Source organism: Balaenoptera borealis (assembly GCF_965194805.1).
Source record: "Balaenoptera borealis genome assembly, chromosome: 14".
In the NCBI taxonomy this organism is placed as follows: Eukaryota; Metazoa; Chordata; class Mammalia; order Artiodactyla; family Balaenopteridae; genus Balaenoptera; species Balaenoptera borealis.
Genome location: NC_138875.1, coordinates 34,447,359 through 34,591,537, shown reverse-complemented (window position 1 = coordinate 34,591,537; position 144,179 = coordinate 34,447,359).

The following is a 144,179-nucleotide window of genomic DNA, read 5'->3' as shown; positions in this document are numbered from 1 at the left end:
ATCAGTTGCCTTTAATGTCTGCCTCAAAGCACTTTAAGGAGAGAGAAACAGTTAGTCAAAGATTCTACAGCTGAGTAAGAACTCAGTAAAAATTAAAGGATAGAAGAGTTCCAATTTTATTAATGCTAGTCTCTGTGTGTACTCTTCCATGGACTAGGGATTTCTGGTGAAACTAGTCGTTAGTGGCTGAGGCAGTAAAGAAGGTATTGACATTTATTTAGCACAAACTTCATCCCAGGTAAGAAGAAGAAAGCATAATGACTTTTTTCTCAGGAAGTTCACCTGTGTAATTTGAGAACAACTGGTGGAAATGCAGAGGATACATACTTGTATTATATATTATTAGTTTCACAGAAATGCTAACTGGGTTCAGAGAAATGGCAACCAATTTAGCAGTGATATTTAGGAAGTCAGCTTAAAAAACATGGCTATGACATATGCCACTTACACCCTGCACACACACACCCTAGCTAGGAGTTGGACAAAAATTTTCTTTTTATACCATGAAGCAGTCATCAGAAGGTAAAGAATTGATACTTGTGAATTGGCAACTTACTAGAGAGAGGCCCCTCAGCCCATTACATTTCCTGAGCTCTATCACTCCCTCTTTTGAGCTTAATATTAAAGGGAAATGAGCCAAGGACATAGTCCTTGGAGTCTGCTGGGTTTGTTTTTTTTGTTTGTTTGTTTGTACTTTTTTAACATTTGATGTGCTGTCTTAACATAGGTCCTCATCTTAAAAGCCATGGCCATCACAGACCGTGAATATTTATTAAATAATGCTTGAATTATACTGCTTTGGAATTAAGGAAAATAATATTTTGAACAGATGGAGAGCCCTTGAGAAGCTTGCAATCAAATGAGAGCAGTCAAATAATGCAGCATAGGGTTCAAATAAAATGTAAGGACTCACACAACTTACCCCTGTTTACTATTTATTTTCATTCAAAAACAATACACTGAATACTTACTGTATTTGATCTCTGTGGTAAGCTATTCTGGCAATACAAAATAGACACAAGATGTAGTACTTGCCATCTTCTATAGCATACAAAATTAAAATGTACTGGTGATGCAATTACATATAATCAAACACAAAAATGAGGGATTCACGTAATATGGATTACATAAGATCAGATCAGAGAGACCAGTATGGGCTGAAGTATCTAACAAAGATTTCAAAAACTCCATGGAGATAAAGCAGTTATCTAGTTAATAGCATAATAATAGATAAATTGGAATACTTATCCTAAATAATGGATTTTGGGGTTTGAATTATCCACTTTGTGATTTTGTTTTGATCAGAAAAATCAAATACCCATCAATAGATTTTGGGCAGTTGCAAAAAACACTATTAATTAGATGGATTTAAGTTTAAAGATATTTTATCATTTTATAAGAGGGGCTCTTAGTAGGATGTCTTTTCAATGCTACCCCAGTAAGAGATGCAATCCTCTTTTGTAAATGGACCATCAGTATCTGAGGTGACCATAATGTCCAAGTTCCATTGGCTGGCTTCCTAGTTATGCCTGGAATAGTTCCTGTTCTCATACTATGTCCATATGAAGTAGTCAAAACCACCACCATCTGTTCAAACTAGAGACGGCTCATAGCAGTGAGTCTTAATGACCTGTCTTGATCAATCCATCACAAGTATTCACTGAGTTCCTGAGATGTTCAATGTAATTGTCATGAGTTGTATGTAAAACAGAAAAGATTCCTGCCCTCCAGGAACTTACTATAGAGCAGGAAAACAAGATATGCACACTTGAAAGATAATTAATTGTAAACAATGTAGTAAATAATAAAAGTCAAATGAATATAACAGATATGGTAAAGTAAGGAAAGGGACCACTTTGAGAGAAATCTCTCTCCTTTTTCTAAAATCACCAGCATCTCATGCCCTTCCCCACACAGCAGTCAAACAAAGGTCAGCTATAGATAGAAATCTATTTACTGGTCATCACTCAAGTCTGCTCTCAGATTTGCTTGCCTTCTTTACTCTAGCTATGAATATCTACTTCTATTCCCTCAGTTTGGCAACTTGTTCAAAGTCTCCTCTCTGGTTTAATGAAATTGGTTCCTTCTTGACTATCCACTTTGCACCCTCCCCTAAGTTCCATATCCTCATAGCTTCAGTTAGAGACTATCATTTCCCAGTCTAATGGAGTCTAAAAGCCAGGTCAGCCCCTGGTCACTTCGGCCAATCAAAAAGAGTATCAGAGTAAACAGAAAAGGACAACTAATACATGCGTAGTGCATCAAGGCACAGGATGACCAAATTAAAATCAATGTCAAGCAGTTAAAAGTTCGGAATTAGAGATGGAAGGGATGATGTTTCTCCAACTCGATCATTTCCCAAAACAGCCAGTAAGATGAAGTTTTGGTCACTGTCGTGAAATCCTCTTTTAAGCAATTTAATGTTGATCCATGAGTATCTGTTAGGTTAGTGCTTAGAGCTTGGTCACTTGTCCACCCAACCCTGCTTCATTTTGTTCCATGGCCTGAGTTACAGGACAGTATGTTTGTGGTCATCAGCCTGTTATATCTGTCTTTATGATTTTGACTCGGAAGATTCACTGGTTCCCATTAAGGACAGAAAGAAGTGAATCCTGGAGCACAGACTGAGTTCTGAAGCATCACAGATACTCCTCTTGTCTTCTCAACTATGGTGTAGCTTCTAATGAAAAGGACTGTGCCTGTAGTTTGGTCTTGCATAGAAGGGAAAAGTGAAACAAGAATATTTACTCTTGTACCTTTATAGTTACCTTTCTCCTATGAAAAAACTCCTTCATTCCCACCCCTCAGAGACTTTGAAGAATTGCTATGAGAATTCACAGAAGAAAGCAGTAGGAGGGGAAGGTAGGAAAGACCAGTGGGTTGTTGTAACTTGCTTTCAGAGAACAGAATCAACACTTCCCCTGACTCTCTACATCTTAAGAAATTGTGGCAGCTCAGTTATGGGCAATGACTGAAGGACTCAGTCTATGACTCTTTTATGACCACTCAGAATGTAACTCAGGTGCTCAAAGACCAAGAAGACAGATGCTGTAAGAAATTCTGATGTGTCTGGGGACAGCAGTGGTGGCCAAGCTGTCAGTAAGGTTGATATGCTGACACAGTGCCTTAGAGTAACACCAACAGCCCCTGTCTCCTAAAAGCAAAGCCTCTACGACAGTCACTGGGTTATTATGCTTTAACATACAGATTCTTAAAGAAAAATCAAATATGTGAATAATTATCACAGACATTATTACCATTTCAATGGCTCCCAAGTGTCCTTTGCCCATAAAAAAAACACATGGACACTAGAGCCAGCATACCTGAATTTGAAACTGTGTGTGACATTTGGAAATAACTTAATCTTTCTATATTTTGATTTCCTCATCTGTAAAATGGAAATAATAACAGTATCTACTTCACAAGATTGTTTAAAGATTAAATGAGATGGTATATGCAAAACACTTAAAGCAGGGCCTAAAACATGGTAAGTGGTATTTAGTGTTCGCTATGTATGCTGTTGTTATTAAGTCCTGCCAAGTGCTTATAGCTAAATGCTTATGAAATACTAGCCTCAGAAAACTTCAACAACCCTTCCATTGTCTTCTAGAAAAATTCCCAACTCCTTAGATGAAAACACCATTCAAATCAACCGACATTTAATGGCGTCCTTTTTTTTCAAAGAAGAAGGATTCAAGGAATTGAACACAAATTGTTCTGAATTGCTGCAGGCTGGGGAAGTTTCTAGTAGACCTTCACAAAAGACAAAATCCTGTCCACACTTGAAATCTATTATCAGCTTGAATGCCGACCTGCAAGTTACTCTTTTTACAAAAAAGCAAATGTAAACACTCCTTCCCTTCATTTGCACACATGGACAGAGTAGATGGGTATCTGCCTACAGAATCCAAAGCAGTCAGAACAGAGGACTCAACAGGGAAGCACAGAACCTCACAAACAATAAGAGATACATTCTAATGTTAAGCATTTGAAGACCATGTCATGGAGGAGCCAAACCCCCTTAAGCCTTGTTTTGCCTGAAGGAAACTTTGAGAATTTTTTCATACGCTGAAACTGATATTGCCTGCCTATGGGACAGGGCACCAGTATAAAGAAATGACACCCAGTATAAACTGCCACAGGACAAAGATACAGAAAAGGATTATCAGAATTTGAATATTAAAAAATTATGACTGGGTCTAAACAGGAAAAAAATGTTTTAATTGTAATAGGCTAAAGCTTCTCACTAGAGAACTCCTTCCTAGAGTGGTAACTAGAAATTATTATTGGACCAGGTTATATTCCACGTATAGATTATGATATCCTTTCTGCTTAACTGAAATGAATAACACGTTAAGAAAGTTCACATATCATGGTGTATGTTCTGTTAGTCTCAGCCTAACTTATGTGTTCTTAGGAAGTTCCAAGTTAAAGAACCTTCCAAGAGGTGTTAAAGGAGCTATCTGAAACAGTGATCCTTCCTCAGTACTGGAGCCAAGATCTTGGTGCATAAAACTGGGTAAGGAACACCTACTACAAAAAGTTCCCTTAACAATCTGGGAGCGCTAACAATGGACTTCCACCTAAGCCTCTATTTTCCCACTGCATTATTATCGGCCTTCTACTTTCTGCATCGCTTCTATAAAAATAAGCTGGTTTCTCCCCTCTGTCATGGGTCACAATTTCTCAGGTCTTCATCACTTACTGAAATTGTATCTCTCCATTAAGAACCCTGTTGGTTTATCTTTCCTCTTTCCCCAGTGAACCTTCCATATGGTATTTGTTAAATGAATTTTATCACTTATTAATGGTGCTACATTATGATAATTTTATCCCATTTATGTTGCCTCTAAATATATGCATAAAAGACTGACTACACTACAGCTCAGCAGAGTCAGCGAGAAGGTAGAGAAAATGGAAAAGGCATCAGAACAGTTGTGGAACATAAAGGAGTTCTCACTCTTGAGCAGTCTTGGCTTTGACTTCATGAACTTTACCAGCAGTGTGTATTTTTTTCTTTTTCTTCATTTTTCTTTAAATGATGTTTTTTTAATAGTGAGTTACAAAGCTGATCTTTCATGAATGGAACAAAAAGAAGTACTCCTTCGCTTTAGGAATGATTTTGTTTCATTTCTCCTTTGATGTCTATATTTAGGTCGTCTTTTCTGACCTTAGAGGGCAAATTCTACCACCATGCAGTAGAGGTTATGAGACAGAAGGGCCTGGCCTTCTCCAAGCAGCATTCGCTCACCCCACAGAACCTATCTGGTGGTTCCAAGGAACAAATGGCTTTTGCTGGGCTCTTCAATAATATGATTTGCATGCTTGAAATGAGATCACCAAAGTAATTGTAGAATATTGCTTGCCATTACCGTCATTAAAAACAGGCAGATGTAGGAGCACTCCCAGGGAAAATCTTCCTGCTGGGTTTTCATGGAGATAAGTGCACAAAATCCACTTTTGAAAAGATGTTGAATGGAATGAATTTGCCATTCACTGGCTGTCTGATGATGATTTGCTTGTTAATTGGAAGTTTAGGCTTTAGAGAAGCCTTAACAAATTTGATTGCTAAATTCAGGAGGTTTACTCCCTCCTTACAAGCCATATTCAGAGGCATAAATCCTACTTTTTGCATGTATGTCTATGTGCTCATTTAGAATCTCTGTGAAAAGAAACCAATTCCTAACCCTTTTGTCAGTGGCATTTTCTGGAGTGACTTTACCAACAAACAAGGACAAAGCATTTTGTCCCTTTGTAAGTGTCTCTAGGGCCCCAAAATTTGCTAGGATGTGAGGGGACAAAGCCATGAGATAAGCTGAGATAAAGAGGAGAAATGTTACAAGTGATCTCAGTGCATATGTCTGTCGATTGTCCCCCACTGTGTAGCTAGTAACTGGAAGGCTAGACCCCACTTGGGGCCACCATTTCATTTCCATTCCAGATCAGCGCCACTGCTGCTGATAAGCTCAAGTAAAACTTAAAAAGAGAGAGAGAGAGAGCCTTTGTTTGGAAATCCTGCTGTTTTTCTTCTCTGTTCACACACTGGCTGAGTGTCCTCTGATCTAAACAATGTCAACTAGCTGGCAAGGTTAGCAGCCCCCTGAGAAGGGCCTGCTTTATTTTTAATGACCACAGTTGCACATCTACAAAATGACTTTATTCATCCCTGTCATTACCTACACAGATTGGTTTCCTCTAAGTGATGATAGGTTTATTGCCAGCCCAGAAGAATGACAACTGCCATGTGGAGCTACATGAACATTATGTAAACAATCTAGACAAGAGCTCCTATGCAGTGTCATGTAGCATTTCCCAGATCTAAGAGTTCAAGGAAAGAGTGGTCAGATAGCATTTTCTTCCTCATCATTCCCAGGGATTTAACAGTATGGATGTACATCATCTAACAAACCTGTGCTGAACATAATTTACATAGAAAATTATATTGGCATGTAATTATAATGTAACATAAATATACTTTGTGATCAGTTCCAAGCAGAGACCTTCATATAATAACTTTTTAAACAATATTTCATAGATTAAAAGCCTCTCCTTAGTTCCTGAGTCTCTCTGTCAACAACACATCTAGGCACTCCTAAGCTACTACAGCCAAGAGGAGGTAAACTCAACCCTCTTGGAGGTCAAAATGCCAGCCTCACACCCTTCTGCAGCTTATGAGACAAAGACCATTGTGGTTGCATTTATTTATTCAAAAGTAGCTATTAGGTATTGTCTATGTGCCAAGGTTTATGTAGATGCTAGGGATATAATGGTAAGGATGGTCTCTGCTTTCAAGGATCATACAGTCCAGTGGGGATGAAGTGCAACCGAACAGTTGTAGCAGTAAAGTTTACCAAGAATAAATTATAATGGAGGAGCATCCAGCCTAGTCTAAGAGTACTAAGAAAGTCTTCCTGATGAAAGTGTTCACTAATTGGACACCTAAAGAATGACTAGGAGTGACCTGGGAGGGAAGGGGTGAGAAGACAGTTTGGGCCAGGGCAAACCTCAGGTACAGAGGCTCAGATGCAAGAGGGTAGTTAACACATGCAAAGGTAGCCGACATGACGTTTAGTAGAGCTGGAAGGAAGGATAAGCATGGGGAAATGTTGGTGCTGATGAGGAAGGTGAAACTGGGTTTGAGGAGAAGACAGGCCATTCAGGAAGGGTTTTGTGTCACTGGCTCTTGGCACAGTGATTGCTCAGTAAGAACGAATGCATACAGGGATGAATGAAATATCAGGGACATATGTGAAATCCTGGCAGTGATGAGGACCAAGAAGAACTGTTTACTTTGCTCAGAGTTTGGAAGGATAAGCAGAGTCCCTACATGCCATTCCCATAACTTTTAAAGGGGACCAAAGAACAACAGCAACAGTAACAACAACAACAACAACAGCAACTATGAGGCAAGACATATATTTACACTGGGGCATTGCTGAGACCATAGAGACACCACCTTAGTAGAAGGGGACCCAAAAGGCTTTGCCTCTGACTTGCCCTTAGCTCCTTCCTGTGTGGACCAGCTTACTTCTTCCACAAGGTCCAAACACATCATTTCTGGCTACCATGTGGGAAACAAAAGCAGATAACACTGCTCCTAATTATGTGCAGGAATTAAGTGAGTTTTTTCAATAGTTTTAAAAGAAAAAAACACTCTCCCAGGAGCGGGGGTCGGGGAGCAAAAGAGTGGACAAAAACAGGAGAAAAAAAGGAAAGACTTGTTCACTTCTTCAAGTTATCCCTCTTTATAACTTCAACTAACCATTTCTCATTCCAGCTCTCTGAATAATGCTAGTCCTAAAACAAGGAATTTAATCACCTCTGAAATCCCAGCCACATCCCAGAGGCACAGAAATGCATCCTATCACAGGTACAAGCTGTGGCTTGCCTGATATGGAACAACAGACCACTGATGGGTTTGCTATGGAAATAATGCTAAGGAGACCCTTGGCTGGCAAAGTAGTGATTCCAGGGGAGCAGAGTTTGGGGGAGGACCGGGTCTCATGTTAGTTGAAAGCAAAGCAGACCTCTGAAACTTACAGATTGATTTCAGTCTAATATTGAATTTATTTTGAATGTCAAAGTGTAGAAAAGGAACACATTAGATTTTTAAGTTTTAAAAAGGCTGAGAAACCACACACAAATCCTGAGAGAGAGCCTGCTATCTTTCTGGGTTTTTTTCTATTCAAGATTTTTAAATAGACATCAATGGCTCCCCTCCCCCGACCCTGACACACACATATCGCACAACAGTGCCATTTATTTAGTTAGTGCTTACGCTATATAACTCTAGGACAAATTAGTCCATCCGTCTTTAATTCTAGATTGTGTAACTGCTCTCCTGTATCCTATGAATTTAGGATAAAACAGAGAATGTTTATTCACCAGCATTGAGGAGAATTAGCAAGGCAGGCAGAGCTAGTAAAGAGTTACAAAGTTTTATCCAAGGTCAGCTTTGCCTATTAGTAGTAGAGTTGGAAATAAAAGTCAGAACTCCCCCTTGTTTTTCCTGTCCTGTTTGGACCAAACTGCTCTCAATCAATAGGCAGCCAGTTATGACGGATTCACATTCTACCCAGTGTCGATAAAAACAAAAATCAAGTTTTAATCAAAACACATAACCAAGATCTACATTTCTCTTGGCCACAATAAATCTTCTGCAAAGGAAGCAGGCTAAAATTCTTTACATTTAAAAAATGAGTTCCACTGGGACTCCAAATTCCAGTTCGATTTTTGAGCCAAGGTATTTTTTTTCTTTATCATGCACTTGGTGCTGTAGTGTGATAAGGGCCCCATGCAGACCATAAAACTAATTTATCATCTGTAAGGTGTACAAAGAAAATGGTAGCTGCCTACTTGTCTGCTTGACATATGAGGTCATTTTTGCCGCTAGCTTTCTAATACCAAGCAATTTTATCAGCTATTTATATACATTAATTGTGGGTACCAATATGCTCAGTGTTGTATTTAATAATGCATTGCATTGAATATGCATTCCTTAAGTTTCAGCATGCAGCAAGCATCTTGCATTTAACTATTTGGTTTGCCTATTAAAGCCCATTATTCAGCTATGCCATTTTACCTTCTCTCTCAACTGAATTTATGTTTCTTTAAATCTGGCTCACCCTGTTGAAACCCACTGAACTGGACAAGGCCACCTCACATGTCTCAAGGGCTCCAAGCAAAAACAAGCAGAGGAAGTGCTATGGTCCACTTAATAATACTCAAGCAAAAGGATTATTTGATGAATCCCTTTCCCCAAAGAACAGCAGCATATTCACGCTTCACAGTGTAAATATAAATACATTTCTCAGGCAATAGAGACATGGGATGCTAGATAAAGTGTGAAAAATTCCACAGCAAACAGCTATGCCAGACTGATTTCTTAACTAGCAAGAGGGAATCAGTTCAAACATCCAAAGCAATCCCAACCCCCTACTCTCCAAGCCTTCTCCAATTTTGTCCCCCAGAAAAGAAAACAAAGTCAAGTTAGTTGGATCCTTGACCAACTGATTGCTTTAGCCATTTCTTCGTGTTAGAAAAACTTACTTCCTAGTAAGGAGAAAAGATGCCCAGACTATCACCTACCCTCAGAGATATCTTCCCACAAGCTGACATGTCACAAGTGTTAAACCTGCATCATAAAATTAACTGCTGTAGGACAAGAACTTAAATGGCCCAATCAAAGACAAACAATTTCTATGGGTATAATAATCTATAAAGTATTATCCCTTGAATGCCTTGGCTGAGAATAAATTTTCAGAGGAGCTTTTGTTACCCAGCAGAACAAAGGAAATGTATAATTTTGATCCCAGAAAAAAAATCAAGTAAGCCAGACCCAAGTAAAATGTAACAGTTGGGGGACCAGTCTAGGCAAAGCCAGTCTAAATGCCCAGGTGCTGAGGTAGGCAGGTGACCAAAGAGAAGGATAGATGCTGAGCTGGCAGTCTGGGCAGGTACAGTCATGTTCTTTTTCTTGCCCAATCTGTGATCTCCATGATTTGGGTCATATATTTGGCATTTTAGTATGTTCAGAAGTCCTGTTACAACTGGATAACTTGCAACCACACAGAAAATAAATAATAATGTAGTTCCTCTCAAATCCCTCAGCTCTGCTTCAAGGCATGTGTCCTGACTATTTGCTTAATGCAGCTGCTACCTATATGAATGGAAGAACCCACATATAAATGCAGAAATTCCCTTTTATTTTTCTCTCTGTAGAACTCTGTACCTATAGCTTTCATGCAGGGTAAATGAGATATAAAGAGCAGGCTGTGATAAATACTCCTATGTATCCTTTCAGTTATCAAACCACCAAGCAGGACTATTTGAGGTAGCTTGGTGGCTCAGTCTTACCAGACACTGCAGTGCTAAATCTTTTTATTTAAATTGATAATTAATTAAAACCCCTTGGGTAAGCCCTGTAACGCTGGTCAAAGAGGCCTGGGTCAAAAGATAATCTGTGTCATTGCACCTGACCATTTCAATGTCCCCTCATCCTACCTCTGAGCCACCTACATTGAAACTTTCCTTCTTTTCAAGAGAATAACTTAGAGTCATTAGTCCCATGTTTACCCAGTTATTGTGGTCAGGAGAATGCATTAAATCACTCAGAATCAGCTATTAAGTAGAAGAGAAAAGATTCCAGAATATGGTCAGAGGAGCACAAGAAGGAGACTGGGAAGAAACAGCTAAAAATATAGGAAGAAATTGGAGGGTGTCGTTTCCAAGGAGTCAAAGGAAGAATATTCTAAGACTGGAAAAGAGGTTAATGGTCACAAATGCTGCTAAGGTAGGGAGGTAAGTGCCTCCTAAGTTTAGAAACAAAAAGACCATTGATGAACTTAACAAGATTAACTGCAGTGAGTGGTGGGGGTGAAAGCCAGGTGGCAATGGGTTGAGAGGGGGTAAATGAGGAAGTAGATATAGTAAGTGAGGAGAAAAACTTTTTCAAGATGTTGGCTGTAGAGAGCAAAAGAGAAATATGGAATCGTAAGAAGGTTTTTTTAAAAGATGAGGGAGAATATGGAATCTCAAGGAACCCTGAATAGCCAAAACAATTTTATAAAAGAAGAACAAATTTGGAGGTCTCTCACTTCCCGATTTCAAAACCTACTACAAAGCTACAGTAATCAAAACAATATAGTACTGCCACAAAGACAGACACATACAATAATGGAAGAGAATAGAAAGCCCAAAATTGAACCCATGTATATATGGTCAAATAATTTTCAATAACGTTGCCAAGACCATTCAATGGGGAAAGGACAGCAGTTTTTTCAATAAATGGTCCTGGGAAATCTGGATATCCATATGCAAAAGAATGAAATTGAACCCTTAACTTACACTGTATACAAAACTTAGCTCAAAATAGATCAAAGACACAAAGGTAAGAAGTAAAACTATAAAACTCTTGGAAGAAAACATAGGGGGAAATCTGCATAACATTGGATTTAGCAATTATTTCTTGGATAAGACACCAAAAGCACAGGCAACAATAATGACAACAGCAAAATAGATAAATTGGACATCATCAAAATTTAAAACTTTTGTGCATCAAAGGACACTATCAACAGAGTGAAAAGGCGGCCTACAGAATGGAAGAAAATATTTGCAAATCAAATATCTAATAAGAGATTACTATCCAGAATACATAAAGAACTTCTACAACTTAACAACAACAACAAAACAAATAAATAACCCAGTTTAAAGATGGGCAAAGGATTTGAATAGACATTTTCCCAAAGATATATAAACAGCCAACAATTGCATGAAAAGATGCTGAGCGTCATGATTTATTAGAGAAATGCAAATCAAAATCACGAGATACCACTTCACACCCATTAGGATGGCGTTTTAAAAAAACAAACAAAAAGTAGAAAATAACAAGTGTGGGTGAAGATGGAAAGAAATTGTAACTCTTGTGCACTGCTGGTGGAAATTAAGGTGCAGGCTCTGTGGAAAACAGCTTGGCAGTTCCTCAAAAAAATTAAGCATAAAATTATCAAATGATTCAGCAATTCCACTTCCAGGTGTATACCCAAAAGAACTGAAAGCAGAGACATTTGTACACTCAAGCTCATTACAGTGTTATTCGCAATAGTCAAAAGGTGGAAGCAACCCAAGTGTCCATCAGCAGATGAACGAATAAACAAAATGTGATGCATCCATACCATGGAATATTATTCAGTCTTAAAAACGAAGGAAAACTGGCCCAGGCTACAACATGGATGAATCTGAAGATATTATGCTAGGTGAAATAAGCCTGACATAAAAGGACAAATACTGCATGATTCCACTTATTTGAGGTACCTAGAGTAATCAAGTTCATAGAGACAGAAGGTAGAATGGTGGTTGTCAGAAGTTGGGGAGAGGAGAAAATGGGGAGTTTGTGTTTAATGAATACAGCATTTCCACTGGGAAAGATGAAAAATTTCTGGGGACGTATGGTGATGACGGTTGCACAACAATGTGAAGGTTCTTAATGCCACCAGACAGTGCATTTAAAAATGGTTAAAATGGTAAATTTCATGCTATGTACACTTAACCACAAAAAAAGAGAGAATAATATAAAGGAGATCATCTAGGAAGGAGACTCACAGACCTTAGCTATGACTCAATTCCAGTGTCTCAATAGAAGGTTTGAAGTTACAAACTATAACCATTTAACACATGAATCACTTCCTTATACTTAGCAGACACTATAAATTCCAAGTTTCAGATACAAATACTGAATCACAGAGAGGTTAAGTAATTTGTCCAACGTCTTCTGTAGTTTCCAATTCCTATGCCAGTGTCCTCCCCAGGAAATCTATAGAAACACTGCCAAGAATACTGTGCACAAACTCTGGTTCCCTCGTATGTCTGACCATGAAACCTTCCACAATAACCTGATACCTTTGCTACTCCAACTCCCCATCCCTCCCTTCCTTTCCCACTTTCTACTGAGCAGATCCACTCAGATGTATAACCCCTTGTCTAATTGGTTTGCCTTTGCTCCATCTTTCTCTTTAGATTTATTTTGAGGGCTGTGCCTTCAGGACTGTTTTATGTGATTATATTATCTGCCAGCTGAGGAGAATTTTTGCTCAGTGAATTTGTGATTCCATTGACTCTGATCCCTGATGCCCTTCCAATGTGCTCCTGGAAGAGATGGAGAAATAGATATGCATTTGCCTCAGAAATATCACCTCATTCTCCAGCTTATTGTTATTAAATTCCACCCAGTGCCATACAAAGCCATAGTGGAGCTTGAGGTAAAAGAAAAAAATCAGTAATACTGATCTTGTTTTATTTTAAAATGTTGATATTTCGTTTATCATGCATTTTTGCATTGATTTTGATTTTTTAAAATATTGCATGAAAATATTATTTATCTTGATTCTTGGGTTTTTTGGTGCTCCCTTAAATGTGTCCAAGGTAAATGTCTCCCACTCACCTCACCCTGGTCCTGACCCCAAGTCTATCTCTCTTCATGACCAAAAAAAAAAAAGTAAAAAGGAAATTCAGAAACAGCCTTCTCTGAATCAGCTACTAAAGCGAAGTAGTGAAGTCAGGTGCCAGTCAAGTGTTCTGGGGATAAAAGACATGAGAAGGATCAGCTGTAACCCTAAGTATAAAAGAGCCCAACATAAATGTCTTTCTGTACATTTTTGACAAGATCGTTTCAACCTAAAATCAAAAGCTTATATTTAAACACCATAAATTACATATCTATGAAAAATGAAGTCCCTACAGGCTAACTTTCTGCATTTTGTTCTCTTTAAAGAAGGTATTAGAGCAATTTTGACTGTCTTCGTAAAAGATTTCTATTGTTTTGTGATAGGTAGTAGGAAGCTATCAACTGAACATGTGGCCAACAGGTCAGAAAGAAAGCATTCCAGCTTGACTGCTAAATATGTCAGTACCGTCTTCAACTGACCGGAGGCCCACACGTGGGCCTCTATCTGTGTGTGTGTGTGTGTGTGTGCGTGTGTGTGTGTGTGTGTGTGTGTGTATTTTGCATTTCTCACCCCAGGCCTTGTTTATCAGCTCACAGTCAAACAACCTGAAATAGCTTTGTTTTCTAAGTGCTACAGAGTTTTCTCTTTGACTCGGAAATCTGTCAAAGAGACAGACCTGGCAGAACATTCTCCAACTCAATGACAATGGGATGAACAATCAGCTCTCCCCTTTCCAGGGAATGCATTTGGAATCAGCTTGAGAATGCTCTGGTCAGATCTCAATGTGCAGGATTGTTGGGAGAGGAAAAACTTGTCTCTTCCTTCCTCAGGCAAGGCAAATGGCCATCACATCACAGGCTCAGTGGGAGAGTGGAGATAATGAGGTATTTTGAAACAGCGGACATTGTCAGAAAGACAGAAATTGGGAAAAGTCCTGAGATGTTGAGTGATTATTTCTCAAAGGAGCAATGGAACACAAAATGGGTCTCAGTTTGGGTTAAGCAAGGGAGATGAGAAAAGGAAGTGTGTTATGAATTATTTACTACTGGATATAGTTTAGCTTTGATCTGAGTTCTAATTGTGAGTTGTCTTGGTGTGTACGAATTGAAATAAAAAAGAGTTGCCAACTCTTCTGACTGTGTGTTACCCTGGACACACACATACCCTGATGTTCCTTAAAGGTTATACAAAGGCCAGGTTTAGATTCACTTATAAAGTGTATAATTCAACAGGTACTGGGATATGATCTCAGTAAATATCTTCTTCACCATGGGCTAAAGTGAATAAAATTCTACCATTAGAGATGAATTAATTTGGGTTAATTGTCATTTCACTTGGTCTTTTTAATTTAAAAGTAAAAAGTACTCAAAGCAAGAGGTAGCATTTATCAGGTGCACACTGAAATATCTCCAAAGGGCTAATATATTAAGTCTTTAATATTTAAGATGTCCATACATCCTCATTTACCCAAGACAGTCTTGGATTATGCCTATTGTCCTGAAATAATTAATAGCAACCTCTTTCATGCTTAAAATTTATTGAAAATAATAAATTATACCCACCCTATAAAAACCATACTTTCATCCATTAGTTTGCTATTCTCAGTAACAGAAGAGACCCTAGAGAAACATGATGACAATGGGTCTTTGGTTACATAGATGTGCTGGTAGGAGAGAAGTAATGAGCACTAAAGGTAAAAGTCACCTATTTTATAATTTTGCTTCAGCCTTGGTGTGATCTGGGACATTTATTCTACCCATACCTGGTTTTAGCCCTTCCCTCATCACACATGGAATGTAATGTAGGACTTCTCATACTTTGTTATAACCACTTTATTAATTAAAATCAACCAAGAAAAGCATACAACTAAATAACACACATGTGCAGAAGACAGTGCATATTATCTGCTAAGCAGAAACATTTGAAGGGTACTAAAGGCAAAAATGGCCACCGCTTCTGCTAGCAGAAGAGGAATCAGAAAGAAAAATGGAAAAAATGTAAATAACTCACAAACTCAGTAATAGTCCCACAAGTAATGGAAATTTGCCATTGGCATTCATTCAGCCAGTGTTAATAGAGCAGGTCTCAGAGCAAACTTGACTTCCTCCAGACAGTTCCCTTGCCCTTTAGACTAGGTCAGCTACTTCTGTGGGATTCTCCATAATACTCCAGACTTCCTTTCTCATAACCCTTGCCACACTTTCATGTTGTTATTTTAAAATTATCCATCCTTCAGTTGAAATATAAACCCCCCATGATCGTAAAAAAAGAATTAACATATATATTATGTCAGGCAGTGGTCAAAGTAATTTGTACTAATTCAGTGAATCCTCGAGTTCTTCCCACCAATGAGATTTCCCTTTCTTCTGATTAAAAACAAAAAAAAACAAAAACAAACAAACAAGCAAACAAAAACAGTCTCAAGTAGGTTTCTCCAGGTCATATATTTTCTAAGAGGTAGTATTCAAATTCAGATTATTTTTGAACAACATGCTACTATATTGCCTGCTTTGGATAGCAGAAATCAAGCTGTCCTATTCTTTACCACTGTTCCCCCAAAACTAAAAAATGTTTCACCATAGTTAAGACTCAATAATATTTCTAAAACGTATGAATGAAAGAGTACCTTTTATATGCTGAGCACTATGGAAGGTACCATTCCAAAAGAGCCAAGTAAATCACATCTCCTGCCCTGAGGAACTCCACTCCCAATGAAACAGGCAAAGCCTAGTCATTACGATGAAGACTCAGGGTAGATGCTTTTGGTCTTTCCCTTGTTCCACATATTTTAAGTTTAATAACCTTGTTGTTAACTGTAAAATAGGTTATTTTGATTGAGCTCAAATTTAATGTGGTGTTTTACGAAAGTATTACGTTAGAGAAAAATCCAGGAGAATCACAAGAAACGCACTAGACTCAAAAGTCATGAAGTATTTTATTGATGTCACAACACAAACGCTGAAGAAAAATTGTTATGCTCTTTTTCGTTCCTCTTGAAGGTGTTGCATTTTCCTTCGGTAGCAGGCCAATGAGCAGGTAGAGTTGTGGACAAGAATGATCGGGGACAGCTCTGGGGAGAATATGGAATAAGGATAGATAGGTCAGAATGTATGATATACTGTGGTACTCTTACTTTTATGCTGTGATTTTAAAATATATGTTATATTTTTAGGCTTTTTAAATTCTAATTTCTAATGAATAACTAGAAAGGAGGTATAAGAACATTTCAGAATGGAAGAAGAAACATGTAAGAACATGATAACCATCAGTATGGAGAACTTTGAGGAGAAAAGGCTAACTATAGTCAACAGTAAAGAACTGTGGGGAAGAAAAGGAAAGGAAAGGATAATACTGGGGTTAAGTTAGTTAGAAATGAATTAGAAATGAGAAGCTTCCCTTAGAGTTTTTCTGTGGGAAGGTGTTTGATATTATGATAAATGGTTATTTTTACCGTTAATATAGAAAATTTTCTAGTCATAAAAGGGCCTAGAATTATGTACTATGCCTTAAATACTGTCTTGCTTGCCAACACTCTAAGATGAGTTCTCAACATTTAAAAAGACCTTTCAGTTCCCCCAATCTCCAGCTACATGTCAACTCTATCTCCCCCACACTGACACCATGATGACTGACGTTGGTTTTGATTTGACATTTCAACTGTTGAAATACCTAGGCACGCTCATTCACACTCACACTCACACTCACAGAACCTTCAACTCGAGATTTGATTGGCATCAGTCATTTTATAACCTGTCTCTTGGGGATCAGACCAATGGACCTTTTTAACTCTTGCCTTATTGAACTGACCCTTCTGATCTAGACACGTGATTCATACTTGCTAATCTTCTTGGAGCCTTCCTTACTCTTAACAAGCCTGTCATTTCCTCCTCCTCTGAAATATTTTTCTGTAGGTACAAGATGATTTAAAATGTTAGTTTTTAGGTATCTTCTTGACTTCTGTGAGGAAAAAAAAAACATATAAATGCATCAAAGAAGTAGCTATGACTCCCTCTTGCGAGAGCACCAGAATCACAACTGGCTGCTGGACAATCATTGACAGTAAGACCCTGGACTTCACCAAGGAGGATACCCCACGTCCAAGGACAGAGGAGAAGCCAGAGTGAGACGGTAGGAGGGGCACAATCAGAGTAAAATCAAATCCCATAACTGCTGGGTGGGTGACTCACAGACTGGCGAACACTTATACCACAGAAGTCCACCCACTGGAGTGAAGGTTCTGAGCCCCACGTCAGGCATCCCAACCTGGGGGTCTGGCAACGGGAGGAGGAATTCCTAGAGAATCAGACTTTGAAGCCTAGTGGGAATTGATTGCAGGACTTTGACAGGACTGGGGGAAACAGAGACCCCACTCTTGGAGGGCACACACAAAGTAATGTGTGCATTGGGACCCAAGGGAAGGAACAGTGACCCTGGGGGAGACTGAACCAGACCTACCTGCTGGTGTTGGGGGGTCTCCTGCAGAGGCGAGTGGTGGCTCTGTTTCACCGGGGGGATAAGGACACTGGCAGCAGAGGTTCTGGGAAGTTCTCCTTGGTGTGAGCCCTCCCAGAGTCTGCCATTAACCCCACCAAAGAGCACGGGTAGGCTCCAGTGTTGGGTTGCCTCAGGCAAAACAACCAACAGGGAGGGAACCCAGCCCGACCCATCAACAGTCAAGTGGATTAAGGTTTTTCTGAGCTCTGACTGCCACAGCAACAGGGAGGGAACCCAGCCCCACCCATCAACAGTCAAGTGGATTAAGGTTTTACTGAGCTCTGACCGCCACAGCAACAGTAAGCTCTACCCACCACCAGAGCCTCCCATCAAGCCTCTTAGATAGCCTCAACCACCAGAGGGCAGACAACAGAAGCAAGAAAAACTATAATCCTGCAGCCTGTGGACCAAAACCCACAGTTACAGAAAGATAGAGAAGATGAAAAGGCAGAGGGCTATGTACCAGATGAAGGAACAAGAAAAAACCACAGAAAAACAACTAAATGAAGTGGAGATAGGCAACCTTCCAGAAAAAGAATTCAGAATAATGATAGTGAAGATGATCCAGGACCTCGGAATAAGAATGGAGGCAAAGATTGAGAACATGCAAGAAATGATTAACAAAGACCTAGAAGAATTAAAGAACAAACAAACAGAGATGAACAATACAATTACTGAAATGAAAACTACACTAGAAGGAATCAATAGCAGAATAACTGAGGCAGAAGAACGGATAAGTGACCTGGAAGACAGAATGGTGGAATTCACTGCTGCGGAACAGACTAAAGAAAAAAGAATGAAAAGAAATGAACACAGCCTAAGAGACCTCTGGGACAACATTAAACATAACAACATTTGCATTATAGGGGTCTCAGAAGGTGAAGAGAGAGAGAAAGGACCAGAGAAAATATTTGAAGAGATTATAGTCGAAAACTTCCCTAACATGGGAAAGGAAATAGCCACCCAAGTCCAGGAAGCACAGAGAGTCCCATACAGGATAAACCCAAGGAGAAACACGCCGAGACACATAGTAATCAAAGTGGCAAAAATTAAAGACAAAGAAAAATTATTGAAAGCAGCAAGGGAAAAATGACAAATAATATACAAGGGAACTCCCATAAGGTTAACAGCTGATTTCTCAGCAGAAACTCTGCAAGCCAGAAGGGAGTGGCATGATATACTTAAAGTGATGAAAGGGAAGAACCTACAACCAAGATTACTCTACCCGGCAAGGATCTCATTTAGATTTGATGGAGAAATCAAAAGCTTTACAGACAAGCAAAAGCTAAGAGAATTCAGCACCACCAAACCAGCTCTACAACAAATGCTAAAGGAACTTCTCTAAGTGGGAAACACAAGAGAAGAAAAGGACCTACAAAAACAAACCCAAAACAATTAAGAAAATGGTCATAGGAACATACATATCGATAATTACCTAAACGTGAATGGATTAAATGCTCCAACCAAAAGACACAAGCTTGCTGAACGGATACAAAAAAAAGACCCATCTATATGCTGTCTACAAGAGACCCACTTTAGACCTAGGGACACATACAGACTGAAAGTGAGGGGATGGAAAAAGATATTCCATGCAAATGGAAATCAAAAGAAAGCTGGAGTAGCTATACTCATATCAGATAAAATCGACTTTAAAATAAAGAATGTTACAAGAGACAAGGAAGGACACTACATAATGATCAAGGGATCAATCCAAGAAGAAGATATAACAATTATAAATATATATGCACCCAACATAGGAGCACCTCAATACATAAGGCAAATGCTAACAGCTATAAAAGAGGAAATCGACAGTAACACAATCATAGTGGGGGACTTTAACATCTCACTTACACCAATGGACAGATCATCCAAAATGAAAATAAATAAGGAAACAGAAGCTTTAAATGACACAATAGACCAGATAGATTTAATTGATATTTATAGGACATTCCATCCAAAAACAGCAGATTACACGTTCTTCTCAAGTGCGCACGGAACATTCTCCAGGATAGATCACATCTTGGGTCACAAATCAAGCCTCAGTAAATTTAAGAAAATTGAAATCATATCAAGCATCTTTTCTGACCACAACGCTATGAGATTAGAAATGAATTACAGGGGAAAAAAACGTAAAAAACACAAACACATGGAGGCTAAACAATACGTTACTAAATAACCAAGAGATCACTGAAGAAATCAAAGAGGAAATCAAAAAATACCTAGAGACAAATGACAATGAAAACACGACGACCCAAAACCTATGGGATGCAGCAAAAGCGGTTCTAAGAGGGAAGTTTATAGCTATACAAGCCTACCTAAAGAAACAAGAAAAATCTCAAGTAAACAATCTAACCTTACACCTAAAGAAACTAGAGAAAGAAGAACAAACAAAACCCAAAGTTAGCAGAAGGAAAGAAATCATAAAGATCAGAGCAGAAATAAATGAATTAGAAACAAAGAAAACAATAGCAAAGATCAATAAAACTAAAAGTTGGTTCTTTGAGAAGATAAACAAAATTGATAAGCCATTAGCCAGACTCATCAAGAAAAAGAGGGAGAGGACTCAAATCAATAAAATCAGAAATGAAAAAGGAGAAGTTACAACAGACACTGCAGAAATACAAAGCATCCTAGGAGACTACTACAAGCAACTTTATGCCAATAAAATGGACAACCTGGAAGAAATGGACAAATTCTTAGAAAGGTATAACCTTCCAAGACTGAACGAGGAAGAAACAGAAAATATGAACAGACCAATCACAAGTAATGAAATTGAAACTGTGATTAAAAATCTTCCAACAAACAAAAGTCCAGGACCAGATGGCTTCACAGGTGAATTCTATCAAACATTTAGAGAAGAGCTAACACCCATCCTTCTCAAACTGTTCCAAAAATTTGCAGAGGAAGGAACACTCCCAAACTCATTCTATGAGGCCACCATCACCCTGATACCAAAACCAGACAAAGATACTACAAAAAAAGAAAATTACAGACCAATATCACTGCAGAATCCAACAACACATTAAAAGCATCATACACCACGATCAAGTGGGATTTATCCCAGGGATGCAAGGATTCTTCAATATACGCAAATCAATCAATGTGATACACCATATTAACAAATTGAAGAATAAAAACCATATGATCATCTCAATAGATGCAGAAAAAGCTTTTGACAAAATTCAACACCCATTTATGATAAAAACTCTCCAGAAAGTGGGCATAGAGGGAACCTACCTCAACATAATAAAGGCCATATATGACAAACCCACAGCAAACATCATTCTCAATGGTGAAAAACTGAAAGCATTTCCTCTAAGATCAGGAACGAGACAAGGATGTCCACTCTCACCACTATTATTCAACATAGTTCTGGAAGTCCTAGCCACAGCAATCAGAGAAGAAAAAGAAATAAAAGGAATACAAATTGGAAAAGAAGTAAAACTGTCACTGTTTGCGGATGACATGATACTATACATAGAGAATCCTAAAACTGCCACCAGAAAACTACTAGAGCTAATTAATGAATATGGTAACGTTGCAGGATACAAAATTAATGCACAGAAATCTCTTGCATTCCTATACACTAATGATGAAAAATCTGAAAGAGAAATTATGGAAACACTCCCATTTACCATTGCAACAAAAAGAATAAAATACCTAGGAATAAACCTACCTAGGGAGACAAAAGACCTGTATGCAGAAAACTATAAGACACTGATGAAAGAAATTAAAGATGATACCAACAGATGGAGAGATATACCATGTTCTTGGATTGGAAGACTCAACATTGTGAAAATGAGTATACTACCCAAAGCAATCTACAGATTCAATGCAATCCCTATCAAATTACCAATGGCATTTTTTACAGAGCTAGAACAAATCATCTTAAAATTTGTATGGAGACACAAAAGACCCCGAATAGCCAAAGCAGTCTTGAGGCAAAAAAATGGAGCTGAAGGAATCAGACTCCCTGACTTCAGACTATACTACAAAGCTGCAGTAATCAAGACAGTTTGGTACTGGCACAAAATCAGAAATATAGATCAATGGAACATGATAGAAAGCCCAGAGATTAACCCACGCACCTATGGTCAACTAATCTATGACAAAGGAGGCAAAGATATACAATGGAGAAAAGACAGTCTCTTCAATAAGTGGTGCTGGGAAAACTGGACAGCTACATGTAAAAGAATGAAATTAGAATACTCCCTAACACCATACACAAAAATAAACTCAAAATGGATTAGAGACCTAAATATAAGACTGGACACTATAAAACTCTTAGAGGAAAACATAGGAAGAACACTCTTTGACATAAATCACAGCAAGATCTTTTTTGATCCACCTCCTAGAGTAATGGAAACAAAAACAAAAATAAACAAGTGGGACCTAATGAAACTTCAAAGCTTTTGCACAGCAAAGGAAACCATAAACAAGACGAAAAGAGAACCCTCAGAATGGGAGAAAATATTTGCAAATGAATCATCGGACAAAGGATTAATCTCCAAAATATATAAACAGCTCATTCAGCTCAATATCAAAGAAACAAACACCCCAATCCAAAAATGGGCAGAAGACCTAAATAGACATTTCTCCAAAGAAGACATACAGACGGTCACGAAGCACATGAAAAGATGCTCAACATCACTAATTATTAGAGAAATGCAAATCAAAACTACAATGAGGTATCACCTCACTCCTGTTAGAATGGGCATCATCAGAAAATCTACATACAACAAATGCTGGAGAGGGTGTGGAGAAAAGGGAAACCTCTTGCACTGTTGGTGGGAATGTAAATTGATACAGCCACTATGGAGAACAATATGGAGGTTCCTTAAAAAACTAAAAATAGAATTACCATATGACCCAGCAATCCCACTACTGGGCATATACCCAGAGAAAACCGTAATTCAAAAAGACACATGTACCCGAATGTTCATTGCAGCACTATTTACAATAGCCAGGTCATGGAAGCAACCTAAATGCCCATCAACAGACGAATGGATAAAGAAGATGTGGTACATATATACAATGGAATATTACTCAGCCATAAAAAGGAACGAAATTGAGTCATTTGTTGAGACGTGGATGGATCTAGAGACTGTGATACAGAGTGAAGTAAGTCAGAAAGAGAAAAACAAATATCGTATATTAATGCATGTATGCGGAACCTAGAAAAATGGTACAGATGAGCCAGTTTGCAGGGCAGAAGTTGAGACACAGATGTAGAGAATGGACATATGGACACCAAGGGGGGAAAACTGCGGTGAGGTGGGGATGGTGGTGTGCTGAATTGGGCGATTGGGATTGACATGTATACACTGATGTGTATAAAACTGATGCCTAATAAGAACCTGCAGTATAAAAAAACAAACAAAACAACTAATACTAAACTTTCATTGGGTTATTTGTATGGAAATATGTTAATATAAATGTTTCAGACATTACATGAAATTTCAAAAAAAAAAAAAAAAAAGAAGTAGCTATTCTAACCTGATTAGTGAATTTTCCCAAAGGAATATATACATCACTATGTTTGTGGATTACATTTTAAAGGCACATAAGTCTTCAGTTCAACTCAATAAACATAACCCCATAAAACGTTAGATTTGGAAAGTTCCTTAGAGTTTAGTACAACCTTCCACCCAGTAAAAGTATCTCCACGTTGTCTCTCTCAAATAATTAGTCTCTGTTTGAACATTTTCTGTTAATAAAAATTATTTTGAAAGCTAATCTCATTTGAGGCAACTCCAGCTCTTGAAATTTCTTCCTTACTTAATATTGAATCAACCTCCTCCTAAGTGCTAGTGTTGTCATCTGGAGCCACATGAAGTCCTATCTGTCTTCCACAAGATAGCTCAGGACTGAACTAAGTTGGATGTCTACAGTTCCAAAGATGTATATCTTTCTCATCCTTGACCTCAGGACAATCTCGCCCCACTGCCATTCTTTACTGCCTCTCACATTCTCCGTGGGCACCTCACAATTTACACTGTGGGAGGTTCTATGATCATGCTTGTAGATTCTTTCAGAATAAGAACTCATGCTATTTTCTTGTCTAATCTCCTCTTAATCACAACGTGGTCTTCTTTTTTCAGTTTGAAAACCATTCTTCTAAATGAAAACAAAGCATTCCCTGAGCAGAAAAGAGAGGTGCCATTTATTGAGGGCCTGATATGTGTCAGGCACTGTACAAAACGCAAGGATGGGAAAGACACAAACATGGTAGAAATACAATACCTTCAAGAAATTTACAGTCTATTGGGGAAAAGAGACACAGTTAATATGTAGATAAATATAATGCAAAATGATGATATACGCTATTCTTACAAATGACTCAAGCAATTTATAATCATATAGGAGAACCACATGATTTCTGTCCAATGGAGAAGAGTAAAGAGGAAGGAGATATTCTCTGCCATGTGAAGGCATAAAGGTAACATATAAAAAGTCACAACATGGGAACTATAAATCACATTTTGTATAGTAGCTATACCATATGTACATCTTTGATGTAATAGTGACCTCCTCCTATATGGTTCCAAATCTCTACCCATCTCAAGGTATAAATTATCCCATAACATTCTCATGGGATATTTCTTGCACATAATATTCCCAAACCAAAATCCATCAATCTTTCCTCATTACCTAAGAGGTAAAATACAATAATATAAATTCCCAAACTATCTTTATCCTTAATTGATACTATTTCTCTACTTATGTCATTCACTCCAGTACGAAGATTACAATTTCCAAGGGTTCCAATTCTGGTTTTTGTCCTTTTAATCCTGGTGTATTAAAATTTCCATATTATGCTTCTTTTACCACACCCCCTTCTTAGGGAACTTGTCATACCTTAAGAGTCTAGAAACCGCAGCTTGTGGCTCTAACCCTGGGTTGAATATACACCCCACGGTGAGCAATGAGACTATATCTTGTTAGAATTCACACAATAGTCAACTTGAAGACAGTTAGCTTTTAAACTGGGAGGTTGTGTTGTCAGAGCTAGAGTAGCCAGCAAGACATATGGAAGGAAAGTGTAGAGAAAAGTTAAAGGGAACAGGTAGGCCATGAGTTAGCAACAGAAGCCAGCTGAGAGAAGGAACAGAATGGTTCACACATGCAAGAGACACAGAAGCCAAATACCACGTGGCTCCACAAGTGGTTGAGAGAGGAGTCTCTGTTCATACTTTGGCTGTTCCAATCCTTTTGTAGATGTCTGAGCAGAACCTAGTTTCATGAACTTTCTCAGCTGCAATAATGCCTGTTATGTCCTTTCGATAAACTTTCTTTCTACTTGAGCCAGAGTTAGTGGGCTTCTGTTCCTTGCAGCAAAGTAATCCTTGACTAAGACACACTTATAGGCTCTACTCACATTTCTCTTGGAGTCCAGCTTGCCCTTGACCACTCTACACCAGCACAGCTTCCAAAACTTTGTACAGGAGAAAAATATATGAGTATGATTAAACAAATGGTAATATGTTGATTTTTAAAAATTTTATTCAGTGCTTAAAGTTAAATGAATAAGGAGAGAGAGTTGCATGTTAGTTCCATTGCATAATAAGGATGTGGAAGTGTTTAAAACTAGAGCTTGATAAAAGGAGGGAAAAATGAAGTGGAGGGCTTTGTGTACTTTATCCCCAAAAGAAATAAAAAACAAGATACTGTTTGAGTGTTTTGATGTGGGGTAGCATAAAGTCCTGAGCTACAGAAAGAAGTCTTAGAGTGCATCACACATAACTGAAGAAATAACTAATACACATGGATAATAAGAGTCCTAAACCAATGGATACTCTTTTCTTGTTGACTGTACTATTTTACTGCAAACTTCCCATTAAATTGCCAAGTTAAGAGTTATCTTGAACCAGAAGAGAGGACACAATTAGAACAAGTACGGAAAAAATAGGATTTTTTTCACCAAAAAATGTAATCCTATAAGGTCTTCTGATTAACTTTTTCATACTTTTGTCTTTCCAAGCAAAAATCCATATACACACTTATCAGGGAGAAAACATATTCTGATAAAAAGTAGCTAGCAGTAAGAGTCAGAGTCCAAGGTCATAGTCTCATTCCCCATCTGTTAGAAACAGAGAAAAACACCTACATGGCCTCTACCCACAGGTTGAAATGAGAATAAAATGTGAATATGAAAGAATTTTGCAAAATTAAAAAAGGTTCTATGAATGTAATATACTGTTAAATGTTGTTTGCATGTTTCTCTTTTTTTGCAAACCTGGAAGGAATAAGGAATAAAATAATATGCTTCTCCTTCCCCTATTTCCTTTAAAACGTTGAAAAGTAGTGATTACAACAATCCAAAGTTTGCTCATCCAAAACCTTTTCATTGTGTCCTGCCTCTTTGAATGTCAATGAGTATACTTCAAAATTACCCTTGTCAATTATGAAGGTCCTTATCTTTGCATTGATTTTTACATGCACAGACCAATAGCAGGATATGGCTCAATAATTAATATTGGGAAACTGAATTGCTTTTTTCCCCAGGCATTTAGCTTTAGCCACAGAAATATTTCTCTTTTACCAATACTGTGTTTTTATATTTATCCCATTTTGTTTATGTTTCTAAGACAAATTCTCCCATATAACGACACTAATTAGTTTTAACTCATCAAATGGAATTTGGTAGCCACTGCAATTTTTTTTTAAACAAGGTTGATGCTTAAGCAGTTATATCCAAAATATCCTATGCAAATATATTTTAACTATAGATTAAAGTCTTTAGTACATTCTTTGCCCATATATTCTTCCCCATGTATTCTCTAACACGGGTGTAATTTCCTTCAAAGGCTTTTTTTTGCAATGAATATTACTGTGTGCCCAGCATTGTGTGAAGCACTGCGGAAAGAAAAATGAAAAAGACATTGTCCCTTTAGTAACTTCACGATCCATTAAGTGGAAAGAGACAGGCATAAGGAACCCATTGCGATCTGTACCATAGATGTAAGCACCATATGCAGTAGTTAGCTGCAATGCAGCTGGCTCACACTGACTTGAGAGAGTTAATTACTCACTTCTCTTCCCAGCTGCATTCAATGACTTCACACTGGGACCTCAAAATCTGCTATGGCAAGAATATTTACACATGGGAATAGGCAAACGTACAAATCAGAACCCCCCACCTAGAGCACCATTTGTTAAACAATTACTCACACCACTGTCTTTAAACCTTCCTGGGAGATTCTTTTTAATTTATGAAATGATGGGGCTGAATCAGGGAAGCTGACCTTAAAAATCCCTTTATTATCCTGTGTGCCACAATGCAATTGAGTAAAGGCTTTTATAAATTGTGCTTGTGTTTATACATGATCATTTAACAATTGTGGTACAAGGTCAATTGTTTGGAAGAATAGAACTTTGCTAATTTTAAGTATTTGGACAGTTGATCAAACTGGCCAAGAAACAGTATTAACTGGACATTTAAATGAACAAATAAAGACAATAAGTAAATATCAACTAGGTAATTTTTGTCATTGAGTTAATTTCTATTACAGCATTTTCACAAGATGAGAATACTATCTCCTAGTGCTTTGGGGTTCTATGCTATCTTGGAAGTTTGAAATGTGTAGGGAATTATCACAAAATAATCCTTAGTGATATTACTTTTTCTTTGAATGGTCATGGTCAGATAGTTAAAAAACTGACAGATGAACAGATGAACTCTCCATTAGGACAGAAAATCAAATACAGGCCAATAGATGATAAACCTGAGTATACCATAGGTCAAAAGTCACATACACCTTATCAGTGAGCCACAATGAAGAAATTTACCATGGTGATCTGGTTCTCTCTCTTCAGGGAGCTTCAGCCTATGATCTTACCCATGTCACAAAGTTTTTATTATTTTCTTTATTGTTACAGAATATAAGGTCAGTAGAAGAAACCTTGAAATGATAGGTCAAAAGAAGTAAATAAAATAGAAGTATAAGCTTGTCATTTGCAAATAATAATAATGTAATTCGTGTGTATATATATATATATATGTCTACATATGCATATATATGCCTATACATTATATTTTACAGACAGAGATAATAGAGTTAGATTTGAAACTTATTTTATATAATGTATGCATATTTCCATGTTATTATACATTATTATTACACAACTTAAATGCCAGCAATGCATTTCTTTCCATGGACATTATTATCTAGTTAAACAATCCCTTATATTAGAAATGTAAGCTGTTTCCAATTTTTTTCCTGTAAGTAATACAGTGATAATCATCCATAAGTTAATCTTCACATATGCATCTTGTATCTATAATTAATTCCTTAGAATAAATTCTTTAAAATGGAAGTTTGGGATCAAAGGGTAAAAAAATAAAATCTAAGTGTTGATAAATATTGCCAAATTATTCTTCCACAGAAGTTGTATCAAATTTTACTTACACCACAATGTATAAAAGTACTCTTTTCCTGTATCCTCACCAAAACCACAACTTATTTTTAATATTTTTCCTTGTAATGATTGAAAAATCTTACCTTTCTTTCACTTATATTCCTTTAAGCATAAATTAAGTTAAACAAGTTTTATAAATTCATAAGTTCATCAGTCACCTTCAAGTGGCAGTTCTTTGTGAATTTCCCACCCATGTTCTTTGTCCAAAATTTTTTGAAGAAAGTAGGACCTTTTTATATAGTAAGTAAAAGAATTCTTTTGTCTACATGTCATAAATATTTTCTCAATATGACATACCAATAAATTTTAGGGTCAATATTGTTTTGATGTTAGTTTCCTTATGATATTTACCTATTGTAAAACAAATTCATTTATTCTTTATTACCTACAGAATGAATTCACCCCCCTCAACTTACAAATGTTATTAACAATAATGATAATAGTGATTATTATTATGATAAAATATTTATACAACACATAGAGTTTATAGCACATTACAAAGTACAAGTATAAACACTTAGCAATGTTGTACTCCCTATGTAAGTTGCTGTATGTTAAAGGAGTTATCACAAACCAAATTTTATTATGCTTAAGGAAAAATTAAAATTATTTCACAATGTTAATGTAATGTTGCAGATGAAGAAACTGAGTCATGAAAATAAAGAAAAGCTACATGACTTGCCCAAATCCAGAGAAAGTGATTGAAAAGAATTTCTTCTGACTCTTTTATTATTTTCTATTATTTTACCCTATTACAAGATAGTCCACCAACTACACCCAATCTAGATTTCTAGTATTATTTATAATTTCTTCCAATAAACAAGCCTGCTCTTCTATCAGTATGTTTAACACTCAAAAGCCATTTTCATTTCTAGCAACCTGAACTCCAGGCCAGGTCATTTCCCTTCTCCGTACATATACCAGCCATTTTTTAAGACCTTTTCAAGTTTAACCATTTTCATAAACTCTTCCCTTATTTCTTAAATCCAGAGTGATCTAGACCTGCTTTTCATTTCTATTTCACATAGAGATAATAATACTAGTTAATACGCATTGACCATTTTCAAGTGAAGAAATTGAAGCACATCACATATCATATGGTTATTTTAGGCTCTGCAGGTTCATTGGTGAAAATCTTGTCTTCCCCATTAGCTTACAGGGTATATCTTACTCATATATATTTTTCTCAGCAACAATTATAGCATTTTACATACCCCAAACACCTTGTAAATGCTTGGTAAGCAAACATTGTCTACACTCACTTTTATCAGATTATTTATTTAGCAGCTCTTTTACTTGCTAAATAATAAATAGTATATGCACTCTAAGAATCAGTTAATGGTTGTTAATGTGCCTTAGGTAATAAACAAAAGTTAAAAATCCTTTATTAACTACTATTATCTTATTACCAAAGATTAAATTTAACTGTGCTTAAGATTGGGAAAATTTAGTTATATGACTAGCATAAATTTTGCCCACCCCTGCCCTTGTTGGAACTACCTTATGAAAATTGATCACAATAAGTAATTGTTTGCTCACATTTGTTTTTGTGACTCATGAGCAAGATATTTCCCTTAGCTGATGATAACACATCAAAACTGCCCCAGATACGTTGTTCAAAGGAAGTTATATCAGTTTAAGTTTCCACAGAGGATACGCTAATCATATAAATAAATTATACATGGGTACAGGAAATTGCATTATAGCAAATTGGACAAATTGAGTTTAAGAGAAGAAAACATAATTATGTAATTTTAGGAAGGAATAAATATTGACCAAAATGCACATTTTTACAAGTAATTTTATCTCTGATCCGCGAAAAACATGTTTCTTGATCAATATTTGTGGTTTGATTCATTTCCTGCCATATAGAACTTGATGGGCTCATCAATATATACAAAGGTTTAAAAACAAAAGAAAGAGAGAAGATTGTCTTTAAAATAAGCTTTTTTCTAAAAGTTTCTCCTTTCTTTCCTTCATACATTTCCTAAATGTCTGCAGGAATAGTAGCGCAGGGGAAGGTGGCGTCTGCTGAAAGAGAAGAATTTCCTTGAGACACAGTTGGGGACAAGAAAGGCTTCCAAGATTTTAAATTTTGGTGAAGGATTTTTTTAGACTAAGAATAACATGAGAATAAGACTGAAAAGTACATGATCTTGTTATAAAATGATGATGAACCTGGTAAATTACTAACCCAGAAGGGTGTAAGGAAATTGAAGTATAGTAGGAAATGATATTGAAGGATGGTGTCATGTTTTTGAGAAACTTGAATGCAGTACAATGGTGATGACCTTATATTAAAAAAAAAAAAAAAAAATAGCAGAGGATCATCAACATCACAATAGCCCATGAGTAAACAGATGTGTTTTATCTGCAAATGTGAAAAGTGCAATATGGACAGGCAATTGGCCAAAGGAGAGCAAAAGAATGAAAATTACATAGAAACCTCTAGACATCTGGCCCAGTACCTTTCCAAAGCACAACAATCCTCAGTGACCTTTTCAGAATAAAGAATTTCAGTGTTGAAGATGAACTTGATGACAAAATGCAAATCTAATTAAGAAGCAATGACGTTCAGAAGTTGTCTCCAAGCATTGAACTAGGCATCCACTGAGGCCCTGTCATCTCCATCTGGGAGCCAATACCTAAGATTAGAGTTGTTTCAATGGTGGAGATTCCTTGATCAGTAGAACGTCTCTTCAAGAATGGGGCTCAGGGCCAACTAATTGTGATTCAAGGGAGAGGCTGACCACTATTGCCATCAACACGCACATGGTGACCTCTGGATCCCACAAGAACAGACATTTCTGCTCAGAACAAGGGGCAAGAATGGAGACTCACTTAGAAGTCAGACTGTAAAAACTGGTATCAATTCCTTCAGGGATATAAAAGTCAACATCAGTGGAGACTATACAAAGAAGAAAATAAAATTACACAGGAACATTTTTTTATAAATAGTCCCAACACGGGACTTCCCTGGTGGTCCAGTAGTTAAGACTTCGTGCTTCCAATGCAGGGGTCATGGGTTCAATCCCTTGTCAGGGAACTAAAATCCCACATGCCATGCAGCCAGAAAATAAAAAATTAAAAACAAAATAGTCCCGACAGAGCGAACTCAACTGAGGTGATCTCCGAGCATAGGTGATGAGCCCCTATAGGCAGAGATGAACAGTGGATTGAAGACAGACACAGCCCTGAGAGAGAATTCTACAACATCTGTCTGCATCCAACTGAGTATGAGCTCAAATTTGATTTGAGCAGCTGGAGAGCCACTTGTTAGATGGGACACTATTTTCTACAACGATCTGTATTTATGCTAAGATTATTGGAAATAATAGATATGTAGGTGCCCAATAGGGCAGCCCTAAGAGGCAGATGTGAGAGGAAAGAATGAGAGGAAAGGGAAGAGCTGTTAGGCTTTTCAGAAGAAAGAGCTCCTTCTTTACTTGGGACTTCTTTGCACACAAAGATTTTCAAATTGAATGTTCTTTCCATTGAGATGTTTTGGCTTTTCAGATTGTAAAAGCGATTATATTCATAAAAAACTGGTAAGACACAAAGAAGTGTGGAGATAACTGAGAAAATGGCCTATGAGTCCATCACCTAGAAATAATCATGGTAAATATTTTGAGATGTTTCCTTCCATTCTTTTAATGATACAAATATCTACAATTTCTAACAGATTTGGAAACCTGGCTGATGTATGTTTACTTTTATTCATTTAATAATATGATGATTATTTCCTACATCATTAAATAATCTTCAAAATGTGAAAGTAAAACTATAGTTACATCTAGTTTCATCAGTTATAACAAATGTACCATTCTGGTGAAGGATGTTGATAGTGGGAAAACTATGCATGTGTGCATGTGTAGGGGCAGGAGTTATATGGGAAATCTCTGTTCCCTTCCCTCAATTTTGCTGTAAACCTAAAACTGCTCTGATGAATAAAATTTTAATTAAAAAAATTAAGAAGAAAGGAAGGAAGAAGGAAAGAAAGAAAGAAGGAAAGAAATCTTGCCCTATCAAATATCAAGACATAATCTCTATAGTAATTAAAACAGTGTGGTAGTAATGTATCAATAAATACACAGAAGAGTTGAAAAGAACAGACCCATGCCTATTTGGAAACGATTTATGACACAGTGGGCATTACAAATCAATGGGAAATGACCAACTATTTAATACATTGTTCTAGGATAATTAGTTATCCAAGTGAAATAAAATTCCTACCTTATACCATGGACGAAAATTAATTCCAGATGTCTAAAAAACTTATACATAAATGGCAAACTATAAATCTTAGGAGATGCTATAGGAAAATATCTTTATTTTCTAGGTAGGGTAGGATTTCTTAAACAACATGCCAAAAACAAAGCCATAAGAAAAAGATTATAAATTTGACTATATTAAAATTAGGTATGTTTTCATTGAAAGACAATAGCGAATGTGTATATATGTGTATATTATATACATATATATTTATAGATATATAAAAATATATGCAGATAGATATATTAAATATATACAGATATATACCTATATATATTAAATATATATTTACAGATTTTTTTAAAACAAATAAATAAATGATTGAGCCTATTCAGCACACCCTAATTGCTCTACCTCAGATGTATTTTTCTCCTTAAGTTAGGCTGATAAATTCCTTTATTACCTCTAATACACAGATAACCCTTTAATTCTGAGGACACTTGCCTGACCACTGCCCCCCACCTCACTTGGCTAAGCAGAGTCAATCACCTCTCCTTTGTGCCACATCTGTACCTTGGACATTCCTTAATTAGAGCATCTCCTTCATGAGTCAGGCACTGTGCAAAGAGCTTTCTGAACATCTGCCATTTCATTTTTTCCTCATCACTATATTAGTGTTATGATGCATTAGTCTATTTTATAGATGCAGACAGTGAAAATAAGTACAATCAACCCGTTCAAGGGGCAGAGCCATAATCCAAACTCCAGTCTGACTGTTGTTAAGGCTCTATAATTCATAGCTGCTATGCAATAGTGTGCATATTAAACTGCATTGCTTACATCAATTTTTTTGTTTAATAAAAAGTCTACCTGGTTATCTATTCCTGCATAACAAATTACCCTGAAATATAATGGCTTTTAAAAAATCCATTTTTCTGTATTTCATGACTCTCTCGGTCCAGAATTCAGGAAGGGCTCAATTGGATTATTCTCCTATTCCACATTGCATGGATTGACCCCACTTGGTAGTACTCAGCAGAGTACTCATCCAAGACAGCTTCACTAAAATGTCTGGGTGAGTAGAGATGGCTGGTAGGCTGGGATCAGCTGGGACTGTTGACAGAGCACCTCCATGTGCCTCCTATCTTGGTGGTTTTCAGAGGGGTCAGATTTCTTTTTTTTTTTTTTTAACATCTTTATTGGAGTATTATTGCTTCAGATTTCTTATATGAAGACTCAGGACTCCCAGAGAGATTGTTCCAAGAAACAGAAATTAGAAGTTACCAGTTTATTAAGTCTTTCACCCAGAAACTGGCACAGCATCACTTCTACACACCATTCTATTGGCCAAAAGAGTCCCAGATTCAAAGGGGGGGACATAGATTATACTTCTCATTAAAGGGAGTATCAAAGAATGGGAAGCCTTCTTTAATCTGCCACATCACAGAAAATGTTGATGACAGATTTGAAGAAAATACTGGGTTGGCCAAAACGTTCATTTGGGTTTTTCCATAACATCTAATGGAAAAACACAAATGAACATTTTGGCCAACCCAATATTAGCTATGTCTCAAACCAATAAGGAACTAATATTTCCAGAACAGCACTGTCCTAAACAACTTTCTGTGATAATGGAAATATTCTCTGCATAGTCCAATATGGTAGCCATATGAAAAAGCATGTGGGTATTGAGCATTTGAAATGTAGCTAGTGTGACCAAAGCACTGAATTTTAATTTTGTTTAATTTTTAGTAAATTTAAATTCAAAGAGTCATAAGTGTCTATTTGCTACCTTATTGGACAGCATCACTCTATAATATAAAAGACACACCTGTGAATCAAGCAGAAAGTGACAGAAAACCAAAATTAAAATGGCCAAGGGATATGAATAGATGATTCACAGAAGGGGAAACTCAACTGACTCTCAAGTAAATGGAAAGGTATTCAAGCTCAAGAATAATCAGAGAAATGGAAATTAAAATGCTGATGTACTTTACACCTATCTGAATAACAAAAGTTAGAACACTGGATAATGCCAAGTGCTGTTGGGAATACAGAAAAAAAATTACCCTCTTCCACTGTTAGTGGGAAGAGAGACTGGAAAAGCTATCTCTGAGAGCAAGCTCTCAATACTTGGTCCAGTTAAGTCATCATAGTCTCTAGATACATACAAGACACACATTGTAGCAGGGAGGTGGAGGCTAGTTAGGCATCCATAACTGGAGGAAGGGAAAAGTAAAATGTGGCTGATTAATATTGTGGAATATCACACAGTCATTAGAAGCAATGACTACAACAAAAATACATATAGCAAAATGGATGGATCTTAAAAACACAATGCTGAGATGAAAAATTAAGAAACATTATCAGTCCCATAGCACAATGATTTAGAAAAATAAAAGTGCATATGCATACAAAGCAACAATATGTATTCTACAAGGATACATACAAGTTTAAGGATACTTAAACAGTGCTGGTTCGAAAACTCAGGAGCTTTCCAGGTGAAATCTGAAACTGACCTTCAGACAAAGAGGACAAGGAGAGACCTAAGAAAGAGATGGCCACTCCAGATTGGTAGATGGTGGTGCTAAGATGGAGAGAACTTACACATGAAGCTTGTCTTGGGTGCCTCAAGAAGAGTAGATCCCACCACATCTGCCAGAATCTTAAGTTTATAGAGACCTTAAGGGTTTCAGTCACAAATTCAGTCCAGATGGTCTCAACAACACATTTCTTTCTCAAGGCTGCATCCTTGAACTCAGCTCCTGCTGTGGAAACTGTGGGCAGACCATATGCTTCAAGGATGGGGGAGGGGGCCAGGAGCCTCTGATTGTCCAGGTCCAGCTCTGGGGTCAACAGGCAGTCACATCCTCTCTGTGACCAAGGCACATTTTTATGGTTACCTAGGGAAGGAAGTGTAGCAAGGAAGGGAAGGAGGGAGGGACTATGATTATTGTGGTCCTCTGGATAACCCAAACTCATCTCTGTATCCCACTGTTTACACAATACCTTGCACATAGTCAGTGTTTGCTAAATGCCTTTTGGTGGATTAATTAATGAGTTAATTAATACTGTTAGGAAGACCAGATGAAGAGAATTATGAGAAATTATGTTTAAACTACTGGTAAAAAAGGGTTTGTGTAAAAAGAGCTACTATTACTTTGTACTTTTCCCTTTGCCAATACTACCTCAATGCCCAGAAGTTTCCAGCAGCTCCCCAACTATCTGTTCCACTCATTTAGGCTGGGCTGGAGGAAAAGGATGGTTCAGGTGGGTCTCTGAGCCTGGGGAGGCATCTGTTTGAGAGATAGGAAATTTCTGAGCTAATACATCAAAGGCATTAACCTTACATTGCACAGCAGCAATAGGAACTCACAGACCTCTGTGGTAGGCTAAAGAATGCCCCCAGTATAGCAGATCCTATCCTGGAACCTATAAGTATTATATGCAAAGTCATCACAAATGTGATTAGATTAAGGATCTTGCAATAGGGAGAGTATTCTGGATTATCCAGGTGGGACCTAAACGCAATCACATGTATCCTTATAAAAAGGAGGCAGACAAAAATTTGACACACACCCAGAGAAGAAGGTGACATGATGACTGAGCAGAGAGAGATTTGAAGATGGTGGCCATAAACCAGGGAATGCCAGCAGCCACTAGAAGCTGGAAGTAACAAGGAATGGATTCTCCTCTAGCAGAAGCAGAGCCCTACTGACACATTGATTTTGGTACAGTTATACTGATTTTGGACTTCTGGCTTCCAGAATTTGGGAAAATAAATTTCTGTGCTAGTCTAAAATGTGACTCTTTCCCCCAGGCCTGTGGCACAAGAATTATATCACCTTTTAATGATATAATTAAATTATGTCATCTGCATAGGTGGTGGTGCTAAGACAGGGAACCGTCTGCATCCCCTACACACAATCTCCCTTTATCCCTCATAGATGTCCAAAAATATGACATTAAACACAAAATAATTACACTATATCACATACAGGAGAGTTGCTCTTTTTCCAAATTCTGCCTTTTTCTCTAGCCTGTGCTTCACAACCTTGGCTCACCAGAATCACTTGGGGTATCCTAAAGTTTACTGATGTGTGAGTCCCACCCTCTGAGATTCTAAGTTAATTGGTCTGGGGGGAAGGCTGGGCATATGGAGTTTTTTTTTTTTTTTTTTTTAAACATGGATTTAATTAATTAATCTATTTATTTATTTTTGGCTGTGTTGGGTCTTCGTTTCTGTGCGAGAGCTTTCTCTAGTTGTGGCAAGCGGGGGCCACTCTTCATCGCGGTGCGCGGGCCTCTTCACTATCGTGGTCTCTCATTGCGGAGCATAGGCTCCAGATGCGCAGGCTCAGTAGTTGTGGCTCACGGGCCTAGTTGCTCCATGGCATGTGGGATCTTCCCAGACCAGAGCTCGAACCCGTGTCCCCTGCATTAGCAGGCAGATTCTCAATGACTGCGCCACCAGGGAAGTCCCGCATATGGAGTTTTAAACACTACCCAGATTCTTACTTGTAGCCAAGGTTGTTGACTGCTGGTCTAGCCTTTCTTTTTCTTCTAACCTGCTTTAGGGAAAAGAAGAGATATGATCTCAAAGCAATACAGCTAAAAGTGGAAACAAACCACCATATTTCTTTTTCCAGAAATTTTGAGGATTTAGCTCTTTTACTTGTGAGGTTAATGTCTTTGAATCTTATCTAAGGATACACAAAAATTGAGTAGATACAGGAAGATGAGGCCATCCTAGAGCCTCCTGGTCACATCATAACTGGGAATAAGCCTGGCTTTACCAGCAGTCGCATCTATCTGAAACATACATCAGTGATGCCAAAAGCCCAAAGGCCAACTGTATGATACAGCCAAGGTCGCCTACTCAACAGGAAACCCACCTCCCTTTCTCTTCCAAGCCAATCCCAGTGGTAGCCCGGCAGCCTGAAATATCTGAAGGGAAAACAGTTTGCTACTCAGTTTGCAGCACCGATGACTTAAATACATTTACAAGGTTGTGGAGCTTAAAATCTACATTGTCCCTCCCATGTCTAATTTCCCGCTTCTCCACACTACTTATGTTCACCTGTCACCCAATTAGCACCCCAGTAAACTGAACTCCCATAACTGTTTTACCCTAGCAATTAACCCTCTCCAGCACCCCCTCTGCAAAGAGCTCCTGATTAAAATAAACTGCTCAATTATTCACCTAACAACAGGAAGCATGACATGGTAGATCAGGAGGAGAACAATTTATTTTTTCTTAGATCTCTAAATGTGTCCAGTATTGGCTGAGAAGAAAGATTTTCCTGAAATAATCTAAAGGTCTTGGTTAAGGTTTATGGTAAAGGCACAAATTTTTAAAATGTCAGCACCTATCTACTGATTTTGAGATGGTCAGCATCTCTAGTTTGAAGAAAATGCTAAAATGAAGAAGGAAATTCAGTGGCTTTCTTTTTTTTTTTTTATTCTATAAACTGCTGACATGAATTTCTCTTTACTGACCACAGTGACGTATAGGAAAGATATAATGAAAGAAAGGGGGGAAAGAAGGAAGTAAAAGGGAAGGAAGGGTATTAAATACTGAGGTACCCAACATCTTTAAGGTATAGGATGCTCATGTTCTATTTAAACAGTATTTCTTCACAACTGATAGTATTCTGCATACTATACATAGCTTTCCTACCATTAAAAATGTAGCATAATATATTTAACATAGAAACTCCAATTAAACATAACTTTTTATGAAAAAATTTGAAAGAACTTCAGAATTTCGAGTGCCTAAGATAACTACCATGAACAATTTTTCAAGGTAATGAAGTGAGGGATAATATCAAATTGATAATATCTATATATTTCTGTGATTCACATCAGTGAAACTTTAAATTTATGGTGAGCCAGAGATGTGACAACAACACACCATTGTGTAAAATATCAAAGTGGGTTATAACCATATTTGTATATGTTATATAGAATCACATATAACTTCCTACAAATCCTACATGTAGATTTTAAGGGGAAAGAAATCACTTTTTATTCTAGACTGAAATTTATTGACTATTTTTTGTTCTATTCTTCCTTACCACACATTAATCATAAGACAATTATCCTATAACAGAAGAAGGACACACAACCACAGAAGACCCTGTGCGTCACTGGACAGAGAACAATCAAAACATGACCTTAATTTTATCTGGTAAGCAAATACATTAAATGTTATAATTTGGTGGTAGAGGATTGCCTACTAGGCAACTGAGGCAGAAGGTGCTTCCAAGAATTTCACTCTGAAAATGCATTCAAATGGTCCTCAGCTTGCATGAGTTTCCTGAAATGTTTCCACTGCAGAAAGCCACAAAAGCCAGGCATTTTAGAAAACTGCTAGAGTCTATTTTCTCCACCATGGATAGAAGTCATTCTCCCTTTTCCAGAAGCTTTCATTAACTGAAATTCTAATCCTACATAAACTTGGGTGAGGGGAAGAGAGAAAGAGAGAGAGACAGTGAGAGACAGAAAGAAGGAAGGAAGGAAGGAAGGAAGCAAGGGAGGGAGGGAGAAAGAAAGAGACCTTCCTGCATACTAAATGTGTAAACCCTGAAAAACTATTTGCAGACAAGAAGCAGCCGGCTCGTAGCTGTGGCTTTCTTGCCCAGAAGGAAAGCAGCTCGCAAACTGTAGTGTCCAGGAGCAGAGAAGAGCACAGTCACCGCTCCCTATGAAATTTTAACAACTCATTATCGGGAAAAGGTTACATAAAGGGATGCGGGATCAGAGGCAGCTCAGCAGCATCAAATTCTGAGAGAATGAAGGATAGGGGAAGGGGAGATGTGGAAATTCAGACTGAGGAGAAAGGGGAAAAGAAAGAGGAGGGAGACGATAGGAATAAGAACAAAGAGAGGAGAGACTGGAAGGTAAAAGAGTAGGAGAGGTTAAAGGACAAGGGAGAGGAAAGGGGAGAAAGGATTTGAATAAAATTCAAATTTCTAATCTGGTTTTACTTTTAATCTTCTTTCCGGGGGAGGGTGTGAATGTACGATGCTGATTGTTCTCCATTTTTTCTGAGCACCCCTAACTGACCACACCATGTGCTAAAAACACTTTCCCTCCTGGAAGGGATTATGCCCTTTGACTTTCAAAGACATCTCTCCCCTTCCTAACATCAATAAGGCTGGATGGCGGTGTGCGCGCCGGTGTGGAGTGCAGCGGGGCGTCTGCAGAGCCGGAATTTCACACAAATCAGCCAGGCTGGACACATTGTTTCTTCAACACGTTTATCTCGGACAGTGTAGGCCTATTTGTTTGTAAATATACATGTTATGTATGTGCCCATGTAAATAAATAAGTTTAAATATAATTTCCAAATGAACAACATGAGAAAAATTGTGGATTTTCGAGCGTGTCAAATGACTACCAAGTGTCTGCAGCCACCGCGGCCCAGCCCATCCTTGAGGCCACCCTGCCATCTAGCGGGACGCGCCCGAACTCCGCTCGCAGCTACGCTTGGCCTCATTTATCCTCACAGCTGGAGACAGGGAAGTGGATTCTCCTAAATGTGTTAACTTAGCAGTGCTGTATACCAGAAACAAATTAATATATAATTCTTCTGTGTCTTAAGGTCATTACTGTCGAAGCATGAATTAATAGAGCTATTCCAGGTAATTCATTTTGGCGTTTGCTTCTGCATGTCTGAGCACAAATGTGAAAAAAGGCCTCCCCTCAGTGCTGTAGGGGGAGAAGGAAGGAGGCCGAAAAGTAGCTCAGCCAGATGAACAGACTCCCTTGACCCAAAAGCCAGGTGAGAGCTGCACCTTTCAGAGGCATCTGCCTTACTTTCCCAACTCCACCCCCCAGCCCGGCCCAACACAATTCTCACTACAACCAAGCTGAAATCGGAGGGAATGGTGGGTGGGCTGTAGCGGGCCAAGGGGGAAGGGTCTGGGGAGCACCGTCATAAAAGGGCAGTGTTGTAGGGCTTCCCTGGTGGCACAGTGGTTGAGAATCTGCCTGCTAATGCAGGGGACACGGGTTCGGGCCCTGGTCTGGGAAGATCCCACATGCCGCAGAGCAAGTAGGCCCGTGAGCCACAATTACTGAGCCTGCGCGTCTGGAGCCTGTGCTCCGCAACAAGAGAGGCCGCGATAGTGAAGAGGCCCGCGCACCGCGATGAAGAGTGGCCCCCGCTTGCCGCAACTGGAGAAGGCCCTCGCACAGAAACGAAGACCCAAAACAGCCAAGAATAAAATATATATACATATAAAAAAAAAAAAAGGCAGTGTTGTAAACATACTTGGTTCAACTTTCTATGGAGGAGAAGGAGGGGCAATCAAAGGCCCCTCTTTCTGAGCAGAAAGTGGCACGTGCTATTGAAAAGGCTGTAGATCAGGCTATGTGGTCACCTGCCCTTACCCCAGAAGTAGCTGCGTCTCTAACACCACTCCCCATAACAGTGAATTTACAGACGGTACACAGAGGTCTACTGCAGTGCTGTCCCACTGCGAAAAACCCCCACAGCAGTAGAAACGGAAGACGGAAGGGGGGATAGGTCTGGAGGGTTTTCCTGACCTGCTTTTAATTTTTTTCAGGGTACAGAGGGGCACAGGCCCTTGAGGAATGGGCTGCACTAACTTCTTTTAGCTTCATTTTGGTCTGCTTAAAGATTCAGATGAGATTTTGGAGCTCCACAGTTTTCTTGAGTAAATTTCATAACAGCCAGGTTATAAGTAGATTAGAACATCAGATCATCCCAAATTTTTATTTCCATTAGGGTTATTGTTTTTCATATAAATTCTGGACTCTAAAACAAAATTATCTAAAAATGCCTTCAGGCTTCTGTTCCTGGCAAAATAAACAGTGTTCTTGAAGCATGTGTGTCCTGTGAGGGCTCCCGGAGGCAGGGGGTCTTTGCATGTTCCTCATGATCAAAAGTGTTTAATAACTGCCCTGGAGAAGCATATCTGTGGTCAGAGCCATGTCTTCTCCCAACATCCCTGCAAAGTAAATTAACTAAGGCAATGTACTATACTATTGACAATGCAAATGCTGTAAGATAAAACACTCCAGTGAAACTGCAGTGCCTTATAATTTAGTTACAAAGAAAAGATTTACTCATATAAGACAAAAATAGGCAATGCAAAATATTAAAGCAAAATATCTGAACCACAAATATGCCTCTGAATCACCCACAGGACTTTATACAAATGCAGAGGACCAGACCACCCAAAATCACAATCTCTGGGTACAGTCTCTTTGTCTTTGCAAAGTCCCATAACTAATTCTGATACAGAGCCAAGTTGAAAGCCAATGATTCAATATTTAAAAGAAAGAAAACAAAAAGAGATCCTTGCATGGGTGATTCTGTTGCACAACCAAAAACAAGAACATGCATATGAAATGCAGTTCCAGATGGTGCGTGGACCTAAGCCACTGTGGGTGGTTAGTATAGACACAGAAAGTGTCCTGGAGAGGGCAGACCTTCAAGAATGGGTAGAAGATAAGTGGAGGAAGAACAAAGGAGCAGGTATTCCAGATTACACCAGTGCTTCTGCAGGAAAACAGACTGCCAGTTCTAGGGATCACAGAGAGCTTCCTAGTGAAACAAAATAAGTCCATTTCAGAGGAGTGAGTCCAGACCACTTCTGGAGCAGAACATTGCCCGAATACAGCCATCAGAGTAAAAAGAAGAAACTATTGAACTGTCCAAAATACAGTCCATGCCCTATCTCAACAAATGCATACATTTCACTTTTGTCCAAGGCCTCCCTGACTGCCCACTTTGGGGTCTTTTGAATCCCTGAGTATTACATGGTTTTTTCCCATTGTGCTGCTACCTGGGAGTTAAAGATTTTCGCTTCTGGGTAAGATAATGCATTCAGCTGCATTAAGCAGACAATTAATTTATCCTCTTGGCTGCCCACTACCCATCCTTAATGTACTTAAAAAGGAAATAATGCTTACCTAGCTTTTACTTGCACAGTGTCTGGAAGTAAAAAGGAATGCAGGAGATGAGACTAAAATTGCTGCACTGAGAATCACCCTGATCATCATTGTATCATCATGTCAAATATAACTTCATAATATTGTTACAGAGACATCAGAGCAGATGGATAAGAAGGATCTTCATATGAGGGAGTGGAGTGTTATCACTTCATTTCATCTTTATATATCACAATTATAAAATGTGCTGAAATTCAGCAGGGTGACCAGTATATTGACTTCTGACAAATGTCAGGCTTTCGAGTGTCTGGGGTAATCAAAGATATCCCATAAAGGTGTCTGAAATGAACAAGACTAAGGCCCTGACTTGTGAAAATCTGGTTTGTCCAAGTTGGATTGCAAAAGAAGCCAACATCTTAATTGAAAGAACACAGTGATCTACTTGACTAGGGAGTTAGAATATGCCAGGAGAAATACTACCTGTCCAGATGGTATAATACTTTGTTATATGAGAACATGGGCTAGAAGTTGATAGCCTCACAAAATTCCTGCCAATTCTTATATACATAATTCTGAAGCATTTAATTTTATTTTACTCTAAGAAATCTTTAGTGGACTTCTGCAGTCTATATGGTTAAACTCCCTAACAGACTATTCAAAGTCCTTTGCCATCTCACCCAAACCTGCTCAGACAAACTTTTCTCACGCTGCCCTCCCGTGTAAATTCTGTTCTAATTATGTTGATCTGCATAATGCCCTCTGAATGTGCATTATGCAAACTCGCCCCCACACATTGCACCCCATTCCTTGCCATTCACTGCAAACTTCTCTCCACCAATCAAAGTCTCCCCCAAATTCCCAGTCAGTCCCTTCGTCTCCCAAGGTGTCTTCCTTGAAAGTCCCAACATGAAATACCTTTGTGTGAGTTTTGGTAGTGCTGGATATCTCCATCTCTATATCACACATTACATTCTATGGGTAATTATCTGCATATATTTTCTCCCTTTTTAAATGTCAATTCCTCAAGGTCAAGACCTATATTTAAAATATTTTGTCCTCTTTACAGCACCTAATACAGTACCTGCCCTAGTCTTTCTGCACAGTGAGGTCCAGAACCATTTGTTCACCACTCTATTCCTAGAATTTAACATAGTACCTGGGGAGCTATAAAAAGGAAAGAGACACTTTCCTTTTGAATTTCTCAAATACAAAGAAAATCTGCTCCCATCTACCCTGTAGAAGTACAGACTACATTAGATAAATGCCAGAAGAACAGAAGTGTCTACAAGTTATTTTCAGTATGTTAAAAAAAGAATCTCATTCATTCTTTAAAGAGAAAAAAAAAAAAAGTATAAGCTCTCTTAAAGTGCATTTCTATTTGGTTAATGATCTCCAATGAAATATAGAGATGAAAATTGAGAATGATAGAAACATAAAATGAAAAATAGTTCAGGTTATGGGATTCACTCAGTAATTGTTTTTGTTCTTTGGGTGATCATTTTAAGAAAAAGAAACAGTAGTTCATGCCCATTAAAATTTACTTCATGAAACAAATATTTATTTATGGAAACTTCTCTATACTGGAGGCTGATTAGAAGATCTTTATTCTGTGTAAGGTACACCAAGAACTGCCTCAGCAGAAAAAATTGGGGGACAAAGGTTTTCTATGAAAAAGTTGAAGGGAATACTGTGAAATTGGACTCAATCTTGGCTCAGTCACCAGTCATGATGGATTTCTACATATTTCTTATAAAGCATAACAGCATGGGTTTAGTTACATAATTGGTAACTATGTAAATGGGAAATTTTATATAACCCACAATAAAATCAAAGCTATGGTATAGTAATGTGTTTTTTATTGAATCCATCCAGACCACTTTCATTCCTAGAAATAATTTCGCAAAGAAGGTCTGTAAACCAGGACCTTGGTTATGAAGGGCAGCAATGCATTACTGGTGAGAACAATCCTAATATCCAAAATTGAGAGGTTCCCATTACATTCTGCATCTCCGAAACAAAACAAACAAACGAACAAAAAGCACCTGCCTCTCACCCCCTCTTCCCTTCTCCCATTTTGCCCTGGCCTCTGTACATGTGTAAAGAATTTGTAACGTTGCCAACCTTTCCACTTAATGATCTGGATGCATCTACATAATGGCCTCCCGATACTGACCATTATGGATGAGATTCATGTTATTCATAAGTTAGCTCTCTTTTTCCCACATATTCCTGAGTTTATCATCATTAAGGAAGAGAAATGTTTCTCAACAAAAGGCGGAGGCACTATAGTGATAGACACAAAAGTAATGCTTAGATACACAGAGAGGCATGTTTCCATTTTGGTCTTTTGTATCCATCTTCACTTGTCCCAGATATGCCATTTTCTGATTCTCAGGGTGAAGAATGTTGTGAAATACATTTGCATATTCATGGATTGTTGGCTGTATTCACATTTTTATATACAGCTAATATTTAAATGTATTTAGGAAACAGGCCTCAATTTAGATTTGCAATGTGGTATGAAATATCATAAAGGGAAATCACTTTCAGGCTGTTAGATCTGGTGCAGCTGGGGAGATAGAGAAGTTCAAAACATCTGTCAGCCCACAACATTTTCACAGCCCTTCCCACACTCAACAGTACTGAGTGATGTGTCTGCTAACCCAGAAAATATAAATACCTGTAGAAACACTAGAGCAAGGGAATGAACCTAATTGTCAAATATTTGAGTTAAATTCTTACAAGCTCATGGGCTGAATTCTTTGGGGAAGACTAATATCTTCCAAATGTAGGCCTATGTCTGTGTCAATTTTAAGACTGGTTTAATGTATGGCTGAAAAAGACAAGGAAAGACGTCCCATGAGAAGGAAGAATATGAGGGAAGTGGCTATTTTGAGAAGACATCCAGTGCCTTCATCAGCGCCTACTATTAACTCTCAGTTCCTTATTTGCCTGTAGGCAATTAGCCCAGTGGATTCTGTACAGAGCAAATGAGATCTAACCCATATAAATGTATAGGTCCTAACTTTACACATGTTATTCCCTATGGCCTCAGGCTAAGCTCCATATCCCAGTTAGTCATCTTGCCAAGTTACCTGAGCAAGAGCACAGCCTGATTCTACTACCTGACAAAATAGTCTACTAATGTGCAAATAATGGTGGCATCCCTGGGCTTTATGGTCCAGAAGTCGAAATGCATCTTTCTTATAGTGATAAAAATAGCCAAACACAGAATACAACTCAGGGGCAGTACTTAGTAAAGTTTTGATGATGAAATTTATGATGCTGTCATGTTGGTGGGGATGATGGTGGTGATGTTAACAGGAGGAAGATCCTCTCCAAGATTTCTACCAGCAAAGAGCAAGCAATTTCTTTGTGATTCCCCCTTCAAACAAACAATAAATAAAACAAAACAAGCAAAATACAAATCACAAACAAAACAAACTCATTTTGTGCTGTCTATACTGTCAATGATCTGTGCGTGCATATCACGCACACACACACGCACACACGTGTGTGCTTGACAAGGAACTAAACCAAAATTAATAGCTGAGACTGGTATAAGCATCAAATTCCAGTTTGGGCCTGAGATAAAAAAAGGTGCCCTAAGGTGGTGTATCCTTCCCTCCTGATGTAGCTATAGTTCAAAGTCAGACAACGAAGAAGTCACTGCCACTGCCTGTCTCTGGCAAAATTTACATTGATTAGAGAAAAGATCACTCGACAAACATCCCTGGCACACTCACATGATCCCGAAGACACATAATCTATATTCATAAAGCTTTTTAGGATAATTAAATATCAGGTTCTAGGACAGTGCAAGATACAATTAATCATTCAGACAAACAAAGAATCGCCATTCAGCTCAATGCACTTCACAGTTGGGGGGAGAAGGGGACTTAGGAAGATTTTCTTTATAAATCCTCTCAGGGTAGTGGGTTTGCAGCACTCAAATTTGCTATGTAATTTCCCTTCTACAAGCAGCGATTTAGAACCAACTAACATTACAAGCTGAGAACAAACAGACAACCTTGTAACAAACAATTTCAACATGGAAGATTCCAGATTACACTCAATGGAAACCAAAGGAGTGTTTACATGTGTCACTATTTATCCAGTATTGATTTTTAAATAACTCAATAATTCATTATCCTTCTTTGAATATGGCATGTATTTCCTTACCCATAATGTAAAAAAAACAAAACAAAACAAAAAAAAACACTTTAGATCAGGGATTAAGTGATATATTCCTTTTGTATGGCCATCAGCATTTAGTATAGTACCTTGCAAATGAGTAGACACCCAACAAATATTTGTTGATTGATAGCTGGATTAATATTCCTGACATGCAGTTCTGATTATAACATTTCCATACACACACAAAAATTCTCACTATCTCCCTGTTGGTTGTAGAATAAAGTATGAGTGTTTTAGCTTTTAAGTCATTCCAAACCTTCTAACTGAGCCCAAACTAACCTTGCCAACTTTAATTTTCCACTATTGCCCTCACAGAACTCACTCTTTCCTATTTATGTGCAACACTTCCTACAATTTCTTGGTTTAATTTGTTTCCTTCATATGAAACTTTCATTGTCTCATCATCTCATACCTTCCCTGGACAAATGTTACTTCCTTCTTGCACCCTGCCCTAATTCTCCCTGAGACTCTCAACTTGAAGTAATCTTGCCTTCTTTGAACCCCCATAGAATATTATACATACCTCTCTCATGGATTCTCACATTCTACAGTGTCATCCTTGCATATGTCATATTTGCTCTGCCATTCTGTAAATTCCCTGAAGGCAGTATCTGCCCCAAAACTTTGTTTCATCTTCGAATATCTCAAGGTTCTTAGAATCTTTGAACCCCCAAGGCTCTTATGCAGAGAGATTCCCAGTAAATATTTGTTGATTTAATTTGCTATTGATTATTATTCATAGAAGAGGTAAAGTTTGGGGTAGAAACTCTGATGGAGTAAGTAAAAATGATCTCTTCCTTTTGATACAGAATATTGGAATTGTATTCTGAGTTCTTCTAAATGGTGTGATTTAGTTCAGAAAGCATTTACTAAACTCCATGCTTAGTAACTGTTAAGAGTTACCCCAGACTTGGCAGACTCATCCATATCCTGACATATGCTCCTCTCCTTCCCTTGCTAAACTCACTACCTCACTGGCTATTGTATGGTTTTTTCTTCTTCACTCCATTCACCCAAACCCCTTCCTGGCCAACTTTACACTTATCCCAACCTTGTGTTCATGCCTTGCCCTTGTAATTAAGTACTTCATAACCTGGTTAGCTATCTGGCAACAGTTTTGTGTCTCTAGTTTGGCCCAACACACTGCTGTTTGACTTCCAAAGAGAATAAGGAAAATCATAGGTTCACTCCCTAGATGCATGAATCTTCAGTATTCTGCTTCCTGAGAGAGGAACGAAGGCAAAGGCAACAAATACAAAAGGCAGTCCCAACATATGGAGTCACTTTTACATATGACGAGGAAAGCCTATCCTTCCAAAGCAATGTACATACTCTGCTTAGAAGTTACCTACATAGCCCGGCAAATTTCTAGATTTCGCTTAGAGAATATATGACAAAATTTTTCTAGGAAGACCTCCAAGAAAGTAATAGACTCTGACATCCTCAAGAGGATGACTATGTATTATTCATTGCCATATCCTCAGTGTCTAGTGCAGTGCCTGTGATACAGTGAACCTCTGTAAATGTTTGAAGAATGAATGTTTATATATTAATGAATGAATGAATTTCCTCTATGGTCCCTCACTTAAAAGAAGCTGGTCCAAGTGGTCCCATCCTGATGAGCATGCCATGTATAAGAGCTCTGCTATCTACCTGTCAAACATTCACTCCTCAAATCAGTCAGCTGCAGTATTTAGATAAAGAGGGAAAGCACTGTAAGCAGAAGAGAGGGCATAAGAGGAAATGGCTGAGAAAAGGGACCAGGAACAAAAGAGGAATTTATAAAATTATAAAAATGCCTTCATTTGCACAGCAGTTTACTTTAATTTCCTATGTGCTTTGAATGTGTTTTCTCTATTGTATCTCACGATGATTGGAAAGGCAGCCAGAGTAGGTATTATTCCCTCCACACCACTGTAGCTCCACACGTATTACACATTACACATTATATTACAGATGAGAAACCTGATGTCTAGTAGGTTTCATATCTCCTAATTCCAGAATCCAACTCAATGTTTGTAATGACTTTATTTTTCAGCTGTTAATCTGACCTCAATTCATAGTGCTAAACACATGCTATGTAGTCTGCTCTCAGTTCGTCTCTCTCCTGCTCTCCTTCTTTCCATCTCCATAATCTCTAGTCTCCTCTTTGTTTTCAGTTTAGATGGAATGAGGGATCCGAAACAAGAACCACACATCCTTCCCCGAAATCTCTTATTTTTCCTTATATTCAAGAAGTCTTTTATGTTATTTTCTTCCCGTCAGTTCCAAGGTGATGACTCCCCAGTTCTACGCTATGCACACCCAGTTACTTGGCTCATTTATTGGGAATGAATAATTGAGTCCAATTACTACACCCATGGCTAGGAAAGTTTTGAGGAATCCCAGCAAAGCGGAGATGGCGGCACCATTAAGACTAAAAGTCTGTAGCATAGCAGTCGAGTGCTGTCTTTAGCCCAGTGTGGCTGAAAAGTGTTTGGTTAAATCAGGCATAGAAAACACCTGCTCTCCACAAGATTGTTACATTCTTCTCTAAAAGAGATTTGTGAGGTTGTCTCCTAAACCATTTTGAAAAGAAGAGCTTACCACTTAGGCTTTTCTGCATTTCATCCTTTTTGTAATTACAATGCACAGGGGTATGTAGTGAACAGCAACAAGTGGAAGAAACACCTGAAGTCATCTAAGAATCAAGGATCCCGGTTCTTGGTCTTGAGTCCAGCTCTAACTTATTAGGACACCCTAGTTTGTCAAGCCCGATTCAAGGTGCAGTGCCCGATTAAGTGAGCCTACGGGACCTTTCTGCCAGGATGAGGCCCCTCCCCCTCCAAGGCTGTAGACCACCTTGGAGAGCTGAGAGTGGCCGGAGTTCAGCCTCACTTAGCCCCTTGCCAAGCACCTTTGTTCAGGACGCACTTTATCTCAAAATAGGAGGTGGTCTTGTCTGGTTGTCCTTTGCCAATCTGCCTTCTTCCACCTTCAGGCACACCCAGGAGGCTCTAGGAGCCTCCAGCATTGTGATATTAATTTCAGAAAATTTCTCCTGACCTCTCCTTTCTACTCCTGCTTGCCCCCCTGGTTGGGCAGCTTTGCTCTCCCTCAACTAATCTGGCCCCATTTGAATTTAGCATCCAGAAGGACACTATTCCAGACTGCTAATTTTCATCCCAGTTTTCAGGCTCTGCTCTCTTCTCAAACATCTGAAGATTCTTTCTACAGATGTTTAAGCCACTGTGTGTTTAAGTCAATGTTTAAGCCACTGACCTCATCTGGAAAATGGGCATTTGCTGCATAGACAAGTGATTGTGATGATAAATGTGAGATTGTGGCTCTGGAGTTATTTTGTCAAACACATAAAGGTGTGTTATACCAATGCAGTGCATGGAATTCCAAGCAGATAGATCTAGTAGAGGGGGGGTCCAGAAAGGATAGGAGAACAGATACCTAATTGCAATTATATGCTTCTATGCTGGAGAAGAAGGAGTACCTAGACAGCTGCTGATCTCCTCACCCCCATTTCTCCACCTGGATAGTAAAAAAAAGCAAAATTTATCTTCTTTCCATTTGTTTCTGTAAAATTCCCAAGAAAAATGCTTGGCAGGAAAAAAAAAAAAAGAGAGACAGAAATGGAATCAACCTCCCCTTTTTTTTCTTCTTTCCTTTCAGATCCCTGACTTAGTCACTGCATGAGATGAGGGGCATTGGAATTAAAATCTCCAAACCCAGAGGAATAAAGACTAGAAGATGAGAAGATCAGCCAACCAAAATAGAGCAAGTTAGAAAACGCAAAGGAGGGAAAGCAAGGGCAGAGAGAGAGGAAAGGTGAAGGAGATTGGGGAGGCAGGTGGAGAGGAAGAGGGAGCGATCTGGGAGGAGGGAAAGAAGGGGGGAGAGTGAGAGATCAAGAGCAAGAGGAAGAGGATGGGGAATGAAGGAAAGAGAAGAGAAAAAAAGTGGGAAAGAAAAAAATAGCAAGAGGGAAGAAGCAGGGAGAGAGGGAAAGCACAGGTTGGGTGACTGATGCTTAATTTTGATACAAAGGTAAATTGTCATTTAAAGCCCCAGATGTCTTCATTTGCCACAGCTAGCATTTAAAAGACAGAAACTCAATTTAGTTGCTCTTTTCTCTAATAAAAAATATGTTTTATCCCAATGGAAAAACGTGTTTCTTTGTGCCAATAAGTGTCAGTGGCTAATCTGAAGCCTTCAATGAAACAACACCATTAAATAATTTAACCTGGAAAAAAAGCCACTGATGTCTGTGAAATAATGTATAGATTTCAGATAGATCAAACTTTAAAACAGAAAAAAAAGTGTAAGAAATGGGCTTTGGGAAATAAAGGGGATTCTGCCACCAGACAGAAAGGAAATACACTTGGCCCAAGGAATTGGAACTAGCCATGGCACACAGTGTGTTGTAAAGCACACAACAGGTTTCTCTCACTGTGATAAAATTGTTCAGAGCAGAGCTTCTGTGAAATGAAGCCTGGGGACCAAACCAGATTACTTATTCTTCCACCCAGAATACAAATCTTTGCATTCAGTGAGATCTCCCAGAGATGTTCATATTGGGAGATCACCCCATTGGAGTGGCCTCCAGGATAAGTGAGAGTCTGGACTAAATCTTAGCAGATCAGAGATCTAATTCAAGTTTTGTCACTAACTAAAACCATAGTCTCTTTAGTGTATTTATCCCCAAAGGGTCTTTTAGGTATTTTTATTTGTAAATTTGGATGGTGGGACTTAAAAAACTATAAAAGCATCATGGAAACACACAATGAAGTTTTTCTCTAACATAACTTCTCTCTCGTTAGTAATTTACTTGTCCGTTCACTCACTGGTGTCTCATCAAAAGTGAGGCAATTATCTCTACTAACTCTGAAGAGACCCATTTCTTTCAACATCCCCATAAAATGGTCCATAGACCAAAAGGTTTGAGGACCACGCCCTCTGGGTCTATCTCTTCCCTTCCCTCCATTAGTACCTCTATTAATCATTTAGGCCAATGGTTTTCTACTCAAGCTGAGAATTAGAATCACCTGGGGAGCTAAAAAACAAAACAAAACATGGAAAAAAATATTGGGCTCCACTCCATACCAATTAAATCAGAATCTCTGGAGGCTGACACAGGCTGTCATATTTTTTCAGGCTTCCAAGGTGATTCTAATTTGTGTGTTGAGAATCACTGTTCCAGACACTTCATGGAAGTTCACTGATAGAAATACATTTGACCAGTCCCTTTCAAGCAAGACTCAAATCAAAAGCTGACATGGAGACTTCCATTAAGAACAAAAACTGTACCTTCAAAATGAAGCAGTTATGAACCGAGGACAGGGAGAGATTTAAGTTATTAAAAACCTAATCATTATCTTCTGCCTAATGATTGAAGCAAGACATCTATTACTGCTCTGATTTCCACAGTCCTTGGAGTTGGTCCTTTATATACTGATCCCAGGTAATCATTTCTCAAGGTCATGTTGGAGTAAAAAGAATTATACCTGAATTCATCATCATAGTTTTAACCCTGATGAGATATGGGAAGTAGATAAGTACAAACTCCCTCAAGTGGTACCAAGGTCAGTACAGCCTTCTGAAAACAAACAAATAAAAAACACAACAAACAAAACAAAAAAAAACAGGCTTTGGAATGGACAGAATTAACTTTAAATTCATTCTGCCACCTTCCAGCCATATGTCCTTGAGCAAGTCACTTTACTTTTATCTGAGCCTCAGTTTCTTTATTTGTAAAACAAGAATAACAATAACTACTTTGAAGTATCATGAAAATGAGAATAACAAATATAAAGACTTCACATATTAAGTCAACAGTAAATGGTGACAGCTAGAAAGATGATCATGACTTAGAGCAGAAAATTGCTAGAAAAACAACATGCTGGAAAACTGGTTAGCATTTTGGAAGAAATCTTATATTTGGCATTGCAATTGTTCACCAGTAAATGGATACACTGGAAGAAATGTGAATAATGTTTATAAACCTATTAGAAATGATAAGCCTTGGATGAAAGTTGAAAAATACACTTAGTTGCTACATAATAGTAATAACTGGACACTTGAGAGTCGCCATAGGCTTTGTTTGTACGGGTGTTTTCATATTTAAAAGATACAACAAAACTTTTAATCACTAGATAAATACCCAGATGATCATGTTAGGTATTTATGACAAAGAAAAACTATTCCCATCCATCTTTTCCACTTCTGCACCTCACTGAATTGTCTGCAAAGCCAAGAACCACTTTTCCCAGCTTTCTCTTAGACTAAAGGAGGTTGTGTGACCCATTTCTGGCCTCCTACTTTTTCTTTTCTTCTTATCTTGATTGTGGATATAATGGATACAGCCATCTTGAAATAGTAAGGGAAAAGCTAAGAGAATCACAGAGAATTCAGCCCTGACATCGTGAAACCACTGACACAATGACTGTAACTGCTGACCTCTGGATATTTTGTTGTGTGAGAAAAATGTTGCAACCAAATACAGTCCTCATTAGTTCAATATAATTCACTAAATCTAAAAAAAAATCACAATTTGGAGTCTGAGTAGCCATCACCTACAGATCTCAAAATTGATATTATTGAACACAAAATGGTAATCTATGCATCCCCCAAATAGACTTTTTCTACACATAAGCAGATATTAATTAAAAACTGTTTGTAAAATGCAAAGCAAACTGTCCAAAGAAAGAAAATACAGGCTCTATAGCTTTGAATCCAGTGTCAAATCTCAGGTTGCTTTTATCTGGTGTGCTTAGGATGACAACTTTTATCCTGATATTTAAGGCCTTTCTTCATCTGAACCTGTTTACTCTATTTTGACATAAGCAGGATTTCTTAATTGTCACCTGTACATGCCATGACCTTCCATGCCTTTGGGCACATCCTCATCTTTCTCACCAGGACGAATGATCCACCTCATGCCTACCTCTCCAGTTGTTCAAATTGTCCATGTTTTTCTCATATTCTACCTCCTCCCTGAAGACGTCTCTGATTTCTCAAGTCCACAATGCTCACTCTTTTTAGTTTTTAAGCCACTTAATTAAAAGCAGATTTATGGGAGCGTGTGCACACCCACTTGCACAGCACACACCCCCCTCTACCACCTTTGTCATGTCTAGGTTTGCTTTCCCCTGACTGTAGCTCTGCAGAGGCCAGGCACATCACCACTTGACCTTCCACCCTTTCTGTGCCAAGCTAATTGTTAACAGGAAAAGTTTGTGGATTCTCAGATAAATAATGTAGATTTTTATGGAATCTTCAGGAGACCCTGCTTTATCTAATACCCCTGTTTAGAATATAAGAAATTCTGGGAGGTCCTGGGAAGACATCTTTAAAAGACAGAATCGGCCCTGCAACTTTCACCCTCATGGTGCCCTACAGAATGCAGGAACCAGAAGAAGTGGTGTTGTGTTGTCTGTGTGCGGCACATAGGCCAGGCTCTCACATTGTCCCAGGTTCCCAGGAAGCTTCAAAAGTTCCTCCTGAAGAAACTTTTGCTTTTCAGCCCTCTCTGTACCTCTCCCACCCATCCTCCTTTCTGCCAACTTGTCTTCTTTCTCCTTTGTCTCAATGCATCTTCTCTCTTCTTTCTACTTCTCCAGTTCCCTAAACTTTCCTATTCTGCCTTTCCTTTTGCCTTTCCCTACAAACTTTTACTCAGTGATCATTGCCTCACTGATCGTTGAATATAATAATTTTTTCTCACTCCAAGTCTTCCGATCTATTCCTCATTCTCCAAGTTTGATTTCTCCACTTACCTTATACCTACTAGGTAGCTTAAAGACAAAACCAGGGTTTTTCTTATTGTAAAGAAAACCAGAGCCCTGGCAGGAAAGGTATGTGTCCAAGGCCACAGCAAGTTAGCGCCAGTGAGAACAGAGGACACTTAAGGCCCATGAAGACCAGTCCACTGACTGGTACCAGATAACACTTCAGATGTAAAAACCAATTCTCTGGCAGCAACCAGCCATCACAAATTTCAGAACAGTGGCAGTTGATCTGATTAGATCATGCTACAGAGATATGACAATAGAATGAGAAGAGAGTTAAGAACTTGGAATGGATGCAGAAACGAAGAAAAAGCCTCTCGTTTCTTAAAAATAGTGTTAGCAGGATATTAGATTTACTAGGGAATTTGCACTCCCTTTCCACCCTACATCCTACACCACCATGTCTCTCTTTTAGCTGGGAATTTATTTCAAGGCCTTACCAATCATATGATAAAGCCAGTACATCATTAAAACATCTTCTGGGAGGACAGGGAGAAATCCAATCTAGGATTGAAAGCTGCAACTCTCATAGATAAAAAATACCCTTCCAAAGGCTGCTATTGAGTCAGACAGTTGGAAGAATTACTGCAAAGTTGTCTGAGCTTGACGTAAGTTACTGGCCAGTACTCTGCCCAATGTTGGGGTCCTCATTCTTAGGGAGCCCCCAGAAGAATGCAACCAGTCTCCTTCCATAACTGTTGACTCAACGTTGCTATTAGCAGAGACCCTGAGGGAGGATTTGGCTAAGTGATCTCTACTGGAAAAGAAGGAGCTGTAAAGAAGCAGATCTCTTTACTCTGAATTGTGCATTAACCAAACTCCCAGCACAGTTGGGGGAAGATCTAGCCAGAGAAAAAAATACCTTTCGAAGAAGAAAGCTATCCTATACCCTGCCATGCAAAGGCACGTGTATTGAACTTATGACACCCTTGCCATCAATAAGCTGTTATAAAAGCCTATGGTTCAATCAATATACATTCATTTGCACATTTATGTCCTGCCCACAAGAAACTCCCAGTTTTTAGTCAGAAAATCTCAACTTTCCTAATTAGAATCCCATATGCCAATTAACAGCCCCAATGCTACCAGCACCCCTTGAATCCTCAGCCTTCTGATCTCACTGTCCCATTCATGTACTCACATATACATGCATATGCACGTGTACACACATTTACACACACACCGCAAGCTTAGAGAGACATATTTACAGTTATATGCCCTGTATCAAATGATCCAGGCTATGCTATTGCCTAGGATCATAGATAGTTCAATATTTTCATTCTTAATTCATGTAGTACAGGTTTATTTTTGGTCAGTGAAAATCATAATTTTATAAATTAAACAAGAGACTAAAGGGACTTTTACTTCCTGGGATAGCTATGTGGTGAATCAGATTGCTCATTCAGGAACACAGCCTTTGGACCAAATGGCCCAACGGGTATTACAAAACCTTTCTTTTGGGAAATGGACAACTTACTCACTGGGGATGAAGAGTCATCAAAACATCTTCTCTCATAATAAGAGTTATAGCTTTTATCACAATTAGGAAAAGCAGAGTGGCCTGCCTCTTCAGGTAAGGGGTAGCTTAACCTATGATTATAAAGAAAGACCTATTTTGGTATCTTTAAACCCTGAAGGAATATGGAATGGGCTACATTTAAGTCTTTAAATTGACAGCTCCAACTTGAAACTTTAGTATTCTTAGTATAATGTCCTGTGCCCCCAAGATCTTAAATACTAAAGACCTTTATGTACTTTCAACCACAAGGTCTCTCTCAACACACCTATATACCTTAACTTTCTCCTTTTTAGTCAGCTACAAATGTCACAACCTTTCCTTTTCCTGTACAAAAGGATATCAAACAAATTGCACTTCTTGATATATGTCGGTCACTTCACTCAGGAAAAATGACATGGCTATTTTATTAGACAGGAGGTCTCCAGAGCTCCTGAACCCCATAGACAGTCTCATAAATTACCAAGAGCCACATCACCAGAACAACAGTAAACTTGAAATGGGTTAAGTGGTTTTGTTTCTGGCTCTCCCCAGCATTTCTCTGTGGATCATCCTGTAACCATACAGCTTTGTAGATATGTAATCACTGAAACTTGGGTACCTGGGGCCCAAACTCAAGAATACCATTACACCTGACCTTGAACTACAATCAGCAAATTAATTGCTTCTTTGAATAACATTCCCTAGAAAGGGTTGCTATTAACTATCAAAGGGTTTATGTATAAATATATTATTTCACTGTTGAAATTTTTATATTTTTCAACTCTGCAATGATGTAATTGTTCTAAAAATCTGTAACTTCTCCATTTTTATATATAATAATGTTTCCTTTTATTTGACCTAAACTTGAAGCTTTAAGAAATGACCTCTGATATGAGTATTCTGTATTGATCTAGTTGAGATGGATCAAAAAGACAGCTGGAATCAGATCACAATGTTGCAGCTCAGGGTGCCTGCTGGGTACAACTGCAGCCCCAGCTTACAAAACAAGCAGAGGATTTTTTTTTAATTTATTTATTCTATTTATTTATTTTTGGCTGCATTGGGTCTTTGTTGCTGCGCGCGGGCTTGGGCTACTCTTCGTTGCAGTGCACAGGTTTCTTATTCTGGTGGCTTCTCTGTTGTGGAGCACGGGCTCTAGGTGTGTGGGCTTCAGTAGTTGTGGCTCGAGGGCTCACTAGTTGTGGCTCACGGGCTTAGTTGCTCCGTGGCATGTGGGATCTTCCTGGACCAGGGCTCAAACCTGTGTCCCCTGCATTGGCAGGCAGATTCTTAACCACTGTGCCACAGAGAAGTCCCAAGTAGAGGATTTGAAGAAGAAAATCTCCCCCATGAATGCCAAGGACCTCTTGCTCCTCTCCCTGGCTCACCCCCTGAGTATGAGAGATATCTCTGCCTTCAGAATTTAGCTGCTCATACAGCACAAGTCAACATATTGGTCTACAAAATGGGCAGCAATAATAAAGCCTCTAAATAATAATCTAGTCATCAAATCTGTGGCTCTCTCCAATGCTTTAACACGTCTTCAGAAAGGTCCAGGAGACTGTGACTCCCTGGGCAGAGTCATGGGTTAAGCATGAGAACAGGGTTCCTTTCCCATCCTCTATAATCAAATGGCCTTCCCTGTGCTTGCATCAGGTGTTACCTCACCTGAAGTACTTTCTCTCCCACCAGGCCTCCTCCTCTAAGAGACTGGAAACCATATCTTTTTGTGTCTCTGCATCCTTATAGTTCTAATCATCTACACCACATACAAGCTTCTCAGCTATTGTGTTTAAGCATTTGTTCCATGTTTAGATTACAAATGTCATTCTGACAGCTATTCTGCTTTTTCAAAAAAGAAAAATGTATAATGACTAAGGTATCAGGCCTTGGAATGATGCTGTCTGGGTTCCCAGCCAGCCTCCAATAATACTATGTCTGTGACTTCGGCAAGTATCAACTTCCCAGTGCCTTAGTTTTCATATCTGTAAACTGGGAATGATATAGCCCCTGCTTTAATGAGCTGTCATGAGAGTCAACATATTAAAAGCTTAGCACAGTACTATATTGGGCATATACTAACTGCTCAAAAAAATGTGAGAGTTTATTGTTATGCACTGTAGGATTGGCTATCATGTGTCAGGTGCTAAGAGCAACACAAGCAAGAAAAGATTTTCTCCAATCAAAAAGTTTACATATACACTCTTATTTTGTGTTTGCTACAGTACCTCACCAACTCTTTGTCCCACAAGGGCTAGGAAACCAAAAACTGGAAAATATACATATGCCCAGTTGTGTTCAAAATCTCAAGCACAATAAATTTGGTGAACTATTTATTTATACAAAACTTTACCAAAATCACCCTCAGCCTTGGGTTTCACTCTCACAGAAAGAGATCTAGAATGCCAGCCTATGCCAAACAAATGAATCCATGACTTCCTTCCTAATGTTGGGTCTAGTAAGCCTGATCTTTGAGAAAAATTAAATGATTATATCTGTATTCAAGTTTGGAGTAAGAAAAACAGACAAAAGAGCAAGGAGGGAGCTTTGAGGCAGTCAGGAACATAACAAGGAGCAGATTCCAAATAACAGTCATGGAATTCAAAGAAAACGTCCTTTCACGGATGCCACAAAGGAATCATTTGAGTTTGAAATTTCTTTCAAATGATGGATTTTTTTCATTTGATGAAGATGAAGTCATGGGGCATGAGGTGGCCTGCAGGAAAGCACAGATGGCTGGAACCAAACTAAGCACAAACCCAGCCCCACGCAGCCACTTCTTTTTTTTGCGTTGCACAAAGGCTGGTCAGACACTACAGGGAGGAGAGCAGGAGGTAGCTGGAGGAGCTGAGATTAATGAGAAAGCACAAAATGAGAAAGAGCAACAATTGGAAACCCTTGTGATGACGTCAGGAACAGAGCCAGAGACGACAACCTTGTTATCACATCTGCTCCTGATTATAATTAAATGGTAGTGTATGTCTCTTTTTGGTTACCAGGGTGGAATTCCAAGTAGGGGATCCCCTTCCCACTCACCCAGGCCCCCAGACGCTGCCCTTCTTGTTGAAGCTGAGGAATCATCCCGGGTGCTAATTGGCTGGGTGTCTGGAGCAAGAGTTAATTTTGGATTACAACTGAGTGGAAATAAGATAAAGTTCTGGAGAATGCTTCACCTTCACTCAGATGTTTCATTTCTATTTACCAGCACTGCAGAGTACCCAGGGAGATGTTTTCATTCTAATTTGGAAGATTTCATGAACCTCCAAACTTTTAGGTATTGATCCAAGCTCTTGAGCTTTGGAAGCCTGCACACATGCTCTATGGGGAGGATCTGAAAGGTCCCGAGGACAGAGGGCAGAGAGAGAGAGTAGGTGAGGTAAATCCCATCTGGGGAGATTTGCTCACTCTCAGATTGCCGTACCTCTCTGTTCATGCCAAAATTGGCTCTGCCCAACCCAGGGGCCCATTAGAGTCACTCAGAACCATTAGCTCCAACTGGCTCTGTGCTGAGCAAATACTCTTGTGTCCAGCTAGAAACTAGGGCAGCTGCCTGTGTTTGTTTTTTTTTTTTCTTTCTTTCAAAATCAGCAAAGCAAAGTTCCCAACCCCAAATGGCTCAAATGTGCCTCTTAATAAGTATACCACTTTATGTATTCTGCTGGTGGAGGTCAGCAGTAATTTGAATTTTGCTAAACTCTCAGTCTTTAGGCATTTGGTTTTGAATGTCTCTGATTTTTGTTTGATTTTGGACAGGGTCATTTGCAGGGAGCATGCCAATAATCAGATTTCCACCATCAGAAGGTACGATATTTTATACCTGCAGGAAAAGGTCTCTGTCTATCATCTTTGAAATCTATGATCTAAAAAGCAGTTGTTTGTGAAGCCTCCCAAAGGAGGTTTTGAAAAACAAAGCACTTCAGTCAACAAAAGCAGGGAGGGTGCGGGGTGACTTTGAGCTCATGCATTATTCAACTCAGCTTCAATCTCTGAGTATCTGGTTACCATAATGCCCCAGTACCTGGGCATTACTTGGCTATGTTTTTAGGTCAAGAAATAGATGTAATTGAGCCTAAAAGGGATTTAACTAAGAAACAATGTGTCTTTTCTTTTGCATTTTAGGTTTAAAAATAGCCTAGTGAATTAGAGAATACAGAATCTGTGGAGAAGTTTCCCTTGGGATTAAAAAATTATCCTAACTAACGCCTTGGTAAGATTTATTTCTACATGCAAAACAACAGAACACCAAGTGGCAAAATCATGGGATGCCATGGATGTTTAGTGTCTAGTTGACATTTAGAGATGCTGTACTGGAAGAAGCTTTCACAATCAAGGCTACCCAGACAAGGGCTAGGAATGTAGTGAGTGCTCAAAAAATTCTGGTTGTATTGAATTGTGAGTGGTTCTGATTCAGTTTCTTTTTATCCAGTTTACACTTCCCATTCAACTTCTTTTCTAATGCTGCCCTCTTCAGAAATGACCTAGGGCAAAAGCATCTTATCATAATTGAAATAAACACTTAGATCACTAGCAGAGGCCATTCTAGAAGCTCACCAAATGCATTTTCTTTTCCTGGGTACAAAGCTAAACTGCATTTTCCAGGTCCCTTGGGTCTCAGTGGAGCCAGAGGAATGTAAGGAAAACCAATTGGTTACTTACAAACTGAGATGGTGGGTCTTCTCTTCGCCTTCAGCAGTGAGCTTGGAGGCCATGTGTTAAAGATAGCAGTGACAAAGGATGGAAGGATCTTGAGTTCCTGCTTAACCACGTAGAGCAGAACCCTGTACCTCTCCTTCCCCTGCCAACCATGAGTAAGGAACAAACTCTTAATGTTAATCCACTGAGAATTAAGGAGTTTTGTTATGACAGGGAGCATTAGTTATCCTAGTATGGAAATTGATACTTTGAAATGAAGTGCTATTATAACAAAAACCAAAATGATGGCATTGGCTTAGAAGTCACATGGCAGATAACAGGGAAACTGATGTTAGAGGCTGGAATATGGTGATTCATGTTATGTAACTGCAACACACGCAATAACCTGGGAGGAAGATTTCATACCCACCGACCCTGGAGATCTAGATGAAGCAGTTGGAAAGACAGTAAGGTATTAGTATGTGTTTTCAATTATTGCTGAATTAAGTTAAAAATTGTAATAAAGTGATGAGTTCAAGAGAAAACTGATCAGTTTGTGAAAAGAACTAAAAGAGAATAGAGAAAATCCAATAATAATGGGATCTTGAATTACAAGTATTCACTGCTTCTTGGGCCCCAAGGAATAGGCAAAAAAAAGATCAAATAAGCCTTTGAGCAACAGAATCCCACTAATTCCCACCTTTGTAGAAAAGATCAGATGAAAGATAACCCAGTAGCCTCAAGGTACCTGCCATTAGGTTGAAAGAGGGAAAACTGACTGTGAGGAAGCAAAGAAATACTAGATTTGGATGTATAGCTGATTCACTTTGTTATAAAGCAGAAACTAACACACCATTGTAAAGCAATTATACTCCAATAAAAATGTTAAAAAAAAAAAAAAGAAAGAACCCTGGGTGCCTCAGTTACTCACATGAGACCGACTTTAAGCAAATAGATCAGCAGCCTACTAAGTTTTCAAGGGAATTGTGTTGCTAGAGAAGTCATAAACCAGGACTAAAATAACCCCTTGATTATTCAAGATTTAAAACAATCCTTGTGACCTCAGCCTCAGAGCCTTTAAATGGGCTCTAAAAGCTCCACAGCCCAAAGAAGGGTATACATCCCAGTGCCTACAGTGATAGTTAATTTTATGTGTCAACTTGACTGGATCAGGAAATGCCCAGATATCTGGTTAAACGTTATTTCTGAGTGTGTTTATGAGGGTGTTTCTGGAAGAGATTATCATTTGGATTTTCAGATTCAGTTAAATTGATTGCCCTCAATGAGAGTGGGCATCGTCCAATCTGTTGAGGGCTTGAACAGAACAAAAAGCCTAAGGCAGGAGTAATTTGGCCCTTCTTTTCTGCCTCATTCATTGAACTGGGACTTGTCTCATCTTCTCCCTTCAGACTGGAGTTTGCATCATCAGTTTCCCTGATTCTTAGGTCTTCATACTGAAATACACCACCAGCTTTTCTGGATCTCCATCTTGCAGACAGCAGATTGTAGGACTTCTCAGCTCCATAACTGCATGAGCCAATGCCTCATCATAAATCTCCTTTACATCCTACTGGTTCTGCTTCTCTGGAGAACTCTGACTAATACACCTACCTCAGATGTTGCAGGAAGGGTGAAAAACAGGAAGAAGCCCTTCCGCCAGGGAGTAGTGCAAGGGGCCATGGAGATAAATGGACAAAGGAAATATTCTGAGAGGACAGAACTGGAGTCTCACCAAGAATTTCCCCACTGCCAAGGCAGACAACATCACAACGCTTGACCTACAGAATTTCAGTTTACTATGAACCAATGATATGTTTTCTATTTCACCCTTTTCCAAATGGGAGTTTAAATTAACATAACCCTGTCCTACTCAACCATTGTGTATTGATTTGATGTGGGAGGTACACAGCTATTGCTATTCTTTACATGCATAGCCAAAGAAGAGCCATATCAATGCTCAATGTGCATAATTGGGCAGTCAGCTCTGGTAACGGTGACCGTATGTGATTTTGAGTTGCCTCCTTTAAGAAGAGGTGTCATGCACACCAGGGCATGTAGCCAAGCAGTTCTCCCAGCTGCATCCTGAAACAGCATGATTGGTGAAAACTGCCAGAGACAAAGTTAGTTGTAGCTGTTCAGGTCCCCTGTGGCCCCTTCATTATAGGACAATACACAGATATCTAGAAGGACCATAAATCAGACACTGGAAAATACCAGACCTTCCTCACCATAATCAGGAGTCAGGAAACAATTACAAAATGACACGTCAGAAACTGGTCCCCAGCCCTTTTCTTCTGGCTTGACATTCACATTTGGGGAAATGCTCGTCCCTCTCTTTAGATTCTAAGCCTTGGAATTTACCAAGATTGATTGCATTAGGCTACAGAGATTTGCTGGGGGCCAACTCTTTTTCGGGGGAAGCCAGTGTTATGGGTTGAATTGTACCCTCCAAAAAAGATATGCTCAGGTCCTAACTATCAGTACCTGTAAATGTGAACTTTTTTGGAAACAAGGTCTTTGTAGAAGTAATTGAGTTAAAATAAGGTCATATTGAATTAGGGTGGACCCTAATTCAATGACTGGTGTCTTTATAAGTAAAGGAAAATGTGGACACAGAAGAAGGCCATGTACAGATGGAGGCAGATGTTGTAGTGATGCATCTGTAAGCTACATAATGCCAAGGATTGTCAACAACCACCAGAAGCTGACAAAGGCAAGCAAGTATTCTTCCGTAGAATCTTCAGGGAGAACACAGACCCTCCAATAACCTGATTTTGGAATTCTAGCCCCCAGAACAACAAGAGAATAAATTTTTCTTATTTTAATCCACTCAGTTTGTGGTACCTTTTCATGGTAGATCTAGGACACTACCACAGTTAGCCAGCATTAGTCTTGAACAGATTACCCTTACCTCTTAAGGCAAAGGTATGTTTTAATGTAGGTAAAAGTGAGACAATTGGGCAGACTAGTTACCAGAGACCAGTCTCTGTCAAGGAAAATGCTATATTTCTCTTTACTGCTAGGCTCACAGCTAGACTACATTTCCCAGTCTCCCCTGCAGTTCTGTGGTTATATGATTGACTTCTAATCAAAGAAAACAGGAGGAAATATGGTTGCCACCTCCAGGCTTGGTAGCACCAAGGTGCCATGATCATCTGTGTTCTCTCTGTCCTTTGCCTTGCAGCAGGTTGTCAGCACACTACCTGATCTATGGAGCAACACAGTGAACAGAGCAAAGCCTTTGACACTGGGAATCTTGGATGACTGTGAGCAGCAGAGCCTCACTCTTCACCCACTGATCACACTGAATGGACACATAAGTGAGAAATAAAGTTTACCAAGTTAAGCTCTATGTTGTGCTGGAGACAGCTCATACCAGCTCTGTCAATAGCTAGCATCTCTTCCTAATTCCATATGCAATGATATGACATTGTAAACTTAAACCTTCACATCAGCCATGGTGGGAGTATTTATCCCATGAAAATACCAAATTCTACAAATCAAGGATTTTTTTCTCCTTTTTGTTTGTATAGTCAGTTGTTAAATATTTAACACCACAGCACTGTTTAAGCCTCTAAGAAATGAAGGTGTTTGCTGCAGCATCTAGCTTTAATACACTTACTAATAAAAATCTGATAATTTTAGTTCTAGTAGGATGACTCTGATACTTGAAAAAATCCAAGTGGAATTGTAGAATCTTGGAACTGAAAGGTCTTAGAAATTACCTGGACCAATTCAGTTATTTAACTGATGAAAAAGTGATATTTAGGGCAGGAAAGTACCTCCCACTAAAATTCAGATCTCTAAGTGTATCGGGTAGCTCTGGACAGGTCTTCAGCAAGGGGATGGTATAATTTGATTAAAACTTGAAAGGAGTGCTCTAAACAACTGGTGGGGAACGTGCTGGAGAGGACTGAAGCGTAAGTAGGAAACTGGTTAGGAGGCTACTGCAAGAGCTGAGATGGGAGGTGCTGGAGACCTGACCTTGGATGGGATAGTGGGGAAGGAGGAAGAAAACAGGTCTGAAATAGATTTTGAAATCAGAATCAACACTGATACATTTGGTTCTCTTACTTGCTTACAAATCTGCATTCACTGCTAGAGAATTTGGGAGCATACAGGAACAACATTGGTGGGGATCAACAGGAATCTTAAGTGCCTGGAGTGACTGCTACCATTGTAAGGGATCAAAATTGAACCTACCAAGTGGCTAATTTTTTCTAGTGCCTGACTATATTTCAGGCACTTTACATATATTAGTTCTAACTCTTGCAAAAACCCAAAGGTAGATATTATTTCAGTATTACAGATAAGAAAACTGAGACTCAGAGAACCTAATTTGTTCAAGGTCACACAGCTAATAAGTTGTGAAGCTAAAATTCAACCCAGGTCCACTTAACCCTCAAATTTCTTTAAACTATAGCACTTCCCTCTTTACAGTGAGTTCTCATTTGGCTCAAGACCGGAAGGGCACAAACCAATCTTGATAAGAAAAGTTTATCAAGAAACTTCCTATATCAAACAATGACAAAATTGTGAGAGTAACATTATTAATGTGAGCTTACAAATACACCTTTAGAAAGATGTCATTAATGTTCCTGATTTTTTTTTACAATAAATATGATAATACATATAAAGTATTCTATAAATGTTGGCTATTACTACAATTTTATCAAATAGAAAATTAGAGAATACTGACTAGAAGCACTGATATTCAGGATGTTTAGAAATTAACAAAATACCTCACTTTTTCATTCCTCACTTCACTCAAAACATACCACCTCATCCAAAAAATTTTAACTGTCTAGGCAGTCTGCTGGGACAGGTCCAGAGTCATTAGCAGATGCACATGTATGCTGTAGCCTTTCACCCTGAAGTAATCAGCCATGTACCATGTAGATGTGAATGTAGACACATCTGTGACTACCCCAACTGCAAACTGTCCAGTGCAGTTCTAGCTCCATTTCTTAGCTATGATGCTTTTCTTCTCCTAGTAGAGCAAGGATGTAGCAGACAAACTGACTTGGCACTGGCTCTTTAATCCAAGATTCCTCCAACTTTGCTGAATTTTCTTTCTTCTTGAAAGTTCTGAGAGCTACAGATCTCCATCTGACCATTTACACATAAGGTGTTTGAAATGTACACATGGCTTGACAAAGTAGAATTAGCCTGGGCTTCAGAGAACTGATGCCAGCTAATTTTTTGAGTATTCACAACAGGCTAGGCACTCTTCTCAATGTGCTATTTGAATTAATTCACTTAATTATCACAAAAACTCAACCAGTGGATACTAATATTATCTTTATCTTACAAAGGAAGGAACTGAGGATTAGACAGGTGGGTTACTTTTCCAAGGTTCCACAGCTGGTGTCAGATAGGAACAGGGTTAAGGTCCAGGTATTCAGACTCCAGGGCCTGAGATTTCATCCCTCCTCTTCTTCACAGCTCTATGGCCTCCTGTGTGTGTGAGGGGAGTGAGGGGAACCAGCACTTCCCTCATCTTGAATCTAGCCCAGGCTCCATTCCTCCTCTGCCATATGCCCTCCTCCACAGCCTATTTGTCAAGGTGCTAACCAAGATGTTCTGTGACTGCATCACTTAGCCCACAGTCCTCCTCTTCATGTTGGCCTTAGAGAAGCTCCAAGCATTCCATCTTCTGCTTCCTTCCTCTTATTCTCAGGATTACACACTTCTCTTTCCAGCACCTAGAAGTTTCTGTACTTCTTGAAGGCTAGAATTAGATCTATGAAGTACCATCTCTAGATTGCTATATGGAAGTAGGTTTTATCAGCCCTCCCTTGTTAAATTACTATCCATTTTTGTCTGAAAATCTTTCTTAGAATGCCAACAATAGTATATACTGTCCACCATGTTAATAATAAATGCATAATATTAGCATCAATCAAGCGTGTTTACTATAACCCATGGCAAACACTACTTACAGAAATAGGCAAAATCTACAAGGAAAATAAAATGCATATAAAAACACAAAGTAAATAGCAATGGAAAATAATACATAATCAGGTTTATTTTTAGCAGTGTTTGAGATAAATATTAGCATTCTATGTAAATATTTTTGAAAAATTTATAATAAACCAGCATTTTATTAATAATAAATTCAACAGGATGGGGCTTAAGGTTGGAGAAGGAGAGGTGGAAAGAATATTTCGTCAATCAGAGGTGCTTTTCAGACCTTCCTCAAGTCACATCATAAACACAGGATGTCTTTCCAAATATACAGCAGTCCTCACTTGCTGCTATGTTGGAGGAGATAATTGGATACAGTTTCAAGCTATCCTAAAATTTATTATTTATTTTAATCCCAAGTGCCTTTGAAGAGTATACAGGTAAAGAAGAAGGATTTTATGTATAGTTACTCATAAAATACCTTTGATAATTCCTATTTCAAGACACTTTTCTGAAACATCCTTCAAACCCAAACATGTCCCAGTTTCCCAAATTACCCAGGAATTATTCTTTTGTTGGCTCTTTCTTGATCATGTATATTAAAGGCAAAAAGATAAAACATGCTCTCAAGCACTGCAGAGTGGATAATTATATTTTTAAGTCGCTTCAGTTACATTATTTTAGCATCTGTGTAATTAAACCGAAGTGTAATTCTCAATTAGCAGGTTTTCCTTTCGTCTCTTGGATGTAATATCTTCATGGATAAGAAAGTGTTTCCCCTCTTTGAGTAGCTATATTTATGCCCATTAAACTGGGAAAAGTGTGGTGCAGCTTTAAATGAAGAAGTCCACCTGCCAGGCAGAGAGGCTGAGGGGAAATGTTGAAGTTACCCATCAACCCCTGTTGAGCCCTGCAAAGTAATAACGCTTTCTGGGGAGAGACTGACAGAAAATAGCAAAGGTGTGAAATGAAAGATGAGATTTTCTTTGGAGCTTGTCCAGATTTTGATGCTCTTCTAACCTGCCTCTCCCCCCAACTAGCTTTTCCCCATGTGCAGAAGCCAGCCTGGACAGCCTTCAATGCTATTCCCCAAGAGCATCCCTGATGATTAAACACCTGTGGTGAGCAGAGCCTCTTGAGTTTCTGCCACCTTTGGCTGAAATTTCCTTTCGGCTGTGGCAGAAAATTAAAGTCCAAATTTCAATATGAACCAAATGATCCACCATGATTATGGGAAACATAACATTACATTTTGATCAGCTTGCATCCATTTGGTCTGATACCTGTGGTTTTTATTGGGAAATTACTGTGTTCAGATACACTTCTTCACTAATTAATGGTTTTGAAGCAGCTGAAAAACTTGGCGATATGGCTTATGAGAAATGTTACAGCGTAGAGTTCAAAGAGTTATTATCCCCAATCTTACCAATAACTAAACCAGTCATTATGCAGGGCAGGTGATTTTATTGCAAAGTTTCTTGCACACACCTATAATATATTGTTTTTTGTTTTGGTGAAGGGACAGTAGTGCTCAACATTCTTGTAGCTTGAGATGAATAATGTTGTGTGAATTCTGAAATGGAAAAAATGAATCAGAAAATTATTCCATTTCAGCCTGTTTTCAGGATTGAGGCTTATAGCCCTCATTCTGTGAATATGTTCTGGAAAGTGGTTTATTACAAATTTTCCAAAGAATTTTGCACAGAATTCTAATCTCTCATGATATTTTATTTTAAAAAAAGATTCCATGGAAAAATAACTTTGAGAAATCTAGAGATTCACATAGGATTTTTATACTAAAAATTGGGAAGTCCAGTATATTTAACTGTATTTAACCCACGCTTTTCAAACTTACTTGGACCTCAGAAAAAACATGTGTATGTATACATTTTTTAAATTACTGATTGAGTAGTACCTTTGGTAAATGTTATCTTGACTTCTATTGGGCATAAGATCCTTGGAATCAGAATTTGTTTCCTAATGAAGTCAAATATTTCTGAAAAATAAAGCAATCTGCATTCAGTTTTTAACACTAACGTGGGCAATTATTTCTTCAAATTCTCTCCAACATGACAATCAATTTGACAGGAAGTAAGAAGGTGCATGTGGAGTGAGTATGTAGTCACCCTTCTGAATTCCAAACAGAAGGAATTTGAGCAAGGACCTAGTGGAGATATGGAGAAAAAAATGGCAGTAGTAAAAAATGTACTCCCTTCTCTTTCCCACTCCCATGTAGAAAGGTATCTTGAAAAAAGAAACAGAAACACAGACAAGATGTTCTCCATTAGACCCTCTACTTCCTGGCCTATCTTTCTGACACTGCTATGTTAGTGCTTCCCCTTCATTTATTCAGAAAACAATTACTGAACACCTACTATATTCTAAACATTGTGCTAGGCACCTGAATGCAAAAGCAAATTAAGACAAGATTTCTTCTCTTTAGTCAAGAGAGAAAAATAATGAAAATCCATAACTAAACTCTGGCCCATGTTTCCTAGGGTCCCCTCACCTTCCAGGAAATAAAATACTACTGGAGTAACATTAATAAACAACATTTCCTCCTTCTGCTTCTGTTTCTGGCCCTACCATCCATTTCAGAATCCCTAATTTTCTCTGATTTTAAAGTATTCATTCTTCAATAAAAAAAAGAAAAAAAAATTGAAAATGATTTATGCTGAGAATTGAGCATAAACCTGTTGAATTATGCAGTCAGATTAAAGGGACACTAAGCATTATCCACATAATTACAGAAGATCTAAAGGGGACTTAAGCAAATTGCTCAAAGATGCTGAATTTGTTTATTAATTCATTAGTGAATTATTTTATTAAAAAGAGATTTATGAAGTCCCACTTTGTATAATCATGAGCACTCTGCATTCTCATTACTAAGGAGCACCACAGGATTCACTTCACCATCACCTGGTCTAGAGAAGGCTTACAGTAGAGAATCATGGATAGATAAGCCAGGCCTGCTTAGTCATAAGCCATTGTTCTTCCCACAAAACAAAGTTTGCTTGATCCAAATTGTCAGCTCAAGTTTGTTTGGAGCACTAACATAATGATTTTGAAACCATTTGCAAGCTTAATGTAGGGAGAATCCCCTAATAGGCAAAATAGGCAGGGGAAGGAGTCCAAAAAATAAATAGACATAGTCTTATAGACTGTGTAGATTTGGAGGTCACCTTTAGTAGAAAAATAGCAAACAGACTATTATTGTTTCAAACACTTATTGTCTGAAATGTGCCTTGCAGGAGGCATGAGTGGCCCCAAGAAATGTAACTCTGAATTCACAAAATTAAGTTTTAGTTGGAGAGCTAAGAAAATAAACACATATACAGAAACATGTAAACAAACAACTGCCCTAGTTCATCACTCAGAGTGCAGACCAGAGTCAGGTTAACCCAAGTCCCAGGAACTTAAAGGAGGAAGAGAACCCTTGGAGGTTGGAGGGGTCAGAGGCAGTGGTGATGGGATTTAAGCTCAAACTTGAGAAATGAAGCCTATTTAGAGAAGAAGTTGCAGCATTTGATTCAGAATATTAGACCACCCATAACAAAATTACCACATCCAAAGTGATTTGCGTTTCTAGATTGTAAGTCACCGTGGGGCTTCCAAGGAGCATAGAGACCTTGGGACCTTCTTCACAGCCTCTTGGAAGCCATAGCCACCATTAATTACTCCCATTTCGGAAGCAGCAAAGTGAATCCCCAGAAAAGCCACCTTTATTTGTGTCCTTTATTGATCAGAACTGGTCTTGTTGGGAATAAAAGCAGGGTGACTTCATCCCCAGCTTCTTTGCAATCCCCACAGGAGTGCTTGACAGCAAATCAAATAAATAGAAAAAGGGTGGAGAGAGAAAGGACCAGAGAGTGAATTTAGCCTGCCTCTCTCTCTCTCTCTCTTTTTCTTCTCTCTCTCTCTTTCTCTCTCTCCTCTTCTCTTTCATTCAGTGTCAGCACTTTTTATCTCTGAAGAAACTTTACTTCCCTTTAAGAGTAGCCTCAAAATTACTGCTAATTTTCTGGAAGGAAACTGTTCTTTGAAATACATCATATACCATTTTCTCCCCCCACCCAACCCCACTTTTGTAAATGCTGGCAATGAGTTGGCTGTGAACATGTAAGTATAGTTGCTTTTGAATGCTGCAAGGTAAATGCAGAAAATGACAGCTTAAATGGAATCATTAAAGCAGATGTAGGTAATATCTGAATGCTATGACGCCTTCTTTGCAAGGCAATAAAGTCTTTATGTTCAGTTCTGGTGCCTTGCACCTTTTCAGGGAAGCTGACAACATATCATATCTTACTTTTTTCCCCCCGATTTCCAGTATGAACTCAGGGGCCTCATTTATATCTTAAGTTAAAACCTGTTGATTAGTAGAAAGGGGAAGAAATGTATACAGTTCCACCCTAAACGGTTATTTTCTGGCAGTGCAGCAGTGAGCTCTGTCAGCTCGTTCAAAGACATTAAGTGTGAGAAAGTCACAACAAAATTGCTACCTGTCCATGTACTGGGTGAACCGCAAAGTACAAGTTTCAGGTATTGCTAGGACAGACCAAAGAGACCACATCCTGGTTTTGAAGATTGCCAGACTTGCATACAAAGGAATCGTAGTAACATTTTGTGTTTCTTTAAGTTCATATTTTCAATACAATTTTCACTGTACTCTCCTAGTCTTCTTTTGAAGAAGGCAGTTGGAAGTTTTCTCTCAAATAAGTATAGAGAAATGGAAAGTTATAGGTATTAATTTTTAGAAATACAATAAAAATAGTTTATTACAATGCTAGGTATTAAGAATATGATATTGAGTTTTGTTTTTGTTTCTGTTTTAATTTTATCAAACATTTATATAATGCTATGTGCCAGGTACTTGCTAAATTCTTTTCAAATATCAATTTATTTAATCCTTATAACAACTCACTAAGGTCAAAACTATTATTATCTCCCATTTTATACAGGAGGGAACTGAGGCTCAACTCATAGAGGTGGATATAATGGTGGAGTTTTAGGATTCAAATCCAGACCCTCCATCTCCAGAGTCCATGCTCTCAACACCTTCACTGTGTGTCTTTCAACACACTGGGAGGTGTACTACAAAACAGCAAGAAATAAACCAGCCCTTGCTCTCTGATTCTGGGGCTATCAGCTCATTCACTCACCTAACCCATCACTGAACAAACCTCTATTAAGCAATCACTACTGGCAAAAGGCTGTATTCAGTGTTTGAGGCATCCAAAGAAATATGACAAATGCAATTAATCCTCATTAGTCATGGATTTCATATTTGCAAATGTGCATACTGCTAAAATTTATTTGTAACCCCAAAATCAATACTTATGGGCTTTCAGGCCATTGTAGGCATACATGGTCATGCCCAAAGTGGTGAATAATTTAGGTCTCCAACCTGTATTTCCCAGCTGAGATCAAATAAAATGATGCTCTTCCATCTTGTTTTAGCCCTCATATAGAGATGACCAGAGGATGGCAACCCAACTCTTGCACGTGTTAGTGGAGTGACCTCAGTCAAGGCACTCAACATTTCTGATATATTTTCCCTAGGAACAATGGTTCAGTATTTGCTAATTCAGAGTTTGGGGGCAACTTTATAAAATATAAATACCCCAAATAAAGGGAATCTACTATATATCTCCTTCATTCAAAGACCTCATATCCTAAGTGAAAGGAAAAGGCAAAGATAAAACAGAAGATCATTTAGATAACTAGGAATATGTGCAGGATGCAAAAAGAGCAGAATTACTGAAGGTCACTACATGCTTTTGAAGACTAAAGTTGGTGAGCCGGAATGGTCAGTGTGGGCTTCAGGGAGAAGATGGAATTTGGGACTTGAAGCAACAAAAGCACAGCCTTGGAAAAATCTCTCTGGCCTTGTTCTTTTTTTTTTTTTTTTTTAATAAATTTATTTTATTTATTTATTTCTGGCTGCGTTGGGTCTTTGTTGCTGCTCGCGGGCTTTTTCTAGTTGTGTGATGTTGCGGTGCGTGGGCTTCTCATTGTGGTGGCTTCTCTTATTGAGGAGCAGGGGATCTAGACATGTGGGCTTCAGTAGTTGCAGCTCGAGGACTTATTTGCTCTATGACATGTGGGATCTTCCTGGATGAGGGATCGAACCTGTGTCCCCTGCATTGGCAGGTGGATTCTTAACCACTGCATCACAAGGGAAGTTCCTCTCTGGCCTTGGTTTTATTTCGTCTTCTTGCCTTGTATTAACTATGTAATGAGATCCCTTTTGGATGGCGGCTATCATACCATTGGCTAAATTAATTGAAGACTTACTTGCAGAAGTTGTAAAATTTCTATCACATTTTTATGAAGATGCAAGTGTTGTCTTGAATTTTTAATTGGAATGGCTCAGTTGTCAAGGAAGTAAGCCTGGTCACATCTGTTGGTAACTTGTAAAAATCATAGATACATCTTCAGAAGTTTCATGAAAAGGCAGATACTGCATCTCCTCTTCAGGGCAACTGGACTATGGGACTTGGTGACTGCAACCATGGGGACCCACAAGGAGAAATGTTACCTGTCCCCTGTCCACAAGATGACCCAGAGTCTTAAGAGAATCTGGAGATTGCAGGATAGTCTCTTTCCTCTGTTTTGACTGGTTACCTCTATTGTCAGAGTGTTCAAATTTTAAAGTATTTCAAGTAGGTCCCTCCCTTCTCTCACCCACTTAGCTAAGAGACAGTGAGAAGTAGAAATAAAAACAAATGTGTACTTTTGGTACAAAAATATGTTATACAATATTTGTTTTGTCCTTGTTGTTTGGTATAACCAATTATAAAAAAGACACATGGGAGGGGCTTCTCTGGTGGCGCAGTGGTTGAGAATCTCCCTGCCAATGCAGGGGACACGGGTTCAAGCCCTGGTCTGGGAAGATCCCACATGCCGCGGAGCGGCTGGGCCCGTGAGCCACAACTACTGAGCCTGCGCGTCTGGAGCCTGTGCTCCGCAGCAAGAGAGGCCGCGATAGTGAGAGGCCTGCGCACAGCGATGAGGAGTGGTCCCCACTTGCCGCAACTAGAGAAAGCCCTCCCACAGAAACGAAGACCCAACACAGCTAAAAATAAATAAATAAATAAATAAATTTATAAAAAAAAAAAAAATAAGACACATGGGAGAATTGCCACTGGATCTATATGTGATAATCCTTGAGCATTTCAAACACAGAAAAATGGGCAGGATATCCTAGATTAGAGGACTATATTGAACATACTTGGAAGATTTAGCATGTTAGAGTCAAATGAGATATAACTAGTCAAAACTTGAAACTGATGTGTTCTGTTCTGAGCTTGAAGGGACAGGATGTAATGTGAAGCGGGAATGAATTTGGGAATATAAGGCCTTGTGAAAGATTTGTAGGGCCTGCACCAATTTTGAAGATGGATGTAATTATTGTACCAAGTTGAAAATTATTTGCAAAGTTACCTTGCTTTTTTAACCCTAATCTGCCCCAGATAGGATATGAACTCTTAAATTATTAACTTCTCAGTTTATTACTCTTTATCCTTCTTTTTGAAACATATGGAATACTTTGATGTGACTGGTCCACTAAAGAAAAGGTCATGACATTGGGTCATGATATTGATAATTCAAAGTACTCCCTGAGTCACAACACCATGAATATTTCAAGCAAGAAACACACACACACACACACAAATAGAGAAAGAGAGTGAGAGAGGGTGTGTGTGTGTGTGTGTGTGTGTGTGTGTGTTTGTGTGTGTGTGTGTATGGAGGTCATCTAATTGTTTTAATTCTTTAATCAGTTGGTTAACATAGATCTTGTTTGGGCATACTGCTTTCGAGAACATAAAATAAAATATGTGCATAAGGATATTGTCCTGACAGAGTAATCAAAATAGAAAATTAGGTGATCTGCTGGTGAAACAACATTATACCCTTAACAACAAATCAGAGTCACAGTGCAATTACTGTTTTCAGACCATGTACTGCCAGCCCATTCCCCAGCAGCCAACAGACAGCACCACATCATTATCTGCCCTGCTCACTGGGCAACCAAGTATTAGCATCATGTCTTACAACTCTGGAGACTAAACCAATTAAGGTACAATTTAAACAAGGCACTCATAAATATTGTACCTTGGCAGTATTGACACTTCTAAATAATAAAAAAATATAGAATAAGGCTTCCAAAAATAGGTAATCCATCTTAGGAAAAGAGGTTCCATGGAACAACTTCTGCATTATGAATAAATATGCATAATCAAAACAGTAGCCCAGCTCAAATCTCTCTCTTACTCCTTTGATATACCTCTTCATGTCATATCCATTTTCATATAAACAACACAATAATATAACATCTGCATTGCTAAATAACACTACTATGTTCTAATTTCTTTAGAATGGCATGAATAAAATCTTTCTACTCCTGTTTATTAGAATTTATTGGTCACACTCCTTTGCAAAGTAGCAGAAGGTATAATTAATTCTGGTACAAACCTAAGTTGGATATAGCAACTCAACAGGGTTTACTTTTGACTACAAATGATCCATCACTTGATAACTCAGAGGGGAGGCAGCAGGAGGAGGATGTGAGCCTTCATAACTTCACTCTAAACTGCTGCCATGGTACCTCATGCAGTTAATGTTATATACACACACTGTCAGCTCTATAATACAATTGAAGCTGTTATCCTGGGCTTAATTCTGACAAATAAGAAAATAAACTAATAATTCAGAAATAAGACAGAAGAGAAAATGATCGTGTCAGCCTAGAATTCATGACATTTAAAACAGGAGCACTTGGATATGTATATGTTGGGAGAAATTTAATGTCAGGGAAAACAGAGATATGGTGTCCTGATGACTGCTTTTTAAAAGGAATAAGGCTCACAAGAGGTGTAAGTGTTTTTTTAATTGCAATTTAATATGTCTTTGAAAATTATCTGAATTTTAAAGGTGGGAGAGAGGTAACGACCAAGAAAAAGGTGTAGTAGTGATGATGTCTCTGATAAGGGCAGATTACAAAATGGAAGGAGGGACACATTTCAACTCTCTAAAAACAGCAGTATCAAAAATTACAATGGGCTGTCTCAGAAAGTGCAGAGGGAAGAAAAGAGAAGTGATATATGTTATCTAAAGGTTTCTTTCTACTTGAAGATTCTGTTATTCTAAGTTATGTGGAAATAAATTATCATTCAACATTTAAAAATTGTTTTTAGACAGTGATGTTAAACAATACCTTACATATTAGAATGGTGCTTAGTAATTTACAAATTTTTTGGTGTGCATTATTGATTCTTACCACAGCCATGAAAGATCATGAACCCCAGTTTATAAATGGGCAGAATGAGCCCTAAGGTTAATCTGTGGTCCTAGGGCATCACATTTGAAAGATTCGGGGCTAGAGTATAACTGGGGATCCACATACTTATGCTTAACTATTTAAAAGTTAAAAATTAAGCAACAAACAGTTAAATCTGTCCCAGCCTCCTATCTTGGACAATATACATTGAAACCCCAATATCAAAAGATATATATACTTTTTTAAAATTAAAGTTGGCAAAATACAAAAGATGACATAATTATCATTAAAAATTACTATCATAGGTCTAAATATTCTGTAGATGGACCTATGATGTTTAAAAATGCATTCATAATTCATAAGTAATATGTTTATAGCACAAAATATATTTTTACTTCATTTTAATAAAATTACTAATTATGCTGTTACCAATATTTTCACATAATTTGGATTCTATTGAACATAATCTATAATTTTCAATGTAATTATATTCAAAGTATATACATTTAGTGTATTTTGATAAAATGTAAATTTATGTAATATTGAAAAATTAATATTTAATACATATTTTAAAGTTCATTCTATTCTAAAATATTAAAAATTAAAAAGTAAGATATCAATTATAATCAGTAAATAAAATGTTGAAACTATTATTTTTATAAGTTGAACTATTTAATAATTTGAAAATATAAGTTATTATTAAGCATTTTTTTTAATTTAAATTTTACAGTAAAAGTAAAATGAACAATATACTAGAAGTCAAAATTCTACCTGCAGGTAATGGCAAGAGTACGGAAACTACAGAGTCCATATTTTACCAAACAATGTACAACTTTCCAGATCAGCAGCTAAACAGGAAAAAGCATGAATTTGTAAGGAAACAGATATCAAATCAAATCCCTGCTCCCCTAACAACTGACTGGTATCAAACAAGGTAGCTATGCTATCTTCTTTTTTCTTTAACATATTTATTGGAGTATAATTGCTTTAAAATGTTGTGTTAGCTTCCGCTGTATAACAAAGTGAATCAGCTATATGCATACATATATTCCCATATCCCCTCCCTCTTGCATCTCCCACCCACCCTCCCTATCCCACCCCTCTAGGTGGTCACAAAGCACAGAGCTCATCTCCCTGTGCTATGTGGCTGCTTCCCACTAGCTATCTATTTTACATTTGGTAGTGTATATATGTCAATGCTACTCTCTCACTTTGTCCCAGTTTAACCTTCCCCCTCCCCTTGTCCTCAAGACCATTCTCTACTTCTGCATCTTTATTCCTGTCCTTCCCCTATGTTCATCAGAACCTTTTTTTTTTTTATTAGATTCCATATATATGTGTTAGCATACAGTATTTGTTTTTCTCTTTCTGACATACTTCACTCTGTATGATGGACTCTAGGTCCATCCACCTCACTACAAATAACTCAATTTGGTTTCTTTTAATGGCTGAGTAATATTCCATTGTATATATGTGCCATATCTTCTTTATCCATTCATCTGTCAATGGACACTTAGGTTGCTTCCATGTCCTGGCTATTATAAATAGAGCTGCAATGAACATTGTGGTACATGTTTATTTTTGAATTATGGTTTTCTCAGGGTATATGCCCAGTAATGGGATTGCTGGGTCATATGGTAGTTCTATTTTTAGTTTTTTAAGGAACCACCATACTATTCTCCATAGTGGCTGTATCAATTTACATTCCCACCAACAGTGCAAGAGTGTTCCCTTTTCTCCACACCCTCTCCAGCATTTGTTGTTTGTACATTTTTTGATGATGGCCATTCTGACTGGTGTGAGGTGATACCTCACTGTAGTTTTGATTTGCATTTCTCTAATGATTAGTGATGTTGAGCATCGTTTCAAGTGTTTGTTGGCAATCTATATATCTGCTTTGGAGAAATGTCTGTTTAGGTCTTTGCTCTTTTTTTGATTGGGTTGTTTGTTTTTTTGATATTGAGCTGCATGAGCTGCTTGTATATTTTGGAGATTAATCATTTGTCAGTTGCTTCATTTGCAAATACTTTCTCCCATTCGAAGGGTTGTCTTTTTGTCTTGTTTATGGTTTCCTTTGCTGTGCAAAAGGTTTGAAGTTACATTAGGTCCCATTTGTTTGCTTTTTTTAAAATTTCCATTTCTCTAAGAGGTAGGTCAAAAAGGATTTTGCTGTGATTTATGTCATAGGGTGTTCTGCTTATGTTTTCTTCTGAGTTTTATAGTGTCTGGCCTTACATCTAGGTCTTTAATCCATTTTGTGTTTATTTTTGTATATGGTGTTAGGAAGTGTTCTAATTTCATTCTTTTACATGTACCTGTTCAGTTTTTCCCAGCACCACTTATTGAAGAGGCTGTCTTCTCTCCATTGTATATTCTTGTCTCCTTTATCAAAGATAAGGTGACCAAATGTACGTGGGTTTATCTCTGGGCTTTCTATCCTGTTCCATTGCTCTATATCTCTGTTTTTGTGCCAGGACCATACTGTCTTGATTAGTGTAGCTTCATAGTGTAGTCTGAAGTCACGGAGCCTGATTCCTCCAGCTCTGTTTTTCTTTCTCAAGATTGCTTTGGCTATTCAGGGTCTTTTGTTTTTCAACACAAATTGTGAAATTTTTTGTTCTAATTCTGTGAAAAATGCTATTGGTAGTTTGAGAGGTATTGTATTGAAGCTGTAGATTGCTTTGGGTAGTATAGTCATTTTCACAATGCTGATTCTTCCAATCCAAGAACATGGTATACCTCTCCATCTGTTTCTATCATCTTTAATTTCTTTCATCAGTGTCTTATAGTTTTCTGCATACTGGTCTTTTGTCTCCTTTGGTAGGTTTATTCTTAGGTATTTTATTCTTTTTGTTGCAATACTAAATGGGAGTGTTTCCTTAATTTCACTTTTAGATTTTTCATCATTAGTGTATAGGAATGCCAGAGATTTCTGTGCATTAATTTTGTATCCTGCTACTTTACCAAATTCATTGATTTGCTCTACTAGTTTTCTGGTAGCAACTTTAAGATTTTCTATGTATAGTATGATGTCATCTGCAAACAGTGACAGCTTTACTTCATTTTTTCCGATCTGCATTCTTTTTATTTCTTTTTCTTCTCTGATTGCTGTGGCTAAAATTTTCAAAACTATGTTGAATATTAGTGGTGAGAGTGGGCATCCTTGTCTTGTTCCAGATTTTAGAAGAAATGCTTTCATTTTTTCACCATTGAGAACGATGTTGGCTGTGGGTTTGTCATATATGGCCTTTATTATGTTGAGGTAACTTCCCTCTATGCTTACTTTCTGGTGAGTTTTTATCATAAATGAGTTTTGAATTTTGTCACAAGCTTTTTCTGCATCTATTGAGATTATCATACGGTTTTTATCCTTCAGGTTGTTAATGTGTATCACATTGATTTGCGTGTATTGAAGAATTCTTGCATTCCTGGGATAAACCCCACTTGATCATGGTGTATGATCCCTTTAATGTGCCTTTGGATTCTGTTTGCTAGTGTTTTGTTGAAGATTTTTGCAGCGATGGTTATCAGGGATACTGGTCTGTACTTTTTTTGTGATATCTTTGTCTGGTGTTGGTATCAGGGTGATGGTGGCCTCGTAGAATTTGTTTCAGAGTGTTCCTCCCTCTGCTATGTTTTGGAAGAGTTTGAGCAGGATAAGTGTTAGTTCTTCTCTAAATGTTTGATAGAATTCCCCTGTGAAGCCATCTGGTCCTGGGCTTTTGTTTGTTGGAAGATTTTTAATCACAGTTTCAATTTCAGGGCTTGTGATTTGTCTGTTCATATTTTTTATTTCTTCCTGGTTCAGTCTAAGAAGGTTGTGCTTTTCTAAGAATTTGTCCATTTCTTCCAGGTTGTCCAATTTATTGCCATATAGTTGCTTGTAATAATCTCTCCTGATCCTTTGTATTTCTGCAGTGTCAGTTGTTACTTCTCTTTTTCATTTCTAATTCTGTTGATTTCAGTCTTCTCCTTTTATTCTTGATGAGTCTGTCTAATGGTTAATCAAGTTTGTTTATCTTGTCCAAGAACCAGCTTTTAGTTTTATTCATCTTTTTTATTGTTTTCTTCATTTATTTTTCATTTATTTCTGATCTGATCTTTATGATTTCTTTCCTTCTGCTAACTTTGGGGTTTTTTGTTCTTCTCTGTCTAATTGCTTTAGGTGTAAGATTAGGTTGTTTGAGGTTTTTCTTGCTTCTTGAGGTAAGATTGTATTGCTATAAACTTCCCTCTTAAAAATGTTTTTGTTGCATCCCATAGGTTTTGGGCCATCGTGTTTTCATTGTCATTTGTTTCTAGGTATTTTTGGATTTCCTCTTTGATTTCTTCAGTTATCTCTTGGTTATTTAGTAGCGTATTGTTTAGCCTCCAAGTGTTTGTATTTTTACATTTTTTTCCTGTAATTGATATCTAGTCTCATAGTACTGTAGTCGGAAAAGATACTTGATACAATTTCAATTTTCTTAAGTTTACCAAGGCTTGATTTGTGACCCACGATATGATCTATCCTGGAGAATGTTCCATGAGCACTTGAGAAGAAAGTGTATTCTATTGTTTTTGCATGGCATATTCTGTAAATATCAATTAGGTTCATCGTGTTTAATGTATCATTTAAAGCTTGTGTTTCCTTATTTATTTTCATTTTGGTTCATCTGTCCATCGGTGAAAGTGGGGTGTTAAAGTCCCCTACTATTATTGCGTTACTGTCAATTTCCCCTTTTATGGCTGTTAGCATTTACCTTATGTATTGAGGTGCTCCTATATTGGGTGCATAAATATTTATAATTGTTATATCTTTTTCTTAGTTTGATCCCTTAATCGTTATGTAGTGTCCTTCTTTGTCTCTTGTAATAGTCTTTATTTTAAAGTCTATTTTGTCTGATATGAGAATTGCTACTCCAGCTTTCTTTTTTTTCCTTTTGCATGGAATATCTTTTTCCATGCCCTCACTTTCAGTCTGTATGTGTCCCTAGATTTGAAGTGGGTCTCTTGTAGACAGCATATATGAGGGTCTTGCTTTTGTATCCATTCAGCCAGTCAGTGTCTTTTGGTTGGAGCATTTAATCCTTTTATCTTTAAGGTAATTATTGATATGTATGTTCCTATTACCATTTTCTTAATTGTTTTGGGTTTGTTATTGTAAGACTTTTCATTCTCTTGTGTTTCCTGCCTAGAGAAGTTCCTTTAGCATTTATTGTAAAGCTGGTTTGGTGGTGCTGAATTCTCTTAGCTCTTGCTTGTCTGTAAAGGTTTTAATTTCTCCATTGACTCTGAATGAGATCCTTGCTGGGTAGAGTAATCTTGGTTGTAGGTTTTTCCATTTCATCACTTTAAATATGTCCTGCCACTCCCTTCTGGCTTGCAGAGTTTCTGCTGAAAGATCAACTGTTAACCTTATGGGGATTCCTTTTTATGTTATTTGTTGCTTTTCCCTTGCTGCTTTTAACATTTTTTCTTTGTACTTAATTTTTGATAGTTTGATTGTTATGTATCTTGGCATGTTTCTCCTTGGATTTATCCTGTATAGGACTCTCTGCACTTCCTGGACTTTATTGACTATTTCCTTTCCCATATTAGGGAAGTTTTCAACTATAATCTCTTGAAATATTTTCTCAGTCCCTTTCTTTTTTCTCTTCTTCTTCTGGGACCCCTATAATTCAAATGTTGGTGTGTTTAATATTGTCCCAGTGGTCTCTGAGACTGTCCTCAATTCTTTTCATTCTTTTTTCTTTATTCTGCTCTGCAGTAGTTATTTTCACTCTTTTGTCTTCCAGCTCACTTATCCGTTCTTCTGCCTCAGTTATTCTGCTATTGTTTCCTTCTAGATTATTTTTAATTTCTGTTATTGTTTTTCTCATCACTCTTTGTTTGCTCTTTAGTTCTTCTAGATCCTTGTTAAACGTTTCTTGTATTTTCTCCATTCTGTTTCTAAGATTTTGGATCACCTTTGCTATCATTACTCTGAATTCTTTTTCAGGTAGGTTGCTTATTTAATCTTCATTTATTTGGTCTTGTAGGTTTTTACCTTGCTCCTTCATCTGTAACATATTTTTGGTGTTTCACTTTTTTTTTTTTTTTTTTTTAATGGGTGGGACTGAATTCCTGTCTTACTGCTTGTTTGACCTGAGGCGTCCAGCACTGGAGTTTGCAGGCAGTTGGATAGAGCCAGGTCTTGGTGCTGCGATGAGGAACTCCAGGAGGCCTCGCTCCGATTAATATTCCCTGCAGCCTGTGGTTCTCTGTTAATCCAGTGGTTTGGACTCGGAGCTCCCACCACAGGAGTTCAGGCCCAACCTCTGGCCGGGGAACCAAGATCCCACAAGCCGTGTGGCATGGCAAAAAAAAAAAAGAAAAAAGATAAAAGAAAAAAAGGAGCAGTACAATATCAAAGAATAAAAACCAAAATAAAATTAGAAAGATAAAAAATATATTAGGAAAAATAAAAATATAATTGAAACAACTGCAACAAGCTACAATGAAACCACAACAGAAAAAAGAAAAGAATTTAAAAAGGGGGGGGGGGGAACAAGCCAAAGGGATAGAACAATAACAAAGTATAAAGAATAAAATAAAATTAGAAAAAGAATAGATTTGTTAGAAAAAATAAAAATATAAATTTATCAACAGCAGTGAATCAACAAGGTAAAATAGAACCCCAATCTAAAAGAGGAAAAAAGAAAAAACAAAAAAAAGCCTTGGCTATGTGGGCAGAGTTTGGTGGGGGTGGAACTTCGGCAGGGGCGGGGTTTAGGGTGGGGCAAGCCCTAGGCGAGTAGGTGGTGACATTTGAAAATGGGGCAGGGCCTAGGCAGGGTGATGTTCAAGCATGGGGTGGGGCCTCTGCTTAGTATCTGTGAGGAAGGAAAGAGGCAGCACGTGGAAAGGAGGGCCTCTGTAGTGTGGAGTTCTGGAGTTTGGAGGTAAGGCCCTGGGTGATGTTGTGTGGGTGGGGTTTAGGCCCAGAGGGTTGTAGGGGGTCTCCAAATATAGAGGTCAGGCCCTGGGTGGGGGTGTAGGAGCGAGGCTTGGGCTCTGCAGGGCAGGAGGGAGGCTCTGAGGGCAGAGGATTAGGCCCGGGAGCCCAACAGGCTCCCTGGTGCCTAAATGGACAGGGAAAGCACTGATCCGTTCCCTTCCTTTCCTTTGCGCCTCACCCCCACTGTCTCCCCCAGGGTCTCCCCCATCGCTGCTGAACCCCTAACCATGGGTGGATCCCACTGGGTGTAGGAACCACTCTCTCCCCCTGCCACCCCTCAGGGGTGCCATTCCTGGAGGTCTGGCCTTTACTTTTGCTCCCCTTCCCTCCCTCCACTCCCTCAGAACCCACGCAGCTGGGGGGGCCTCGGTGGGCAGAGGATCAGGCCTGGTATCTCAGCAGGCTCCTGGGGACCCAAGTGAGCAGGGAAAACCTGGCCACACTCTCTTTTGATCCTCTGCCCTCCCAGTGGTCCCACAATTTCCCCCTTCAAGCGTGGGATCCCTTCCCCTCCCCCAGCAGCTCCTCAGCGTGGTCAGTCCCATCCCGCCTCCACTCCTCCCCCTTCACTCCCCCCATGCCCCACATCCTACCTGGTCACTGGGGTTTCCTCCCGTCCCCTTAGGTGCCCTAGTTGTGCAGAGACGCGAATGCCATCTCCTCCTAGTCTGCCATCTTGACTATGCCCCTAGCTATGCTATCTTATCCTTTAGCAGCAGCTGGAATAGGAGCCTGGTGTAAAATGAAGAATGTTGCCCACCATCCAGTTCTACAAGAATTGAGTCACTGGCCACTGCAGTCGCTGACCTACAGTGCACCCTTGTGCCCTCAAGATGTGCCCATGAAATGTGTAAAAGTAGCACAAAGACGGTGCAGTTTTCTCACAGTTTCTCACGTGCTTCCAGAGAAATTCCTGGTTCCTCACTTTCCACAGCTCTCCTTTGTAAGCTTTATCGAAGCTGCCTGGGCTACAATTATGCAAGGAAACCCTTTCCTGACAGATAGTGTGCAGTGAGACTGTCACATTGCTCACAAAGTGGCTGCCACCATCCAGCCTCCTTGAAACCCCTCCAGCTTCCCAGAAGACCACCCCTATTAAACATTTTTAAATAAAAATATTTACTGTACTAACTTTCAGTTTCTATCTGTCAGTATAAAGAATCAGTATCACTCTTCAGGTATGTTATATCTGCATTTGTATACACATACAAATTTGAAAATAATACAAACTGTTTACTATTTCAAAAATTCCCCAGCCACCACGGCAATTTGTGAGGACCCCCAGAATCATGAAATGGACCCTGAAGAGCAGTAAGAGAAATGGAACCCAGCTCAATTGCAGAAACTGAGTGTTCTCCTGCCTTCTGAAAGAAAAGACTCGACATGCTTATTAATTTGTCTTTTATCTTAACTATATGTTTTATCCACTCAAATCCTTCCCATACTCCAAAGCACTATCTGCCTCTGGCTTCCACAGTGTTCAGTCTGCATGCCTTCATGTCATTCAGACACATGTGCTTTGTGTTTTGAGGACTTGGGGAAAGAGATGAGGGGAAAGCTTTCCCTGGTTCCTGAATCATGTTAGTCCTGAGAGCAGATATTTAGAGTCATAGGTCATGCTGCACCAGCCCTAAGTACCTTACCCCAAGAAATAGAAGCACCCAAACAGTTTTAATTTATCATATTTCCCTGTGTTTGTGATTTGTAAGGCCTTCTAAAGCACATGTCCCAGGCCACACTTTCCCTGCCTGAGAGTGGTAGTGATCAGTTGAACCAGAAGTTAATCTAAGTGGTGTCCTTTCAGTGGGCCTCTGCAGTCCTCAGGGGGGTGGTGAGATCCCTGTGAATAAAGATACAAAAGCAGAGATTTCATTTTAAAAATCCACAGAAGCAGTAAAGTGATTTCTAATTGGATTAAATTATATTATGTCTAAGGTCTCTTGGAGTGCTATAAACAAGGAATACTTTAAAAATGTTTCTATCCCATCATCAGCGTATATATGCTTATTTGAGTTGCATTGAAAGGTGATTTGGAGTAAAGTTCTGTCAAATCAATTCAGTGATCAGCTGCAAGCTAGCATAACAGTCAAAGTAAGGAAATCTACTATTTAATGACCCAGGGGAGCTCATGCACAAAGATGAAGAATTAATTTTTTGAAGTCAGATGTCTGAATTAAGTCGTGTTTTATGGAGAGACTCTTCTAATCTCCTATACTTTCTCCATCTAGATGGAAATTCCAGAGATGAAAGTAGAGTTTCAGAATGAACTCATGGACCTGCAGGACCCTCACTTACACAGAGTGTCAGTGAACTGGGTCAAGCCCAGTTCACTGAGCACTTGACTCATTAGAGTAGGAAGTCAACTGAGTCATTTTAGAAAGATTTTCAAGAACATTTATTGAAACAAAACAGTTTTATTACTCTCAGTTACCCAGAATACCTAACCAAACACAATTCTGTTTCCGAGATTCTACTGGGAGACAGAGAGGAGAAGAAGCAGTACAATGAGAGCAGCGAGTAGGCTCTGGAGCCAGGCTGCCCTAGTTTGAGTCCCAACATGCTACCACAGCAGGGGGAGTTGGGACAAGTTACTTAACTTCTCTGCTTCTCCACTTCCTCCTCTCTGAAATGGAGGTGATGATGGTGCCAGGAGAGTGGCACTACACAGACCCAGGGGTGTTGCTCACATTGGTGCCTGTTAATGGTGCCCTGGAGGGGAGCAGTGTACATACGTCCAGAGCAGATGTTCTCAGCTGCCTTGAGTAGCTCCCATTCCATAGAACTGTAGCAAGGATCACATGGGTTTATCCACATAAGGCATTTAGACCAGAGCCTGGCACCTGATAAACACTCCATGAATATAAATTCTTTACAATAGATTTGGTAAGAGAATGGTGAGCAGGAGAAAGCCAAGACAACAAGAAAAACAGAAAAATAAAATTGGAGTCACTGTTCTGACTGGATGGCAAGAGAAGAAAAAAAGACTGCTATTTGCTTCTCTAATCAGTGTCAATTCATGATAAGCAAGGAAAGGCATATGTGCTCCATTACTAATGAGCCACGTTTTCCTCTTAGGATACAGAAATGCAAACCTAGGGAAAGGGAGAGCCTTCTGCTCTAGGGAAAAATCAAGTGACCAAACAGTGAAGCTTGTTGTTAGTAGCCCATCTGGAACTCCACAACTTGGGGAGGTGAGTTTGACCGTGACAGCGAACAGGCAACGATTTATGATCAGTGCCCATGGCCAGCATATTATTCACTGAGTGCTGACAGGCCCAACCCTTGACAGTGAAATGAGTGGGGATGATATCAGTCATTCTCTGTCAGTTGAGTTGCAAATCTAGTCAACAGGAAAAATCTAGAAGCAGAAACAGGAAAGGGAGAACTTGACAGGTTCAGCCATGGCTAGAGGTGCCCTGATAGGAGGTCAGAAAAGTGAAGTGAAGACAGCACGAGTCAGCACTGATACCAGAGGACCTGAAGGGCAACACTGGGAGAAAAGCAAGGGCTGGGGTGTCAGAGAAAACTGGATTCAAATGCCAGCTCTACCACTTAATAAATGGCCTTGGGCAAGCTACTTAATATCTCTAAGCCACCATTTACCCATCTATAAAATAAAGATAATAAAATCCACCTCACAGGGCAAGGTGCAGAAATTTATTAAGATAAAGCATAGGACACATCTGGCACAATGTCTGGCAAGTTGGAGGTACTCAATGAACCTTAATCCCATTCCAGGAGCTGCCCTAAGAGGCTCATAGCCAAGGGAGGTGGGATGGGGGAGATGCAATTAAGTAAGTAGTTACAAAACTACATGCTAGAGATAAGAACAGGACCTCAGAAGGACACAGAGGGATATGCCCTAGCCCAGCCTGCAGAATGAAGGAAGCAGCAGAAAAAGAGATGCTCAGGGAAGGCTCAAGAGAAGGTGAGTGTGGACAACTGAGGTGAAGGTAGTCAGCCTTCAGAGAGCATAAGGCAAATGGCACACGCCTAGACCTAGAAACAAGAGACATCACAGGACTGGCTGTCCTGGGTCTCAGGCCTGCCAGGATCAGCACATTAGTGCTGATCTCTCCATGCCACCATTCAAAGAGCAAAAAAAAGATAAAACTAATAAATGCAAGTTAACAGGGAAAAGCCAGATGAAGTGGCCAAGTTTTGAATGGATTCTCCAGGGAGCATAGAAAGAGCATTTGTGCTTACTGTAAAACAAATTTTCACCCAGGCCTCTTCCCATCATCCTCACTAATTTCTCACAAGGAAGAGAAGCTTTCAACCTAAGTTATAAAAGTCTGAAACTTAAAGCCATTTTTTTCTTGCTAGTGGTTAAGGTCCCTGTGTGTTGCACATCAATGTCCAACTATGGAGAGAGGACTCCCACTTCCTGCCCCATGTGCTAAACCCTCCAGGGCAGGGTCTGTCCCTTTGGGCCCCATTCAGCCATCCTGCATTTTGTTTGCCTTTCTGCCTCTCCACATGGTTAATATACTTAGCAGGCATATTCAGGGCCTGCTTCCCAGAAACAGCACTTCTACCCTTCTATAACTTCCTTCACTGCATCTGCTACAACCAGGGCAAGAAAGAAACAGATTGGGAAACATTCTGGGCCCAAAGCCATTTTGGCAATGCTTGACTATTTGAGATTCAGAGGAGAGGATGGAAGAAGCAAGGACTTTCCTGGTCCAAGCCATGGTCAACTTTTCTAAGAGTGCTGGTAACTGGGATATAGCATTCTAGACACCAGCAGAATAACAGTTTGCCTTTAATTTTTACTATGATAGTTTGTATACCTATGTCTTTCAGTGTCTCCAGAGGGAGGAAAATTTAGAGGTATAAATAAGGCACAAATCCTGAAATCCTTAACAGTGATAGGACTGAAATCAGATTTATAAAACACAAGATCAAAGTTAGGAACATAGAAATTGAGAAAACAAATATAAGGTACCTACTTAAGGAGAATGATCTGAAACCCAGAAATAGGAATGATAATAAACAATATTTCTGTGATCAATAATAGTATGTTTTGATTGTATAGTAGTCAGTACGTGCATATTAAAAATTTATGATATCTGGGAATATTTAAAGGTTATACAGAAAAATCAATCAATGGATTAATTAATCAATATTCTTTTGGGGAGGGCATCTATTTTGAGACTACTGGGGTATTGGAGAACACAGAGATAGACAACAAGAATGTTTGAATACTTCCTAAATGCAAGGCACTTTGTTAGACATAAGTAATTCAAAAGAAAAAGTCTCTGTCCTCATGTAACATGGTTGGAAATAAAATTGTTTAAAAACAAGAGTATTCTCCTTGGAGTCAGTATACTTCAAGTCCAAATAGCAATAACCAAATGTCTTATATCTTACTGAACTTTTGTTTTCTCAACTTAGAAAGGGGATAATAAGATCTACCTTAGGAGGTTATTGTTAGGATTAAAGGAGATAATCTACATAAACTTTCTGACACTGCCTGGCTTACAATAGTTCAAAACCATGAGATACCTACCTTTGTTTCCCTAGGTAGATTAAATTCTATCCATGAGAAAGGCAATAAATAATTCTGTGCAGAACATGGCAAGGGCCAGATAAGCAAAGCAGAGACATCAGGGTCGCAGAATTTGAGAATGCTGGTCCATTTTGAGTGGTAAGGAAAGGATTCTGCAATATTCTGGAAATTGAACTAAAAAGAAATCAAGAGAGAGGGTGGGAAATTCTTGCCCTTTGGTCCCAACCTCCTTGCGGAAAAGGGACTAACATTGTGGTTCTTAGGGAGAGTTGACCCGAATTCAGACAGTTAGAAGAAACAGGGAATTCATAACAGGCTCATGAGTTAAAAACAATCATCACTGAGGATGTAATGTCTGCTATGTGTCCTGGCAGAGAGGAGGGAGGAGAAAGAGGAAGAGGAGAAAGTAAGGAGAAGGAAGAGCAAGATGAACAGGAAGAAGAAAAGGAGCATGAAGAGAAAGGGGATTAAGAGGAAGAAGAGAAAGAAAAAAGGGAGTACAAGAAGAGGGGAAGGAATAAGAGGGGGAAGTTAGTGCCACAGACATCACAACTTAGTTTGAAAGGGTAAATCTGAAATGAGCTCGTTCAATTCAATAGTTCCATCATCACTGCTACCAGATTGAGCTGCTCTGAGAAACACTTTGCTGTGATACATGAGGTGGGTGAGGCTGATTAGCTAAATCTATATAATACAGGGCATGAGAATTCAACAAAGGTTTAGTCATTTAAAAGGACAACATTGAGTTCCAGCCAAGGATTTTAAAAATGAATATTCCATGTGGGGAAAAAAATACAGAAGATTATAATGATAGAAGAAAATCTTGCTATAATTATTGCTTCATATGTTACCACCTTCAAGGGAAAATATATACATATAAAGTGAGAATAATCCCTCATATGGGTTTCCAGATCCATTTTTTAAAGTGAGCAATCCCAGGTTCAGAGCAAAGGAGCATTATTAAATGATTATAAACTGCAAGCCTTCTAGGGGAACAGCCTCAGCTCCAGCATAAACATTGTGAAGACCAGGGAAAGGTGATCAGTCTCCGGGATTTATGGCTCTTGGAGAGCACTGCCCAGGCTGGAAGGGACATTCAGAGGTTAACAGGTACAGTACCCTTCCCCTAGGCTACTTCACTTGCTTTTTCATGACAAAATAACATTTTACATGCAAGGTTAATCTGGAGGCAGAATGAGTATTATAAATAGGTGACTGGAGTGGGGGTGGGGTGGGAATGTGTATGTTGCTTCCACTTAGAATCATGAAAACCTCAACTGCATCTGTCTACACAATTTCTGCCTCTCCAGTAATTAGGGTAGCATCTGATACATTATAGATGTTCAGTAAATATTTGTGATGGGAATGAATAATCCCATACTGCCTGGGATTTCTCTTCACTTCTTTGACCTCTCCCAGGAAATTTAGGATTCAACCACCACCTCTCTGGACCAGAGTTTTAACCATAAAATTTCTTGATTTCCATCTTTACAATCTAGATTTTCTAATATTTCTTTCAAAAATGAGGATTTTTGTGTGTGTGATTGCTGCACACTCCCAAAGTTCAGCTGAAAACAGCTTTTCCTGTTACAACTCACAGAAAAATTTTAAATCAAAATGCTGATAGGATTTCCTGAATAATAATTATTTTGTGGTAAATACAGCATGAATATCAAAACTGCCTAAATAATTAATAATTTTGTTTCTTCCATTAAACCTTATTTGATATCACTAGCCTACATGGATCTTTATTTCCTAAACTTCTGTAGCAAGTTATGTCTATAACACCTATGGAATACTTGGCTAATTAGTGTTCTGTAATTTTTCTAAATGTTTACAAAGATATATTTTGATTCCTCAAAAAGCTTGGAAGCCCTTGGAGAAGGACTGCATACTATCCCTCATTTAAGCCACACAAAATTTTTTGTGTGTAGTTTTGTAAAGTATGTTATACTGGTGTGTTTGTATGCCATCAATATATCTACATATAATAAAACTTTTGAAAGTCAGTCATCTACATGTTGCTAAACATCTGAATGACACTGAAGGAGTACCTAGCCTACCTTCAGAAGGCCAATGTGGACAGGCTTCTCAGAGCTACTGATAGGTGAACAGAATTCTGAAGGCCAAAGACAGAGGAGCCGAGGGAAGGCAGAGGTGGACAGTGCAGCATCCTCAGAGATCCAGGGACAGGATCTAAGAGTTTGAGTTTGAGCAGGACAAAGTGGAGCAGGACAGAAAAACGGACCTGTCATGAAAGACGTAAAAATGAAATAGATTAAACCAATTAGTTCTCTACAATTTAGAAAGATGAAGGCTAAAAGGAGGGAAAACTCAAATCTGCCCTTCAACCATAATTTGGAACAATATGCAATATAAACTGATAAACAGAATACTGTCTGATGTGGACTTTTCTTGAGAACATTTAGAAAATACAGTAGAATCTCTGACATTTTTTTACCCAAATTTTTTTGAATACTAGGGAGAAGCTCACCAACTTCATTTCAACTTGGGCTATTTTAGTTAACAGACATTTTTTCTTATTTTGAAATAATATGGCTTCCTCAGTTCTACTGGTCCCAGTTCTGTCTTTGGGGATAAGTAAATATAATTTTACAAAGTAATAATTACCAAGAACTTTATGTAAAGAAGGCTTTCTCTGTCCCTCCATAGAAAATTGAGTTACTTCTAGGTGAAGTAGAATGCTGCCATTTAAACCCCATTGTTCAACTCCACCTTGCAAGATCTTTTATCTATGAAGGACTTTTGTTCTAATATATAAATAAATACTGAAAAAAATAATCAACCAAGTTAAACTGAAAAAGGTTAACATTTCACACAGCAAAATTAAAAGAAAAATTGACTGAAAATTCCATCAATGTTAGTAAGTTCCAAAACTACAAAACTGACCCAGGAAAATTACACATAGTAGAAAAAAACTTTGCAAAATAAAACTGAGAATGGTTGAAACTACATTGTGGGAAAATGTGTTATTGACTGAAAATTGACAAAAGAATCTAATTTTCTTGCCCAAATTTTGATCTGGAAAATGTGATCCAGGAAAATTGGACACAGTAGAAATAACTGCCATTAAAGAAAATTCAGAAGTGAGAAGTGAGACTTTTTTATAGCTTATTGCTGAATTAAATCAATTACTGTAAGTTTTATGTATGAAGATTTGATCCTGAAGAAAATGATTTTAATTAAACAAAATAAAATTAGGGGTAAAAAAGAAAATTGTAAATGGCTTAACTGTGTCTATAGAAAATTGGCTTTAGTTCACTCTCAGAAGGCTTTCTCAATGAAAATTTATTGATTAGACCTTATTGTTGTTGGTATAGTTCTGATCTGTTAACATGGAGTTCACATATCATCACTGTCTAAATGTTGAGGTCAAAATAGCATTGGGTTAACTACCTTGTTCTCCAAAGAGCAAATACTAAAAATTCATATCCCTATAAATAAATAGGATTCTAGCAAAGTTTAGACCAATACGTGATAAATCTAACATCCATGTTAAGGGAATGTTAGGGTCTTTGAAGTAAAATTCTTATTCAGAAACAGAAGGTTCTATTAACGGGGCATTAATGTTCCTCCAGGGTGGCCTCTATAATGTTCTGATATTTGAGTGCAACAAATTTAATAAACATATATTTCTTGTGTATCTACTTTGTGGCAGATACTGTAGTACCAAATGCTGATGGTACAGACTGAGCCATGCAGACTCGACCATGTCCTTGGAGTTTATTCAGCAGCCTGCTCCACAGAAACTAAAAGAGATACCCCTAGGATCATTGGAACTCAGAGCTGTCTCTAATCAAGTCACAGTGTGTGAGCTCACTCCCACCAACTCTTTTGTAAGGATAAAAACCTGTGCCAGTGAACATCAAGAATGTTGCCAAATGAGATTGACAATTGACAACGTGGATTTACTTAAAGCAATGGTTAATTTTATGTGTCAACTTAACAGAGCTAAGGGATTCCCAGATAGCTGTTAAAATATTATTTCTGGAAGTGTCTGTAAGGGTGTTTCAGGAAAAAACTAGCATTAAATGGGTAGACTGAGTAAAGAAGATTGCCCTCACAAATGCAGGTGGGCATCATCCAATCCTTTGAAGGCCTGAATAGAACAAAAAAGCAGAGAAAAGGTGAAATTCTTTCTGCTTGAGCTGGACCATCCATCTTTTCCTGCCCTTGGACATCTGCTCTCCTGGCTCTTGAACCTTTGGACTCAGTTCAAGACTTACACCATTGGCTCCCCTGGCTCTCAGGCCTTTAAGTTTGGACTGGAATTAAACCACTGGCTTTCCTGGCCCTCCAGCTTGCAGATGGCAGGTCTTGGGACTTCTCAGCCTTCATAATCATGTTAGCCAATCCCCCATAATAAATCTCTTTCTATGTATCTACCTATTAATCTACTAATTGATTGATCACTTGCTATCGATTGCTAGAGATAGATGATAGATAGATAGATAGATAGAAAGACAGACAGACAAACTGGTAGAAATCTTATAGGTTCTATTTATCTGGAGAAATCTGACTACTATACTTAACCAAAGATCACAGAAGGAAGTAACCATGTTCAGGACCCAGAGCCGAGAGCTCAGCAATAGACAGAAGTAAAAGGTTTCAGACCCCTAACTTATAGGGTATATAACCATGAGTAGTAACACCTGAGTGAGAGTCCCATCAGACTCTCAGTAGGAGCAGATTGATACAAAGAGCCCAGACACTTCCCAGAGACCATGTCATCTGGGTCAGACACATTCAGCAATCATGGGTCACAACTACACACTATGAGTACAGGGTGCAATGCAGTACAATGCAGACACTCAGACACAAACGGTTTTCATATATCTCTGTGACACTTCCATGATACTTGTACTGGTTCAAGTACATTTTGAACTCAACACCATGGAACCAGGACAAGTGTCCACTGCACAGTTATGACTATCATACTAACAGAGAGCAATGGGGCCTTTCCTCAGAAGCTGTCAATGACACAGGAGAGAAAGAAATTACCCATAACTCTTATTTATATAGAGTCTCATGGGAAGATTGCCAATCATCCCTCATTATTATTATTATTATCTTCAGAAAAATAATACATTCTGATGCAGAGATTTTATCGGACAAAATTTAATCCTTAACAAATCGGATAATACTCCACAACTTTGTTATACCACAAGGCCATTATTTTAAACATCAATAATTTTTATATTATAAAGAGTAGGGTTCTCATTTTAAATAACAGAAGAGCGATGGAGAACTGAGTCTATCCCATAGTCTGCATTTATTAAAAGTGCTAGTTCATCAAGCACTTATTGAGCATCTGCTGGCTCTCACATCTGGTTTCACCACTTCATTGCTTTACAAACTTGTGCAGCCTGTTCACTTTTTTGACTTTCTGATTTTTCATGGAAAAAATGGTAGGGAGAGGACTCTGGATTCTAGCCATTCTAGCTCTGAAAGGCTATGATTCTAAGAACAGGACTGAAGCCACAGAACAATGGCTCCTGTCACTGCTTTAACTTACTCCTCTTTTTCTGTGGGCAACTCATGCTAGAGCCAGGTGTCTGCGCTTGGAGGTATCTCCTCACAAGCAACATCCTGTAACTGCTCCTCCACAGCTTCTTTCACAAGTTGAGATGACCGCAATGATGTTGCCTCAGGACTGAGCCTTTTCCATGCTAAGGATATAAATGTGGTATCTGAACCATCAGCCCTGACTGGACATTACTTCTTGTAATGTGTGCTCTTGGAATAAAGAAACTTTTGAATTCCAAATTTCATCCCTCTGTTAGAGAAATTGCTTGCCAGTAATTCTGCTGACCTTCAAATGTGGCCTTTGCAGGGTACCCTGCCACTTCCCTACATTCTACCAGGCCGGAGGTGGTCCTCTGGTCTGCCAAGGCTGTGTTCATCTGGCCACAGTGAGAATTGTGGTAGGTTAATTAGATACTTCAGGTGGGGTGATAGTCCTGCTGCTCAAGATGAAGCAGATTTGTGGATGAGTTAACCAGACTCCTCTGTTCAGCTTAAGATTCAGTTTGGAAGGTAATCATACACACACTGACATACTGGATCTATCTAGGTCAGAACTCTGCCTCCAAAAGTATCCCTGTGGGGCATTTGGAAGGCACTGTAACACTCACATTGTGTAACAGTGTAACATCCAGATCAACTTTCCTGTGATAATAGTTTAGAGAGCTATAATTCATGAATTAACCCAAACTGTTTTAAATACATACATATTTTTGGAAAATAATATCTTTGGAATCCCATTCCACCATTTATTAGCTACAAAAATTTAGGCAAGCTACTCAATTTCTGATTTTGCATCTGAAAATGAAGATAGTAACTATCTCACATGGTTTTCTTACAAAGGTTAAATGAGTTATTGTATATAAAAAACTTAAAACAGTGTTCTCAGTAGGTATTACATATTGTTTTTATTTTTATTAATGTAAGATAACAATTTCCAAGTGCATGAGCATGAAAGGAAGTATATGATGTTATGGGGTTTGGAGTCAGACAGACCTGACTTGGAGTCTTATCTCTGGTACTTTCTGGCTACACGACTTAAGTCATTCTGCTTAACCCTCCTGAGCTGTGGTTGCTGGATCTGAAAAAGAGAATATTAATGGCTACTTTAGAAAGCTGTTGAAAATATATGTGAAACATCAGGCATGTAGTATGTACCAAGAGATCCACTTACCCTTCTACCTTCCCTCAGGAGATGTAGTCTGAGCTTCACTACAGAATAAATGTGGTTTATGAAGGCAGAAACACCTTTCCTAGGATGCAAGGACGGCATTCCTCAGAAGATGCTGTTCAAAATAACATTCACATTCAAAAAAATAGAAGTTTTGTTTCCCCAACTGGAAACAATTTTAAAGGTCCTAGTAATAAATGAAGTTTAGCTCTTGTTAGAGTTTCTTTGTGATTCTCTCAAAGGATGTCCAAAGAAAAACTGAAAGGATAACTGAGAGCAATGAAATGGGGCTTTAGAATAGAAATTAGGAAATTCTGTTTTTAGCACAAACCAGGTAAAAGACAACCCAGACCTGGAGCACATGGTTGATGAGCAGAGGTATTACTATAGTGCTGGTGATACCTCCCTTACTTGCATACCTTGTCCTCTTAAAGCCAGCTTCTGATGAAGACCTGCATGTTCTAAATAAAAGGCCAATATCTCTAAACTCTAAAGACATCAGCAAAAGCATTTCCCAACCTAACCACTAAATTTAATTTCTGAGAGGAATGTAAAAATAAGCATTAAAAGGCATGAACTTAGAAGGCCAGGATCTGAAACGTTTAGGCATGTAAGGCTTGAGAGAAAACATGGACCAGTAGGTAAGAGCTTGAGGTCTTATCTGACTGCTTACTTCCCCCACTTATATATGATGTAAATAGATTAAAGACCAAATATAAAAACAAAGTGATAAATAACATTGGAAAAATTTATAGAAGAATATTGGGCAGGAAAGATTCTCCTATGTAAGACTAAAGACTAAACACAGAAGGCATAAAGGAGAACATCACAACTTATACCACTGTGATATGATTACATCATACAACTTATAAACTTTCATAAGACAAAGGTACACACAGTTAGAAGACAAATTGCAGACTTGGAGTGACACACAATAAGTTGCAAAGTGTTACCTTAAGAAATGAGAGGAAGAATGAGGCAAGGAGGTAAAAAAGACTTGAAACTTTGATTCTATGTTATTCTGGATTGTTTGAATTTTATGCCACCAGCATATAAGTTAAAGGGAAGAGGGAAGCAGGGTGGAAAGACAGCAGGAAAGGAGGGAAAGGCAGGCAAAGAGTTTTGTCCAGGAACTGAAAAATCTAGTTGAATCCATGAATAAATAAACTATAGATTGGATTTAAGGAAAAAGAAGGACATGAATGAACCTCGATAGAGAATTGGAATCCTGACACCACCACTTATGAACTGAGTAAACTTAGACAATTCATTCAATCCTTTCTAAGCCTCAAATTTTCTGACTAAATAATAAAGATAATTGGTATACTAATTATCTATCTAGATAATTTATTTTTTTAGAGTTGCTAAAAGGATAAAATAAAATGCAATATGTAAAGCCCCAAACACAGTGCTTAAAACATACCATGTTTTCAATAAAGGGGAAAGTTCTCTTCACCTTTCTGCTTAAAAGAATGGAAAAAAAGGGCATTCAAGTGAGCAAAAGGATAGAAGAGGCAATTCAGGTGACAAGGACAATGTACAGATCAAGCTAAATAAAACTTGAGGCTGATTTAAGGTGTAGTCAGAGGGTTATAAGGGAAAATCTGAGCTGATCATATGCAAATATGCACATATCATTGTAACTAATCCTTTGTTCCCATGTAGCTCAGATGTGTTCAACCAAGGTACGCAGCTATGTTATGCAAGGTGTAGTTGTAGAACTGCAGGGCGCTGAGCGCACGGCATTCTTGATTAAGGAAAAAGTCAAATTTCTTCTCCTTTTATATACAAATTGGTGCTTATGTCATTCCTTGGTTTCTGGCCACCTAGCAATAATATAACAAATTTCAAATCTAGGTGTTCTGAAAGAGACATAGTCCAAGGGGAGAAGGATGCACTTGAAAACCCATTAGAAACAGGTGCAGAGTGTCCTTTGAAGCCTCAGCTCCCCCACCCCCTGTTCTGCCCGAGCGTAAGACCTTATTCCAAAAGGTTGAACAAAAAGGGAAGATAGACTAATGATTAAAAAAAAATCAGATACAGCCTTGCCCCAATAGCCCACCAATCATACTTTCAAATAAGCTGATCACTTACTGTAGAGGTTATTTAGAACAAAGTGGAGCTCCAGAGTCCATTTATTTGAATGTATTTCCATTTCAATCACTCTGCTTCAGAAGTCGCCTCTCCTTCCCGTCACATAAGGTGAACAGATGTGATTTTAAGGACTTACTTCACGAACTTCAGCTCTGAAAAAAACAGCTATCTGGATAGAGGATTTTTTTACCTCATTTGGGGCATAAGATTCAAAAATTAGTTAATTTCCAATCCTACTCTTGTGAGTGCATCATATTAGTTGCCTTTCAATATCCTTAGTCATAGGTTCTTAGATGAGTGAGTTTTTCTCCACTCTGTGCATAAATAGATTAAAGTTGTCTGTTCAAGTGAGGAAGTAGGTATCAAAAAGTTTTTTGAAATCTTTCATTTCACTTGGCATAATCAGGGGTATACAAAGGAATCCCTCTAACGTAAATGGACCATCTGTTGAAGTTCCTTTTCCAAAAATGGGAAAGGATGGACCAATCTGAAGAGAACCACCTACATGGTTCCTTGTGCAATAGGTATGCTTGTGACAAAAAGCTTTCTACTTCAAATGATTAACCAAGACCAGGGCTGGTATCTACCCTGAGACTTAATATGGATAGAAATACTGTACATTATGAACATTTAATCATTCATTTATCATTTCCAGTGTATTATAAAAAACAACAACATTGAAAAGAAAGATACAAGAAAAGAATGTGCCACAAATTTTTACCTTTCCTACCACTAGGGTAAAACAATTGCATTATCAAGCAACTTGTCATTTTTGAGCACTTATTATCCTGTTATGCACTGGGATCACCCTGGACACTTGGAGAGAAGACAAGACTCCTGCACTCCCTAATGGGAAGATAACACTTACACACACACACACACACACACACACACACACACACACAAACCCTCAAAACATATAAGACTATTCTGAATAAATGAAAAATAAATCAGGTGCAGTTGTGAGGGCAAGGAGCGTATGGGAATTCTCTGTAACTTCCACTCAATTTTGCTGTGAACCTAAAACTGCTGTAAAAAATAGAGTCTATTTAAATAAATAGACAGATAGATAGATAGATAGATTTGGAGATAGAAGACCATCTAGAATAAAAATAGGCAGAGAGGTTTCCTAGAAGAGGCAGACCTTGATTTGGGGCTTGGTAAAGCAGAGAACTATAACGAACAAAGGTCAGGAGACCAGAATGTTTGGACTTCAGAGAAACCATCCTTATTCTATCAAAAGGAGCATGTTTATCGGTGCTTTGTGACCACCTAGAGGGGTGGGATAGGGAGGGTGGGAGGGAGATGCAAGAGGGAGGCGATATGGGGATATATGTATACATATAGCTGATTCACTTTGTTATAAAGCAGAAACTAACAAACCATTGTAAAGCAATTATACTCCAATTAAGATGTTAAAAAAAAAAAGGAACATGTTGGAAAATACTTGGAAATAAGTCTGAAGAGTGGAGTAACTAGAAGTTAAGGTCCTTGTTTTAAAATTACAACATCAATCATCTCACTAATTTATGCTATAACATGCCTACTTATTAGGGTCAAAATGCAGGACTAATTAATGATGAGGTTGAAGCTCTTAGAGCCAAGGCATGCAATTTCAGAAAGTTTGGTAGTGGCCTGGCACCATATTCACCCTTGACTCTAGGTGCCATGGCCAGCCTGAGAAATCTCTAGCACAGTGGTGTTGGATATACTCAACAATCCAGCAGAACTAAGGAGATAAGGTAGTTTTTCAGGAAAGAAATAAAAGGTCCTGAATCCTGCCGAAATTTTTCTTGGAGGAAGGAGTTCAAGGGGAGAGGTGCCAGGAGCAACTGAAGCAAACAGAAAAAAAATAATCTCATGTAAAGGTAATTTGAAGAGTAGGAGGGAGGTTTGTGTATTTAATTATGATAACACCAGTTTGTCAGGAAAGCTAAACTCAACAAGAAAGTTCTTAATCATTAACAGTGTCATTCCAGCAACGTGCCTTCTCACAGCTGCCTGTTTGATAGATTCTGGGTGACAAAGAGAGCCTGCAGACAAGGACCTGTCAATCCTGCCACACGGAACCTCGGAGAACCTCTGAACATGGAGTGTTTGTGTGTGTGGTGTGTGGTGTGTTTGCAGGATGTATATTTGCTTTTACTTTTGCTTCTCACGCTCTGTCCTTGAAAATTCTCCCTTCTTGTTCTCTAAAATAAGTTGGCAATGCCCAGTTTGCTCCATTGCACCTTTTCCTCCCAGTACCTTCTGCTTGCTTTTGTCCCCTGAAGGGTTTAGTCATCTTCATGCTCTGCTTCGAGGGAGGTGGGCGGGGGGCTGGGGAGAGGGCATGTTATCGAAAACCATTCTCGAGCCTTGTTCTCTTTCCAGCATGCCTCTCTACCCGCCTTCATCTAACTTCAGAACAGAAGCTTCTAAACCCGTCGCAGAGGTTGAGAGGTAGTTAGAGGCCACCCGCCTGGCCCAGATCCCTGCAGCCAGTACCCGCGCCGAGGAAGAGGTCAGACTTTAATTGGTCTCTTGTTGACTCCTGCCATTTCTCCCCTCCTCGCCAGCTGAGCACCGTGGCAGGTAGTTCACCAGACACGCGGTCATTCACCTCCCCAGGTTTGCAATCCGCTTCTCTATATCAACAGCCCTTTCCTGTTCCCTCCTCAATTCTCCCAGCACACAGTCTTTAAAAATAAACTAGTGATTTAGCATTTAAATCGGAAGCATTTATTTTAGTACCCACGCTAAGCTGTGGAGATGGGGTGGTAGGGCTGGGGAGGGAACCGTGGGCAAATATTAAAGTCCCAAAAGAAGTGAAAATAGTTCTGTGCCATCCAGGAGAACAATGAAATGGGGGATTCAGGGAAAGTAAGTATATGCCCTATTGCAAGGGAAGAGTTCTAACCAAGAGTCAATGAAACTGCAGGATAACTTCCTTGAGGAAATGGCAGGAACTGCAGTGGCAGAGTCATCAAAGATGAACCCCACAAAGCACACAAAGTAAACCAGAAATGACATTCTACACAAAGGCTCTGATTTTGTCAGCACGTTGGAATGGCAGGTTTCCCAGTTTGGACATATGTCCTTCTCAGACTTTGACCAGAGGAAAAACTGCTGCTGACTTTTCTGTACATTTGATGAAGAATCCCTGAAACTTGTGAGAGGTAAAATGTGGCTTGTTGCCATCTTCCAAATATACGTTTCTATGATAGAGTCCTGGTTTATTGCAGAATCAGGGGTCTTTGCTGGGTCTTTGCTTTATTTGAACTCAAAAGACATTTGACAGTTAATCATATCTTGTCTTGTACCATCTTTTGCATGACATATATTTCACTTGTACATTATTAGTGATTTGTGTTTCTTACCTCTGTAGCTAACTAGTAGGTTCCCTGAGGACAGAGAACACTTTATTCCTCAAAACTTTCAGCATTGAATCTTCTACATAGTAGTCAATCATAAATATGTCCCAAAAGCACAATTATCAAATACTACTATAAATTAAAATGAGTACAAATCATTGTCCATGGAAACTCTGTCAGAGAGTGTGCTAAGAAATGCAAGTCATCATTTCATCTAATCTTCTGAATAGGGTAATAGTTATTATTGTTCTCACTTTACAGAAGAGACTGAGACTTAGAGAAATAAGAAAAAAAGAATTTACTTAAAGTCTCACAGTTAGAAAGTGACAGAAGCAGAATTCAAACTCAACCAATGCCACTGTTCCAGCTCCAAAGATCAGAGAATCCAAAATTTATTATTTTACAGCACATAGTAATAGTTAACTTTTTTGAATGTTGTGTGATAGGCTTGGACTAAGTGCTTCCTATGTGTTAGCTAGCATAGGATGCAAGCACATGAACTACAGCCTTTTACAGATGAGGAAACTGACACACATAGACATCAAAGAACAAAGCCGTGAAACTGGTAAGGAGGAGAATTGGGATTTGCACCTCACTGGTCTCATTCTGGTGCCCATGCTCTTCACTACTTTGGTAAACCACCATTCAGATGAAGGAACTGAAAATTCAGAAAGAAAAGCTAGGTCCTCAGGCATCTAGTCCCATGCCACTTTCACCACTGCATAATTTGCTGATTCAATAACTATTTAGAAGTGACTTTCCATCAAGTTTCATTTAATGTCTGTTCCTGAGTCCATAAAAGCTTCACCCAACTTCATCAAGACAACTCAACACTGCTCTTGTACCTTCCTTGAGTTCCAACATAGCAACACTCAAAGTGATCCTTGGTGAGGAAAAGAATGATGAATGAGGAAAGGTAATGTCACTGCCCAAGCACCCCTTGCAGGAATTGGTGGTGAGCTGAAGCAAAGCTGTCCCTGAAGTCATGGGTACAGTGTTTGCAGAAGAGGTAGAATGGAAAGTGTGCAAACTGAAATGTCGTCTTTGAAGTTTCCATGGTTCAAAAAAAACACAAAACCTTTTTTCCAATGTTTCTACCATTCATTGATCTACATCATTAATTAATATTGAATCCTTACAGAGCAAACTGATAATACAAGGTAATATACCATAGAAAGGATACCCCAATAAGCAACAACAATTAAGCCACAAACTCCTTGAGAGCAGGCATCCACCTTCTGGTTCTCTTCTGAGCCTATCAGAGTTTGGGCACAATACTGAACACATAGGAGGTGCTTGATCAGTCAAAGCTAAATTTAACCGAAACATTCTGGGGTCTTGTCCGGACTCTACCACAGGCTAACTAAGCAGCAAGCCACTTATGGGACTCAGTGAAGGCAACAGGCATAGAGGACTGGGATACAGGAGGACACTTTACTCTTCAAGGAAAGGAGGTCACAAATCTAGTGGGTACTAGCATTGGCTATAGCCTGAATAAATAATATATTTTACACACACACTTTTATGACATTTATTCTTCAACATAATATAGATGCAGAGATGAATAAGATTCAGATTTATTTAACAGTGTCACTAAATTCATAACTACTTTCTGTAATTATTATTTTTTTAATCAGTGAACGCAACTACTATGTGGAGAATCTGGGAAATGTTATGACATTTTTAAGGAATCCTCACATTAAAAAATGTTTGGAAATACTGGATCAGTGGACCTTTTTTCTTTTTTTTTCTTTTCTAAGCTTTTGCAATCCTTTGAGTTGAAGTGGGGATGAGATGACTTGTCAATGCCTTTCAAAAACTATGGGCTTCATTCTTAGAAATTGTCTTTTGCTGATGATAATCTCCATAATTTACTATTGAAAATCAGAAATTTTTGTATATCCATATCTGATTCTATAAATAAGGTTTTCTGGACACTTTCTAAATTGAAGAGATAATTATTATCTTTAATTGGGTTTCCTCACCTCCTACAAAGATAGCTATGTCTTTGCAAGGATACCATGAGCTTTACAATGGTGGATGTAGATGTCTCAGCCCCGTCTCTCATTATATTCCTCTAGTCACACAAACCATTGGGTTTTTTTGGTTTTGTTTTTTCTGGAACTTGCCACACACCCTCACACTCATGCTCCTCATGCTCTTTCCATTAGCTGGGGGAGCCTTTTATTTCTCCTCAGACCAATCTAACCTCCCTTGAGCCTATTCCCTGGGGCATCATCACTGTTAGGCATTCCATCCTCCAAAAAAGGTGGCTGTGTGCCTAACCCCAGGGCACCTCACTCTGCCTGATGTGATAGCTCATTGTTTGGGTGGCTATGTGCTCTCATGGCCTGGAAGCTACTTGAGTTAATTATGACAGTCTGTCATTTATCTTCTTTCCCCTAGGCAATCTAGCTAAGGTGTTCTCTAAATGTTCATTAAAGGCCCTGAATGAGTGAAATGATAGATGAAGTAATCATAGAAAGCAAATATCTTTGATTATGAAAAACTACACTTGAATTCAAAAAGTTTAAACTGGTTTCCAGCTTGTACCTGACATGGTTTAAAATGAGTCTAAATTTAAAATGTATATATATCTTACCCTCCTACTCTTAATTACCTGATATTCTTTACACTTTATCAAAAGGAAAGTGAAAGGAAATAAATTCTTTCTGCAGAGTTTCTCAGCCCTGCTTCTATACTCTACAAAAAAGAATTAATAAACCAACATTATTCCTAGAGCTGAGTTGATATAAATTGATGGCTCTAGTACCCAAACCAAGATGGGGTGGTAGGATAAGACTCTGAGAGAATAAATTTTTGTTAAAGGAAGAAACTACATTAATTCTATCACCACATATAAAAAACCTAAAATTAAGAAAAAAAATAGAAAAGAGAAAATTACATTTCCTTGTGAAGTTAAGCACAGACAAGAGAAGGAAAAAAATAAATTTGTTCTTTTAAGTTATTTCCAAATGAAGTGGAGAAGATTAGAATACACATGTAAGAATGAAGACATTTGCTAAAACAAAGCATATTGCATTGTGTTTGTTCTCACTGCAAAATTGTTTCTTTAAACTGCAGAAGGATAGTTACACCATTTAGCACAGGACCCAGGACAAAGAGCTGACAACTACTAACATGAACAGATTACTTCATCCTGGTCAGGTACTGTGCTAAGCTCTTTATCTGCTTACAATATTTTATCCTTACAATAGCCCTATGAACTACAATTTGAGAACTGTTGTTATCTTCATTTTTCAGATGAAGCTTAATAAGATTAGGTTGCCCAAGATGACAGAGTTAGTAAGCAGTCAGACTGGAATTCAGACCCAGATACTCTGATTTCAAAGTCCTAACCACCTCCTATTCCTAGTATGTCCTGAAAATAGGAAATCTGGAATTTCATCTCAATTCTCTATTTGAGGTAGATTTTTAATATTAGGCAGACTTTTGACAAATCTGGACTTAGACAAGATTTTTCAGTTTGAAAGACCAACATCAACAAGATGTGGAAGTGATAAAACAAGAGTTATCCCTAGGGGATAAAAGGACCAAGTAAGACAAGAACACATCATCTTATGGGGAGGATGAGGCTGGTACATTTAGACCCTGGGCCAAATCTAGCCCACCAAGTGTTTTTGTAGAGCTGCTGATTGAAGAATGGTTTTCACATTTTTAAGTGGTCGAAAAATTTTGCTAAAAGAATAGTTCATGACAGGTAAAAATTACATGAAATATATAAACTCACATGGAATTTCAGTGTCCATTAATAAAGTTTTTTTGGATCACAGACTTGCTCATTCATTTTGTATTGTCTATGGCTACTTTCAGAGAATTGAATAGTTACAACATAGACTGTGGGGCTAAAATGTTAACTATCTTACTTTCTACAATAATATCTTACTGACTCCTGATGTAGAAAGTCATAGAGGGATGTTTGGAAGAGTAGCTAAGTGACAGGCAGTCTTCAAAAACAGGCTGGATCATTCATAATTTTAAAGGTACTGGATCCAGAACTCTGAAAGATTTTGAGGCATGAAGTGACATAATCAGGAACTTGGTTTGTAAAATTGCAAAAAAAAAAGACATTCTCAGATACCTTCTGTAATGATCATTTATTGTATGGTCACAAAGGGAAGCAGGACAGTGAGGCAACTGACTGCGGGACAGTATAGCCATTTTGGGTCCAAGAACTTCTAACTTTCAAGGAAAGCAGTTCGTCTACTCCAGGACTCATCATAACCTCAGGGGAGCCACCAACTTTATGTGCCTATAGCATCCATCCCCCCAAGAGAGTCTATCTGGTTGGACTGATTCATTGCCGACTCATATGGAGCATGCCTTATTCCACGAAGTATGGTGGCTAGTCCCTGTAGGTCCAGCCTGTCCATGATTGCCCTTGGCTGAGACCATTCCTTGGTCTAGACAATGGCAGGAGAGCAGGTTCTGTTGTACTCAACATTCAGAGCAGAAGCTCCAGCATCTACACAAGAAGTGCTTGAGGACACTTGCCTTTGAAGGGAGAGGTGAATACAGTAGGCCCTTAGCATTTTAAGGATTCCTGTTAGAGTAAAATGACTGCTCCATGGGCCCCGGGGCTACCTCAACACATACACCTGCCTAGACTTCAGTGGAGCCCCCGCCTCAGCATCTGTGCTCTGGCTGCCCTGCTCTACACTTCACAGCTACATAAAGAATCTTGTTGGCTCAAAGTATCCAAAGGAAAATATAAGCACCAGCTCTGAATTCTAATTTTATATCCTAAAAGCCTAGTCTATTTTACCTACTGCTTTAACCACAACATTCTTTGTCCTGCAGCATTTTGTGTCTTTACTGCAATTACTCTAGTTCTTTTCCAAAAGAAGGAAGGAAGAAAGGAAGAAATAAGGGAGAGAGGAAGGGAAGAAATAAGGAAGAAAACTGAGAGAAGGATGCCCTCTGGAGTGTATCTGTACATTAGTGATGACAAATCAGTAGGCAGTTGGTCATTTATCTTCCTTTGAAGAACTTTATTTGTGTCATACTTACTTTGAATAAAATAGCAAAAGATTATCTTTATAACTAGCTCAGCAAGTCCCAACAGTCTTCAAATCTGAGTTCTTAAAAGGTCTTTGTCCTTCTCTCTTCTGAAGTATTTAAACTATTTTGAACAGAACAGGCAAAAATCAAAGTTTTGCAGGAAACCTTACAGATGGAGAAAAAGTTAAAGTAAACTTGCAGAAATAAGTCAGGAGAGAACATGGGTTCTAATCCTCACCCTATCACTCACTAGTTATGAGATCTTGATGAAGCCAAAACCCTTCAGAGCCTCATATTGGTCAGATATGAAAATGAATAATAATACTTCTGTGAGAAACATCACAGCTGGCTTTGGTGATCAAATGAGAAGATAACACATTCCAAGTTTCAGAAATTGTCAAATACAGAATACATGTGAATAAAGGATGTGAATGTTAGTACACGGAATAAACATTACAGGCCTACAGAGGAATGAGCCATCACGCCAGGCCAGACTGATAAAGGGCTGATTTGTAGATGACTTGGAATTTCATCAGGATCTTGAAGAAAGAGAAAACGTTCTATGCTGGAAGGAATGGTGTGGAAAAAAGCATGGAAGCCAAGAATCTTGGTGTGTTTAAGGAGCAGTGAGTAACTAGTATGGTGAGAGCAGACTAAGTGTGTTAGCAAAGTCATGTTGAAGGAGATGAATGCGGAAAAGGTGAGTTGAAGCCCACTGTTGGAGGGCTTGAATGCGAGGGTTAGAAGTTTGGAATTTATTCGGGAGATACAGAGCAGTATTCTCAGACTAATGACTTGGCAGTAGCATGCAGGATAGATCAGAGGGAGAATGGGGAGCAGACAGAACCTGTTAGAGGCTGTTGCCTCATCCATCTAAGGATGAGATAAGGAGCTAAACTAAAGCCATGGCTGTGTTAGCTACCATGAAGGATTTGGTAACAGATATGGATGTAAAGAAAGAATGAAGTACCTCTTTTTGAGATGCTGTCATTGGAAATGGTGAAGTCATAAGAGGAAGCCATCCCAGGAGAAGAAATTAACTCTCTTTCCGCCTCAGTTTTTGAGGTGATAATGTCTGTGACTTGAAAGGATTCTAATATATTACATGAAAAGTCTTTGAGGACAGAATGGACATGAATGGGGCTTGGAGCCACAGTGAAAGACAAGAGGCAACCATTTCCCCAGATTTATGGATTGATCAAGGTTCTTCAAAACAGGTATGAGGGAGGCTTAGAGCAATCCAGCCAAAAGGGAGACAGCTCCCCAGGGAGCCTGAGTAGTGGAGAAAGAAATACAGGACTCTTATATTAAGGTCCCTGATGGTCTAAACCTGACCTTCTCCAGAGGTCCCCCACACAGAGGGAAACCACAATTCAAGCCAAATGTTTCTGAACCAGGCAAATGGGGAGCCAAACACCAAGAAGCGCTGATTTCTATTTAAATATAATATTTTTATTACTTTTCTGGAAATTTGACACCAATCCTCATTTTAAACTGGACAAAGCAGCAAAATTTTTTTCTTTACAAATGATTGACACTCAAAAGGTAATACCCTTTAAATTCCTCCAATTAAAGCAAATTTAATTTTAAGTTTAATTAAAGGAAACTTTAATTAGAAAGAAGATTAAATTTTAATTAAATTTCTCTAAAATCTTCATACCAGCCTTTACAGCTAATATTTCTGTCAGAAACCAAATCCCTTCTTAATATTCTTAAATTCTATTCTAGCATTTTCTTTTGTATTAAAGCAGCATCTCACCAGCTCTACCTGCCACTGTGAAAATTATTCCCATCTTAAAATACTGGAAATGTAAAGCAATTATACTCCAATAAAGATGATGTTAAAAAAAAAAAATACTGGAAATGCAACAAAATCTCCCTGGGCAGAGAAGGAAAAACAACAGATTCTATTATTGATGAAGTTTTTATTTTCAATCTCTTCCCAGTCCTGTCTGAGGTGATTAGGTATGACGGGCCTGCTGTGAGCCAGTTGTGCTGTGTCCACAGCATCAACAAACATTTATGGAACACCTACTGTGTGCGTGGCCCTGCATTAAGTTCCCTGTCTAGCAGGGAAACGTTGTTAAAATACTAGCTCAACCAGAGACCCATCCGACAGAGTCTGGACCAGTTTTGCCTCCTGGATTCTTGGCTGTTCCTTCACTCGTAGAGTCAGGAAGAGAAACACCATCTCCTGATGCCTGACTGGTCCAGGTCTTTCCACTACCCCTCCCTGCTTGATGCCTGACACAGCTCACTAACTGAGGGCCCTTAGATTCTACACCTAAATTGCTGTTAGATAGTTATATTACCTGTAGGAACAAACTAAACACTATCTCTCATGTTCCTCATCTATAAAATGGGATAATAAAACCTGCCATGCCTACTTCCTAAGATGTCAGAAGGATGAAATGAAGTAATGAAGATAGAAAAAGTTTCTGAAAACTGCTAAGTGCTACATATTCCTACATATAACCACCTCCTACTGCCACATTGTACCTCCTTATCCCATTCCTCCCATGACCCATGCATGCCCTGCTCTCCATCAGCCCATAACCAAGCTCAGCTCATATGTCATCTCCTCCTCAAAGGCAGCACTGAACCAAGCCCCGACAGGGAACATTCTATTTACATGTAAACCCTGGCCAACTGCTTTATATTTACAGATACTGATATAGAGCAGAGTCCTGTCTCTGCCTCCAGACACATGAAAGGAGCTTCAAGATTCCCAGCATAAGAGTGAAGTTAAAATAAAATGAGGATAAAGAATTTCATTAAGAAAAGTTACCTTTAGTTTGCTTGACAGTCAAAACTCTCCTCTGCAGGTTACTAGATTGAGTTTCCAATTGCTGTGAAAAGGGCTGCACTGAGCTCAGTACCTGCTACTCCATGTGTCAGTCGAACACCCCATTTTCTTGAGGAGCTACTATGTGCGCTCTAATTTTATTCATCTGTAATCACCCTCTAACAACTTGACTTCCCCTCACCCCAGGGCATCTTTTGGCCCTAGACCTGGAATGTCTTTCCCAAATCTTCTACTCACCTTGTCTTCAGAACTTCCAACAAACGCAAGCTCCTCCAAGAATCCTGTCTGAATCTCCCAGCCTCTTCAGAATTCCTGTGTCCCTACAACTTGGGTGACACACAATGATGCCTTAAGTGCAGGGCATGTTTCCTTGCTATACCCTAGGCATCAGTCTTGTCCTGCAACTTCTCCAAGGAAGGACCTACAGTTTATGCTCTTTCTGTAACTCCTGCAGTGCCCGGATCACTGCTGCAGACATAGGAGATAACCAGAAACACTTATTAATTTTTTCAGAAGGGAGTAGAAGCCCTACTCTTATTTGTTAAGTGCAGGGTACATCAGAGATGTCATAATTCTCGCAAAGCAGCAAAGACAATTAATACATGAGTAAACAAAAGAGACGATGGTCAGAAATGGAAAACGGAAGGCGGAGGAAAGACACTTAAATCTGTGGGTTTGACATGGCGTAAAAGTGATGATGTGGAGGGAGCCTTTTCCCAGGAGGGTGTGGGAGGTTGAAAGGTGCGCAAAGTGAGAGGAAGCAGTCAGGGACAGAGGCCTCAGAGAAGACTGTTTCCGTGGCCAGCTCTGGGCCCTTAGTGGTCCATTATTCAACTGTAAAATGGGTACAGTGTAATTGTGTTCCTGCTTTAGGACTTTTGTGAGACCTAATTATTTATTGTTTGTAAAGGCTTTGAACTCTAGATGAAAGACACCACGAGCAGTTCAAAGGATGACTCTAGACCATTATTAGCTGTAGTTAGACTCAAAGTGAGAGGAAAGACATGACCATTTTCAGCGTACCTGTCAGCTCAGCCTTTTTTTATCATTTGTAGGATTTTCGTGGCTAAATTAGAATTGTTCTTCATTACTTTTCACTGGCAATTAAAAAAAGATCAAAATGGGACTTGTAACAAGGAGGCTGAATGCTAATTTTTGCTCTCTATAGAAAGATGAAACATACATCTCAGAAATCCTTTACTCTACATTTACAGTCTGCAAGAATTTTAGGAGATATGTGACTTTCCTCTTTTTCTGCCTCAGAAAAATTAGGGGGGGAGCTAAAAGAAGTGAGAGAAGAAAGTAAAACTCACCAGTTTTAAATGTTGATTTTTTTTTCCTTCTTTACACTAGTTATCAGACTTCCAAACTGCCAAATGAAGGAACAGTTTTTTTTTTAAAGCTGAACCTCTGAATAAGCTGTTGTCAATGAATCCTGACATTCTCTCTCTGTCTCTCTGTCCCTGTCTCTTTCTCCCTCTCTCTCTCTCTCTTTTTCTTTCTCCCTTCCTCCCTCCCATTCTCCCAGCTCCTTCAAATGGCTTAGTCTCTGCGAGGTGAGTTTCTCAAGGATCCAATGGGACTGGAGTTTGATAATTTCCTTTTTCTATTCTAGCTGAAGGATATTTTGGGGTCCCTTTTCCATCAAGGACTATTGCCTACAGGTCATGTCCACCTCATGCTGAGGTCCCCATTTGCCTCTGGCTTTCTTTTTTCCTTGCCTTTTCCTTGACCTTTTTGCTTCCAGGAATATCTTCACTGAGAATCTGCTTGCTCCAATATTTTTGTCTAGCTTTATTGAGGTATACTTGACAAATGAAAATTGTATTTGTACAATCAAGGTATATAACATGATGTTTTGATATATGTATACATTGTGAAATGAGTATCACAATCAAACTAACACATCCGTCACCTCACACATACTTATTTTTTTTTTTTGTAGTAAGAACACATTTGTCTTAGCAAATTTCAAGTAAACAAGACAGTATTATTAACTATAGTCACCACGCAATACATTAGATCTCCAGAACTTATTTGTCCCATAAAACTGAATCTTGGTAACTTTTGACCAACATCTATCCCACCCTTCAGCCCCTGGAAGCTACTATTCTACTCCCTGTTTTTTTGAGTCTGACTTTTTTAGATTCCACATATAAGTAAGATGATGTAGTATTTGTCTTTCTGTGTTTGGCTTATTTCACCGAGCATAGTGCCCTCCAGGTTCATCCATGTTTGTCACAAAGGAAATGATTGTGTGTGTGTGTGTGTGTGTGTGTGTGTGTGTGTATATACATATATATATATATATATATATATATATATATATATATATATATATATATATATCACATCTTCTTTATCCATTCATCCATCCATGGACACTTAGGTTGTTTCCACATCTTCGCTATCATGAAAAATGCTGCAGTGAACGTGGGGGGTGCAGATATCTCTCCAAGGTCAAGATTTCACTTCCTCTGGATAAATACCTAGAGTGTGACTGTGGGATTGCTGGATCATAGGGTAGTTCTATTTTTAATTTTTTGAAGACCTTGCTCACTGTTTTTCTCCCATTTTTGAGAATTAGGGTTCACAGTAGGCATTGCCCTCACTTCTTTCTAGCTCTTCTCCTTTCTCTCTTACATACAGAAGTTAATTTACCAAAATAAACTTCATGTTGGAGTTTCAGGTGGAAATTAGGAAACAGCACCCTATGTTCTTCTCCATCGTAGATTAATCCTCACGGGATCAATCCTGAATAAGAATCTAAATTTTTAAGTAACGCTTAGAGATGACAAGTATAACCCAGATAGGGGAGTCAAGAATGAGTTGTCTGGAAAATAAACTGAAATAAAATGCTTTCTGTTTCACCTACCAAAGCTGGGAGTTGAGAAGGTACTACATATCATTATCCATCCACAATGGCAGATGCTGTCTAAACAACAATAAGGGGTGAGGTGACCCACCCACATAAACCTCTGGTGCAGAGCTCCACATTTTTCCTGATTCACGAGAGTCTGAGGATCCCAAACTGTGCTGTGGGGACACTAGCAACTTTCCTTGTCCCCTCTCAAGGTCTTGTGTCCATATTCAAGGTGTTCACAAGTATCCTGTATCCCACAGCAATAATTGTGCTCCACGTGACTACTCAATCTAAAATATCTTGAATATGTGTTTGATGAGTCCTCTCTTTTCATAAACTATTTCTCCAAGAACACAAAGCTTCCTTTTTAATAACTGTATTGGTTTCCTATTGTTATTGTTGTTGCTGCTGCTCCTGCTGGGGGACATATTATATAATATAAACAGCAAAAGCATCCATTTCAGTAATAATTCCTTAAAATATAATATGTATATATATTTTATATATATATAAATATATATGTTATAATATAGCAACAACCAAAAAACCTTAATGCTCAAAGACTGGAGCAATGAGGTGGAACTTTCAGAAGACTCCCCAGTATTCTTATTTCTTTACTCCCTCTCTGAGATTTCTGTTTCCAAGAGTACCTCTGCCCAAATGTTCTGCTTTAAACACACACACAGCCTGCCCTCTGCCCCCATTCTCACAACCCACACACACACAAACATGGTACTTCTCAGTTGTTTCATTTCCATACTGCTCATTATTTTCATGTGTCCTCAGGCTTCCTTGGTTCCCTTACAAAACCCCATACTTATCTCTGACTTATCATCCATCACCAAACATCTGGATTAAACAAAATTTTTTTTTAAATCACTCAACCATTTTCTCAAGCATTGGAGTAAGAGACAGGTGACCTGTATTCTGATCCTAGTTTTGCAAATAATTGGTTTTGTGACCCAGATAAATTATTTAATCTCACTGTCTAATTTCTTCATCAGTAACATAGGAATATAATTGTCCTACCTGTTTTACAAGGTTGTTGTGAGAAATATTTGAGAACTGAATATACACCTGAAGTCAAAGGCTTATTATTGTCCACATTTACCTCAGGATATCTCTGGCTCTGATTCTCCTCTGAGAGCTGTCTCTGGTGATCTCCGCCTAACCTATTTATAATCCATGCTTTCATTCACTCAGCACACATTTATCGAGTACCAACTATCTGTCAGGCCCCAGGAGCTCACACACCCTAAGAAGGCAGACTCTTGACAAAACTTCACCCTGTGTGAGAGGTACCCAGAGTGCTGGGGGGCACTGCACCCCATTCTGTGAAAACATAGACTTGACGCAGTTCATCAAGGTATGTATGGAATGGACATGTGTCTTACTTTGTTTTGCTATCTCAGTCACTCACTATTCATTCCTCTTCCCTAATAGGATCTTCTTTTGAGAAATGTACACTTTCCTCAGTTGGCCAAGGAGCAGACTCAACCTGTGCTAATTGGGTGATCCTTCCCTGATACATGTAACTTGTTCACAGTGACAGAGATTTTAAATGTAGGAATTTACTTATTATAGCCTTGACCCCTGGCCCAGCTCTCCCCACTATGAGCTGTTCTAGTCATTACCATTTCTGCTCCTCAGAGCTGCCTCAGTTCCCATCCTCTTCCAAGTTCTTCAGCCTTCTCTGTGAATTAGCAATAGCTTTCCATTAAATTTTACATTTTCTTCAGTCAGAGTTGCCTGCAACAACAAAAAATAAATTAAAAAAAAAAAAAAACTGAATAACAACAATATGCCTGTATGTCATGTGCAGTGTGTCTTTGTGAAAGTGAAACACACAGGCCTACCTCAGGGCTCAATCTGTATTCATTCATTCAGCCAACACATATCCATTGAACATAAACTATGTGTCAGGATCTGTGCCCTCATGCAGCTCCCTGTTGGACAAGGAGGACAGACAGTGAACAAGTAATTGGAAGTATAGGAGGTGTTGAAGATGGGCAGGGCCCTACTCAAGACTATGGCAGGCAGCCTGGAACTAAGGGGGAGATTTCCATGAAGAAGTCATATTTTACCTTAGTTGTAGAGGATGAGGAGAGTTCTGCTAGGTTGAGGGTGGAGGGATGGAGTTCCAGAGGGAGGGAACAATACGTCCCCTGGGTAGCAAACCATGAACGAAGCCCACTGACTCTATTTCTAGGGTGCAGGGTAAAGGGATATAAATTAGAAAGAGACAGGAAGCTGCGTGCTAGCCCTGGTCCCACAGCTAACACACTGTGAGTTTGAAAAGGCACTTCATTTTTATGCCCATTCCCTTGTCTGTGAAATTAGGGTGGATGGACACATAATATGGAAGGTTTCTAATATGTTATGATTTATGCACATTTCTCATGTCTAGTAATAGATGAATAGAGGACATAGCAGGAACCTCATCTAAAATGACCACCCATCCCATCTTCTCATGGTCTGCTCTCTGCTGCTCCCACCACATGAGGGGGCAGTGTGGGTGCAAAGTACTTGGAGAAGTAATAAGAGGGCACAAAGGCACAGGTGGGTAAGGTGGGTAAGTTGTGAAAGGCAGAAAAGCAAGCCGTTGCCAAAGATGCCTGTACTAATTTTTAGTCTGTCAAGAAATAAACCTACTTAGTATCCTTTTCTCTCTTTCCTGCTATTTAAGACAGCACCTCTCTCATGTTGCTTACCCCATTGTAATTGTGTGTGTGTTCTCTTCTGCTTTCTTTACCACTAGTTTTAATAATGGAAAACAATTGTAAGTAGACCACATGCCTCAGGTCCTGTCTAAAACTTGTTAGAATCTGTGATTCAGCATAAATTATATGATCCTATTGGACAAATTACTTACCAAAAATCTTAACTATTTTTTAGGAGATAAATTCTCTGGGAACCAGGGGGCATCTGGCCAAGAAAGCTACCTGTTGGTCATCAGTGGGGATGTGCATTTTTCTCACAGCTCTTTTCCCTAACACCACCTTCCCCTGAATACTGGAGAGGTCTGAGCAGGGAGCTGAGTGCCCTGGAAGGACAGGCCTGGGAGTAGAGAAGATAGAGAGGGTCGGAAAAGAAACCATCCCAGGAAGACGGGGTCTCCCTATCAGCTCCAAGACGTGAGAAATCCTTGCAAACATTTTCCCTATGATAAAATTAAAGCACAAAGCTGTGAGCAATTTCCCTCTCCATTATAATTTACTGAAAGAACAATGAACATGAAGAAAGTTTTGTTGATAGCTGTTGGTTGTCAACCTCAGGAGTTCCAAGGTGAAATTCGAAACTGACCCCGCTACATGGAGGGCGAGGAGAGACCCAAGAAAGAGGCAGCCATTCCAGGTTGGTGCTGGTGGTCTTAAGATGAAGGGAACTTACACTGGAGGCTTGTCTTGGGTGCCTCAAGAAGAGTAGATCCCGGCCCACCTGTCAGAATGTTAAGAGTTTATAGAGAGGCCTAAACAAGTTCAGTTATGTACACCATCTAATGTGGTCTCACAACACATTGCTCTTTCAGCACTTCATCCTTGAACCCGACTCCCACTGTGGGAACAGTGGACAGAGGTTACATTCCAAGGACGGAGGAGGGATGAGGAGCCTCCAGTTATCCCTGGTCTGGCTTGAGGGTCAACCAGCGGTCACATCTTCTCCATGACTTCCTCTAACAAAAGCAATATACTATCCCTGACTGTGTGAAGAAAAGGAACTCAAATACAAGGTGAACTCAGTCCTTAAAAGTTGTTTACTGACCTCAGCACTTCTAAGGAAACACAGCTGAGAGGATCTTGCAGGGAGCATATCTCACCAGATGTGGGTCTGGAACCACAGTGCTTCTCCAAGTGTACAGAGGCATCCTCAGGGCTGGGGAGCAGCTCTATTCCCACCACTTTTTTCCAGTTGTTGCTTTTCTAATACACAATACACATTGTCATTGTTAAATCTTTGCCCACCCTGTTCCTATATCTGGGAACTCCCTTTCCTTTTCTCCCCAGTTGTCTACGCCCTACCCCTCCTGAAGGTCCAGCTGAAGTTTGACAAATGACCACTGGGAAGATTTCCCAATTCAAACTAACCCTAAGTGACATGTCTTCATCTCAATTCCTATGGTAACCAATGTATGAATCACTCATTTGGCACTTACAGTATCCTTATATTACTGTTTTAAATTAAATCAGATAATGGATATGCAAATCCATTGAAAGCTATAAAATGATAACCAAGCATTTCTCAAAGCATATTCTACAGTATAATAAATATGTGTAATATTGATAAATATTACATTTAAAAAATGATTGTCTACTAAGTGTGAAGTACAGGCAAAACCACTCTGTCTATAGAGGTAGAAATCAGAATACTGGTTGCCTGGGGAGAGGGCAGGCTAGGGGGAGGAGAATTGACTGACAAGGATCATGATAAAACTTTTTAGAGTGATAGAAATATTCTTTGGGGTTTTGGTTACAAGAGTATATCATTGGTTGAAACTTAAACTCTATACTTAAAATCTGCATATTTTGCTGTATATAACTCCAAAAAAAAGTTAAAGTGGGGACTTCCCTGGTGGTCCAATGGTAAAGAATCCACCTCCCAATGCAGGGGATGCAAGTTCGATCCCTGGTCGGGGAACTAAGATCCCACATGCCACGGGGCAGCTAAGCCTGTGCGCCACAACTACTGAGCTCGCGTGCCTCAACTAGAGAGCCCACGTGCAACAAACTACAGAAACCACATGCTCTGGAGCCTGTGTGCCACAACTACAGAGCCCACACACCACAACGAGGGAGAGAAAAACCCACATGCTACAATTAGAGAGAAGCCTGCATGCCGCCATGAAGAGCCCAAGCGCCGCAATGAAAAATCCCGCATGCCTAAACGAAGATCCTGCGTGCCGCAACTAAGACCCAACAGAGCAAAAAAAATAAAGAAAAAAATTTTTTTAATTATTTTTAAAAAACGTCAAAGTGATACCTTTGTCAGAACAAAATCTTCTATCATGTTATTGTACACTGTAAATCTCCAGACAGTGAACATAGTACCTCATTTGTCCAAAGCACTCTTCATTTTCAAAGTGTTTTCGGATAGCAGTATTCCATGAAAAACTGTGCCATTATATGACATTTGTTTTTATTTTCTACTATATATTGGATTCTCCAGGGCAGAGGCTGTTTTTTATGACTGTCTTTACCCACAGAACCTGGAACAGGACCCCACAGATAGTAAATGTGCCTTGTTGCTGCTGTTGCTGAAAATGATGATGCAGATAACGATGATACAAGATACCACGATCAAAGTAAGAGTAAGTAATTTGCATGGGTCACAGGATTAGGACCATGGCAACCTTAGCCCCAAGGGATTCTCTTGCTACAGGGGCAGGATGAAAGGGGGATGTTTTAGTGTGAAGGTTCTATTTAGTAGCTCTCAGTTCTCATGAGGTGGCTGCATTCCCTACTCATTTAGGAGATTATGCAGCCACTTTCTGAGAATTTACTCACCCTTAAAACACCTGTAAAACATTCTGGTGCTAGGCACTAGGGAATTCACAGTGACTAAAATGCAGTATTTGCCCTCAAAAACTCATAGTCTAGTGCGGGTGTAAGATAAAGAGATGACTTAAAAATGCAGTGGAGTAGAACCAAGTGTTACATGAGCACAGAGGAGGAAATAACACATTCAGTTCTGGGAAGATTTGAAGCACTGATATTTGTCAGTTGGAGATGGTGGTAGAAGGTATTCCAAGCTGAAAGAAGATAAATGTAATAAGACAATACATTTGGAAAGGACTTTGCACATCAAATGACTACAACAAATATGCCTTATGATCTTACACAAGTTATTTATCTTTAGTTTTCTCATCCTCAAATAAATATAATAGTGATTCAGATGTGTCCAGTGGAGGTGGAACACAGGGTTTCTCTGGCTTGGTGGGATGAGATGGGGCCAGGTTGCAAAGCTCTTGTGGATCCAAGAGTTGCAAAAAGAGTCTGGACTTTATCCTTCAGGATGATATTAAGGAGAGGGGTATGACCACGTACATATTTAGAACATCACTTAAGTCCATACCACACAGCTAATTTTATACAGACTATGTCTTGCAGGGTTTTTTTTTTTTTTTTTTTTCCAGAGAGTTAGTTTTGTTTCCTCAAACCCATTGTAAGTTACTCAAGATCTTTATCCCATGTAGCAAACAGCAATTTACTGAGGCCATTGAATGCCCTAAATTTCTTGATTCTAATACAATTATCTAGCTTTCTTCTAGACTTCTTAATCAATAACATTTATAAGGTTTAATACAATCATATATCATAAAGCAGAAATAAGAAATCATAGTGCACAGGATTTTATAATTTACACAAACATTTTATTAAGAGAAGCTTGTTTTAATTTTTCAGGAGCCTTCTTACATTCACCCTGTAGGTGCAGGTAGGTGTGTGGTGTCTCTGAAAGTGTATGGGAAAGTCTCTGAGCTGTAAATGAGGAGGACTGCTGACTATAGAAGCCTAAGTAGAATTGGGCAAGAGGAGCTACGTAAGTGTAAGAAATCCCGGCAAACCGTATTAGAAGGCAAGGAAAGAGAGGTGTGGTGAGGGACTGAAAGTGGGATAAATGAAAAGAGGAAGTCGAATTAAAAGCAGCAACCCACTTAAAGATCTATTTACTTGTGGGTCCAAACTCTTCTTTGGAGACCACTGGAATTAGTGGCTCAAAGGAAAAGCTATACAGAAATAAATTAAGAAAAATCAATGATAACTTTGTAGACTATTGAAGACTTGAGTGAGTTATTTTGTTTTCTTTTGTTGATCTTTGCCCATAAGTAGAAACCCACCACACAAACACACTTGGATCCAGTGTACCTCAGCCCTCTTAGGAGTCACAAACCCTGGATACTGCCCTCGGGACCACACAATCCCTCTTCTCCCTCACAGAGATAAATTCATATTAGCCTAGCAGTCAGCCATCATCTATTCTCAGGAGAAGTGTATATAGCATGACCTCCCTTGAAATATTAGCTCTATTTACACGGGTTTGCGTGGACCACATCACTTATGAGTCACAAGAGGAAACAAGAGCATCCGGTATATAAAGCAATCAGCACAGACCTCTGTAAATAAATATGAAATTTCAATGAAGGTCATGCCAGGCCTAATTTATTCCCCAGCACCCTATGAAATAATGTTGACCAGGTAAGTGGTTTTCATTTCCCTCCTCCTGGATAAGGGAGAACATTTTAGCTCTAAGGAGCTTGTTGTGCATGTAAAAATGAGCATCTGGCTAGAGAGATGCTACACCCTCAAGGAAATAGCCCTTTATTATTATATTAGATTCTCAATACTGAAAGGCCAGGTCATATAACAACAACTTTGTGTTGCTTTTTAAATTTAATATGGTGGTACAAGTTCTCATAACAGAACTTAATTGAGGAGATATTGCTCAACAATAGAAGCTATTTTTATTCAACAAACAGAAATGGAGCATCTACCTAGAGGGAGCACTGAGTGGAGCATGAGGTTAACCAATGCAAGGGAGATGAAGATAAATATGATATGGTCCCTGAGGGCCTCCCTGTGTCTCCAATGAAAGCCCCCAACTAGTCTGAGAAGTCAATGTCCTTGGCATATTGATAAGCCAATCAATTTGGTAAATAAATAATAATTTAATCTGCATTTATTAAACATTTTCTAAGGACAAGACTTTATACTAAATATTGGAGTGGGGGGGATGGAAATAAAATGAAGGCATAGGAAAATTTTCCTAACCCTCAGAGGCTTACAATGCAGTTGAATTTTACTGTATAAATAGTCAATCCAGTGTGAAAAAACAATTAGCCAAATTAGGTAGGGTTGGGGGAGGGTTTTTGTGTATGTGTGTTTTTTAATTTTGGAGCTCAATCATATATCTTTTCTAAACTGAATTTTCTACTTTTCCATCCATCCTATTATGCATAGCCCATATGTAGCAAAGGGACTTTGGGACCCCAAAGATTTGGTCTTTAAGCAGGAAAAAAAGACCAATAAGATAATTGTTGAGGAAGATAAAGAGAAGGTTCAGGAAGTCAAAGATAAGAACTAGACATTAGTTAGTTCTTTAAAGAAGATGCCAATAATGCTGGAATTATGCATCAAGAGTATTCACATGCAATGAGACTTTTCCAGGTTTGTTTGGAATTTACAGAACTAATGGTAACAGTTCTTGCTTTCATTCTACCTGGAATCATGATAAAAGATAAGTCTCAGTGTATATGGGTGTCATTAAAAACCACACCTTAGGAGAATGGGAAGATGTCCCTCCACCCAGTGTTAACAGAAATACCGAACTCACTTTTTTTTTTTTAAATGGGAATTATTTATTTATTTATTTATGGCTGTGTTGGGTCTTCGTTTCTGTGCGAGGGCTCTCTCCAGTTGCGGCAAGTGGGGGCCACTCTTCATCGCGGTGCGCGGGCCTCTCACCATCGCGGCCTCTCCCGTTGCGGAGCACAGGCTCCAGACGCGCAGGCTCAGTAATGTGGCTCACGGGCCTAGTTGCTCCGCGGCATGTGAGATCTTCCCAGACCAGGGCTCGAACCTGTGTCCCCTGCATTGGCAGGCAGATTCTCAACCACTGGGCCACCAGGGAAGCCCCAAACTCACTCTTTTTAAAGAAAGGTTTCTCTGGTTCTCATTAAAAATTTCATTTATAGGCAAACAATTGATAAGTTCCTTATAAGCCATTTCTATCTGTTCATAAAATTTCCTTGTCTTAGGGAGTCCATTGTGTACCTAAGACTGAAAAAGCTGGATTTTGCTACACAGACTCGTTCTTATTTAAACACATTTCTGTATCTTCACCCTCTCTTACAATCTTCCAACATTTTGCAGTTTCACTTTTCTTCTCACAAATCTCTCTTCTTTGGGGGCTCACACGCTGTTGGAGAGAAGGGCTCAAAACGTTGTTCTTTCCATCTGCGGTAACTGTGACCTCCAGGAAGGTATGAGCCCCATTCTGGATATGATATATATATATGGTAATTTTGTTGAATTTTTCAGTCCTTGCTTACAAAGGTTTCAGAACATTTTAACCGGAGTAGGGCATTAGAAAAAACCTGAGGGCCGCCCGTTGTCATGCAGAGGCTCTCGCCTGTAGCTTTCGCCTTTGTTTCCATTCGATCAGGCTTATGTGTGCTTTGATCCAGGCAAAACACAACAAAGATATTTTTCAGTTGTAAAACTCCAACTATATATTCACCGAGGGCAAAGCTAAAACCATCATTAGGCAACAATGATAATTTGAAATTCTGGCTGTAGAATTTTGTGCAGCATATTCTCCTTCCCTTTACGTGAATAAAACCCTTTATAATGCTTCACATTCACGATGCCTTCTGGTTTCTCTGTAACAGACAGCCCTGCTTTGTTATTCCCTCCTTCTTGATGCTAAAGAAAGAGGACGAGTGGCTAAGCAATTTGCCCAATATTGTTCATATGGATTAGAATGAGAATACTAAAACTATTATAAAGAATGAAGAGAATGTTCTCCATAGCCACAGGTTCTTCCCCTGGCAGTGCTAATACTTACTGCCTGAAATGCACCTTCCCTCTACTACCACCTATTTCAAATCCTATCCCTTAGAAGTTGGCTCAGGCCCCACCTCCACAAGGTCCACTTCTTCCAAACCAGCCTACTGTGAACTTCGCTCAGACTTACCAACGGAATGCCACAATCAAGCTCTTGAGTCTATACTGTATTTCTTTCTATGCAACCCAAATTGGTAAAGTTTTAAGGATAGTACAATGCTCCCTATGTCTTCTTTTGTGGACAGTGATACTTATCCTACTTCATGGCAACAGTAGTAACAATAATTATTCCATTAGTTGACAGAAAGCACTAGATTTAGAATCAAAAGAAATCATGGACGTATGTTGCCATTGAGAAGCTCTTAAAACCTAGACAAGTCTTTCTAAATTTTAGTTTTTCAATCTATAAAGTAAAAATGTTAAATACCATGCTTTCTGATAGTAATTCTAAAACTAAAATTTTATGATTCTATTGTTTTACTTGCACAAAACCTTTGAGATGTTAGGTGGGGAACTTATCTCACATTTTTCTACTCCTTTTCCTCCGGCATCCAACTTTTATCTACCTGTTCTTTCAACCCTGACCCAATTATCTCTCTGTTTCCAGAAGTGGGGTTTAGAGGGGTGTGGCTGAATGCATCTACCATTAGTCTACTTACCATATCTACATTTTAAAACATATATTTCAAGACATACTGAAACAAACTAAAGACTCTAAAGCATTATTCCCTGCCTCCAGTATATGGAGGAGGGACATAGCCAAACATATATTTCTGGTATCCAGAAATAGAAATAGAGTTACCAGACTTCTTAGAAAAGAAGTTAAAATTGTATATGAAAGCTCTTAGAAATTGAAGGAGGAAACTTTTTCACTGGCATTATTCAGTCTGTGATGGACAATACACTTAACTTGACATTATGATATCTGAGTTTTAGTTCAGCCCCTGCTATCTTAATAGGTATTTGATGAGTTGAAAAACGTCTCTAACCTCCCTTCCACCACTAACATTCTAGTATTTGAGATGTCTGATGGGCCACCCCTACTTCCTATCAGTAACTCCATACTTAAGTTCTCAATACCCTCTTCTTCCCCAAGGTGCTGTTCTCTTCCTCCAAGATACGCCCTAACAAAACAGCTTTCAGTGGGTGGACCTAGTCTACCAGCTTCCACCTATATCAATCTTAACCATATTTATCTCAACTCTTCAGAAACCTGCTACTGGTATAAATACTTGAAGCATGAAGCAAGCTCATACTGTCCATTCATATGCATATGTGAGAACACAAGATCTCCATGTAATCTGCCCAACATGGAAAAAGAAACAACTGTTGGATCAGAAGAAAGAGTGAGCCATGTCACCATGGGGACAAGGACACTGGCAACAGAAATTCTGGGAAGTACTCCTTGGCGTGAGCCATCCCAGAGTCTGTCATTAGCCCCAACAAAGAGCCAAGGTAGGTTTCAGTGTTGGGTTGCCTCAGGCCAAACAACCAACAGGGAGGGAACCCAGCCCCACCCATCAACAGTCAAGTGGATTAAAGTTTTACTGAGCTCTGCCCACAAGGGCAACAGTCAGCTCTACCCACCACCAGTCCCTCTCATCAGGAAACTTACACAAGCCTCTTAGATAGCCTCATCCACCATAAGGCAGACAGCAGAAGCAAGAAGAACTACAATCCTACAGCCTGTGAAACAAAAACCACATTCACAGAAGGATAGACAAGATGAAAAGACAGAGGACTATATGCCAGATGAAGGAACAAGATAAAACCCCAGAAAAACAACTAAATGAAGTGGAGATAGGCAACCTTCCAGAAAAAGAATTCAGAATAATGATAGTGAAGATGATCCAGGACCTCAGAAAAAGGATGGAGGCAAAGATCGAGAAGATGCAAGAAATGTTTAACAAAGACCTAGAATTAAAGAACAAACAAACAGAGATGAACAATACAATAACTGAAATGAAAAATACACTAGAAGGAATCAATAGCAGAATAACTGAGGCAGAAGAATGGATAAGTGACCTGGAAGACTGAATGGTGGAATTCACTGCTGCAGAAAGAGTAAAGAAAAAAGAATGAAAAGAAATGAAGACAGCCTAAGAGACCTCTGGGACAACATTAAAGGCAACAACATTCGCATTACAGGGGTCCCAGAAGGAGAAGGGAGAGAGAAAGGACCTGAGAAAATATTTGAAGAGATTACAGTCGAAAACTTCCCTAACATGGAAAAGGAAATAGCCACCCAAGTCCAAGAAGCACAGCGAGTCCCATACAGGATACACCCAAGGAGAAACATGCGGAGACACATAGTAATCAAATAGGCAAAAATTAAAGACAAAGAAAAATTATTGAAAGCAGTAAGGGAAAAATGGCAAATAACATACAAGGAAACTCCCATAAGGTTAACAGCCATTTCACAGCAGAAACTCTACAAGCCAGAAGGGAGTGGCATGATATACTTAAAGTGATGAAAGGGAAGAAACTACAACCAAGATTACTCTACATGGCAAGGATCTCATTCAGATTCGATGGAGAAATCAAAAGCTTTACAGACAAGTAAAAGCTAAGAGAATTCAGCACCACCAAACCAGCTCTATAACAAATGCTAAACGAACTTCTCTAAGTGGGAAACACAAGAAAAGAAAAAGACCTACAACAAAAAACCCAAAACAAGAAAATGGTCATAAGGACATACATACTGATAATTACCTTAAACGTGAATGGATTAAATGCTCAAACCAAAAGACACGGGCTTGCTGAATGGATACAAAAACAAGAGCCATATATATGCTGTCTACAAGAGACCCACTTCAGACCTAGGGACACATACAGACTGAAGGTGAGGGGATGGAGAAAGATATTCCATGCAAATGGAAATCAAAAGAAAGCTGGAGTAGCAATTCTCATATCAGACAAAATAGACTTTAAAATAAAGAATGGGGCTTCCCTGGTGGTGCAGTGGTTGAGAATCTGCCTGATAATGCAGGGGACATGGGTTCGAGCCCTGGTCTGGGAAGATCCCACATGCCACAGAGCAACTAGGCCCGTGAGCCACAATTATTGAGCCTGTGCATCTGGAGCTTGTGCTCCACAATGGGAGAGGCTGTGATAGTGAAAGGCCCACGTACCGTGATGAAGCGTGGCCCCCGTTTGCTGCAACTAGAGAAAGCCCTCGCACAGAAAGAACCAACACAGCCAAAAATAAAATTAATTAATTAATTAATTAAAATAAAGAATGTTACAAGAGACAAGGAAGGACACTACATAATGATCAAGGGATCAATCCAAGAAGAAGATATAACAATTTTAAATATATAGGCACCCAACATAGGAGCACCTCAATACATAAGACAACTGCTAACAGCTATAAAAGAGGAAATCGACAGTAACACAATAATAGTGGGGGACTTTAACACCTCACTTACACCAATGGACAGATCATACAAAAAGAAAATAAATAAGGAAACAGAAGCTTTAAATGACAAAACAGACCAGATAGATTTAACTGATATTTATAGGACATTCCATCCAAAAACAGCAGATAACACTTTCTTCTCAAGTGCACATGGAACATTCTCCAGGATAGATCACATCTTGGGTCACAAATCAAGCCTCAGTAAATTTAAGAAAATCGAAATCATATCAAGCATCTTTTCTGACCACAATGCTATGAGATTAGAAATGAGTTACAGAGAAAAAAACGTAAAAAACACAAACACATGGAGGCTAAACAATACGTTACTACATAACCAAGAGATCACTGAAGAAATCAAAGAGGAAATCAAAAAATACCTAGAGACAACTGACAATGAAAACATGATGATCCAAAACCTATGGGATGCAGCAAAAGCAGTTCTAAGAGGGAAGTTTATAGCTATACAAGCCTACCTCAAGAAACAATAAAAATCTCAAGTAAACAACCTAACTGGAGACCAGGAGAAGATGGCGGAAGAGTAAGACACGGAGATCACCTTCCTCCCCAACGATACATCAGAAATACATCTACACGTGGAACTGCTCCTATAGAACACCTAGTGAACGCTGGCAGAAGACCTCAGGCCTCCCAAAAGGTAAGACACTCCCCACGTACCTGGGTAGGGCAAAAGAAAAAAGAAAAAACAGAGACAAAAGAATAGGGATGGGACCTACAACAGTGGGAGGGAGCTGTGAAGGAGGAAAGGTTGCCACACACTAGGAAGCCCCTTCGTGGGTGGAGACTGTGGGTGGCAGAGGGGCTAAGCTTCAGAGCCACGGAAGAGGGTGCAGCAACAAGGGTGTGGAGGGCAAAGCGGAGAGGTTCCCGCACAAAGGATCAGTGCTGACCAGCACTCACCAGCCCAAGAGGCTTGTCTGCTCACCCACCGGGACAGGCAGGGGCTGGGAGCTGAGGCTCGGGCTTCGGTGGGATTGCAGGGAGAGGACTGGGGTTGGCGGTGTGAACACAGCCTGAAGGGGGCTAGTGCACCACAGCTAGCTGGGAGGGAGTCCGGGAAAAAGTCTGCACCTGCCTAAGAGGCAAGAGACTTTTTCTTGCCTCTTTGTTTCCTGGTGCGCGAGGAGAGGGGATCAAGAGCACTGCTTAAAGGAGCTCCAGAGACGGGCGTGAGCCGTGGCGATCAGTGCGGACCCCAGAGACAGGCATGAGATGCTAAGTCTGCTGCTGCAGCCACCAAGAAGCCTATGAGCAAACACAGGTCACTATCCACACCGCCCCTCCCAGGAAACTGCGCAGCCCGCCACTGCCAGGGTCCTGTGATCCAGGGACAACTTCCCCGGAAGAACGCACGACGTGCCTCAGGCTGGTGCAACGTCATGCCAGCCTCTGCCGCCGCAGGCTTGCCCGACATCCGTACCCCTCCCTCCCCCTGTCCTGAGTGAGCCAGAGCCCCCACATCAGCTGCTGCTTTAACCCCGTCCTATCTGAGCGAAGAACAGATGCTCTCAGGTGACCTACAGGCAGAGGCAGGGCCAAATCCAAAGCTGAACCCTGGGAGCTGTGTGACCAAAGAAGAGAAAGAGAAATCTCTCCCAGCAGCCTCAGAAGCAGCAGATTAAAGCTCCACAATCAACTTGATGTACCCTGCATCTGTGGAATACCTGAGTAGATAACGAATCAACCCAAATTGAGGAGGTGGACTTTGGGAGCAAGATATATTATTTTTTTCCGCTTTTCCTCTTTTTATGCATCTGTATGTGTATGCTTCTGGGTGAGATTTTGTCTGTATAGCTTTGCTTTCACCATTTGTCCTAGGATTCTGTCCATCCGTTCTTTTTTTCACTTTTTAAAATTTTTTCATAATAATTATTTTTTATTTTACTAACTTTATTTTATTTTATCTTACTTTATTTCATTTTATTTTATTTTATCCTCTTTCTTTCTTTCTTTCTTTCTATTTTTTCTCCCTTTTATTCTGAGCTGTGTGGATGAAAGGCTCTTGGTGTTCCATCCAGGAGTCAGTGCTGTGCCTGTGAGGTGAGAGAGCCAACTTCAGGACGCTGGTCCTCAAGAGACCTCCCAGCTCCAAGTAATATCAAATGGTGAAAATCTCCCAGAGATCTCCATCTCAACACCAAGAACCAGCTTCACTCAACGACCAGCAAGCTACAGTGCTGGACACCCTATGCTAAACGACTAACAAGACAGGAACACAGCCCCATCCATCAGCAGAGAGGCTGCCTAAAATCATAATAAGGCCACAGACACCCTAAAACACACCACCAGACGTGGACGTGCCCACCAGAAAGACAAGATCCAGCCTCATTCACCAGAACACAGGGACTAGTCCCCTCCACCAGGAAGGCTACACAACCCACTGAACCAACCTTAGCCACTGGGGACAGACACCAAAAACAACGGGAACTATGAACCTGCAGCCTGTGAAAAGGAGACCCCAAACACAGCAAGATAAGCAAAATGAGAAGACAGAGAAACACATAGCAGATGAAGGAGCAAGGTAAAAACCCACCACACCTAACAAATGAAGAAGAAATAGGCATTCTACCTGAAAAACAATTCAGAATAATGATAGTAAAGATGATCCAAAGTCTTGGAAATAGAATAGAGAAAATGCAAGAAACATTTAACAAGGACCTAGGAGAACTAAAGAGGAAACTAGCAATGATGAACAACACAATCAATTAAATTAAAAATACTCTAGAAGGGATCAATAGCAGAATAACTGAGGCAGAAGAACAGATAAGTGACCTGGAAGATAATATAGTGGAAATAATAACTGCAGAACAGAATAAAGAAAAAATAATGAAAAGAACTGAGGACAGTCTCAGAGACCTCTGGGACAACATTAAACGCACCAACATTCAAATTATACGGGTCCCAGAAGAAGAAGAGACAAAGAAAGGGACTGAGAAAATATTTGAAGAGATTATAGTTGAAAACTTCCCTAATATGGGAAAGGAAAGAGTTAATAGTTAACTATTAGTTAACTATAGTTAACTATAAGTTAATAGTTAAGTCCAGGAAGCACAGAGAGTCCCATACAGGATAAATCCAAGGAGAAACACGCCAAGACACATATTAATCAAACTATCAAAAATTAAATACAAAGAAAACATATTAAAAGCAGCAAGGGAAAAACAACAAATAACACACAAGGGAATCCCCATAAGGTTAACAGCTGATTTTCAGCAGAAACTCTGCAAGCCAGAAAGGAGTGGCAGGACATATTTAAAGTGATGAAGGAGAAAAACCTACAACCAAGATTACTCTACCCAGCAAGGATCTCATTCAGATTTGATGGAGAAATTAAAACCTTTACAGACAAGCAAAAGCTGAGAGAGTTCAGCACCACAAAACCAGCTTTACAACAAATGCTAAAATAACTTCTCTAGGCAAGAAACACAAGAGAAGGAAAGCACCTACAATAACAAACCCAAAACATTTAAGAAAATGGGAATAGGAACATACGTATCGATAATTACCTTAAATGTAAATGGATTAAATGCTCCCACCAAAAAACACAGACTGGCTGAATGGATACAAAAACAAGACCCATATATATGCTGTCTACAAGAGACCCACTTCAGACCTAGGGACACATACAGACTGAAAGTGAGGGTATGGAAAAAGATATTCCATGCAAATGGAAATCAAAAGAAAGCTGGAGTAACAATTCTCATATCAGACAAAATGGAGTTTAAAATAAAGACTATTACAAGAGACAAAGAAGGACACTACATAATGATCAAGGGATCAATCCAAGAAGAAGATATAGCAATTATAAATATGTATGCTCCTAACATAGGAGCACCTCAATACATAAGGAAATACTAACAGCCATAAAAGGGGAATCGACAGTAACACAATCATGGTAGGGGACTTTAACACACCACTTTCACCAATGGACAGATCATCCAAAATAAAAATAAATAAGGAAACACAAGCTTTAAATGATACATTAAACAAGATGGACTTATTTGATATTCATAGGGCATTCCATCCAAAAACAACAGAATACACATTTTTCTCAATTGCTCATGGAACATTCTCCAGGATAGATCATATCTTGGATCACAAATCAAGCCTTGGTAAATTTAAGAAAATTGAAATTGTATCAAGTATCTTTTCTGACCACAACGCTATGAAACTAGATATCAGTTACAGGAAAAGATCTGTAAAAAATACAAACACATGGAGGCTAAACAATACACTACTTAATAACCAAGAGATCACTGAAGAAATCAAAGAGGAAATCAAAAAACACCTAGAAACAAATGACAATCAAAATACGACAACCCAAAACCTATGGGATGCAGCAAAAGCTGCTCTAAGAGGGAAGTTTATAGCAATACAATTCACCTTAAGAAACAGGAAACATCTCAAATAAACAACGTAACCTTGCACCTAAAGCAATTAGAGAAAGAAGAACAAAAAAACCCCAAAGTTAGCAGAAGGAAAGAAATCATAAATATCAGATCAGAAAAAAATGAAAAAGAAATGAAGAAAATGATAGCAAAGATCAATAAAACTAAAAGCTGTTTCTTTGAGAAGATAAAAAAAATTGATAAACCATTAGCCAGACTCATCAAGAAAAGAAGGGAGAAGACTCAAATCAATAGAATTAGAAATGAAAAAGGAGAAGTAACTGACACTGCAGAAATACAAAGGATCAAGAGAGATTACTAAAAGCAACTCTATGCCAATAAAATGGACAACCTGGAAGCAATGGACAAATTCTTAGAAATGCACAACCTGCCGAGACTGAACCAGGAAGAAATAGAAAATATGAACAGACCAATCACAAGCACTGAAATTGAAACTGTGATTTAAAATCTTCCAAAATATAGCAGAGGGAGGAACACTCCCAAAGTCATTCTACGAGGCCAGCATCACCCTGACACCAAAACCAGACAAACATGTCACAAAGAAAGAAAACTACAGGCCAATATCACTGATGAACATAGATGCAAAAATCCTTAAAAAAATACTAGCACACGGAATCCAACAGCACATTAAAAGGATTATACACCATGATTAAGTGGGGTTTATCTCAGGAATGCAAGGATTCTTCAATATATGCAAAACAGTCAATGTGATACACCATATTAACAAATTGAAGAATAAAAACCATATGATCATCTCAATAGATGCAGAAAAACCTTTTGAAAAAATTCAACACCCATTTAGGATAAAAACTCTCCAGAAAGTAGGGATAGAGGGAACTTACCTCGACATGATAAAGGCCATATATAACAAACCCACAGCCAACATCATTCTCAATGGTGAAAAACTGAAACCATTTCCACTAAGATCAAGAACAAGACAAGGTTGCCCAGTCTCACCACTATTATTCAACATAGTTTTGGAAGTGTTAGCCACAGCAATCAGAGCAGAAAAAGAAATAAAAGGAATCCAAATCAGAAAAGAAGAAGTAAAACTGTCCCTGTTTGCAGATGACATGATACTATACATAGAGAATCCTAAAGATGCTACCAGAAAACTACTAGAGCTAATCACTGAATTTGGTAAAGTAGTAGGATACAAAATTGATGCACAAAAATCTCTTGCATTCCTATACACTAAAGATGAAAAATCTGAAAGAGAAAATATGGAAACACTCCCATTTACCACTGCAACAAAAAGAATAAAATACCTAGGAATAAACCTACCTAAGGAGACAGAAGACCTGTATGCAGAAAGCTATAAGACTCTGATGAAAGAAATTAAAGATGATACAAACAGATGGAGAGATATATCATGTTCCTGGATTGGAAGAATCAACATTGAGAAAGTGACTATACTATCCAAAGCAATCTACAGATTCAATGCAATCCCTAACAAACTACCAATGGCATTTTTCACAGAACTAGAACAAAAAAGTTCACAATTTGTATGGAAGCACAAAAGACCCAGAATAGCCAAAGCAATCATGAGAAAGAAAACAGGAGCTGGAGGAATTAGGCTCACTGACTTCAGACTATACTACAAAGCTAGAGTAATCAAGACAGTATGGTACTGGCACTAAAACAGAAATATAAATCAATGGAATAGGATAGAAAGCCCAGAGATAAACCCACGCCCATATGGTCACTTTATCTTTGATAAAGGAGGCAAGAATATACAATGGAGAAAAGACAGCCTTTTCAATAAGTGGTGTTGGGAAAACTGGACAGCTACATGTAAAAGAATGAAATTAGAACACTCCCTAACACTATACACAAAAATAAACTCAAAATGGGTTAAAGACCTAAATGTAATACCAGACACTATAAAACTCTTAGAGGGAAACATAGGAAGAACACTCTTTGACATAAATCACAGCAAGATCTTTTTTGATCCACCTCCTAGAGTAATGGAAATAAAAGCAAAAATAAAGAAATGGGACCTAATGAAACTTCAAAGCTTTTGCACAGCAAAGGAAACCATAAACAAGACAAAAAGACAATGCTCAGAATGGGAGAAAATATTTGCAAACGAATCAATGGACAAAGGATTAATCTCCAAAATATATAAACAGCTCATGCAGCTCAATATCAAAGAAACAAACAACCCAATCCAAAAATGGGCAGAAGACCTAAATAGACATTTCTCCAAAGAAGACATACAGATGACCAAGAAGCACATGAAAAGCTGCTCAACATCACTAATTATTAGACAAATGCAAATCAAAACTACAAGGAGGTATCACCTCACACCAGTTAGAATGCACATCATCAGAAAATCTGCAAACAACAAATGCTGGAGAGGGTGTGGAGAAAAGGGAACCCTCTTGCACTGTTGGTGGGAATGTAAATTGATACAGCCACTATGGAGAACAGTATGGTGGTTCCTTAAAAAACTACAAATAGAATTACCATATGATCCAGCAATCCCACTACTGGGCATATACCCAGAGAAAACCATAATTCAAAAAGACACATGCACCCCAATGTTCATTGCAGCACTATTTACAATAGCCAGGTCATGGAAGCAACCTAAATGCCCATCGACAGATGAATGGATAAAGAAGTTGTAGTACATATATGGAATGGAATATTACTCAGTCATAAAAAGGAACGAAATTGAGTCATTTTTTGAGACATGGACGGATCTAGAGACTGTCATATAGAGTGAAGTAAGTCAGAAAGAGAAAAACAAATATCGTATATTAACGCATGTATGTGGAACCTAGAAGAATGGTGCAGATGAACCAGTTTGCAGGGCAGAAGTTGAGACACAGATGTAGAGAACAAACATATAGACACCAAGGGGGGGAAAGCTGTGGGGGGGGTGGGGATGGTGGTGTGCTGAATTGGGCGATTGGGATTGACATGTATACACTGATGTGTATAAAATTGATGTCTAATAAGAACGTGCTGTAGAAAAAAATAAATAAAATTAAATTAAAAAATTTAAAAAGAGTGAGCCATGTTTCCTTGTCTGTTGACCAGTCCCCTAAATTTTCAGCACATATCTATTTTCCATCATGATCTGATCTTTTACAAATACCAAATGATGCACCAAAGCATGAAGTACTAGTCCTGGCCTCAGTTTCTTCATCTATTAAGTGGGGTGGTTGTACATGTCCAAAATTACAGGAATAATTTAGTAATTTAAGGTAGAGCAAAACAATGATTATCCTGCAGGCATTCAAATGAAAATTACAAAAACTGTGTAATAATATGGAATAATGATCCTAATTCAATGTTGAATAATAGTAGAAAAATATTTTATTTTTACTTCAGTAACCATACAAATATATATAAGTGGAAGACCCTGCAAAAAGTGAAAATAACCATTTTAGAGTAGTTTGGTAATGGATGATTTATACAGATAATAACAGCTTGAATAATGGTAGAGTGTCTTCAATTAACAATCAAGTGGTTAGAGTGATTGCTGAGGTTTCATTCAGTGGTGGAATTTCATGATCCTTTGATAAACACATTCTTGTCAGTGTTCAGCAAGTGTAAATGGGGTATGGGGCCCCTCGTGGAGATAAAAGATACATCTTAAAAATCTGGATAAAATGCCTTTATGAAAAAGTATGACTGAAATAGACTTGTTTATTCCACATAGTTTCAAAATAAGAGAAAGCTCTTATGCTCTTGTCTGAATTTTTCCCTTAGGCCAGGAAGTGTTAGGCACCCAAGGTTCCTTCTGTATATCTTTATTACAGATAGTAGCTACTACACTGCACAGGGACTGTGTGTCTTTGTTTAACTTTCCTAGGAAATCGTGACCCCAAGAAGACAGGAATGGGGCTTCACTCCTTTTCAAATCCCCAGAACCCAAGTGCTTTTCATACAGAGAAGGGCCAAATTAAATGTTGACTTCAATGACTGAATGAGAGAAAAGGAGTATAGGTAGATTAGCATTTTCTCTTAAAAATAGAGATATCGCAGCTGTTCAGGAGCTTGTTGTCCCATCCCAGGGACAGTGTTTTGTTTGTTTGTTTGTTTTTCTTTTTCACTTGTTTGTTTTCCCCTCAAGCCATCTTCATATTCACAGCTCACTGGACTATCTTCTTGCTGCCAAAAAAACATGATTTATATTTCACCTCACAGGCCCGAGGTTTCCCGGATCAGACTCACTAAGGTTGATAGTGTTACACATTCCCCTTTCCTGTTTATTGTTTTAGTCAGCATTGCTAACAAACCCCCCTTGCTCATACTGATTGTGTTCATCTTTATAGAGTGTGCTGAGAGGGTATCTCCTGGGTGACCCCCTTCTCCCACAGAGAACACGAGTCTGTCTAGGCACCTTGGTCCTCGAATCCTCTTCAGAGAAAGGTACTACGTTTCCTAAAGCACGTGGATGTATCATTTCTACAGGTCCTGCTGGGGCGCCGGGAGAAGCAGACCTAGACAGCAGTCCCTATTGGCATCCAGAAACAGAGGCACATATAAAACGTTTGTTTTTTACTTGTTAATGTTTTTTACGTCGCATCTGTTTTTTATTACTCAGAATACTCCCCCTATGTTCTCCACCTTTAAAAGTTACCTTGCTACTGGCTCTTTAATCAGCATTAAATATGCCCAAGTCTATCCCATCTAAATACCTCCCTCTCTCTTATTCACCATTCAGTTCCTTCAAACTATCCACAATCATTGTCTTCACTTTCCCTCACCTTCCAGCCCCTCCTCACCCCTCGCTCCAATGGATCTAGTCTCCCAAAGGTCATCAGTGGTTTCTGCTGCTAAATCCAGTGGACACTTCACTCCCCAGATACTCTAAGCTCTCTGCAGCGATGGACACTGTTCCCACTCTTGCACTGAAAGACGTGCTCTCTTTCTTTGGCTTCTCAGAAACCTCAGTCTTTTGGTTTTTCTCCTACTTCTGTAGCCATTACTTCAATGACTTATCTTCTTTTATTGCACCTTAAATATGTGGGTTCTGTTTTCATTTACCTTTTCATTTTACTTTGTCTTCCAGGGCGAATTCATCTGTTCCCAAGATTTCAGAACCCTACATGCTGATGATGTTCATAGTCTCCAGCAGTACCTTTCACCTGAGCTCCAGAAGTAATATTCCATATAGTAAACACCTCCATTCGAACATCCTAGAGGTACCTCAAATTCAACACATCATAAAGTGAATTCACTATTCCACTCCCCCAAATATGTACCTCATTTGTACTCTTTATCTCTATCAATAGTAGGGCCATCTACCCACTTACCTGAAACAGAAACCTGGTAGTCATTCCCAATTATTTCTCATCTTTTTCCTTTTACCCTCCTGCCACCCAACCAATCACCAAAAGTTAATTGCTTTTCCTTCCCCCTGTAACACAGCATTCACTTCACCTACTGATGATGCAGCATCCCAAGGGAATGTTTTAGATGCTTCTACACAAGTCAGAATAAATTACAACTTGCATGAAATTAAATCTAGAACTGTTGGTTTTCATGGCAGGACACTTTCCTCTGCAAATCAGAATTCCCAACAAAAAAGTGGCTCAGATATTAAGGGTACCATTTATAGCTTACTTCACAAGAAATTCAAAAGTAAATATCCCTCAGCATCAATGAACCAGAGGAAAGATAACAAGGATATAGAAAATCTACTTTCTCCTTTGTGAGGCATAACTCAAACTGCCTTACCAGGTTTTTCTCTCCTCTTTTTAAACTTCCATGAGACTTCCTCCTAATACTATTTGTCTGTAACCAGCTTCTGTTTTATGCCCATAGCTCACCTTCTCAAGTAGATGTAAAAATGGTCAAAGGAGAGAATAGGGTCTTACACATATTTGTATCTGTCACTGAGGTATTTATTATGTCTTGGTAGGCACCTACAGCTTAGTCATCATTTGAATAGTTGACTGATTCAAAGTTCTACTCATGTCCTTCCCACAGAAGATTTCCACAGAGATGCAATGCATGCTCCCTGGTGTGGAACACAGGCTTGAAGTGGGAAAGGGGTATATTCACTTGCTTATCCAGCAAACTAACTCAAACCCACTTGCATTTTCTTGGTTCTCTGAGGTGTTACTGCCTGAGTCCGGTGGGCATGCATTTGAGGTGAGTTCCTCAGAGTCATGCTTTTATGCTGCCAACATGGCTACAATTTTATCTGGATGGAGTTGAAGCCTTGTTGATTTAATCTAGAAATTTATTTCTGACAGACAGCTGGGTAGCATTTGTCACTGTGTTTGGAATCCAAAGTCAAGACTGAGAGTCAGTGTCACCACTGTTTGGGTGGTAGTGAACAACAAACGTGGTTTATTTCCATCATAAATTGTTATTTGTTAGTTTTACACTGTGCATAAACCTATAGGCTAAACAATGGGAATATTTTACACATTTTACAAATAAAGACATGAACACTCTGGAATGAGTACTATGTTGCGGCATCCAAGTTTGAGTGTTTTATTCAGAGGATCTGTTCTCTTTAATCTAGACTTTTTCCTCACTTATATCAATCAATGGAGCAAAAATTAAATATACATGCCATCAAATCTCCCCTCTTCTCTTGGCAGATATTTACTAGAGGACACTGTTCTTAGCCTCACATCTCACAGATTCCCTGACAGCCTCGTCAGGGAAGGTATGTGAGACAACACATAAAAAGTGTGGGGTTAGTGTAGACATTCTGTCAATGAACAGAAAAGTAATTCAGAGCCCCTGCCAGAATTCAGCTTTCTATAATATTTACCAACTGAATTCGATTTGGAAGTAAAGCCCCCATGTGGGGAAGCCAGAGACTCTAACCACATTACCACAACATTTTTCAAACAACTGGCTGTTTCCACAGTAACCAAACATCATTTAGGCTGAAGGCTAACCAAACATACGTGTTTTACCTCACCTTGAACATTAATAAAATTGCATGAATCAAGAAGGGGGATTGCAACTTCGTAATCTCCCAGTCCTCTGTGAGGTTGGTGCCCACATGCAGAGCTAAGCAACTGCTATGGCAAATTAATCCTGGAGCAATCAGCTGGAGGTTAATTCACTGGGTAATTAATTATTTGGTTTGTACCTGAGGATTTAAAGTAGAATTCAAAAGTATACACAATATAATACAGTGCATTTACTGGAAATGGAACACAAATTTGTCTCGAAGCTTTCAAGAGAACTGCAATAAAAAAGAGAAGCTAACAGTCACCTCACTTAGTGTCTAGAAGATAAAACCCAAGCTAGGTGCACAGAAGGGGATTCTTTTGGTATTAGGAGCAGAGTCCTCATGGAAAAACACTCTCATGTAGTAAATAATGTCTTTTAAAAAATACATTCACGTCTTAAATACAAATACATTCCCATTATGAAAGCATTAATGATTTTCAAAGGGCTGTTTCTTGGAAATCTCTTGACATTGACATGGCACCAAAGTTTAACACAGCATTTTCTGTGGTGCTGCTGCTATTACTTGCATAAATAAGTTAGGCAATGGATCAGGAAATTAGCAAGCAACATTTGTTTATCAACTCTCAGGGTAGCCTGCTGCATCGTTTGCATTACAGCTTAGAGGTGCGCAGAAAAATGGAAGAGATTTCTCTTTTTTAAAAAAATAATCTAAAATTAGGGGACAGATGGGCTGTTACTTATAATGCTCCGGCTTTTTGAAAAGCTTCCTAAGATTTCTTGGACCCAGAAGCTGTACCTATCTAAGTATCCTGAAGTAAAGATATAATTATTTAGAAACTTTGGCAGGGGAAAAAACAAACTGTTTTCACTAAAATGGAAGTTGTATCTAAATTTATATAGTCTGGCTGTGTTATTGACCAAATCACTACATAGATTTTTTAGAATTTCTATCCCCTCTGCCAATATATTAGCTTCTCCCAGGGCATCAATTACTGCAAGCCATTTTTTGGAAAGTATTCAGAGATGGCTACCCTAACAGTTCAGTAATCTGTATCCATCACCCAATGCAATCTGTTATTTCTATAACCCCTATATGTGTAGTAAATTTCACTGAAATATATCGAATATTACAGAAGATATGCCAATTTGATAAATTTGCTCAGCTTCCATTTTGTCTCAAGATGAATGACTGTGTTAAAAATAAAGAGATATCTTGACATCCTATTATGAAGTACACAATTTCAACAAAATAGTTCAATGTAGAACAAAACTATACTAAAACAAAAAGTTTCAATAGAGTTGAAAGAAAGCAACTACTCCAGCAGAAGGAAAAAAAAAAAAAAAAAAAACTGAACTGCCTCCTGATCAAAAGGCACTTCTTTTATTAAAACTCCAGCAAGATTGTGCACTCGAAGCTCTCTGGGCTTAAGCCAACTTTCCTTACTGTGTAAGAGCCCATATTCCCCTTTCTATGACCTAAACAACATTCTTACTATCCCCAGAAAAAATCCTGTGGTAGAGTGTATTTTCCAAGAGGGCTACAGCGATGTCTCCTATCTCATGTGTTTTACAGTGTAATGGTGTTCCTCCCCAACAAGAGGTGGAGTCTATTTCTCCACCCCCTTGAATCTGGATGGACCCTATGTCAGCTTTGATTGACAGAATAGGGCAAAGTGATGCTGTGCCCATTCCTGGCATAATCCTTAATTAAGCTGGCATCTTCCAACTCTTGCCTCTTGGAGCCCTTGTATGAAGTCCATGCTACTCTGATAGAGAGGTATTTGGAGGGGTTCTCAGGATCCAGACACATGAGTGAAATGCCAGCCATACTGGACATCCAATCCAGTTGAACCTTCAGATGATCCAGCCCCAGCTAGTCTCTGAGTACAATTGCTTAAGACATTCCTAGTGAAAACTCCCCAGTGGAGCCTCATCATCCCACTGAATCATGACAGAAAGTAATAAATTGTTTTCTAAGCCACTAAGTTTGGGGGTAATTTGGAACAAGCCAAATTTTCTAGCTCTATCCATGTTCTTATTCCTGTTCTGGAATTACATTCTTCTCTATTTCTGCCTTTTAAATTCTCATTCACTCATCAAAAGTTGACTAACTCAATCCCTCTAGCCAGCACTAACCTCTCTCTCCTTTCTAGGTCCATAATAATTTGTCCATATCTCCGTTCTATGAGTTTCCACTATCACAGTATAGAGAACACAGACTCTACATTTATGGATTCATTAATTCCAAAATATTTTTTGACTGCTTCCCATGTTCCCAGCAGAAATGAATGCAGTAGACTGCCAGGCCTCAAAGAAATTATTGATTAGTGGGAGTGACAGATATAGACAAGATGGAGATTGGTGATTGTAGTACACACAGAGCTTCACAGAAACACTGAGAAGGGATGGCAGGAAGGGAAGGAATTAGGAGAGCCTTCAGGGAATAAGAGAGCCCACTTCAAAGAGATAAGGAAGAATGTTCCCTATAAAAGGGACCACATGCACAAGCAAATTTCCCAGAGGTGAGAGGCAGCATGGTACTTCTGAGATACCACAGGTATTTCTGTGTGACCCAGGTGCAACCAGGAATTCTTAAAGGGTTAGAATACTGAAGAGGAAGGGCATAGATTACAGAGGGCCTCTACACCACGTTAGAGAACTGAGACCCTAGGGAGAACCTCTAGAGTTGTAAGGAGAATGTCATTGTCAGGTAAGAGCAGTGATTTATTTTTCTGACATTTACATGGAGGGTGGTGATGAAAAGGGCAAGTCTGAGAAAAGAGAGAGTTCCATTAGGTATCCATGGCAATAGTCCATCTCAGAGATGGCAAGAACCTACTCAACAGATATGGTCATGGTGATGGCAAAGAGAATTAATCTAACCCAACTCATGCATTTATAAGAGGAAAAACTAAAACCTCAGAAGGATAAGAGCATTTCCCCATGCTGTGACAATAAATCAGGGCAAAAGTTGAGATAATATTTAGGTTAACCGATTCTTCACTTTCTCCATTCTATTAAAATGATATTTCCAACCTCCTAGACTACTCACTCTTCAATAAGAAAGTTATCAAGTACTATTCATCTTTATATTTCTTATAATATGTAGTGCAGATCCTTATAAACAGTCAGTGCTGGAAAGTATTTATTGACTTTTGTTGATGTTTAACTCACATTCTGATGACAGTAGTATAATAATGTATATCATATTACTGTTACTGATAGTCTTTCCAAAAAATTTTAATGAATGTGTAGCAATTTTAAAAGATATAATTCTGATTTAAAGAGTGGACATTTTGGTAGCAACAATGTGTCATGGTATTTTTAAAAAAATATTTACTCACTCACATTCCCCCCATCTGTAAGTATGAATCCTCTTCCTTTGCTAAGGATCAGCTGAGCACCAACTTCAGAGGGGTCCTGATCCTCTGAGCTCACAGCCATCTGTGAGCCATCATGTCTTCTCAAGCTCCCATGACATAAAATTTCTAGGGCACTTTAGAACTTTATTCATTCTTTCTCATGTTTTTCTATGATGGTGTCATATATGTTTATCTTGTTTCCTCAATGAAATGGTATCATTGTGGTAAGAAAGGCAGTGAACACACTTCCTGATCCTTTCTTTGCACACAGGAAGAACACAGAATACAGTTAGAAATATTTGACCAGGCAGTTTATAAAAGAGCTTTGAGTATACCCTTGCCTTCAATGTATTTGTAAACAAAGACACATGAAATAATTACAGAGCAACATTTAAAGGAAATGGGCTTGATGACAAAGTGGGGAATAAATGTTGAACAAATTAATATAGTATTTTATTGTATTTATATTCTAATTGACTAATGATAATAATAATGCCTATTGTTTATAAGGTGTCATATGTTTTGCAAAGTCCTTTCATAACCATTAACTCATTTACTTCAGAAAAACTTATACTAAGGAACATAGAGTAATTGAAAAACATTGGCATTATATACCAAGGAATGAATTACCAACTTTAATCAGTCAAGGAAGACTTCAGAAGTAATTGTGTGCTAAAGTGAAGTTTTCTAGAGTGAAAATGTATCATTTTACTTTGTCTATGAGATCTATAAAGAGTGATTTGTCTCCAAGGGAATAAGCAGGGACTTAAAGATGTCAAAAGATGATTGCAAACTTGACATGGAATCCTGAAAGGCAACTAAAAGTAAAATGAAGACAACAAATATTTTTCTCCACTATCACTGCTCTGAATCTAGAAGAAAATTATTGTATCCTCTTCAACAAATAAATTTGATTTCTTAGAAAAAGAATATTATTGAACATGTAAGAGTCAACCAGTTCCATTATCTTTCTCCTTACACACTCCCCCTTGGTGACTAATGAAATGGGCCAATAATTATTTTTCTCTTCTCAGGGTCTTCTCTGCATAGAGTTTGGGAGCTCACCTAGCTAACCACTGGGGCTGGCCCAAAGCAACAAACCAGGTAGAGAAGGCAGAGAACTGGATGGATCAGAGAGATATGTCACAGGTCTTTTATTATAACAATATTTTTAAATAACAGATCATGTTATAGTTCCTTGGGTCCATTTGCTACCACAAAGGCAAGGATTGCCTCTTGTGCACAGAGTCCAATAAAAATCAGATAGTAGATTTCCAGTACATGAAATATACTGTACTACATTTGTCCATGTTTTTTAATTCAATTTTTATGAGCCTCTGTGGTTGAGGGAACTATGGCTAAAGGAACAGGGAATTCTGGGTACTTTAACTGCAGGCTGATATATGATCATAAAATTATAAGGATGGAATAGACCTTGGGAATCAACTTGTCCAATTCCTCTCATTTCATAGGAAATTGAGGTCTAGAGCAGTACTTCCCAACTATGTACATACGATGACAACATAGAAAGTGAACCCATTTTTATGTCACAGTAGGATAATTTCTAAAGGTACTCATGGCTAAAGGTGACCATATGGGGTCGCTGGCTGTCTTTAGCCCTTCTTGTCCACCAAGAAGTCTATGGGGATAAATATCTTGGCACTTCCGTGTGGCCAAGGGCACATCAAGGGGGAGCTCTGGTCTAGAGTCCACACATTCAAACAGCAGATTTATAGAAGTAACATCTGAATTTCTGACTCTCCAGAAGGTTCTTTTTTTTCTTTTTTTAATAAATTTATTTATTTGTTTGTTTATTTATTTATTTATTTTTGGCTGAGTTGGGTCTTTGCTGCTACGCACAGGCTTTCTCTATTTGTGGCGAGCAGGGGCTACTCTTCATTGTGGTGCGCGGGTTTCTCATTGTGGTGGCTTCTCTTGTTGCAGAGCACGGGCTCTAGGCATGTGGGCTTCAGTAGTTGAGCTTCACAGGCTCTAGACTGCAGGCTCAGTAGTTGTGGCACAGGGTCTTAGTTGCTCCGTGGCATGTGGGATCTTCCCGGACCAGGGCTCAAACCTGTGTCCCCTGCATTGGCAGGCAGATTCTTAACCACTGCACTGCCAGGGAAGCCCCTCCAGGAGGTTATTGTATTATCTTGGCCAATTGGTCAAGGGCAGTTGTAAGTAATAGGATTGTCCAGAATCGGGTTTATGGGATGCAAATGGTGGTTGCCTGGAACCACCATTTGCAGGCAAGACTGGAGAGTTCCAGTTTTCTTATGCATATCTATTTAGCGTCTCTACTTTTCAGATCCTCCCAAGATCTCCGACCTTATAAAATGGCAAATTTAAATCACTGCTCTATCCCACTCTCCCTTCCTCATCCACTAACTTTCTTAATAACTAAAGAGAACTGTTAGTTTTGCAATAGAAAAAAATTTTAATATGAATAACTGCTACAAATTCCATACACACACACCCCACACACATAAACAAAAGCACTCATAAACGCCTATGCTGAAATAATTCAAATTCTATGAGGTTACAAGCATCTTACTTATTATAACTTCTCAAAATTTTATTTCACTGTACCATTTTCTTTAGCACTTAGGCTGAGACAAGGTTCTTGCTGAGTCCAAGGGTGGTCAGATCTCTGCCTCTGTAGCCTTCCTTAGCTGGACTCAGAAAACCTGAAAGGCATCTAAACTGTTAACTTTGTGCTTTATCGTATTAAACTTATGTGAATCATGCTTCACTTTTATGTGGTGTTGTGGCAGTGACAAAATCAGAAACACCAAGGTGGCTGAGCAGTCGTGTTAGTAACATTCTGCTCATTAGCCTTTCTCCTCTGTCATGACTCGTTCCACACTGAATTCTTTTTTTTTTCCTTTTTTTTTAATAGTAATCTTTTATTTATTTATTTATTTTTATATTTATTTTTGGCTGTGTTGGGTCTTCGTTTCTGTGCGAGGGCTTTCTCTAGTTGTGGCAAGCGGGGGCCACTCTTCATCACGGTGCATGGGCCTCTTCACTATCACAGCCTCTCTTGTTGCGGAGCACAGGCTCCAGACACGCAGGCTCAGTAGTTGTGGCACAGGGTCTTAGTTGCTCCACGGCATGTGGGATCTTACCAGACCAGGGCTCGAACCCGTGTCCCCTGCATTAGCAGGCGGATTCTCAACCACTGTGCCACCAAGGAAGCCCCACACTGAATTCTTTTCTGAGCTCTGAAAGAGAGAGAGAGAGAATGCGCCCACTTATGAAATATTCTCTTGTATGCTGCACACTTGAGAATGTAGCAAGATGTCTCTCATTCCATTAAAATTTATTACTTTAGTAAATTCCAGGTTGAAAACAAGTGACTACAGAATGATCTTTTTTTAAAACATTTGGAAAGCTTGTTTTTTAAACAACTCCATTTCCTTTGCACAGAGAAAGCCTCAACTATTTATTCATTTCGTTTGACTACTTTTTTAATCTCAGTTTTTATGAGGACACTAATGACCCTCACAGATTGTTACCCTCCAGTGAAATTAACAGAGCTTTGGCAGCGGCTGGATTCCAGTTGAAGAGTTCTGAAACTCACTGTAAATCTTCTGTTTTGTTGTTCTTCAAACTAGGCTTTGCCATCTGCCTTATGAATTGAATTTTTGTTGCGGTATTTCACATGATCTAAAATATGGTTATTGCCATCCATAAACTGAGGTTCCTGGAGAGTATTAATTAAGTCCAAAATATTGCACCAACGTGCACAGTGAAATACAACACAAATGTCATAGCATGACCATCATTATAACTCTCTATGCATTCCATGATTGCTGTTCTCTCAAAACCCAGAGACAATTTGGCTGTAGCAGCCAAGGAGGTTAAATCTGAAGACTTAAATTCATGTGTTTGAGATAAATTGAAATAGATCTTATTGCTCCCAAACAGTCTCCTGGAAATAATGGCATCTTGACATTTTATCAGTCACTCAAGCGGTCATTCTCAGCTGTATCAGCTGGAGCTTGAAGGATAGAGCCGTAAAGAAAGGCCTGTCAGCCATAAACATTCCTCAAAACCATGAAAACCACAAATGAGAGTTTAAGTAATGGAGGACGAAATACCCTTGATATTTCAACAATTACCTGCAACAACAGGCTTTGTTCAGAACTGTGGTCACTTTTTCAAAAGACTTACTTGTCAGGGCCAGACTGGGGTAAAGGGAGAGAAAAAAGAGAAGATGGAGGAAGGTAAGGGTGGATACGATGCCTATAGGTTAAAAAATGAACTTGAGTTGGCTGCATATTTAAGCTTATGGGAATCGTTCAACAGCAATAAAATAAAAATTAAAAAAAAAAAATTAAAGATGGACCTGAGGACATTAATATCATTAAGCTTGTGAAGTTTTGAGATCATTAGAAAGGCATTTACACTGCTCAGCTGTTTCCTGTGTGGCTATTCCTGATGTCAAGTTACAGAGGAGAAAAACAGCAGAGAATGCATTGCAGGGAAATGAAGATTGTAGTGAATAAGAGTGTAAGTGTGGGAAGGCAAAATGAATTTAACTTCATTACGCCTCAGGAACATATCACTGTGCTGTGGAAGGAGAAAGACTAATTTTAAATGGACTTGGTGCTATTAACTGGGCAATTGGGACCCAAGAAAACTAAATGAAATTGAGAATACAACACAACCGAGTCACACAAACTCAAGAGACAGCAAACCTGGAAAGGTTAAATGCCCTAGAAATTGCATTTGTGGAGTTTCTCAACACAAGAGATTAATGGTTACTCAAAGCAATGGATAAATATTAGCTGAAGACCATTAGCCGAGGAAAACACATCAGTGTATCACGGTTCTCGGGGCATATCAGATCAATTTTAAATAGGTTTATCTTGGACTTTTCTAACATTTAATGAGGAACAAATTGTTTTTTTTTTTTCCTGTTTCCTCTACCCATGTTGACTTTTTGATATTACCTAGGAGAAAACAATTAAAATAAATGGGTCTGTGACAAAGAGTTAATTTGCTTGTCTCTGAAACAATTGGAAAAGGGTAATTTTATGATTGTTTCCTCCTATTACACAGTTTATCATAAGTATTTAGATTGAATAGTAGATTCTTTAGATGAGACAAGAGTTTGAATGGTCATCTGGCTCTTTCTGCAGCTTTCATATGGCACCCACCTAATTAATCTCAGATTGACATGACTCTACCTTCTTTTTAATAGCTTTCAATCTATGTCAATCATAATCAAAATGTCAGTCAATTCTCTTTATATTTAACAAGAACAAATGAAAACAAACACAAAATATATATTATTGTCTATCTGGCACCAGTCACTGTGCTAGGAGTGGTAGGGAATTCAAAAACAAATAAAGCCCAAGTCCTTATCCTCAAGAAGCTTAGCAC